The following is a 121,858-nucleotide window of genomic DNA, read 5'->3' as shown; positions in this document are numbered from 1 at the left end:
CCAGTACATCACATGGGCCAAGCTTCCTGCCATCCAGGACCTCTATACCAGGCAGTGTCAGAGGAAGGTCCTAAAAATTGTCAAAGACTCCAAAAACCCTAGTCATAGACTGTTCTCTCTGCTACCACACGGCAAGCGGTATCGGAGCACCAAGTCTAGGTTCAAGAGGCTTCTTAACAAGTTCTACCCCCAAGCCATAAGACTCCTGAATGTCTAATCAAATGGCTACCCAGACTATTTGCATTGCCCTGTATATAGCCTCTCTATTGGTATTTTACTGCTGCTCTTTAATTATTTGTTGCTTTTGTTCTTATATTTTTGGGATATTTTTCTTAACTGCATTGTTGGTTAAGGGCTTGGAAGTAAGCATTTCACTGTATTCGGCGCATGTTACAAATAACATTTGATTTGTAAGGGCTATTTGACCAAGGAGAGGGACAGAGTGCTGCATCAGATGACCTGACCTCCACAATCACCTGACCTCAACCCAAATGAGATGGTTTGGGATGAGTTGGACCGCAGAGTGAAGGAAAAGCAGCCAACGTGCTCAGTATATGTGGGAACTTCTGCAAGTCTGTTGGAAAAGCATTCTTCATGAAGCTGGTTGAGAGAATGCCAAGAGTGTGCAAAGCTGTCATCAAGGCAAAGGATGGCTACTTTCAAGAATCTCAAATATATTTTTATTTGTTTAACACTTTTTTGGTTACTACATGATTCCATATGTGTTATTTCATAGTTTTGATGTGTTCACTATTATTCTACAATGTAGAAAATAGTAAAAATTGAGAAAAATCCTGGAATGAGTAGGTGTGTCCAAACTTTTGACTGGTTGTGTGTGTGTGTGGATATGTATGTATGTATGTATGTATATATATGTGTGTATATATATATATATATATATATATATATATATATATACACAACACGCTGAGTGTACAAAACATTCGGAACACCTTCCTACTATTGCGTTGCACCCCCTTTTGCCCTCAGAACAGCCTCAATTCGTTGGGAATGGACTCTACAAGGCGTGTAAATTGTTCCGCAGGGATGCTATCCCATGTTGACTCCAATGCTTCCCACAGTTGTGACAAGTTGGCTGGATGTCCTTTGGGTGGTGGACCATTTTTGATACACACGGAAACTGTTGAGCATGAAAAGCCCAGCAGTATTGCAGTTTTTGACACACTCACAAATGTGTGCCATACCCCAGGCGCACCTATTACCATATCCCGTTCAAACGCACTTAAATATTTTGTCTTGCCCATTCACCCTCTGCATAGCACACATACACAATCCATGTCTCAATTGTCTCAAGGCTTAATCCTCCCCTTCATTTACACTGATTGAAGTGGATTTAGCAGGTGACATCAATAAGGGATCATATCTTTCACCTGGATTCACCTAGTCAGTCTATGTCATGGATAGAGCAGGTGTTCCTAATGTTTTGTACATTCAGTGTATATAACAATACAAACATAATATCACAACACAAACATAATGAATATTCTTTGAAATATGCCATAGCATTATTCTGCACCACCTCTTTCAGTTCCTGATTTCCAAGTTATAGTAAATAACAATTCTTCTCAGAATGAGGATGTTCTGATATGGATCACACATGTTGCTTGTTAAAGTGGACTTCTGATGCTCTCATAAGGGGCCAGCAGTGGATACCCAAGGAGTCATCCCAAGGAGTTATCCCAAGGAGTCATCAGCATACATTAAAAAAACTATAAAACAACATTTCGTTAATAAAGACATCACTCATATTTCATGTCTTGTTGGTTGGGAGCCGGTCCATGGGCCTCTTGACCAAATGTTGGTTAAAGCCAACTGGACATCAGGGACTGTTGAGAAAAAATAGTAAAAAAATAAAAATAATACGTTTTATTCTTTGTAAGCCTAATAAATGTCACAATTTAGACACTGGGTTGATGCACTATTATTCTGTTCAGTTGTTATTTGGATAAATATCTGCTACTGTATCTAGACTGGAGTGTGCTAGCTTAGACCAAGATGGAGGAAGACAATGAGTAAAGAGGGAGGCCTTATTTCATGGTACATTTATTTACTATGAGCCTTATCCTGATTCTACTAAGCACTGCTATTAAAACGTGGAGATTATAAAGCAGTCAAAAAGAAAAGTTTAACAGTCACCAGACATGGAGAGTATGGTTCCTGTTTTTCACACTCTACTTAGCAACAGTATATGTCAGCACCACTCACCAAAGGGGATAGGTGTTCAGCAGTGTTATGCAGATGAATGAGGACCCAAAAGCGACTTTAACAAAAACAGAGTCTTTATTCCAAACTTAAACAAAACGGTACTCCTGGATATATCTTAGATGACACCTGCTCACACGCAGCATCTGATGAAGGCAAAAACACGACAGGGCGGAACCAGGACGCCTGCTCACACGCAGCATCTGATGAAGGCAAAAACACGACAGGGCGGAACCAGGACACGGAACAGCAAACATCAAACAAAGATCCGACAAGGACAGAAGCGGAAAACAGAGGGAGAAATAGGAACTCTAATCAGAGGGCAAAATAGGGGACAGGTGTGAAAGATTAAATGAGGTAGTTAGGAGAATGAGGAACAGCTGGGAGCAGGAACGGAACGATAGAGAGAGAGCGAGAGAGGAAGAGAGGGAGGGGAAGAGAGAGGGAAAGAACCTACTAAGACCAGCAGAGGGAGACAAATGGAAGGGAAGCACAGGGACAAGACATGATAATCAAAAGACAAAACATGACAGTACCCCCCCACTCACCGAGCGCCTCCTGGCGCACTCGAGGAGGAACCCTGGCGGCAACGGAGGAAATCATTAATCAACGAACGGTCCAGCACGTCCCGAGATGGAACCCAACTCCTCTCCTCAGGACCGTAACCCTCCCAATCCACTAAGTACTGGTGACCACGTCCCCGAGAACGCATGTCCATGATCTTCCGTACCTTGTAAATAGGTGCGCCCTCGACAAGGACGGGAGGGGGGGAGGGAAGACGAACGGGAGCGCGAAGAAAAGGCTTGACACAAGAGACATGGAAGACAGGGTGGACGCGACGAAGATGTCGCGGAAGAAGCAGTCGCACAGCGACAGGATTGACGACCTGAGAGACACGGAACGGACCAATGAACCGCGGAGTCAACTTGCGAGAAGCTGTCGTAAGGGGAAGGTTACGAGTGGAAAGCCACACTCTCTGACCGCGACAATACCTAGGACTCTTAATCCTACGTTTATTGGCGGCTCTCACAGTCTGCGCCCTGTAACGGCAAAGTGCGGACCTGACCCTCCTCCAAGTGCGCTCACAACGTTGGACAAAAGCCTGAGCGGAGGGAACGCTGGACTCGGCGAGCTGGGACGAGAACAGAGGAGGCTGGTAACCAAGACTACTCTGAAACGGAGATAGCCCTGTAGCAGACGAAGGAAGCGAGTTGTGAGCGTACTCAGCCCAGGGGAGCTGTTCTGCCCAAGACGCAGGGTTTCGAAACGAAAGGCTGCGTAAAATGCGACCAATCGACTGATTGGCCCTTTCTGCTTGACCGTTAGACTGGGGATGAAACCCGGAAGAGAGACTGACGGAAGCACCGATCAAACGACAGAACTCCCTCCAAAACTGTGACGTGAATTGCGGACCTCTGTCTGAAACGGCGTCTAACGGGAGGCCATGAATTCTGAACACATTCTCAATGATGATTTGTGCCGTCTCCTTAGCGGAAGGAAGCTTAGCGAGGGGAATGAAATGTGCCGCCTTAGAGAACCTATCGATAACCGTAAGAATCACAGTCTTCCCCGCAGACGAAGGCAGACCGGTAATAAAGTCTAAGGCGATGTGAGACCATGGTCGAGAAGGAATGGGAAGCGGTCTGAGACGACCGGCAGGAGGAGAGTTACCTGACTTAGTCTGCGCGCAGTCCGAACAAGCAGCCACGAAACGGCGCGTGTCCCGCTCCTGAGTAGGCCACCAAAACCGCTGGCGAATAGAAGCAAGCGTACCCCGAACACCGGGGTGGCCAGCTAACTTGGCAGAATGAGCCCACTGAAGAACAGCCAGACGAGTAGGGACAGGAACAAACAGAAGGTTACTAGGACAAGCGCGCGGCGACGCAGTGTGAGTGAGCGCTTGCTTTACCTGTCTCTCAATTCCCCAGACAGTCAACCCGACAACACGCCCTTCAGGGAGAATCCCCTCGGGGTCGGTAGAAACCACAGAAGAACTAAAGAGACGGGATAAGGCATCAGGCTTGGTGTTCTTATTCCCCGGGCGATAGGAAATCACGAACTCGAAACGAGCGAAAAACAACGCCCAACGAGCTTGACGTGCATTAAGTCGTTTGGCAGAACGGATGTACTCAAGGTTCTTATGGTCAGTCCAAACGACAAAAGGAACGGTCGCCCCCTCCAACCACTGTCGCCATTCGCCTATGGCTAAGCGGATAGCGAGCAGTTCGCGGTTACCCACATCATAGTTGCGTTCCGATGGCGACAGGCGATGAGAAAAGTAAGCGCAAGGATGAACCTTATCGTCAGACTGGAAGCGCTGGGACAGAATGGCTCCCACGCCCACCTCTGAAGCGTCAACCTCGACAATAAATTGTTTAGTGACGTCAGGAGTAACAAGGATAGGAGCGGATGTAAAACGCTTCTTGAGGAGATCAAAAGCTCCCTGGGCGGAACCGGACCACTTAAAGCAAGTCTTGACAGAAGTCAGAGCTGTGAGAGGGGCAGCCACTTGACCGAAATTACGAATGAAACGCCGATAGAAATTAGCGAAACCGAGAAAGCGCTGCAACTCGACACGTGACTTAGGGACGGGCCAATCGCTGACAGCCTGGACCTTAGCGGGATCCATCTGAATGCCTTCAGCGGAAATAACAGAACCAAGAAAAGTGACAGAGGAGACATGAAAGGCGCACTTCTCAGCCTTCACGTAGAGACAATTCTCTAAAAGGCGCTGGAGTACACGTCGAACGTGCTGAACATGAATCTCGAGTGACGGTGAAAAAAATCAGGATATCGTCAAGGTAAACGAAAACAAAGATGTTCAGCATGTCTCTCAGTACATCATTGACTAATGCCTGAAAGACCGCTGGAGCATTAGAGAGACCGAACGGCAGAACCCGGTATTCAAAATGCCCTAACGGAGTGTTAAACGCCGTTTTCCACTCGTCCCCCTCTCTGATGCGTACGAGATGGTAAGCGTTACGAAGGTCCAACTTAGTAAAGAACCTGGCTCCCTGCAGCATCTCGAAGGCTGACGACATAAGGGGAAGCGGATAACGATTCTTAACCGTTATGTCATTCAGCCCTCGATAATCCACACAGGGGCGCAGAGTACCGTCCTTCTTCTTAACAAAGAAAAACCCCGCTCCGGCGGGAGAGGAAGAAGGCACCACGGTACCGGCGTTGAGAGAAACAGACAGATAATCCTCGAGAGCCTTACGTTCGGGAGCCGACAGAGAGTAAAGTCTACCCCGAGGGGGAGTGGTCCCCGGAAGGAGATCAATACAACAATCATACGACCGGTGAGGAGGAAGGGAGCTGGCTCTGGACCGACTGAAGACCGTGCGCAGATCATGATATTCCTCCGGCACTCCTGTCAAGTCACCAGGTTCCTCCTGAGTAGAGGGGACAGAAGACACAGGAGGGATAGCAGACATTAAACACTTCACATGACAAGAAACGTTCCAGGATAGGATAGAATTACTAGACCAATTAATAGAAGGATTATGACATACTAGCCAGGGATGACCCAAAACAACAGGTGTAAAAGGTGAACGAAAAATCAAAAAGGAAATGGTCTCACTGTGGTTACCAGATACTGTGAGGGTTAAAGGTAGTGTCTCACATCTGATACTGGGGAGAAGACTACCATCTAAGGCGAACATGGGCGTGGGCTTCCCTAACTGTCTGAGAGGAATGTCATGTTTCCGAGCCCATGCTTCGTCCATAAAACAACCCTCAGCCCCAGAGTCTATCAAGGCACTGCAGGAAGCAGCCGAACCGGTCCAGCGTAGATGGACCGACAAGGTAGTACAGGATCTTGATGGAGAGACCTGAGTAGTAGCGCTCACCAGTAGCCCTCCGCTTACTGATGAGCTCTGGCCTTTTACTGGACATGACATGACAAAATGTCCAGCAGAACCGCAATAGAGACAAAGGCGGTTGGTGATTCTCCGTTCCCTCTCCTTAGTCGAGATGCGAATACCTCCCAGCTGCATGGGCTCAGTCTCTGAGCTGATGGGAGAAGATGGTTGAGATGCGGAGAGGGGAAACACCGTTAACGCGAGCTCTCTTCCACGAGCTCGGTGACGAAGATCTACCCGTCGTTCTATGCGGATGGCGAGTGCAATCAAAGAGTCCACGCTGGAAGGAACCTCCCGGGAGAGAATCTCATCCTTAACCTCAGCGTGAAGTCCCTCCAGAAAACGAGCGAGCAACGCCGGCTCGTTCCAGTCACTGGATGCAGCAAGAGTGCGAAACTCTATAGAGTAATCCGTTATGGATCGATCACCTTGACATAGGGAAGCCAGGACCCTGGAAGCCTCCTTCCCAAAAACTGAACGATCAAAAACCCGTATCATCTCCTCTTTAAAGCTCTGATAATCGTTAGTACACTCAGCCCTTGCCTCCCAGATAGCTGTGCCCCACTCCCGAGCCCGACCAGTAAGGAGTGATATGACGTAGGCGATCCGAGCTCTCTCTCGTGAGTATGTGTTGGGCTGGAGAGAAAACACAATATCACACTGGGTCAGAAAGGAGCGGCACTCAGTGGGTTGCCCAGAGTAACATGGTGGGTTATTAACCCTAGGTTCCGAAGACTCGGAAGACCAGGAAGTAACAGGTGGCACGAGACGAAGACTCTGAAACTGTCCTGAGAGGTTGGAAACCTGAGCGGCCAGGGTCTCAACGGCATGACGAGCAGCAGACAATTCCTGCTCGTGTCTGCCGAGCATAGCTCCCTGGATCTCGATGGCAGTGTTGCGAGAATCCGTAGTCGCTGGGTCCATACTGGTCGGATCTTTCTGTTATGCAGATGAATGAGGACCCAAAAGCGACTTTAACAAAAACAGAGTCTTTATTCCAAACTTAAACAAAACGGTACTCCTGGATATATCTTAGATGACACCTGCTCACACGCAGCATCTGATGAAGGCAAAAACACGACAGGGCGGAACCAGGACGCCTGCTCACACGCAGCATCTGATGAAGGCAAAAACACGACAGGGCGGAACCAGGACACGGAACAGCAAACATCAAACAAAGATCCGACAAGGACAGAAGCGGAAAACAGAGGGAGAAATAGGAACTCTAATCAGAGGGCAAAATAGGGGACAGGTGTGAAAGATTAAATGAGGTAGTTAGGAGAATGAGGAACAGCTGGGAGCAGGAACGGAACGATAGAGAGAGAGCGAGAGAGGAAGAGAGGGAGGGGAAGAGAGAGGGAAAGAACCTACTAAGACCAGCAGAGGGAGACAAATGGAAGGGAAGCACAGGGACAAGACATGATAATCAAAAGACAAAACATGACAAGCAGTTTCACTTTACAATGAAACAGGAAGCTAATAGACTATATATAAATATCACATGATTTGAGCACAGTCCCAAATCAGACCTACAGCCATCTATCTACGCTAGAGCTAGAAATCAACCTAGGTAAAATTCTTCATTTTATTGTACATGCATCAATCTATAGTCTCTGTATGTGTGTATCTCTTATGCAAATCATGTTAACAAAATTATCTTTATTTGCTGATTTGCTGGATATAGTTGAAAAAAAAGTTGTTTATGGTATTTTATGAAAGCAGTACTATTTCAGAGGAACAATACTGTATATCTCTCCATATAGGGTGTTAAGCATGTTATCACTCCTAATACTGCTGCTGAATCTTACCAATCATGCTTTGGGACAAAATCCTGCAATAAAGGCCATATTGACAAATAAAGGACTTCAATATGGTAAGAAAATGCTATTTCCTCAATTGTCTTGAGTTAAAATACCAAACCAGAGAAATTGCATTTCAACAGCTACTTTATTCTTGTATCCTCCAGGGTCACACATTGGGGCTGATTGGATGCAGGAGAAGATAGGGAGTGTGATCATACCAGATGTCAGAGGTGGTGTTGACATTGGTATAGGAACGGTGCACTATGTCCTTGACGGGTACATGTTGTGGCTTTTATTTATGAAATTAAAGTAAACCATTACTGTTTATAATCTCAGAATAACGTTTAACTTAATCATCATTAGTCAAAGAACCTGCTACAGACATTTTGTGCTTTGTCCTTTGGTGGCAAAGTACCAAGAATGAGTTTGGGTCTAATATTATAACATAGTCTCCGAAGATGTTCTATTATTTAAAACAGTGCTATTGACACAATGTCCACAACATTGACTGTCTCCATCATCCTTCTCTCTAGAATCTCAGTGTCTGGGTGTGATTTTCCAGAGCCTTCAGTGGAGTTCTATGAGGGCGTGGGACTCAAGGCTGTGATCAGTGGCCTCAGCATTTCAATGAGTGGAAATTGGCACACACGTTTTGGCATCATGTGAGTGACAGCGATCAGTTTCTGTTGTCTGATAGGTGCCTGTTTTTCTATTTTTCCATCTTTTAATCTTTCCATGTTATTGGATTATGAGGGTCAGGTACATTATTGATGTCTGTCTCCTGAAAAGGGAGAATCTTTGTTAAATGTACTGGTAACACAACTACTGGTGACACAAGGTAACACACCTACTGGTAACACAACTGCTGATGACAGTATAAGAGGAACTGATACACTGATACACTAAATCTGTACAGAGAACAAACATATTATATCTGTGACTAGTCAGATAAGAATGAGTACAGTAGTTCTCTCAATGGCTCATCCTGTTTTCACATCAGAAGCTTTGAGCTTTGAAGCCTGTTGTCACGTTCTGACCATAGTTCTTGTGTGTTTTGCTTGTTTTAGTGTTGGTCAGGACGTGAGCTGGGTGGGCATTCTATGTTGTGTGTCTAGTTTGTCTGTTTCTATGTTTGGCCTAATATGGTTCTCAATCAGAGGCAGATGTTTTGTGTTGTCTCTGATTGGGAATCATATATAGGTGGCTTGTTTTGTGTTGGGGTTTGTGGGTGGTTGTTTCCTGTCTCTGTGTTTTCTCTGCACCAGATAGGGCTGTTTCAGTTTGCCAGGTTTGTTATTTTGTTAGTTGTAAGTGTTCACAGTTTCGTCTTGTTTATTAAAGTCACGTTGAACACGAGCTACGCTGCGTCTTGGTCCGATCCCTGCTACACCTCCTCTTCTCTTGAAGAGAAGGAAGGCTGCCGTTACAGAACCACCCACCAATCTCGGACCAAGCAGCGTGGCTACGGGCAGCAGCAGCGGCCCATTACACAGGACTCCTGGACATGGGAGGAAATTCTGAAGGGTAAAGGACCCTGGGCTAAGGTTGGAGAATATCGCCGCTCTCGTGAAGAGCTGGAGGCAGCTAAAGCTGAGGAGCGGTGGTATGAGGAGGCAGCACGGAAGCGTGGCTGGAAGCCTGAGAAGAAACCCCAAACATTTCTTGGGGGGGGGGGGCTAAAGGGGAGTGTGGCGAAGTCAGGTAGGAGACCTGCGCCAACTTCCCGGGCTTACCGTGGAAAGCGAGAGTACGGGCAGACACCGTGTTGTGCGGAAGAACGCACGGTGTCTCCTGTACGTATGCATAGCCCGGTGCGGTACATCCCAGCTCCACGTATCGGCCGGGCTAGATTGAGCATTGAGCCAGGTGTCATGAAGCCGGCTCAACATATCTGGTCTCCGGTATGTCTCCTCGGGCCAGTGTACATGGCACCAGCCTTACGCATGGTGTCCCCGGTTCGCCAGCACAGCCCAGTGCGGGCTATTCCTCCTCCCCGCACTGGTCGGGCTACGGGGATCATTCAACCAGGTAAGGTTGGGCAGGTTCGGTGCTCAAGGGAGCCAGTACGCTTTCACGGTCCGGTATATCCGGCGCCACCTCCTCGCTCCAGCTCAGTAACACCAGTGCCTACACCACACACCAGGCTTCCTGTGCGTCTCCAGAACTCTGTTCCTCCTCCACGCACTCTCCCTGTGGTGCGTGTCTCCAGCCCGGTGCCACCAGTTCCGGCACCACGCACCAAGCCTCCTGTGCGTCTCCAGAGCCCTGTACGCACTGTTCCTTCTCCCCGCACTCGCCCTGAGGTGCGTGCCCTCAGCCCGGTACCACCAGTGCCGGTACCACGCACCAGGTGTATAGTGCGCCTCGAGAGTCCAGTGTGCCCTGTTCCTGCTCCCCGCACTAGCCCTGAGGTGCGTGTCTACAAACCAGTACCACCAGTTCCGGCAACACGCACCAGGCCTACTGTGCGCCTCAGCAGGTCTGAGCTGCCTGCCTGCCCAGCGCCGTCTGAGCTGCCTGCCTGCCCAGTGCCATCCGTCTGCCCAGCGCCATCTGAGCCATCCGTCTGCCCAGCGCCATCTGAGCCATCCGTCTGCCCAGCGCCATCTGAGCCATCCGTCTGCCCAGCGCCATCTGAGCCATCCGTCTGCCCAGCGCCATCTGAGCCGCCCGTCTGTCCCGAGCCGTCTGGCCCTGAGTTGCCCGTCTGGCCAGAACCGCCCGCCAGACAGGAGCTGCCAAAGCCGCCCGCCAGACAGGAGCTGCCAAAGCCGCCCGCCAGACAGGAGCTGCCAAAGCCGCCCGCCAGACAGGAGCTGCCAAAGCCGCCCGCCAGACAGGAGCTGCCAAAGCCGGCCGCCAGACAGGAGCTGCCAAAGCCGCCCGCCAGACAGGAGCTGCCAAAGCCGCCCGCCAGACAGGAGCTGCCAAAGCCGCCCGCCAGACAGGAGCTGCCAGAGCCTCCAGTCATGAGCTGCCCTCCAGTCATGAGCTGCCCTCCAGTCATGAGCTGCCCTCCAGTCATGAGCTGCCACTCTGTCCTGAGCTACCTCTCGGTTCGGAGCTGTCTCCTCAGTCTGATGGGGCCCTTTGTGAGGGTTCCTAGGCCAAGGTCGGCGGCGAGGGTCGCCACTCAAAGGACGCTAAGGAGGGGGACAAAGACAATGGTGGTGTCCTCGTCCAGCGCCGGAGCCGCCACCGCGGACAGATGCCCACCCAGACCCTCCCCTAGAGTTTTAGGGGATGCGTTCGGAGTCCGCACCTCAGGAGGGGGGTACTGTCACGTTCTGACCATAGTTCTTGTGTGTTTTGCTTGTTTTAGTGTTGGTCAGGACGTGAGCTGGGTGGGCATTCTATGTTGTGTGTCTAGTTTGTCTGTTTCTATGTTTGGCCTAATATGGTTCTCAATCAGAGGCAGATGTTTTGTGTTGTCTCTGATTGGGATTGGCTGTTTCGGTTTGCCACGTTTGTTATTTTGTTAGTTGTAAGTGTTCACAGTTTCGTCTTGTTTATTAAAGTCACGTTGAACACGAGCTACGCTGCGTCTTGGTCCGATCCCTGCTACACCTTCTCTTGAAGAGAAGGAAGGCTGCCGTTACACCTGTTCCTTTTGTAAGGACTTCAAAACGAATCAAATTTCTAATAACATGATGTCTTGTCCCACTCTCTGTGTTTGCAGAACCGATGGTGGCTCATTTGATCTGGCAGTGTTCAATGTGGACGTGACCTCTGTGGTGCAGATAGGAAGTGATTGGAGTGGACACATTTCTATCTCTAGTGAAAACTGTGATGCCAGGGTCGGCGAGGCATCAATCAATTTCCATGGAGGAGCCAGGTATGTTTCAAAATGTATTTAGAGAGGGGGAGAGAGAAAGAGATTTATAATCATCATTATAATTTGGTAACCATTTTGTTAACAGTTTGATCTTCCAGCCATTTGTGAGCCTTTTCCACAATCGCATTAAAGCTATAATTGAGGAAAGAGTGAGTAAATTGATTCACTCACGATTTGTATTCCTTATACCAGTAAATGTTCAAATGATGTGGTGGGGGGGGGGGGTTTCAACTGACTGCATGACCATATAATGTATATCACTGCACCCAGATCTGCCCAGTGGTTGAAGAGCGTGTTACAGATTTGGAGCAACATCTAGCAGAAATGCAAGGTATTGCAGTAGGGAGAACAAAGAAAGAAAATAGGCTTCACAAATATTCTTTCTACCAGTATTGTGGTGCTCATGGTGTTGTTTTTTTCACTACAGTGTCCTTCAAGGTCAATTCTGCTCTCGTTTTGGACGTCCCCCTCACTAACTCACCCCTCGTTGATTCTATTAGCCTTGGTCTGGATTTGAAGGTAGCTTTACCTAATGTGAATGGATACAACATAACCCAATATGATTGTGTTACATGAAGAAGATAGGGTGGGGACTAGGGGTATCATACTTTGCATCAGTAACAAATGTTGTCTTTTTTAAACTCAGGATCCTTGCTCAGATTTACTGATTTGTGTGTTCCAGGGTGAGTTCTACAGTGTTCAGAGTCACACCGATCCTCCTTTTAAGGCCGAGCCTTTTAATCTGCCAGAGGACAAAGGCCACATGCTCTCCCTGGGCCTGTCTGAATTCACTGTCAACTCTGCCTCCTATGCTTACTTCTCCGCTGGACTCCTGCAGGCCCAAATAAATGACAGCATGGTGTGTGTGCATGTATGTGTTTAGGCATGTGCGGTGTGTGTTTTTGGTTTTACTATCCTTGTGGGGACCAGAAGTCCTTACAAGGAAAATGGCTATTTTAGGTTTAGAAGTTAGGTTTAGGGTTACAATTAGGGTTAGGTTTAGAATTATGGTTAAGGGTTAGGGGTGAGGGAAAATATGATATTTAATGGGAATCAATTGTTTGGTCCCCACAAGAACAGTAAAACAAACGTGTTTCTGTGTGTGTGTGTATGTGTCTGTGTGTGTGCGTGCAAATGTTCATGCCTCTCTGTCTATGTCTGTCTGTATGTCTGTCTGTTTTTCTGTCAACTACAGTCATTTTGCTCCTTTTAATCTAAGTATGCAAACTGTTAAGAAATCTTCCTATTTAACCCTTCCCCTTACTTCCTCTTATCTCAGATCCCCAAGACATCTCCTTTCCGTCTCAACACAACCTCCTTCGGGCCTCTCATCCCTCAGGTAACACCCAGAAAATCCTTGGCCGTAGCCAAAGGTAAAATGCATTCAGTGGCCAGTTTATTAGCTACACCATTTTAGTACCGGGTCGGACCCACCTTTGTCTCCAGAACAACCTGAATTCTTGTCGGAAACATTCCACAGGGATGTTGGTCCATGCTGACGCGATGGCATCACGCAGTTGCTGCAGATTGGACAGTGGTACATTCATACTGCAAACAGCCCATTCCATCTCATCCCAAAAATGCTCTATTGGGTTTGGCCAGCAACAATGTTCAGATACACAGTGGCGTTCAATCGTTGCTCAGTTGGTATCAAGGGACCTAACATGTGCCAGGAACACATTCCCCACACCAGTAACGACCGTCACCAGCCTGTACTGTTGACACCAGGCAAAATGGATCAATGGACTCATGCTACTTATGCCAAATCCTAACTCTGCTATCAGCATGACGTAAAAGGAACCGGGATTTGTCAGATCAGGCAATGTTTTTCCACTTCTCAACTGTCCAGTGTTGGTGATCGCGTGCCCACTGGAGCCGCTTTTTCCTGTTTTTAGCTGATTGGAGTGGAACCCTGTGTGGTCGTCTGATTCAATAGCCCATCCGTGACAAAGATCGACAGATTGTGCGTTCCAAGATGCCGTTCTGCACACCACTGTTGTACTGCGCCGTTATATGTCTGTTTGTGTACCGCCTGTTAGCTTGCACCATTCTTGCCATTCTCCTTCAACCTCTCTCATCAATGAGCTGCTTTCGCCCACAGGACTGCTGCTGACTGGATGTTTTTTGTTTGTCGCACCATTCTCTGTAAACCCTAGACACTGTCGTGCATGAAAAAAGCCCAGGAGAGCAGCCGTTTCTGAAATACTAGATCCGACGTGCCTGGCACCCACGATCATAGCACTCTCGAAGTCGCTTAGGTCACTAGTTTTGCCCATTCTAACATTCAATCGAACAGTAACTGAATGCCTCAATGCCTGTCTGCTTGCTTTATATAGCAAGCCAAGGCCACGTGAATCACTGTCTGTAGGAGCGATCCATTTTCGTGAACGGGGTGGTGTATTTAATAAACTGTCAACGAGTGTGTATGGACAGTGTAGTTCTGCCCTTGAACAAAATCTTTCTAAATGCACTATTTAATTCCCCCCAGCTTCCCAAGCTCTTCCCCAACATGCTGATGGAACTGCAGGTGTATGCCAGGGACGTTCCAATGTTTTCCTTCCAGGCTGATAAGGTGACACTGGAATTTCCAGGTGCTGTTAAGGCCTTTGCCATCCAGCCAAATGCTTCACGGACTCCACTGTTCAAGCTCAATGTTGTAAGTTAGCTTTTTTGGTTCATGTAAATCCTTTTCGTTATTATGTACTTTCAGAATGCATTCTGTGCAGGGTTAATTCCAATCAATTCTTCTTTTCTTCCAGGACTCCATTTTTAGTGGGATGATACGCATTTCAGAAGAGAAACTCAAAGGCTTGATAGAACTAAGCAAGTAAGATGAGTTTCAGTTCCACTTGAATTAAATAAATACAGTTGATTTGTAAATTAATTGAGTAATACAACTCTCCATTTGCTAGTTTTACCCTGACACTTGCATCAAGTGAAGTGGGAACATTCCAGGTAGGATGCAAAGACACTGCATTACCTTTACAATGATATGGTGCACTGCTTAACCTCAGTACGCTGTGGGACGGTTTCTCCATTAGGCATGCTTGTTAGTCCAGGACTAAGCTTAATCTGTATCTGGGAAACTGGCCCTGTATGGATAAATAAAGAGCTACCAAATGTTGACAATGATCACTATTTTCCAGACTGCAGCCCTGGAAAAGTTTATGAAGCTGGGGATGAAGATTTCAGTGTTAGCTAAACTGAACGGTAAGTTCTGAAATGTATGCTGGAAAAAGAGCATACAATTCTAGAGTAGTACTACAGTCGGCCTAGTCATGTTCATATTGACCATATACACATTGTCAAACCACACTTCATCATGGTATTACCTTTTAACATACAAAACCATTGTGTGTAAGCCTAATGACTGGACTGCTGAAATAGTTATCGTAAACTACTGGTGTTTGTTTGTTGCAGCCAAACTGGAGGAGGGCATTGTTTTACCCACCAAGCACCACATCCATCTGGTTAACCCTGCGCTGAAGATCCAGCAGGTCTGATACCATGTATTATTTTGTGTTACTTTTAATCATTTTTTAAAAACTTTAAAAAAAAATCTTAACTGTTATTTTTCGTAAGACTGCATTGTTGGCTTGTAAATAAGCATTTTACGGTAAGGTCTACCTACACCTGTTGTATTCGGCGCATGTAACAAATAAAATTTGATTGGATTTGATCTATTAGTGTATCTTTTAAACCAGCCTCAATTAGTGTAGGTTGGGAAATCTGTAAATGTGTTTAATTTGCCAGTTATGGCTACATTATTTTGAGTATGTAAGTGTGTGTCAAATCAAATGTTATGTCACATGCGCCGAATACAACTAGTGTAGACTTTACTGTGAAATGCTTGCTTACGAGCCCTTCCCAACGATGCAGAGTTTAAAAATAAAATAGTAACACAAGAGGAATACATTTAAAAAAAGAGAGTACCAGTACCAGATCAATGTGTAGAGGTGTGAGGTATTTTAGGTGGATATGTACCTGAAAGCAGGGTAAAGTGACTAGTTATCAGGATAGATAATACTAAAAGTAAAATAAAGAACGGAGTAGCAGCAGCAAGTGATGAGTGTAAAAGTGTGTGTTTATGTCTGTGCGTGTAATATTTATGTGTGGGTTTTGTGTAGGAGTGTCAATGTAGTGTGTGTGAGTGAGTATACCGTGTGGTGTGTATACATAGTCTAGTGAGTGTGCAGTGCAGATAAGGATAGTTTGGGTACCATTAATTAACTATTTAACAGTGTCTATGTGTATCTTTACTTTCACCAAAGTAGTTCTGGCAGATACGCCAGAACTAGGAGCGGCAGGTAGCCTAGTGGTTAGAGCGTTGGCCTAGTAACCAAAAGGTTGCAAGATTGAATCCCCGAGCTGACAAGGTGAAAATCTGTTGTTCCGTCCCTGAACAAGGCAGTTAACCCACTGTTCCTAGGCCATCAATGAAAATAAGAATGTGTTCTTAACTGACTTCCTAGTTAAATAAAGTTAAAAGAAAGACATTATTTTGGGTTCATTCAGATGTTTTTTTTCTCCCACAGGGATTTGTGTCCATTGCATCAGACCTTGATGTTAAATCTGGCGAGAGAGAGCATTTCTGAAGGGATTTACCCTTACCGACTCTAGGTGGTGCCTGCTTATATCATTCATTATTATCCCAGAAAAAAATTATACATTACTAATTTCTTAATGTAGAACTGCAAGTAGCTACACAGTAACTAATGACTAATTCATGGTTACATTTTGCACCTAAAACACCAGCCGATTCTTATAGATTTTAAAACCTATTATTCAAGAGACAATTTTCAGCTTTGCCTAGTTTTCAGTTAATCAATTATCACATGAAATGTACTGCTTCTACTGAAATTACATTTGAGCATTGCCCCATTTTGGAAATGGATAACTCACTGATTAAAGAGAGGAACAAGACAACTTGCACTGTAACGCTGCTAAAAACAACTGATTGCAGCTCACAATAAACCTGATTGCAACTCTGGACAATAAAGCTGTGTGATGCAATACAATGAAACACCACATTAATACACCGATAAATTAATGTTTTACTAAAAGTGTATTTCTGTTTTCTTGAAGTGTTCGCTATGGCAAGGTTTAACAAGGCTACAGTAAACATGTAGTCCCCCAAGCAGTGCTTAATTTGAGCCGGAACAGGATCCGGCACCACAGATTTGACTTATTTCGTTCAGGTGTGGTGTCAAAAAGATCCCCCCCTGCCAGACCCCCCCCCCTCACATGAACGCGCACACACGCAATTCTTCATTGTTGCGACTTGCTTGATAATTGAGATTTCTGATCACGTTAGGCTCCGTTTCATTTTATTTTTGATGTAATTTTGATCGCGGGGGAGGTGTAACGGATGTGAAATGGCTAGCTAGTTAGCGGGTACGCGCTACTAGCATTTCAATCAGTTACGTCGCTTGCTCTGAGACTTAAGTAGGGTTTCCCCTTGCTCTGCAAGGGCCGCGGCTTTTGTGGAGCGATGGGTAACGACGCTTCGTGGGCGACCGTTGTTGATGTGTGCAGAGGGTCCCTGGTTCGCGCCCGTGTCGGGACGAGGGAACAGACGTAAAGTTATACTGTTACAGAGGCACAAGTAATGTCTGCAGTTTTCGGTTTGGCTATTTGTTTCAAGTGTATTAGTCTATAAATAAATCTCTTTGCCAAAATGTGTCATCGCTCCCATCTCTTATTCGACTAGTAGTTGTTCTGAAATGTTTATTGCTACATTTTACTCCCTCCTATGTTTAATATAACACACATACATTAATTATTAATTTCAGTTGCCTATCCTGACGTGAAGTTCGTTCTATAGAAAGTATTTGACTCTAGTCCCAAGATAGAAGGGGGGGAGAATTTCGGCAGGCAAGAAAATGCAGGTGCAGCTTTCCAATATACATTTTGTGGCTAGAGTCAAATTCTTTCTGTGGCACACACTACTGGTCAACATAAGCTACCAAAATGATTATGATGTGTGCCAGGCCTTGCAGTCCTAAAATAGAAGGGGGGGGGGTTCAGCAGGCAAGAAAACAGCCTTGCTGAAATCCTTCCCCCCCCCTTCTAATTTCCTTATTGTGTGGCTAGAGTCAAATACTTTCTGGTGCACACATCAGAGTCAAATACTTTCTATAGAACACACTTCATGTCAGGATAGGCAACCGAAATTAATAATTAATATATGTGTGATATATGAAACACAGAGTAAAATGTAGGCAAGCAATAAACATTTCAGAACAACTACTAGTCAAATAAGACATGGGAGAGATGACGAATTTTGGCAAAGAGATGTATTTATAGTCTAATACACTTGAAAAAAATAGCCAACCCGAAAATTACTGGTGCCTCCCCGCTATCAAACCGACATCAAAAATCAAATGAAACGCAGCCGAACGTGATCAGAAATCTCAACTAGCAAGCAAGTCGCAGCAATGAAGAATTGAGTGCGTGCGCGTTCACGCGAAGGAGGGTGGGGGAGAATTGTGGCATGGGGGAGCTTTTCGGCACAACACCGGCACCTATTTACCCGGATCCAGTACCTCTCGCGGCATGTTTTATTCATTGTTTCATTGTTCGCACTGTAAACATTATAATAAAAGCGATGAGCGTTAAATTAAGTTGCTTCCTCGTTATTTCTCCCGCCCCCAGAAAGACCCTTACGTTAATGCACGGTGATCCTTCTGTGTAGTCATCGAGTTTGATTAAATGTTGATTACAAAAATCCAGAGAAAACTGGTGAATCGAACCCAGAATGAGATAGAACTGTCAGTGCCGGAGGAAAGGAGTGAAGGGCAAACTGTTCCTGATGGCGATGCCTTAGCTAGAAGCGCTGTTAATCCTGCCAGTTCAGCATCACCACCCACACCACTAGCGAGTCAGGCTCAGCAGGGGAGGGGGGGAGCAGATGCAATTTGCAGTTCAAGAACAAGAAAAAATATAACCCCTAGCTTGTCATGCAGAATTCAAAACTGGGCTGTACAACATGCAAAAAGATAGGGAGCTTGGGTCTTGAAACGACTGGAGGGTTTAAACAATGTAGCAAAAGTGTGACTGGAATGTACAGTATCATCCTCTGCCTTTGACATATAAAAAAAAGAGCCCTCAGAAAAAAGGTTTTTGAACATGCTCGAACCAAGGCGCATTTGGTTCGGCATGTTCAAAATCAACTGTCCCTGTCCAATTATCCTGAACATAACCCTGTCCCAGTGTCCATTGTTGACGTTCACTGACTACACTCAACACTAAGGTTTTGTAAATCGCATACTGTAGTAATGGTCAAGCCATTTGTTCAATTCTTCCAAACGTATTCACACTTCTGAACATCGAAAACACAATAGTGGTACACTTGTTACTTGGGTGCTGCTTTGTAATAATAAATGCAATAAACTAAAGTACTTAAAGGGGTAATCAGCAGTTGCTGATTGAGTGTGATGGGAGGGGGAGGAATTGTTTAGAATAATGCTGCTTTCTAATAACCTGTCTTGGTTGGGTTCATGCGAGTGACATATTGACTACACAAGAGTCAACCACACTATCACTGATAAGCAATTTGGCAGTACACCCAGAACATTGCTCTGGGATCTAGGAGTATCTCAGTTTCAAGGTAAGAAGCCTGGCGTCTATCAGTCAGTTTCATGCAGGAACCAACCATGCTTATAAGACTTGTTTGTGTAGCAGTACAAAGGGAATGCCCCTTCTCAGAGTTCCATCAGGCATGTAGAGTTTGTGAACCTCTCCAGCCATGATAAAGATTTCCTTTACTTTACATTTGAGTCCTTAGTGGTGAATTTCCACAACAGTACTTATAAATTAATGTACCCATTGATTGTTGAAGGATATAACTTATAAATGCCACATACCTTAGTTCAACTGTCATACCACTTCATAACCAGAAAAAAGATTTGCAATCATTTGTCAACAAAATAAATGTAAACACACTATATAGCCTCAAAACTATAATGTTGATATCATGGATGGTCAGTCCTTGCATCCATAGCTTTGTCTATGAATTTGAGAGTGGTTACATTTCTCCAGCATCATCCTTTAGCTTTTTACCGAAACAGGGGTGGGGAAGTCATTTTGTTATTGTTTCTTACTGCTGATTGCTGCTTTAAAATTCAAGTTTGCATTCTTGAATATGTAGCACAGTAACTTTACATTGCAAATAAAACAGACCCACAAACAAGTATAAAAATATATTATTTTATCTTCTCAGTAAGAGAACAGTTCCATGAAAATGACTGATAGCCTTTTTAAGATTGGTAAGTACATGGCTTGCATAGGCAACATAGAATGATGTTAAATGGAATGGTCAAGTGCCAGAGTAAACCTGTTAGACAGCCGACCATAGAATAACAATAGAAAAAAGACGGGGAGAAAAAATAGAAACTTGATGACCTATAGGCACGGTGTGATTGAAAACGTTAGACTACAAATCCCATGAGCCTCAAATGCAACTTGGCTCCACCATGTTCAATGTCATCAGCTTCACTCTGTGTACCCAACAGCATGTACCCTGCTTGTAAAGACAGTCCGCTGAGGGAATCGTGCGTTCTTGTGACAGAAGATGAGTGGACCAATACAGGAGGTGGCTGTGCTGGCAGATAAGGTGGGTCTCCCCTTTCAGGGGAAATGTCTGAGGTCCATTGAGATGGAGGATGATCATTTCTCTGTGACTGCTGCTGCCATGGGGATGCGGATTGTGGCCTGTGCAGTCGCTGCCAGCTCCTCGATCTCTGTGTTTAACCGCCTGATGACCCACTCCATCGCCTCTCGTCCCTGGACACAACAAAACACACAGGGGAAAGTTAGGGGCTGAACATTTCCACTCATAAATATTTAATCCAGGCTGCATGTGCGAAGGATAGAGGTCGTACTTTGCCTGCATTTGCTGAGATGGTTTTGGCCATGAGCCCCTCCAGGTAACTGCTCAGACTAATTCCTTTCACAGAGATCAGTGCCTCTTGTGTCAGTATGGTCCTACACATAAGGATAAACAGAAAAACAAACAGTTTAGCTGTGAAAAGCAAACCTATTTATCAATTTTCCTGTATACAAACTCAAACCATCAACAAATCACATACTTTTCGGGATCCTGCGGATGTGGCCTGTATGTTAACTTTTCGTCCACAGATACTATGTTAGTACATGAAATCTGAAAGCAGAGGAAAGTGCATCAACGTTAGCCAACAAGGCTAAAAGGTGGAGTTATCTATAGTTTTCACAAATGAACATCCGACAACAGCGGTGAACTCACATTTGTAGATTGTAGCTCAAAGGTATTTTCCTTGGGGTCTACCACCGAATGTTCCTGGATGTATGTGTTTGTTCGTGTTATACCAATGAGCTGTGAGAAAAGAGAATGACATCCTCACTGTCAGTGAAATATGTTTGACATCACTAACAAAATAATACATCCTCAGATCTGTTGAATGCACTTATCAGGAGAATCGTATTAGTGGCAACATTGGAGACAGGCATCCACTGTGCTGAGGACTTACAGTCTTGGCCAAGGAGGGCAGTCCCCACTCTGTGCTGAGCAGTCTGTTGCTGCATAGCCGACCCTGTGTGTCCACGTGTCTGTTCAACACGTCCACCCCTACCACGCCAGTGTTCATGGGGTTGGGGTACTTCTGCATTGCCGCCTTGGTCACTGTCTCCCACGGGTGGCTGTGGGGGGACAACACAGGAAATCAATATTACTGTAATAATACAGTATCATAATGTGTGCATATAATAATGTTACCATGTGTGCATGTTAACCTTCTGGTGTGCCCCCACATGAATACATTTGAAAAAATGTCCTGACATTATTGTACTGTGTTATGTCGATTGGGTTAAGAAATATCCATTATGGGTTCAGTAAGACAAGTAAAGGTACTTGGTTTGACCTTGACAATGTATATTTTTTACAATCCCTATTCATGATGTGAGGTAAACAGAGGCATTTCCTCACTCAATTAATTCCCCAAGGAGTATTAAGCCCTGAATATATAGTGACATAACAACCATGATTCCATCATTGACAGAGCCTCCGGTATAGCTAGTTGGAATAGAAATACCTTTATTCCAGTCTCAGAGAGTGCATGCCTAGTGGTGCGGCACGGGACATCACCAAAAATAACACTGAGCTAAAATTCGATTAATAGATGAATTCACATGACCTTAAACAAGTAACATTTAGCTGAAGCAAAGTACCGGAATCCCGTGACATTCTGCTGTAAACTTCGGGCTAACAGTTAACGTTAGCTACTTGTAATGTAGTTAACTAATGTAATGTCAAAGATATGGTAATGTGGCTGGCTAGCTTGCAGTCACTTACTGTACTGTCTTTGTTGTATAGTTAGCTAACTATCATTATTTTTCCTAGTTTAGTAATGGTAAAATGGAAGTTTGATGTGTTGGCTAGCCAAATATTTGGCTAAAGTCAGCTGTTTGCTACCTAAAACCCATTGACTTGTACCAGAAGCTGGTTGACTAAAGTCAAAGAGCTAACGCGCGCTAACTGGCTGGTTGCTAACCTAGCTACAAACTTCAATAAGCTAGCTAATATCAAGGTATTTCAATTAAACACGTTTTAGATCATTTATAAATGACTCACTTGAATATGTGTACTGATGTCCAGATCTTCATGTTTTAGACCGTTCAGTCAGTACTTGGGCGCCGGTGACTTGACAGCGTGACAGCAGCTATAAAGGAAAGATGTTGCCAAATTGCCCAACAAGTGGTGCTCCCTCTGGTGGCGACCAGAAGTATGTCATCCGACTAGTGATGGGTCGTTCGCGAACGAGTCGGCTCTATGAGCCGGCTCTTGTAGGTGAACGTTGGGAGACGCCTCGCATATCAGAAGAGCCGAATCTATTAATAAAAATATATACAAATTAAGATATTAATAATCAAAAGATTTAAATGAATAGAATTAGCTAATTCAAAGAACGAAAAAAGAAATAAAATAATATGGTTCTAAATGCTCAAGCGCACAGACATTCGTTCTGACTGTCTGCTCAGACTAACAGCCTCACCTGTTGTTCCTGTCAATCAGACACGCAGTGTCAACCAATGAATCAAAGATGCGTGAGGGAGGGCGGAGCCAACTCACTCACAGTCACACACTGAGCAACAGAGGACTGAGAGGAAGGACAGCTGGAAAATGAGTCGGCAGCACAGAGGCATTTGGATACATTTTAATAATGTAGACAATGTTAGAGCACAGTGTAGAATTTGCCAAAACAAAATCTCATATAAAGCCTGTTCTACGCACAACCTACACCGGCATATGCGAACTGTGCACCCAACTGTGAAGCTAGCTGTAGCGGAGCTTTGAGAAACTAGCGGGCCTGCTAGTGATAGTGGTGGAGCCAGCACCTCCACACGTGAAGATGTATCCACTCAGTCAAGTAGGCCTACTCCACGACCCACAGCAACGCAGTCTTCTATGGACCAGTTGGCCAAATTGATATTGCATTGGCTAAAATAATTGCCACCGATTTCCAGCCATTTTCGATTGTTGAGGACAGAGGTTTTAGAAATTATAGCAATAGTCCAAATCCAATGTACACAATTCCAAGCAGGAAAACCCTTTCAAAATCACTTATTCCACAACTGTACGAGAGCACACAGGCTTCAGTGCGGGAAAGAGTCCAAAAAGCTACTGCAGTTTGCCTTACCACTGACTGCTGGACATCAAGGGTAACTACTTACATGTCAGTTACATGTCACTTCATTGAAGATTTTTTGATGTCTAGCTGTCTTCTGGACTGCTTTGAGTTCAGCGACAGACACACCTCAGAGAACTTGGGAGAGGAACTGTTGAGAGTGGCCAGAGAATGGCAAGTAGATGGAAAAGTGTTCTGTTGTGTTAGCAACAATGCAGCTAACATAACCATTTTTAAATGGACCATTCATCCATGTCTTGCCCACACAATCAACCTGATTGTAAGAGATGCTCTGAAGGTGATGAAGCCCACTGTGGACAAAGTGAAAGCAGCTGTGGAATACTTCCACAGGAGCACAGTAGGTGCTGAAAAACTAAAGTCTACACAACGCCAGATGGGAATGCCTGAGCATATGTTGAAGCGGTTTCTTGAGTCAAAGGATACCATCATCTCTACCCTGGCCATTGTCAATGCACCTGTTGATGTTCTGACCCAAGAGGAATGGGAGGTGGTGTGCAGAGTCCTGGAACCCTTTGAACAGGTCACTGTGGAGATCAGTAAGCAGTTATTACTAAATCATTATTTAATCCAGTATTATATATGTATATGAGCAGTAGATGAGAATGTAATATCAGCAGACAAAACATGAACCTGAACTAATAAGTTACTGTTCTCTCTTTTCAGCTATGTGACAGCCTCAAAAATGATACTCCTGTGTAAGGGTCTGCAGCGAATCACAGCCAACCGCCAGAGAGAAGCAAACGTAACCACAGGACATGTGACAGAGTTGGACACCCTATGTTCATCAATGGACAGAAAGTTCCACAGAATGGAATATAATCACGTGCTATCAGAAACCGCTGCACTTGACCCCAGGTTTAAGAAGTTACCCTTCAGTGATGCCAGAGCGATTGATGAGGCTCTTCAAAGATTAACCTCAGCAGCAGGGAGGGACAGCCCCAGCAGTCAGCTGGCTCAGGCACCAGGAAGAAGAGGGATCAGATAGAGCAGAAGCACCAGCAGTAGTCCCACAAACATCTGCTGATTGGATGCTGTTTGACGAGAGAGCAACTGGGGATGCAGCACGAACGAATCCCTCAGCAGATGCCATAATGGAGGTCCGATCCTATTTGGAGGAGCCCCTCCTCCAAAGATCTGCAGATCCTCTGAGCTGGTGGAAGAACAAGGCCTCTGTCTACCCACGGCTTACTGAAGTCATGACAGGGAGACTATGCAAAGTGGCCATTACTGAGAGAAGAAATCGCATCAGCAAAGTGAGGCAGCTTGCATTTCTGAATGCAAATCTCCCATTAAAGCAAAATATGGTCAGCATTGATGTGTTCTGCTGGTTATAACATGGCAATAAAGAAGAGAGAGAAAAGAGGGACCAGTTTAATGCTTTAAGTGGGATGCTGCAGTTTTGCACATTGTTATTTATTTTTCTTTGATATGGTGCAATATTCTATTATTATGTTGTTCAGATTGTATTCGTTTTGAATTGTGACATTTATATGCACTTTGTTTATATACATTAAAAAAGTTATACTTTAAATGCACATGTGTAATAGCATCCTTCTTTTTTTACATTTATTTCAATTTGTGGGATGCTGCAGTTTTGCAAATTGTTATTTATTTTTCTTTGATATGGTCCAATATTTTATTATGCTGTTCAGATTGTATTTGTTTTGAATGGTTAGATTTATATGCACTTTGTTTATATACATTAAAAAGTTATACTATATAGCATTCTTTTTCATAACAAACCAATCCATTTTTAAATACATTGTGGTTAAGTTAGAGTATGATTTCATTTAATAATTGTATTATAATTGTTTTAACACCAATCATATTCAAACTTTCGCAAACGGTTTGACTTGAAAAAATACAAAACATATATTTTTTAAAGAGCCGTTTGGGAGCCAAAAGAGCCGGCTCTTTTTGGTGAGCTGAGCCGAACGTGCCGGCTCACTGAAAAGAGCCGGAATGCCCATCACTACGTCCGACACTCCCTGGTCCTTCAGAGTGAAAAATTACCGAATAACATCCATTGAAATGTCTGGAATTTTCCTGACGCGTATTTCAGAGGAGAGAGTGCACCTTATTTCGAACAAAGACAAATGTAGCATAAATAAGAACTAAAATCCCCTTAGCTACATAACGTAAAAAACGGTACTTATCAGATTTCACATGCTGTCGATCACAAAGACTCAGACTAAAAGTCCCGCCCCAGGAAGCGTGTCAACCCTAGCGACGTCATTCTCGCCTCTTCCGCTCTGTTTTTATACACATATCCGAATTGTCCTTGAGCGGAACATCACTGGCAAAATGGTTGCATACTGGAGACAAGCGGGCCTTAGGTAAATGTATTCAATATTGAACAATGTCACATTTTGACTGTATTCTGATTGTAAGGTCATGCACTTAAACGATGTAGCTACTAAGTTGCATATTTGCTTGAGAGCTCTGGTGTGATTGATATCCAGCTAGCGCCTAGTTAGACGAAATTATAAACGTCCAACGAACTTGACGAGTTAGCTAATATAGCGTGTTTCCCGTGAGTTATAATCAAAGTGGTCATATCATTGGTGTGACTGACTGTGATATCACTCTCTTACGTATCGCCGTTATTTTTAGGACAAAAATTCATTGAAATGTGTATAATCGAAATGCTATACTCAGTCGGTTTAAAGCAGAGCTGCCAACTCATGCGTTGGCCGTGACGCATTTGAACGCTCGAGGCACAGCTCATATCTCACGCATTGAAAAGTACTGCAATTATATTTCTAATTAGTCCATTGTATAGTCAGTGCGTTAACTTTTCAATTGTGCTCCAAATCGTGTTGAAGTCGGAACATCTGCGATTGCAATTTAACATCATAAGCGGAACGTCTATCATTGTCCTGGTTTGCCACAACACTGAACCGCGCCACATTGACGCATATGATTGGTCTAGTTATGTAAGGGATCAATTGGATTGGATGCATTTTTTTAAAGAAACACCCCTCAGGATTACAGTGGCGCTGAATGGAGAGCCAGAACGTTCTCCGCTGAGTTTATAAAACTGTAAAAAGAGCAGCATGGTAGCGCTGTTTTATGTACAATGTGGTGAGCAAAATGAGGTTCCTGTTACTCCCGTCCCTATTGCAGAAATCAGCCTTTTGACAGCATGTACTAAAGTCGATTTAATCCGTACTTCCATTAGTCCCCTTGTTTGGTGATTGAAATTTAGGTTGTGACAACGAAAAGGCAGTAGAGACCTGCAGTATGTAAGTAGGGAAGTTTGGTAGGGTGACCTGATTTGTAACTATGAAAATCATTTTGTCAAACAGATTGTGAACCCAGAATTGTACATTAAGATTCTAGAGGGGGAACAATCCATCAACAAATAATTTGGTTAGGGTGTAGGGGGTAATTGATGTCGCCTTGACTTCAGGAGATTTTATCTATTTACTTTGTCTGAGTGGAACAATTCTCATTCTTAACAATGGGCTAAAACAGAGTAATTACTGTTTTGTCTGCAAGAACACTACTGTTATTCCCCACCCTTTTTCTATTTGACTTCTTCACAATTTTTTCAGTGTTTGAAATCTGGTATGCCTACTTGTCTTTGAAAATGAATTGAGGCTATGTATTTTTGCAGCCATTCATGGGCAGTTTTGAATAAGTTATACAAATAAGTGTAACGGATGTGAAATGGCTAGCTAGTTAGCGGTGGTGCACGCTAATAGCGTTTCAATCGGTTACGTCACTCGCTTTGAGACCTTGAAGTAGTGGTTCCCCTTGCTCTGCAAGGGCCGCGGCCTTTGTGGAGCGATGGGTAACGACGCTTCGTGGGTGACTGTTGTTGATGTGTGCAGAGGGTCCCTGGTTCGTGCCCGGGTCGGGGCGAGGGGACGCCATAAAGTGATACTGTTACATAAGCATGGGATATTAAATGCTCCAAGAATCAAATATAATTTGACATTTTAGTATTTTGTACATGCTAGGTGTAACAGTATAACTTTAAACCGTCCCCTCGCCCCGACCTCGGGCGCGAACCAGGGACCCTCTGCACACATCAACAACGGTCGCCCACGAAGCATCGTTACCCATCGCTCCACAAAGGCCGCGGCCCTTGCAGAGCAAGGGGCAACACTACATCTAGGTTTCAGAGCAAGTGACGTAACTGATTGAACCGCTACTAGCGCGTACCCGCTAACTAGCTAGCCATTTCACATCCGTTACATAGGCAGTGATGGTAGGGGGACTCACAACTCATAAACACATCCTATGTAGAGTTAGATAATGGCAAGGATCTTCCACTAGTAGGCATAAACTACCTGAATGTTGATATTCAATATATTTTCTTAAAGGTTGGGTGATTTTGAGAAATGAATTGTTATAGCAAGAACATTTTCAAACACCCAGCGCTTGGGAAACAGATCAGGGGTGGCCAACCTTCCTGGAGAGCAAGAAGGATTTTCTTTCAGTCCTATTTGAAAGATACAACATTTTTGTCCTTACCATGAAAGGAGTCTCTTAACAAGGAGACTGCAATCTATGATTTGGTTACCCACTGTCATCAACCATGAATATTTCCTGTGCAGAGCCTTGGTGTAGTGGTAACACTCCCCGGGCACTTGTCATATACAACTTTCCACCTAAGAACAGGAATCAATCCCTGCTTCAACCTTCTCAATGTTTCTCCCATTTCCCTATCACATTTCATTACTGTCTGAATAAAGTGTCAAACCACCTAAGAACTTTAATTTCATCCCCTCCAAAAATCACAAAGTTGTAGAATTGAGTGTTAATTCCATGTCCAAAGCATCCAGAATACACCTGACCAGTGTTTTTTCTTTTTTCTCTTTCTCTCCTCCGGTCATAGGTGTAAGCCATGTCAAAATACATAGAATTGCAGGAAATTGGCTTTAAAACAGTACAATCTTCCTGGGGGAGGACCCTCAATCCCCCCGTCTAGGTATCGTGCCAGGGGGCAAGGAAATTCATAGTAAATCTCACTCGAAGCTTTCTTCAAAAGTTGGCAGCCCTGGCTAAAGTGTGTTTCTTTCTGTGTCCACTGCAGCTACATTCGCTTCTCTGCGATCTGCGCGAGTGCAGTGCGAGCAGCACTGAAACCACAGTTCAAAGTCGATGCAATGAAAGTTGCAGAATCCAGCGTCAAAGTCTACGTCCCAAAGGCTATAGCATGTGAGTATTGAAAGGACAAATCACTACAATCTTTTTTAATAATAATTGTATCCATCTACCACCTCCTAACCATTACACAATATTGCTTCATGTTTGCTTCATATTGCTCTTGCTGCTTGGGCTATCACACCTGATTTATATTGATTCTATTTACTGCAGCTGCCAAGTAAGCATGTCAAGTATTTGCCTACTAAATCAGTCTGATTTACTCGGCAAGTCAACTATTTCTCATTACCATAGTAATGAGAAATAGAACACTACAGAACTGCAGATTATCAACAGATTATCAAGACAGTAATCACCATAAATTATATATTGTCTGATTGGCTATGGGCATTACTCTCTTTTCATAATCTGCAGTTCTCAAGCAACTAGAACAAGTAGCTAGATAACATCAATAGTTCAAAGTTTCTAAGATCAGTCTAAGATCAAAGTTTCTAAGATCGTTTTCCCCTCTTTATCTTGCAGGATCTGAATACATGTAGTGGATGTTCTTCGGGGCCAAGAGGACTTTTCAAAGTCCCGGCCAACATGTCTGTCTTTGTGAATGGATGAAAATGCAAGGGTTAAATCTAGATTTGTGGATAGACGGGGGACCTAACAGAATGGGAATGTTGTTTTTCCTTTAATTTGTAATTAAGAAAATGAATTAAAACTCCTATCTAAAAGTTGTCTGCTGGATTACTTAAGCTTGCATCCATGACTCATGTTCACCCCTGTTTTGTAAAGGCATTCAGTGGCTTGCGAAAGTATTTGCCCTTGGCATTTTTCCTATTTTGTTGCCTTACAACCTGGAATTAAATTATATTTTTGGGGGGGTTTGTATCATTTGATTTACACAACATGCCTACCACTTTGAAGATGCAAAATATTTTGTGAAACAAGCAAAGACAAAAAAACAGAACTTGAGCGTGCATAACTATTCACCCCCCCAAAGTCAATACTTTGTAGAGCCACCTTTTGCAGCAATTACAGCTGCAAGTCTCTTGGGGTATGTCTCTATAAGCTTGGTACATCTAACCACTGGGATTTTTGCTCATTCTTCAAGGCAAAACTGCTCCAGCTCCTTCAAGTTGGATGTGTTCCGCTGGTATACAGCAATCTTTAAGTCATACCACAGATCCTCAATTGGATTAAGGTCTGGGCTTTGACTAGGCCATTCCAAGACATTTTAAATGTTTCCCATTAAACCACTCGAGTGTTGCTTTAGCAGTATGCTTAGGGTCATTGTCCTGCTGGAAGGTGAACCTCCGTCTCTGTCTTAAATCTCTAGCAGACTGAAACAGGTTTCCCTGTAATTCCCTCTATTTAGCGCCATCCATCATCCCTTCAATTCTGACCAGGTTCCCGGTCCCTGCCTATGGAAAAACATCCCCACAGCATGATGCTGCCACCACCATGCTTCACTGTGGGGATGGTGTTCTCTGGGGTGATGAGAGGTGTTGGGTTTGTGCCAGACATAGTATTTTCCTTGATGGCCAATAAGCAAAATTTTTGTCTCATCTGACCAGGGTACCTTTCATATGTTTGGGGAGTCTCCCACAAGCCTTTTGACAAACAGTGTTTGCTTTTTTTTGGCCACTCTTCTGTAAAGCCCAACTCTTTGGAGTGTAAGGCTTAAAGTGGTCCTATGGACATATACTCCAATCTCCGCTGTGGAGCTTTGCAGCTCCTTCAGGGATATCTTTGGTCTCTTTGTTGCCTCTCTGATTAATGCCATCCTTGCCTGTTCTGTGAGTTTTGGTTCACCTTCCCTCTTGGCAGGTTTGTTGTGGTGCCATATTCTTTCCATTTTTTAATGATTTAATGGTGCTCCCTGGGATGTTCAAAGTTTTGGATCTTTTTTTATAACACAACCCTGATCTGTACTTCTCCACAACTTTGTCCCTGACCTGTTTGGAGAGCTCCTTGGTCTTCATCGTGCCACTTGCTTAGTGGCGTTGCAGACTCTGGGGCCTTTCAGAACAGGTGTGTGTATTAGAGGTCGACCGATTAATCGGAATGGCTGATTAATTAGGGCCGATTTCAAGTTTTCATAACAATCGGAAATCGGTATTTTTGGGCGCCGATTTAAAAAATAAATAAATACACCTTTATTTAATCTTTATTTGACTAGGCAAGTCAGTTAAGAACACATTCTTATTTTCAATGACGGCCTAGGAACGAGGCAGAACGATAGATTTTTAACGTTGTTAGCTCGGGGATCCAATCTTGCAACCTTACAGTTAACTAGTCCAATGCTCTAACACCTGATTACATTGCACTCCACGAGGAGCCTGCCTGTTACGCGAATGCAGTAAGCTAAGGTAAATTGCTAGCTAGCATTAAACTTATCTTATAAAAAACAATCAATCAATGACTGTCATTGCTCCAATGTGTACTTAACCATAAACATCAATGCCTTTCTTAAAATCAATACACAAGTATATATTTTTAAACCTGCATATTTAGCTAAAAGAAATCCAGTTTAGCAGGCAATATTAACCAGGTGAAATTGTGTCATTTCTCTTGCGTTCATTGCACGCAGAGTCAGGGTATATGCAACAGTTTGGGCCGCCTGGCTCTTTGTGAACTAATTTGCCAGAATTTTACGTAATTATGACATAACATTGAAGGTTGTGCAATGTAACAGGAATATTTAGACTCATGGATGCCACCCGTTAGATAAAATACGGAACGGAATAAACGTTTTGTTTTTGAGGTGATAGTTTCCGGATTAGTCAAAGATATATGGTTTAGAGAGATAGTCGACGCGTTATAATTCCTGTAATAACTTGCGGCTGAACTTGAAAGGGGTTCCTTCGTTATTTTACCGTTCATGTCTTCCATAGAGAATGTCTTGATCTACTTCAAATAAGGTCTGTGTTTCGCGGAGGAGCAGACTGACAGGGGACCACTACAACCTAAAACTGGTAATATTGAAGACCCATGAAAGCTGGTGGTTCGTTTTAACATATGTTCTCATGTTATTTGAGACTAAATGTATTTTATTTATGTATTATATAAAGTTAAAATAAGTGTTCATTGTTCATTCAGTATTGTTGCAATTGTCCTTATTACAAAAATGTGTGTGTGTGTATGATATATAAATACATATATATATTTTTTTTAATCGGCCGATTAATCAGTATCGGCTTTTTTTGTCCTCCAATAATCGGTATCGGCGTTGAAAAATCATAATCGGTCGACCTCTAGTGTGTATATATACTGAGATCATTTGACAGATCATGTGACACTTAGATTGCACACAGGTGGACTTTATTTAACTAATTATGTGACTTCTGAAGGTAATTGGTTGCACAATTTTATTTAGGGGCTTCATAGCAAAAGGGCTGAATACATATCCACTTTTCTTTTTAATAATTTTTTTTAATTCTTTGAAACTAGTTCTTTTTTTCACTTCACCAATTTGGACTATTTTGTGTATGTCCATTACATGAAATCCAAATAAAAATCAATTTAAATTACAGTTTGTAATGCAATAAAATAGGAAAAATGCCAAGGAGGATGAATACTTTTGCAAAGCACTGTACTTTACCTGGCAACATGGACTGTGAGTGGATCTTCATAAGTTAACACTTCAGGAGTCTTATGTATAAGTAGGATATAATCTCTGAATTGTATTTTATTCATTTAATTAAATACTGTACATAGACTTGGAGTACAGTGTGAAATGAGAGTGAGTACTTCTAGATGAGCTTTTCAGTGCAATGAAACAGGGTCGTGTTCAGTGGGATGTGTAAAGTTGCAGAATGTTGAGATAAATACATTCTGTAGAGCAGACGTGCATCTGTAAGCTCTATACAAGCCATTTGTATCTAAAACTGCAGAGTGTTGCATCTCAACTTCAATTAAATACTTTCACACTTGGAGCACATTTCTATGATTATGGCATACGGTCTTCCTTTGTAAAAATTTGAATCATTTAAAAGTAGTCAGTGATTCAAAATGCATGCATTGTACAGTAGGAATACAAACAAACAAATCGTCCTTTTCATAACGAAAATGTCATTGTGCTCTCTAGTCTCTCTTCTCTCTGGTCATCTTGATCATGGTCTCCGGCGAGCGATACAGGAAAATGAGCTTCTCAAAAAGTGTTTCCTCCAGCTCCATCTCACCAGTCTCTCGCACAACAAAGATGTCCGTGCAGAGCTTCAACACCCGATCCACACACGGCAGCTCCTCAAACATGATGGAGCGGGATATCCCGTTGAAGAATTCCCTGACAAACTTTCCAACGACCAGCACCACAGACATGTACAGGCCCACGATTCTACCGTAGCAAGGTGGAATTGCACAGTAGGTGGTATCAGGTTGCAGGTCGAGGCCAGACAAACAACGTAAGCATATGGGATTTCGTGGAAAAGAGGACAAAGAGTTTATTTAGCAGTGAGAACAAATCAACAAGTAAAAGCGTCAATCAGCAGTAGAAACAATAACAAATCAATTTCCCTGCCCCGGGTTTGGTAAAAAGCTGAGTGATGGGGCTGGAGAAATGTAACCACTGAAATTCATAGACAAAGCTATGGATGCAAGGACTGATCATCCACGATATCAAAATTATAGTTCTAACCATGTTTTGAGGCTATATAGTGTTTGTTTACATTTTATTTAGTAAAACAAGCTTATATTTTGGGTTCTGATGGGGAACGACAGTTGAACTAAGCTCATAAGTTATATTCTTCAAGAGTCAATGGGTACATACAGTATTCATTTATAAGTCCAAAACTGGCTGTATCAACTGCTGATTGTCACTTTGAAGGGATAGTTCTCCTAAAATTTAAATAGCTCCTGGGGCAGCATTGATTTCTTTTCTTTACCTACCCCTGTCCTGCTAGAGCACCCAGGCTGGATGGGCTGACTTTGTCGTTGAACACCACTATCTCAATGCTGTGACAGCTGCTCTGGATGTGCCCTTGTCCAGGAGTGCATTCCTCCACCATCCACCACTGACCCCCCTCTGCACTTCCACTGTCTTCTGCCCACTGTAGTTTGATGGACAGGGGCCGGTAGAAGGCCAACATCTGCAGGTCCTCAGGCCTATCTGAATGTTCTGGGATGTTGGAGATGGGACAGGGAATATTTGAATAAATGAGAAGCAGAGACCGTGACCTTCAGTTGACTGGTTAAGATCCATGGTTATACAAGCATCTGCATTTGTTAAATGTTTTTTCTGTACAGTATGATGGTTGGATAGAGGGTTACTTACCTACTTCCAGACGGGTGGCCATCTTGGACTCCAGTCCTCCGGGACCTCTGATGAACTTGGGCAGGAGAGACTCAATGACCCTAGCAGAGAGAATGAATGACAGCATATCAGCACCAACATTCTATTACCATTGTGATCATATCTTTTGTATGTGGAGTTCTTTTGAATGTAATAGGTTCCTCTACAACTAGCTTTTATTGACAGTTATGTCATGTTGACTGTGGCTGTAAATTCTAGTAACAGTTGATGATGTAGTGAGAGTGCTGTGATGATGAGACTCACAGAGAGTCACTGCGTGTCCCTTTGAGCATCTGAACTATCTGGTCCCTCAAGGCCCTGTCCTCATACTTGACAGTGTGTTCCCCCACGGTCTCCACGTTCATCGACAGAGACACATTCCTGGGGAGGAGGGGCACACGTACACACACATACACAGAGTGAAATCACTACCACTATCACTAACTGGTTAAGTTGTTTATTATGGCTGTATCATATGGCATATGTTTATAGCACAAACCATGCAATCTTAGCTTTGACACAAGGTCAAAAAGTCAGACCTCAAGCCTTAACGGCGTTACATACCCCTTTCACATGTAACCAACCGAGAGCCCTATCCAACCCTGCTACACTGTACCTGAGTAGTACCCATCGCAGGGTGATGTAGATGTGGGTGGAGTTGCTGAGTTCATGGATCATAGCATCACGGCTGGCAGGGCTGATGCTCCACAGTAGACTGGCATCACTCTTGATCTTTGCAATGACAATGTCCTCGGCCATGTAGTTTACAAGGAACTGCATGGCTGACTGAGAGAGTTAGAAAGCGGAGTATGTCAGAGGTCCTTTGGGTCAATTCCACATTCCCTCAACGTGCAACTTTTTGTAACAAGATCCTCTTACCGGGTGAGTGGCATAGAGGTTGGTGAGCCGGTTGAGGCCTGCCTCTGAGTATGGCATCAGGTTCTGCTCCTGGGCACTCATTGTGAACAGTGGCTGTATAAAACGTACACAGAAAACATCAGCACTAACAGTCTCACAGAAGGACATTTTACCAAAATAGAAAGTGTGAGTTTATGGGGTCATCTATACCTCATATCCTGCTATGCTGAGCTGAATGGAGACATCTAGAGGCTGATTGGTAACCCCAGCCACTGACTTGACCAATGACATGAAGAGGAGGGGGAACCAAATTACGCTGATGAGGAAGAATATGATGAAGCCGCCCATTCCATACTTCACCACCATTTTCTTCTTCTGCCCTGGGGTGTGTGGGTATTTCTGTACAAATTAAAGAGACATATGATTCATAGTTCAACACAATTTCGGTCAGTTCAAGTTGTAATTATTAGCCCACAATTATTCTTGATACAATAATTCTTAGTCTAATGTTCATAGATATATAAAAAAAACATGAAGACAGATAAAAACCCTATAATTTTACAGTGATTCACCATTAACTATCAGTCAGATCTACTCTCTATGGAGGTGAGTTTGAGACTGACAAATGCTACCAGCCTATTGGCAGTTCTGGCATTCCAGTTACCTTCTCCGACTCCCTCCAGCACTTGAGTATGAAAATGTTGGCATAAATGTCCTCGACACAGATCCAGCTGCCCAGGCTGAGGGTGGTGTCGGTCCAGACCCAGTCCATCACGGCACGCAGCTCTATGAGGAACGGAACCAGGCGGAACCTGAGGAGGAGACAGAGACAACCCATAGAGATAGTTAGAGGACACAACATTGTATTTGTTCCATTATGGCATCTGTGAGCATGGCAGCGCCATTGAGGCCATCTTCATTTTAAAGTAGTCCATTTTATTATTCTACAACTATGAGTTGGAAAACAAACTGAAAGGTTTTATACTGCCCCCTAGAGATATAAAGCCAAGGTTGGTGATTTACTGCCACCTGCAATTATGGAATGTTTTCTCACAAGTATAATTAATTAGCTGGATCCCTCCTGATGACCTGAATTTTTTATTTTTTATTAGGATCCCGATTAGCCGACGCCAATGGTGACAGCTAGTCTTACTGGAGTCCGACACATAACGAAAAAGAAAGAGACAAAAGAGTTTACAATTTACATGCAGTTGAAGTCGGAAGTTTACATACACTTAGGTTGGAGTCATTAAAACTCGTTTTTCAACCGCTCCACAAATTTCTTGTTAACAATCTATAGTTTTGGCAAGTCAGTTAGGACATCTACTTTGTGCATGACACAAGTAATTTTTCCAACAATTGTTTACAAACAGATTATTTAACTTATAATTGTCACGCCCTGACCATAGAGAGCTGTTTATTCTCTATGTTGGTTGGGGCGTGATAGTGACTAGGGTGGGTCATCTAGGTGATTAATGGTTTATGTTGGCCTGGTATGCTTCCCAATCAGAGACAGCTGTTTATCGTTGTCTCTGATTGGGGATCATATTTAGGCAGCCATTTCCCCTTTGTGTTTTGTGGGATCTTGTCTACAGATAGTTGCCTGTGTGCACACCAGTAGCTTCACGTTTTGTTCAGTATTTTGTTGTTTTTGTTCGGTGTTCATTTAAATAAAAGAAAATGTACGCCTACCACGCTGCACCTTGGTCCAATCCTTACGACGATCGTGACAATAATTCACTATCACAATTCCAGTGGGTCAGAAGTTTACATACACTAAGTTGACTGTGCCTTTAAACAGCTTGGGAAATTCCCCAAAATGATGTCATGGCTTTAGAAGCTTCTGATAGGCTAATTGACATCATTTAAAAAAATAAAAAATATTTCACCATTATTTAACCAGGTAGGCCAGTTGAGAACAAGTACTCATTTACAACTGCGACCTGGCCAAGATAAAGCAAAGCAGTGCGACACAAACAACAACACAGAGTTTCAAATGGAATAAACATACATACAGTCAATAACACAATAGAAAAAAGTTTCTATACAGTGTGTGCAAATGGCGTGAGGAGGTAAGGCAATAAATAGGCCATAGTAGCGAAGTAATTACAATTTAGCAAATTAACACTGGAGTGATAGATACTGGTGTGCAAAAGAGCAAAAAAGTTTTAAAAAACAATATGGGGATGAGGTAGGTAGATTGGATGGGCGATTTACAGATGGGCTGTGTACAGCTGCAGCGATCGGTTAGCTGCTGAGATAGCTGATGTTTAAAGTTAGTGAGGGAGATATAAGTCTCCAACTTCAGTGATTTTTGCAATTCGTTCAAGTCATTGGAAGCAGAGAACTGGAAGGAAAGGCGGCCAAATTAGGTGTTGGCTTTGGGGATGACCAGTGAGATATACCTGCTGGAGCGTGTGCTACGGGTGGGTGTTGTTATCGTGACCAGTGAGTTGAGATAAGGCAGAGCTTTACCAAGCAAAGTCTTATAGATGACCTGGAGCCAGTAGGTCTGGCGACGAATATGTAGCGAGGGCCAGCCGACGAGAGCATACAGGTCGCAGTGGTGGGTAGTATATGGAGCTTTGGTGACAACACGGATGGCATTTGAGTCAATTGGAGGTGTACCTGTGGATGTATTTCAAGGCCTACCTTCAAACTCAGTGCCTCTTTGCTTGACATCATGGGAAAATCAAAAGAAATCAGCCAAGACCTCAGAAAAAAAATTGTAGACCTTCACAAGTCTGGTTCATCCTTGGGAGCAATTTCTAAATGCCTGAAGGTACCACATTCATCTGTACAAACAATAGTACGCAAATATAAACACCATGGGACCACGCAGCCGTCATACCGCTCAGGAAGGAGACGCGTTCTGTCTCCTAGAGATGAATGTACATTGGTGCGAAAAGTGCAAATCAATCCCAGCACAACAGCAAAGGACCTTGTGAAGATGCTGGAGGAAACAAGTACAAAAGTATCTATATCTACAGTAAAACAAGTCCTATATTGACGTAACCTGAAAGGTCGCTCAGCAAGGAAGAAGCCACTGCTCCAAAACTATTAAAAAAAACAGATTGGGACAAAGATCGTACTTTTTGGAGAAATGTCCTCTGGTCTGATGAAACAAAAATAGAACTGTTTGGCCATATTGACCATCGTTATTGTCACGTTCCTGACCTGTTTTCTGTTGTTTTGTATGTGTTTAGTTGGTCAGGGCGTGAGTTGGGGTGGGTATTCTATGTTGTGTGTCTAGTTCGTCTGTTTCTGTGTTCAGCCTAATATGGTTCTCAATCAGAGACAGCTGTCAATCGTTGTCCCTGATTGAGAATCATATAAAGGTGGCTTGTTTTGTGTTGGGGATTGTGGGTGGTTGTTTCCTGTCTCTGTGTTTGTGTTCTGCACCAGATAGGACTGTCTCGGCTTTCACGTTTGTTGTTTTGTAATGTTTGTTAATGTTCATCGTTTATTGTTTAATTAAACATGTTGAACACTAACTGCGCTGCATTTTGGTCCTCTCCTTCATCCCAGGAAGAAAGCCGTTACAGAACCACCCACCAAACCCGGATCAAGCAGCGGGTTAACGGGCAGCAGCGACAGCAGCAGTGGGTCAAGGAGGAATGGACATGGGAGGAGATTCTGGACGGAGAAGGACCCTGGGCAGAGCCAGAGGAGTGTCGACGCCCAAAAGCGGAGCTGGAGGCATCGAAAGCGGAGAGGCGGCATTATGAGGCGCTAGCAAGGCAGAGCGGCTGGAAGCCCGAGAGGCTCACCCAAAAAATTTGGGGGGGGGGGGGCTAAAGGGGAGTGTGGCGAAGTCAGGTAGGAGACCTGCGCCAACTTCCCGGGCTTACCGTGGAGAGCGAGAGTACGGGCAGTCACCGTGTTACGCAGTAGAGCGCATGGTGTCTCCTGTACGTGTTCATAGCCCGGTGCGGGTTATTCCACCTCCCCGCACTAGCCGGGCTAGATTGAGCATTGAGCCAAGTGCCATGAAGCCGGCTCTACATATCTGGCCTCCAGTACGTCTCCTCGGGCCGGTGTACATGGCACCAGCCTTACGCATGGTGTCCCCGGTTCGCCAACACAGCCCAGTGCGGGTTATTCCACCTCCCCGCACTGGACAGGCTACGGGGAGCATTCAACCAGGTAAGGTTGGGCAGGCTCGGTGCTCAAGGGAGCCAGTACGCCTGCACGGTCCGGTATATCCGGCGCCACTTTCCCGCCCCAGCCCAGTACCACCAGTGCCTACACCACGCACCAGGCTTCCAGTGCGTCTCCAGAGCCCTGTTCCTCCTCCACGCACTCTCCCTGTGGTGCGTGTCTCCAGCCCAGTACCTCCAGTTCCGGCACCACGCACCAAGCCTCCTGTGCGTCTCCAGAGCCCTGTACGCACTGTTCCTTCTCCCCGCACTCGCCCTGAGGTGCGTGCCCTCAGCCCGGTACCACCAGTGCCGGTACCACGCACCAGGCCTTTAGTGCGCATCGAGAGTCCAGTGTGCCTTGTTCCTGCTCCCCGCACTAGCTTTGAGGTGCGTGTCTCCAGTCCGGTACCACCAGTTCCGGCACCACGCACCAGGCCTACTGTGCGCCTCAGCAGGTCAGAGTCGGCCGTCTGCCCAACGCCGTCTCCACTGCTCGTCTGTCCAGCGCCGTCTGAGCTGCCTGCCTGCCCAGCGCCGTCTGAACTGCCTGCACTGCTCGTCTGCTCAACGCCGCCTGCACTGCTCGTCTGCCCAGCGCCGTCTGAGCTGCCTGCACTGCCTGCCTGCCCAGCGCCGTCTGAACTGCCTGCCTGCCCAGCACCATCTGAGCCATCCGTCTGCCCAGCGCCGTCTGAGCCATCCGTCTGCCCAGCATCGTCTGAGCCATCCGTCTGCCCAGCGCCGTCTGAGCCATCCGTCTGCCCAGCGCCGTCTGAGCCATCCGTCTGCCCAGCGCCATCTGAGCCATCCGTCTGCCCAGCGCCATCTGAGCCATCCGTCTGCCACGAGCCTTCAGAGCCGTCCGCCAGTCAGGAGCCGCTAGAGCCGTCCGTCAGTCAGGAGCTGCCAGAGCCGCCAGCCAGTCAGGAGCTGCCTTCCAGTCATGAGCTGCCCTCCAGTCATGAGCTGCCCTCCAGTCATGAGCTGCCCTCCAGTCATGAGCTGCCCTCCAGTCATGAGCTGCCCTCCAGTCATGAGCTGCCACCCAGTCCGGAGCTGCCATTAGTCCAGAGTTGTCCCTCTGTCCTGAGCTACCTCTCTGTCCTGAGCTACCTCTCTGTCCTGAGCTACCTCTCTGTCCTGAGCTACCTCTCTGTCCTGAGCTACCTCTCTGTCCTGAGCTACCTCTCGGTCCTGAGCTACCTCTCGGTCCTGAGCTACCTCTCGGTCCTGAGTTGTCTCCTCTATTTAGGAGGGGCCTTGGTGAAGGTTCCTGGACCAGGGTCGGGGGCGAGGGTCGCCACTCAAAGGACGCTAAGGAGGGGGACAAAGACAGTGGTGGAGTGGTGTCCTCGTCCACCGCCGGAGCCGCCACCGCGGACAGATGCCCACCCAGACCCTCCCCTTGAGTTTTAGGGGTGCGCCCGGAGTTCGCACCTTGAGGGGGGGGTTCTGTCACGTTCCTGACCTGTTTTCTGTTGTTTTGTATGTGTTTAGTTGGTCAGGGCGTGAGTTGGGGTGGGTATTCTATGTTGTGTGTCTAGTTCGTCTGTTTCTGTGTTCAGCCTAATATGGTTCTCAATCAGAGACAGCTGTCAATCGTTGTCCCTGATTGAGAATCATATAAAGGTGGCTTGTTTTGTGTTGGGGATTGTGGGTGGTTGTTTCCTGTCTCTGTGTTTGTGTTCTGCACCAGATAGGACTGTCTCGGCTTTCACGTTTGTTGTTTTGTAATGTTTGTTAATGTTCATCGTTTATTGTTTAATTAAACATGTTGAACACTAACTGCGCTGCATTTTGGTCCTCTCCTTCATCCCAGGAAGAAATCCGTTACAGTTATGTTTGGAGGAAAAAGGGGGAGGCTTGCAAGCCGAAGAACACCATCCCAACCGTGGAGCACGGGGGTGGCAGCATCAGGTGTGGGGGTGCTTTGCTACAGGAGGGACTGGTGCACTTCACAAAATAGATGACGTCATTAGAAAGGAAAATTATATGGTTATATTGAAGCAACATCTCAAGACATCAGTCAGGAAGTTAAAGCTTGGTCTCAAATGGTTCTTCCAAATGGACATTGACCCCAAGCATACTTGTGGCAAAATGGCTTAAGGACAACAAAGTCAAGGTATTGGAGTGGCCATCACAAATTCCTGACCTCAATCCCATAGAAAATATGTGAAAAAAAACTGAAAAAGCGTGTGCGAGCAAGGAGGCCCGCAAACCTGACTCACTTACACCAGCTCTGTCAGGAGGAATGACCCAAGTTAAACAATGTAAAGGCAATGCTACCAAATACTAATTGAGTGTATGTAAACTTCTGACCCACTGGGAATGTGATGAAAGAAATTACATCTGAAATAAATCATTCTCTCTACTGTTATTCTGACATTTCACATTCTTAAAATAAAGTGGTCATCCTAACTGGCCTAAGACAGGACATTTTTCTGTCAGGAATTGTGAAAAACTGAGTTGAAATGTATTTAGCTAAGGTATGTAGACTTCCGACTTTACATTTAAAAACGTGTGTGTGTGTGTGTGTGTGTGTGCGGTCATGATGTGATCCTTCCTCATAGGATGTACCACCCAGTTGACTACTTCAAAATAGTGGAAGTCCTTAATGGCGCTGCCCATGTTAAAACAGGCTTTTGGGCCCTAGAGTCCTCACTAACTCTGTGGGACAATTCTGGTATTAGGGGATGCTCTGGCCTTTGTTAATCTATCATAGAGCATTGCCTGTACCCTTGAAAGAGGAATAGGTTGAGGTAGTTATAGTTCTTGGTCAGGAAGTTTCCCAGCACACGATTTGGGTAGCCACACTTGATCTGGTAGGCTGAGAGGCCAAAGTAGATGCACTTCACAAAGTACCACAACTGTGCCACCTGGTTCATGTTGAACCTCCTAGAACACAAGAGAATGACCATGAAAAAGGTCAATAAGCAGCTCCTTTTTTGATGGTTACACATTTATTCACACTGTAATTAAAGTTGTAAATTAATGAACATTAACTCTGACCTCTCAGTCACCCCAGGGAGTATGAAAAACATCCAGAAGTGGATACCAAACACCAGCACCACTTGGAAGATACATTTTCCCACGAGGGTTTTGCGGAGATAGAGAGCGCGGTCCACTATCATGGTCCCAAACTGGATAAGCAGCATGACCAGGAAGGCCGATGGGACCTGGTCCTCCCCAATAGCATCTGTGATGTCAGCAGCAGCACTGTGTTTCTGTTCCAACACAAAAATAAAACAGTGGAAGATATCCACTTGAAACAAGTAGGCCAAATAGCTTTCCAAATTCAATTGTGACTCAAGACAGGTATTCTCTTTTTTCTCTTTTCTCACCCCAAAAGCCCAGTATCCAAATATGATGACAATGAAGTTGACCACGTCAATCAGAAACATGAGAGCGTAGACGTCACACACTGGGCTGTACTCTGGGTGAATGATGTCATAGAAGAACTGCCTGATAGGTAGGTATATGTGCAGGGCACTGCGAAGACAAAAGAGAGGACCATGGCTGAAAATGTCCATTCATTTTAAACCAGTAATTAAAGATGCATTCATGTACTGTCAAAAGTCCTGCCTCCAGGATTTCTTTGTAAACTGCCAGTTATCACCGGGGATATGGAATGAAAGTAACAGAATACACCTACAATGAATATCCATAAGTATAGAGTGCTAAATGCTCACACTTCTATGATAGCAGCTTTAGCCTCGAGCATCCTTTCTCTGATCAGCTTCTTGATCCTTTCCTTCCTGGTCAGGGGAACTTTATTGTGGTGCCTCTTCTTCGAGTGGCGCTTTTTGAGCTGCATATCATCTGCAAGAATATCCCATTTACATCAAGATACATTAGTATATTCAGGTTGGGTAACATTTCCCATCTGTTCAGGCAACACCCCATTTCAACTATAATACACTCTCAAACAAAGTGATTAGTTCAGCACTGTTTAGGCTACTGAATGTATGTACCGTTTGTCTCAGTGGAGTTGGCTTTTCCCCGTCTGCGAAACAAGGATGCAGTTGAGGCCTGTAGAGGAAGGAAGGGCAGTCTTAGCTTCGGCTGATCCCCTGCTTTGTCTCCTCCACTCATCTTCTTCTTCTCAGTCTTCTTCTTTAACTTCTTGAAGAAGTCCGGCATCTCAACCTCTTTGTTATCCCAAAGACCGTGACACTACGGAGAGAAGAAGAAGTTTTGCGAAATTGTGCTTTATTATCTTTTATATGATGTAACACATGAACCAGCATTCCCGTCAGTACCTTTAGAATGGAGCGATGGAAGAACAGAGCCAGGAGTTGTATTAAGTCAAAGAGAACATAGCCATCTTTCTTCTCCACCCCAATGATGTTGGGCAGAGCAAAGGGCCGGTCCGCATTGATGCCTCGGTAGGCCGAGGTGGTCCAGGGGAAAAAGCCAAACTGGAAAAAATACTTGACCACCACAATCAGCTGGAAGACATAGGAATCATCAATCACCCATACATAAAACGTATGCACGCATGACTGTAAGTCGCTTTGGATAAAAGCGTCTGCTAAATGGCATATATTATTACATTATTATATATAGATATACACACTACATTACCAAACGTATGTGGACACCTTCTCGTCAAACATCTCATTCCGAAAGCATGGGCATTAATATGGAGTTGATCACCCTTTGCTACTATAACAGCCTCCAGTCTTCTGGGAAGGCTTTCCACTGGATGTTGGAACATTGCTGTGGGGACTTTCAATTCAGCTACAAGAGCATTAGTGAGGTCGGGCACTGATGTTGGGCAATTAGGCTTGGCTCGCCGTCGGTGTTCCAATTCATCCCAAAATTGTTCGATGGGGTTGAGGTCAGGGTTCTGTGCAGGCCAGTCAAGTTCTTCCACACCGATCTTGACAAACCATTTCTGTATGAACCTCGCTTTCTGGACAGGGGCATTGTCATGCTGAAACAGGAAATGGCCTTCCCTAAACTGTTAGCACAAAGTTGGAAGCACAGAATCGTAGAATGTCATTGTATGTTGTAGTGTTAAGATTTCCCTTCACTGGAACAAAGGAGCCTAAACCAAACCATGTAAAACAGCCTCAGACCATTATTCCTCCTCCACCAAACTTTACAGTTGGCACTATGCATTCGGGCAGGTAGTGTTCTCCTGGCAGCCGCCAAACCCAGATTCGTCTGTCAGACTGCCAGATGGTGAAGCTTGATTCATCACTCCAGAGAACGCGTTTCCACTGCTCCAGAGTCCAATGGCGGCGAGCTTTACACCACTCCAGCCGACGCCTGGCATTGCGCATGGTGATCTAAGGCTTGCCTGCAGCTGCTCAGCCATGGAAACCCATTTGATGAAGCTCTCGACGAACAGTTCTTGTGCTGACGTTGCTTCCAGAGGCAGTTTGGAACTTGGTAGTGAGTGTTGCAACCGAGGATAGACGATTTTTACACACAATGCGCTTCAGCACTCTGCGGTCCCATTCTGTGAGCTTGTGTGGCCTACCACTTCGCAGCTGAGACGTTGTTGCTCTTAGACGTTTCCACTTCACAATAACAGCACTTAAAGTTAACCGGGGCAGCTCTAGCAGGGCAGAAGTTTGACTAACTGACTTGTTGGAAAGGTCGCATCCTATGACGGTGCCACGTTGAAAGTCACTGGGTTCTTCAGTAAGGTCATTCTACTGCCAATGTTTGTCTATGGAGATTGCATGGCTTTGTCCTCGATTTTATACACCCGTCAGCAACAATATGGCTGAAATAGCCGAATCCACTCATTTGAAGAGGTGTTCACATACTTTTGTATTTATAGTGTATATTATATATAATTAACCATCAATCTAAATAATCAACCAGCCAACCAATCAATCAACATATCACTCCGTTGGGGGTGCCTGCTGTGTGTACCTCTGTGTAGATGATGGCAGCCATCCAGAAGCGCTTGGTTGGGCGTGGCACAGACAGCATGGCCCAGAGGAAGATAAGGATGGGCAGGATCAGACTGAGCAGCGAGGCCGACACCATGTGGTTCAGGATGATCACAAAGTAGCACAGCATCTCTGACTTAGACACCATGGTGTTGTACAGGGCAAACACTAGTCTCAGGTGTCTCGGGAGAGACTGGAAGAACTGATCAGACTCTTCAATTTCATCGTTACCAAACATACTGCAACAGAGGAGAATCACAGTACGTGAGAAAAATGTTTTTTTTTTTTGTGATACTCAACTTTACTATAAGGTACTGTGATACAACTGAATGGGTACACTTGACTATACCATGATTGTAACAAGAAAAAACAAGTCCCAATCTCCCATGACTGACTTGTTGAGCAGTAGCTCGCTGGCCGTGAGGTTCCTGGTCTCACTAAGAGGCCTGGAGGAGTCTGGGAAATCTTCGCTATTCTCATCACACTCCAGATAGTCCAGGGAGATGGATCCTGAAAGCATCACAGCTTTTTCCCTCTCCTCCTCTTCTTCCTCCCTCCATTCCTCCTTCTCCATTCTATACTCCTCCTCCACTTTATATTCCCCCTCCTCTTCTTCATATGCATCCTCTCCTTCTTTACTGTCCTCCTTATTGGGAACAGTATCATCATGGCTGATGAAAAATGTAATTCAGAAAGAAAGATGCATATAAGATGGAGTCAAACAAACTATGAGTTTATAGAGGGGTATAGAGAGTTAGTAGATATGAAACCAAATATACAGTAAGTCAAATAAAATAAGAGTTTATTTGTTGAGGAGGAGCTGGCAAAACGGCCACCTTCTCTATTGGCGCCATCTTGAATAATGGTGTACGGTATAAAGAGCAGAGGAAACCATAAGTGCATAAGTGTCACCATCACCTTAGTGGAGGGTCTTCAGTGTCAAATGAGTCAATGTCCAGGTTGGAAGTTTTCAGTAGTTTCCGTCTGAGTTGGTCGGCAGCGGTTTGGAGTATAGGAGGGTCATCCAGCTCATCCAGTGTGGGCTGACGAGACCCCAGCAGGGTCTCATCCGTCATGCAGCTAAGACATGATGACAGGGAAACATGTTGACCATCCTGGTCCTATGAAGCCTTTCATAAAGCCTCCATAAAGAGGTTATAATGCAGAATAGCATAATAGTATAAATACTCAATAATACATTTAAAACTGATTGGTTCTGTATAATACATGCAGACTGCTTATGGAATAGGTAACGAATTTCATGAATTAACAAATCAAGACTCTATAGGTGTTACATCAATGCTGACCTGGACAAGCTGCTACCCCAGGAGATTTTGGAGTGGGTGTGTTTCAGCTTGGAGTAACCTCTCGCTGATGACGGTACAGGTGGAGGGGAGGAGACAGGGGGAACTATGTCTTCCTGGTCTTCCAGGGAGGCCAGGGTGTTCTGTCTGGACATCCAGTTCTCATAGAAGCGCTTCACACTCTCCTGTGACACCTCTTTCCCCTGTAAAAGGAACATTTTATTTTTGTCAACACTGCAGGGAGGACTTAACTTAAAACAGAGTTTTACAAGTCAAATGACGTATCCCCTGTGGATGAATGTTACTTCACCTTCTTCTGTTGCTGGCCGAGAAGAGCCCTTTCAAAACGTAGCACTTTGGAGATGTCCAGACCATCTTTGCAGAAGGAGTTCAGGCCCTCAGTGAGGTCATCCAGAAGGGACAGGATAAACACCCATAAAAACTTGAGCGAGTCGATAATCCTCTGAAATATATTTTCTGTGAGAAGACAGAAACATTGTATCAAGTTAGTGGCAGTACACAGACTTCTAGAGTTATTCTACTGTATATCCATGAAGGGTCTGTTGAGGTGAAATGTTGACCTTTCTCCTCCACTTCATTTTCCTCTTCCAACTCATCCTCACTAGACTCGGCCCTCTCAATGCCTTGGATCAGACAATTAAAATCATGATGACACAAAATAACACATTAGTTATTCTGTCTCTATGACAAAATTATGCAAACAGTCCCATACAAACCAGACCCTCTTACCTTGCTGTCTCTGCAGCTGTCTCTTTGCCCTCCTCTTCTCCTCTTTTTTCATCTTTGACTCTTCTTTTTTGTGCAAATTTAGGGCTGCTTTGGAGCTTGTGACCCATGCCTCATAAGCTAACTGTGGAGAAAGGAGGCACATTCAACAACGTACCCTAAGACTATTTTACAACTCTTTGTAGTTTGTCTTCTATGTCCCTCACCTGAAAAGCAGATTTCTTCTTTGTTAGTGTCTCTTCCTCTTTCTTTTCCTGGACTTCCTCCTCTTCCTCTTCACTGTCACTCTCAAATAGATGGTAGCCACAGTTGTTCTCAACTGGAGGAAAGACAGAAGTGTAAAACAACAAAGACATGAACTCCTGCTCATTCCACTTTATACTATTGCAGTATGTGAGCTGTTTTGACCACTTAAAATTACTTGAATTTGAATATAAAAATGACAATTCATAATGAGATTAAATGAAAATGATTGAACCATATCCCCCTATTGAAGTTCTGTTTGTAACTGAACAAATCTGAATCTTATTACTTAGGTTTATGGAACACTTACCACCAGGCCGTGAGACCCATGGTTTCCACCGTTTCTCCTGATCATTCTCTGCCTTCTCAATTTCACCTGGAAAACATATTCACCCATTCATCCCATCCCTACATCATAAATGTATCCTTTCATTCAGTGAGACTGAGAAGAATAATGAGTCGAGTCTCCCCCCACCTTAGAATGTAAAGCGATTTGAGCAGTTTTAATAGTCTAGTGCTATTGAATCTAATATTAAAGCTGGAGGTAAACATTGCCCCTAACCACAGAGCTAGGATCAAATTATCTTACCTCCCAATTCTAGTAGGGGTAAATACAAATATCAAAGAGTATACGTTTAAGAACGGACCCTTCGTCAGTGGTTATGGACAACTTCTACTAGCTCCATGACACTCACCGTTTCGCACTGTATCAGTAGGGGGCGCTGGTACGTCGCCTTGGCCAGGCTTACTCTTCTGTTTGGATTTGATCTTCTCCATCCTAGAGGAAGGGTTCAACACAGTGAATTAAAACAATGCAACAATAGCAAACCCCTTTGACTGAACACTAGATGAGAACAAACAAACTGCTGTGGCATAAGTCTTACTGCTTCTTCAGCGTCTCCACAGACTTCTTCTCCATCTCCAGTCTTGCAGCAACCAGTTTCTTCACTTTGGCTTCAAAGAGCTCAGCACCCCTTGAAATATGAAAGAAAAACAACCTATGTGGTCATACATTCAGCTGGTTCCATTCAATAGATTAATAAACCGTCATCTCAAAACTTTACTGGTAAGGAAGTGGTCAGGTCAGTAACTAGATAATTCTAACCTGGAGGCCAGGATCTTGGAGGCCTTGAGGTCAGACACCACATACAGGAAGTAGTAGCTGAGGAAAACCCTCCTCTGAGCCAGGAGCACGGTGAAGCAGATCGCATCCCACACGATGCCCGCCTCCCCCTCCGGCAGCTCACACTCATCATCAGGAGCAGCTGGGAACACACACACACATACACATATGTAAGCACACACGCAGGTGTGCACGTAGCTAAACACACACAGACACAGATAGAACAGGCGACATAAATGCACAACAACACACACAGTGTGTTAATGTGATTATCAGTCACACTTACGGAGATCATAGCCTGTGATTGTACAGACCATGCTGAAGGCCTGAATGAGCCAGCAACCATTCTTCAACAGGCTGTCCAAATAAGCACATGAGCCAAGCTGTGGACACACACATACAGCAAGACAGATAGCTCAGAGGAGACAGAAGATGGGACATGAGACACTGATAGTCAGTAAGTGAAGCTGTTACATTAGCATCAAAGAATGAAGACTAGATTAGTGCAGTAACACAGAACAGGCTGTTAGCATTGATGAGTGATTAAAACCGACTGTGTTATTAGCATAATACAATGTGGTACACATAGTATATGAATGAAAAATCCCTTTCAGCAATGAGGATAGGCTAGCTGAGAAAGTGAGTGATTAGCTAGCTAACATACAGATATCAGGTTCTTCATGCCAATGACAAAACAGGTGTATCCGATGAGCCAGTCCCAGAGCCTGAGGATGTATCGTACAGGCTGCATGAGCAGGCTGCCCCCGAACAGCATGAAGTAGAAGCAGGCTAGCAGGTAACCCAGGCAGAAGATGTTAATGCGGGTGGTGCCTGTGATGAAGATGAGGCACAGCACCAGCCAGAAGAAGTAACTGAACACAAACACCTTGACCATGTCCAGGTAGGACCTGAGGGAAGGAGAGACACATCCATATTACCAATTGAGTAGGTGCAGGAGTTTTTCTATACCATGTGACCAGACTGGAAAAAACTCTGGGCCGTGGTTGTAGGCTGTAAGTTGTTTCATGAAAACTATAAAATAGTTGTCTAAAGCACTTACAGGTCTGCAACCACGCTAGCTTAGAGAGTCCTCTGACCTGCAGTGGAGGAAGTTGTTGACGGGGATGTACTGGTTGAAGGAGCGTGGGTCCAAGCTGCGGCTGATCTCCACGTTCTCCCCCCCCATAAGGCGCACCGCGGCACGGTTCTCCTCCTCAAACACCTTCCACTGCAGCGATGAGCACATGAGCAGGAGGTGGTCGTCTGGACACACAGACAAACAAAATGGCTGCCTTGATCACTTACACTACATGACCAGAAGTATGTGGAAACGTGCTCGTCAAACATCTCATTACAAAATCATGTGCAATAATATGGACCCTCCTTTGCTGCTATAACAGCCTCCACTCTTCTGGGAAGGCTTTCCACTAGATGTTGGAACATTGCTATGAGGACTTGCTTCCATTCAGCCACGAGCATTAGTGAGGTCGGGCACTGATGTTGGGCGATTAGGCCTGGCCAGTTCCAATTCATCCCAAAGGTATTCGATGGGGTTGAGGTCAGGGTTCTGTGCAGGCCAGTCAAGTTCTTCAACACCGATCTTGACAAACCATTTCTGTATGGACCTCACCTTGTGCTTTGTCATGTTGAAACAGGAAAAGGCCTTCCCCAAACTATTGCCACAAAGTTGGAAGCACAGAATCGTATACAATGTCATTGTATGCTCTAGCGTTAAGATTTCCCTTCACTGGATCTAAGGTGCCTAGCCCGAACTATGAAAAACAGCTGCAGACCATTATTCCTCCTTCACCAAACTTTGGGGCAGGTAGCGTTTTCCTGGCATCCGCCAAACCCAGATTCGTCAATCAGACTGCCAGATGGTGAAGCGTGCTTCATCACTACAGAGAACTCGTTTCCACTGCTTCAGAGTCCAATGGAGGTGAACTTTGCACCACTCCAGCTGACGATTGGCATTGCTCATGGTGATCTTAGGCTTGTCTGCGGCTGCTCGGCCATGGAAGCCCCTTTCATGAAGCTCCCGATGAACAGTTATTGTGCTGACGTTGCTTCCAGAGGCAGATTGTAACTCGGTAGTGAGTGTTGCAACTGAGGACAGACAATTTTTTGATGCGCTATGCACTCGGCGGTCCCGTTCTGTGAGCTTGTTGCTCTTAGACATTTCCACTTCACAATAACAGCACTTACAGTTGACCGGGCAGAAATTTTACGAACTGACTTGTTGAAAATTGGCATCCTATGACGGTGCCAAGTTGAAAGTCACAGAGCTCTTCAGTAAGGCCATTCTACTGCCAATGTTTGTCTATGGAGATTGCATGGCTGTCAGCAACGGGTCTGGCTGAAATAGCCAAAACCACTAATATATATAGTGTATGTAGGAGATACAAATTGATGTTGTATGAATGGATTTACATTACACACTATATACAGGGTATTCAGACCACTTGACTTTTTTTTGTTACGTTACAGCCTTATTCTAAAATTTACTAAAGTGTTGTTTTTTTCTCACCAATCTAACTACAGAACACAATACCCCAAAATGACAAGGCAAAAACAGGTTAGTAGAATTTTTTGCAAATTCATAAAAAATAAAAAATGTAATATCACATTTACATAAGTATTCAGACCCTTTACTCAGTACTTTGTTGAATCACATTTTGGCAGCGATTACAGCCTTGAGTCTTCTTGAGTATGATGCTACAAGATTGGCACACCTGTTATTGGGGAGTTTCTCCCATTCTTCTCTGCAGATCCTCTCAAGCTCTGTCAGGTTGGATGGGGAGCGTTGCTACACAGCTATTTTCAGGTCTCTCGGGTAAGTCTGGTTCTGGCTGGGCCACTCAAGGACATTCAGAGACTTGACCCAAAGCCACTCCTGCATTGTTTTGGCTGTGTGCTTAGGGTTGTTGTCCTATTGGAAGGTGAACCTTCGCCCCAGTCTGAGGTCCTGAGTGCTCTGGAGCAGATTTTCATCAAGGATCTCTATGTACTTTGCGCCGTTCATCTTTCCCTTGATCCTGACTAGTCTCCCAGTCCCTGCTGCTGAACAACATCCCCACAGCATGATGCAGCCACCACCATTTATTTAACCTTTATTTAAGTCAGTTAAGACGCTTGGCATTCAGGCCAAAGAGTTCAATCTTGGTTTCATCAGACCAGAGAAATTTGTTTCTCATGGTCTGAGAGTCCTTTAGGTCAAATCAAATCAAATCAAATTGATTTATATAGCCCTTCATACATCAGCTGATATCTCAAAGTGCACAGAAACCCAGCCTAAAACCCCAAACAGAAAGCAATGCAGGTGTAGAAGCACGGTGGCTAGGAAAAACTCCTTAGAAAGGCCAAAACCTAGGAAGAAACCTAGAGAGGAACCAGGCTATGAGGGGTGGCCAGTCCTCTTCTGGCTGTGCCGGGTGGAGATTATAACAGAACATGGCCAAGATGTTCTAATGTTCATAAATGACCAGCATGGTCAAATAATAATAATCACAGTAGTTGTCGAGGGTGCAGCACCTCAGGAGTAAATGTCAGTTGGCTTTTCATAGTCGATCATTAAGAGTATCTCTACCGCTCCTGCGGTCTCTAGAGAGTTGAAAACAGTAGGTCTTGGACAGGTAGCACGTCCGGTGAACAGGTCAGGGTTCCATAGCCGCAGGCAGAACAGTGCCTTTTGGCAAACTTCAAGCGGGCTGTCATGTGCCTTTTACTGAGGAGTGGCTTCCGTCTGGCCACCCTACCATAAAGGCCTGATTGGTGGAGTGGTACAGAGATGGTTGTCTTTCTGGAAGTTTCTCCCATCTCCATCAGGATCTTGGTCACCTCCTTGACCAAGGCCCTTCTCCCCCGATTGCTCAGTTTGGCCGGACGGCCAGCTCTAGGAAGAATCTTGGTGGTTCCAATCTTCTTTCATTTAAGAATGATGGAGGCCACTGTGTTCTTGGGGACCTTCAATGCTGCAATCATTTTTTGGTACCCTTCCCCAGATCTGTGCCTCGACACAATCCTTTCTCGGAGCTCTACGGACAATTCCTTCCACCTCATGGCTTGGTTTTTTCTCTGACATGCACTGTCAACTGTGGGACCTTATATAGACAGGTGTGTGCCTTTCCAAATCATGTCCAATCAACTGAATTTACCACAGGTGGACTCCAATCAAGTTGTAGAAACATCTCAAGGATGATCAATGGAAACAGGATGCACCTGAGCTCAATTTAGAGTCTCATAGCAAGGGTCTGAATACTTATGTAAATAAGGTATTTTTGTTTTTTATTTGTAATACATTTGCTGAAATAAGAATAAACTGTTTTCGCTTTGTTACTATGGGGTATGGTGTGTAGATTGATCAGGACTTTTTTTATTTAATCCATTTTAAAATGAGGCTGTAATGTAACAAAGTGTGGAAAAAGGGAAGGGGACTGAATACTTTCCAAATGCACTGTATATTAGACAATGGCCTGAATCCTTGAGATATGCATTCATACTTTCATGTAAATCAAGAAAGAATGTCAATAGGAGATTTCCCACAAATGACTGAAATTGGAAATGGTTGGGATGAAGACAGAGAGACTCACAGAAAATGAAGTAAGGGGCAGGACGCATGGCGAAGTCAGGCAGATAAAGCCACTTGATGAGGTTGGAGGTCAGGGCCTGACTGGAGGTCCTCCATGGATAATCTGACAGATAGAGTAGAAAATTAAGAAAGCAGTGATAGAAACTATTTACTATTCTATCACCGGGTAACTGCACATGTTTTTAATGGCAGTAACTCTAGAATGAGGCCTTTGTAATATGCAATCGTGTGACTCAAATCCTAATCACACATCAATTATGGTGTAGTTACTACTGTAGTACATTGTAATCTCCAGATATCTCTCCTTACCGACACAGAGAGCGGGAGGGATGCCGATACAGAGCAGGTACTGCAGCACCATGAGTCCTGCAGTGAAGCAGCAGTACTTAGGCCACATCTCCCCTATGGCCTTCCTGCGTCGTCGTGACAGAACAGCCATCAGAGCACAGGAGTGCAGCAGCGCGTAGAAATCCATCCGTTGGCCAATCACATTCACCGCCACCACAAAGCACACCTGAGGGACAGGTAGAGCATCTCAAAGAGCTATGCAACCACTGTGACATGATGATCCTTCAAAATGAAAACATATAGATTAACAGTACAAAATCTCAAATGGAAGCTACAGTAAAAGAGCTATATTGGTTGTAGCTACTCTACCTCCAGGCCAAACTTGTAGAAGAAGTAGTTGATGAAGTACTTGATGCAGGGCAGGATACCTTGGTCCAGGTGCTGGCGTGTGATGCCTTGGAAGATGATGGTGAAGGTGGGGACCTTGAGGTCATTGTGGAGGCGATAGTAGAGCTGATGTCTATGGACCGTCACCTCAAACACCAGCAGCCCCAGCACCATCAGGTGGTTCTGACATCAAAGAAAAACACAACCAAAGAACACTCAGACGATAGAACCATAGATTAATGAAGCTACCACACTAATAATAGGATATTAATTTCTATGTACAGTACTTGCCATTATGTATTAATCTGTTATTAAAATGCATACATCTCAATATCTCTCTTTCAATGGTTTTCATGGCCATACAGTGCATGGCATGACTGACAAATGACATCTGACATCAATATTACTAAATAACCACAGATACTGAGTGAAAAGCTTGTCTTACCCTGAGACAGGGCAGGATCCTGTCTTCACACTTGCGCAGCTCTCCACACCATATGGCTGGGTCAACAGGCTTCACATAAAGCACAGACCTCCTCAGCAGCTCTGCCATGTTCCCCTCCAGCTCCAGCCCTGTCCCATTAACTGACACCAGGCTCTGCACAAACAGAGATGCATACTACTGTAAATGTAGATAGTCACACACACACACATACATGCACGCACGCACACACACATGCACGCACGCACACACACATGCACGCAAACATGACATAATTCCCTTGGGAGCCAACCATTACCAAGTAGATATTGCTGCTACAGAATAATTAATTTTCAGTATTTGATCAGTGTTTTGCATTCTAGAGGAAAGTGAACTCACAGTGGTACAGTTGGAGGAGTACTCCAGAGGTTTGATGACCTTGAGCTGGTACAGCATCTTACACACCACCATGACACAGGCCCAGACTGAGGACACACTGGAGGCGATGGGGTGGAGCCGGGGGAAGGGCAGGGCAAAGGCCCACAGTACCAGAAACAGGAAGTTCATCAGAGACACCTTGGGCAAAGGAACGCAACGCATGAAAGCACATGTTTAGTGCAGACCCCCTACACAGCATTTGTGGTGAAATCAGTGCAGTGTAAATGCAGTTGATGCACCATAAAATGTACTCTAAATGGGGTAAAGGTACAATGACAACATGGAGTTTCAGGGTCACGTAAAGACACCTGACCTCTTGCAAGGACACCCAGATAATGCCGGTAGAGACGATCTTGAGGCTGTGGAGCTCCAGCAGCCTCCAACTTATCTCTTGAGCCCGCTGGAAGACAGCCAGAGCCTGGAGCAGCAGCAGGCCGGCCCGGTCCACCATCAACCCCCATTGGGTCAGACTCTCCTCTGGGGCGCCTAGCGGACACAACAAGGACATCAGACTCAGGGTCAGATAAAAGATGTGATATGCTGTGCTCGATTTCACAGACTGTTTTGTTTATGTGGCATATTTGTTTGTACTGTCTATGTGCTGTTAAAATGAGCTTACTTTTGGTACAGTGAATTAGAATCCGAATCTCAGAGGCACACACCTGTTCCCTCCCGGTCCTTCTCAGATTTCTTCTCTGATGAGGCAGACAGTCCATCACTGTCCAACGTGTGCTGACTCCCCACACGTCCTGACTCCCCACTCATCTGCTTACTCTGCTCCTTCACCATCCTAGCAGGGAGACGGTAGGCAAGTCATATAATAAGTAATACACTATATACAGTACATACTGTATAATAATGATACAGTACATGTAAAGGAAGGAAATGTATAGAAGAATGTACCGTTTCTTTAACTTTTCAATGTTTTCTTTAATTCTGAGGAAAGATACAAATCAGTTAAACATTGTACTTAGAGTGCTAACATTCTTTTAAATTATCTGAAAAATATTACATTACCATTTTTAATAATTCATAATGGACTGATGGAATGAAATGATATCACCCAAAAATATTTTTGACCATTAAAATGGGGTTGCCTTCTCTGTATATTAATGCAACACATTATCAAAGCATGAGCTTGACTCCTTTTTTAAGTTTGCCCAACTAAGGGTGTTTAAGGTTTCTGAAACACTGGGCAAACCACGGTGTGTGAAGCATGCCATTCACTGAGACAGAAATGCAGCTCTTACATGTCAGCTATCACATTGACTGATTTTCTCAGCTCTTCCTCTCTGGATGAAGAGAGATGGACAGAATAGATGAGACACAACATAGAGATGAGTGGAGAATGACAGCATGTTTTTCCAAAGAAAGAAACATAATTGGAGCAATCAGATCATTACATTAATTTACTCCGTTTTCAATTTTTAGATTATACTGATAATGCCATTGTACATCTTTTTTTATTAAAGGCCCAGCACAGTCAAAAACATTTTTAAATATATTTCCACAATATGAGGTTGGAACAATACAGTGAAATTGTGAAAATTATGATAATGCCCATTTAGTGTAAGATCTGTTTGAGAAGACCACCTGAAATTTCAACCTGTTTTGGTGGGAAGACATCACTAGACGGTAAATTAGTTAATAGACCAATACAAAAGAGAGTTCCAAACCTCTCTGCAAATAACAGCTTGTTTTCTGTTTTCCACTCCCCACTCAGACCACTCCCAGACAGTCCTAGCAAAATTATTGATTGAGAAATTGTTCTTTGCTAAGAAGCTTTTTTTGCTTCTTGTTGACCATTTTCATTGAAAAAAAGGTACTTAATTGTTACGCAGAAATTATTTGATATTGAGATGAAAACAGCTGCATTGGACCTTTAAGAAAATGCCTCTAAAAATACCAGTTGACATGAAAATGACATGAAAGGACCACTTTGATGGACTAGTAACAGTTCCCTCCTCCCTGATATAAAGCACATTATAAACTGGGTGGTTCGAGCCCTGAATGCTGATTGGCTGAATGCCATGGTATATCAGACCGTATACGTTGTATGACAAAACATTTATTTTTACTCTTCTAATTACGTTGGTAATCAGTTTATAATAGCAATAAGGCACCTCCGGGGTTTGTGGTATATGGCAAATATACCACAGCTAAGGGCTGTATCCAGGCACTCCACGTTACGTTGTGCGTAAGAACAGCCCTTAACCATGGTATATTGGCCATATACCACACCCCACGGGTCTTATTGCTTAAGTATCCCAGGGGTTGTGATCAGGTTAGCTGTCCCACCTGGATTGTCCCTGGCGGACAGGTATGTTGTCCAGGTTGGTGAGCTCCAGGAAGTCCTGGTTGAAATAGTGCAGCTGCAGGATGCAGGCCAATAGGAAGGCTGCAGGGAGGAGGATCCGAGCAAACAGCTCCACAGTGTCGTACTGCTCCAACCCCAGATCACGCAGACTAGAGGACAGAGGACAGGGACAGCACTGAGCATATAACGTCTACCAGTGGTGTTAACGGTGCTAATGGAATGACATCAAACACATGGGAACCATATGTTTGATGTATTTTATACCATTCCACTGATTCCGCTCCAGCCATTACCAAGAGCCCGTGCTCCCCAATTAAGGTGCCATCAACCTCCTGGGATGCCTACAGTGTCACGTTCCTGACCTGTTTTCTGTTAGTTTTTGTATGTGTTAGTTGGTTAGGACGTGAGTTTGGGTGGGCAGTCTATGTTTTCTGTTTCTATGTTGGTTAATGGGTACCTGATATGGCTCTCAATTAGAGGCAGGTGGTTTTCATTTCCTCTGATTGAGAGTCATATTAAGGTAGGTGTTTTCACACTGTTTGTTTGTGGGTGGTTGTCTCCTGTGTCTGTGTCTATGTACGTTGCGCCACACGGGACTGTTTTCGGTTTGTTTGTTCGGTTGTTCGGTTTATGTAGTCTGTTCCTGTTTCATGCGTTCTTCGTGTCATGTAAGTTCTTATGTTCAGGTGCGTCTACGTCGTTTGTTGTTTTGTAGTTTGTTAAAGTGTTTTCGTGTTTTTTCGTCTTTTATTTAATAAATCATGTCATATCAAGAAGCTGCATTTTGGTTCAATCCCTGCTCCTCCTCTTCGGATGAAGAGGAGGAGGAAAGCCGTTACAGAACCACCCACCTCTCCAGAACCAAGCAGCGCAAGTTCGAGCAGCGGCCAAGAGATCAGGACTCATGGACTTGGGAGGAAGTATTAGAGGGAAAAGGACACTGGGCGCACATTGGGGAATATCGCCGCGCTCGTGAGGAGATGGAGGCAGCGAGAGCCCAACAGCGGTGGTATGAGGAGGCAGCTAGGAGACGTGGCTGGAAGCCGGAGAATCAAGCTCAAGACCGGAGATATGAAGGTACACGGCTAGCAAGGAAGCCCGAGAAGAAACCCCAAAAATTTCTTGGGGGGGGGCTAAGAGGTAGTGGGCCGAGGGCAGGTAGGAGACCTGCGCCCACTTCCCAGGCTAACCGTGGAGAGCGGGAGTACGGGCAGACACCGTGTTACGCAGTAGAGCGCACGGTGTCTCCTGTACGTGTGCATAGCCCGGTGCGGGTTATTCCACCTCCCCGCACTGGTAGGGCTAGATTGAGCATTGAGCCAAGTGCCATGAAGCCGGCTCTACATATCTGGCCACCAGTACGTCTCCTTGGGCCGGCATACATGGCACCAGCCTTACGCATGGTGTCCCCGGTTCGCCTACATAGCCCGGTGCGGGTTATTCCACCTCCCCGCACTGGTCGGGCGACGGGGAGCATTCAACCAGGTAAGGTTGGGCAGGCTCAATGCTCAAGGGAGCCAGTACGCTTGCACGGTCCGGTATTTCCGGAGCTACCTCCCCGCCCCAGCCCAGTACCACCAGTGCCTACACCACGCACCAGGCTTCCAGTGCGTTTTCAGAGCCCTGTTCCTCCTCCACGCACTCTTCCTATGGTGCGTGTCTCCAGCCCAGTGCCTCCAGTTCCGGCACCACGCACTAAGCCACCTGTGCGTCTCCAAAGCCCTGTACACACTGTTCCTTCTCCCCGTACTCGTCCTGATGTGCGTGCCCTCAGCCCGGTGCCACCAGTGCCGGTACCACGCACCAGGCAAATAGTACGCTTTGAGAGTCCAGTGTGCCCTGTCCCTGCTCCCCGCACTAGCATGAAGGTGCGTGTCCTTAGCCCGGTGCCTCCAGTTCCGGCACTACGCACCAGGTCTACAGTGCGTCTCAGCCGGCCAGAGTCTGCCGTCTGCCCAACGGCGCCTGAACTGTCCGTCTGCCAAGCGCCGCATGAACTGCCCGTCTGTATTGAGCCTTCAAAGCCGCCCGTCTGCCATGAGCCTACAGAGCCTTCCGCCAGACTGGAGCCGCTAGAGCCTTCCGCCAGACAGGAGCCGCTAGAGCCTTCCGCCAGACAGGAGCAGCCAAAGCCTTCCGCCAGACAGGATCAGTCTGAGCCATCCGTCTCCGCAGCGCCATCTGAGCCATCCGTCTCCTCAGCGCCATCTGAGCCATCCGTCTCCCCAGCGCCGTCTGAGCCATCCGTCTCCCCAGCGCCATCTGAGCCATCCGTCTCCCCAGCGCCGTCTGAGCCATCCGTCTCCCCAGCGCCGTCTGAGCCATCCGTCTCCCCAGCGCCGTCTGAGCCATCCGTCTGTCCCGAGCCATTAGAGCCGCCCGTCTGTCCAGAGCCGTTAGTCAGTCAGGAGCCGCTAGAGCCATTCGTCAGTCAGGATCTGCCAGAGCCGCCAACCAGACAGGATCTGCCAGAGCCGCCAACCAGACAGGATCTGCCAGAGCCGCCAACCAGACAGGATCTGCCAGAGCCGCCAACCAGACAGGATCTGCCAGAGCCGCCAACCAGACAGGATCTGCCAGAGCCGTCAGCGAGCCATGAGCGTCCAGAGCCGTCAGCGAGCCATGAGCGTCCAGAGCCGTCAGCCAGCCATGAGCGTCCAGAGCCGTCAGCCAGCCATGAGCGTCCAGAGCCGTCAGCTAGTCATGAGCGTCCAGAGCTGCCATGTATCCAGAACTGCCACTCAGTCCAGAGCTGTCTCTCTGTCCGGAGCTGCCCTTCAGTCCGGAGTTGCCCCTCTATCCTGAGCTACCTCTCTATCTTGAGCTACCTCTCTATCCTGACCTACCTCTCTGTCCTGAGCTACCTTGTCCCGGAGCTGTCCCTTATTTTGGTGTTGCCTCTTATATTAGGTGGGTGGAATAGGTGGGTGGTCATTCTGAGGGGGAGAAGTAAGCTGGGATTGACTATGGTGGGGTGGGGACCTCGCCCAGAGCCTGAGCCACCACCGTGGTCAGATGCCCACCCTGACCCTCCCCTAGACTTTGTGCTGGTGCGCCCGGAGTTCGCACCTTAAGGGGGGGGTTATGTCACGTTCCTGACCTGTTTTTGTATGTGTTAGTTGGTCAGGACGTGAGTTTGGGTGGGCAGTCTATGTTTTCTGTTTCTATGTTGGTTAATGGGTACCTGATATGGCTCTCAATTAGAGGCAGGTGGTTTTCATTTCCTCTGATTGAGAGTCATATTAAGGTAGGTGTTTTCACACTGTTTGTTTGTGGGTGGTTGTCTCCTGTGTCTGTGTCTATGTACGTTGCGCCACACGGGACTGTTTTCGGTTTGTTTGTTCGGTTGTTCGGTTTATGTAGTCTGTTCCTGTTTCATGCGTTCTTCGTGTCATGTAAATTCTTATGTTCAGGTGCGTCTACGTCGTTTGTTGTTTTGTAGTTTGTTAAAGTGTTTTCGTGTTTTTTCGTCTTTTATTTAATAAATCATGTCATATCAAGAAGCTGCATTTTGGTTCAATCCCTGCTCCTCCTCTTCGGATGAAGAGGAGGAGGAAAGCCGTTACATACAGTATGTTATTAGTCATGGATCATCAGGGAGACTTTCAGACACAGGGTACAAGATATGAGGAATTTCTGGCCAATGAATGAATCAATGAATCACTTAACACTGTAGCACTAATAATGGTATATTCTTTTTAAAAAGTATGTCTATATAGGTATGTGTATGTATATATGTGTATATGTGTATATGTATGCATGCGTGTGTGGATATATATATTTACCCAAAAAATATGGGGGATTGGAAATGATGCAGACAATTACATTGGAAGCAACATTCTTTCCGCAATATTAAGCTGATCCACCCCTTAAAAAAATATTAGAATAATAATAATAAAAAATTAAAATTAAAAAGTTAAAATTAAAATCAATATAAAAAAACATTGTAGCACTTTAAAGTCTTGGGGTGACTACAACAATATGGAGGCATAAGAAGCACTGTGAATGTATAGGGTTGGCCACAGTGCCACCATACACACTCACCCTTCCTCAGACATGCCCATGATCTGTCTGAACAGGCCAGACACTGTCTTAAACTGGTACATGTAGATGGCTATCAGGACAACCATGGAGTAGCCCACCACCACCGCCCAGAAGTACTTTAGCACTCGCCTCCACACGTCATAACGGATCTGAGGAACGATAACATCGATACCATGATAATCAAGGTCAAATCACTCTACAAATACTAATCACAGGGAGCAATGTTAACAGTAAAATATGTTATTTTATATAGATCATTCAAGCACTCTGATTTCCCTCAATTACTACCCACATTTCATGACAACAGGCGTCCACAAAACAAGTTGTCTTTTCAAACCCATTTATCATCGCAGTCTTCGAGAGAAACACTCTTTTCCCACCACTTTGATACAGCTACACTCTTAGAATAAAGGGTTATTTGCGGGGGGATAGGGTTCTACCAAGAACTGTTTTGATCTGAAGAACGCTTTTAAGAAGACAAGGGTTCTTTGTAAGGCAAAGGGTTCTACCTAAAACCTTTAATAGGCCGACTACACCGGGAGCGTCGTGTGCACGAGCGTTGCAAAATAAATGTAGGAATCTATGTTATTCAATTATTGCGCCCACACTGCTCGCGCGCGTCAACGAGCATCTGCGTTGCCAAGGGCTAAAATAGAAATAATTCCTATTTCTGACGCAGATCACACTGCAAGTCCTGCCTCTCCCATCTCCTCATTGGTTTATAGAAGCAGGTACCCACGTGCCATCTCCTCATTGGTTATACTCACGTGGGTGATTGAAAGATGAACTTTGTTGCCGGTCGTCGTGGTAATACTATGAAAGTTTAGATGCCAATCACCATATAAGTTCAAAGATGAAAAAGCCTGGAAGGAGGAGAGATGACTAGAAACGATTCGGTTGACCGTTTTATGTGTGGATTAATTGTCGGAGTGGAGGACCTTGTGCATTTCAGGTAAAATAACAACTCAATGTTTATATCCCAGGACAAATTAGCTAGCTAAATAGGACAAATTAGCTAGCAAGTGCAAGCTAGCTAGCTAAATTGCCATACATGTTTAATGCTTTTCGACCTGTCTCCAAATTAATGTCATTGGTTCAGAGTTTGTTTTGATATTTTAACCTGCGTGTCGTGATCGCGTTTGGTGCGGGGGGACAAAATACATTTATGCACGATGGCGCACGCGCGCAGTTGGTTTGGGTTCCGTGTTACACGAAACTGAATGCAGGTTGCAGGTAAGGATCCAACCCTTTTTTTAAATTTTCGCCTAAAAGGACATACCCAAATCTACTGCCTGTAGCTCAGGACCTGATGCAAGGATATGCATATTCTTGATATCATTTTAAAGGAAACACTTTGAAGTTTGTGGAAATGTGAAATTAATGTAGGAGAATATAACACACTAGATCTGGTAAAGGATAATACAAAGAATCAATTTTAAAATTCTGTACCATCATCTTTGAAATGCAAAATAAAGACCATAATGTATTATTCCAGCCCAGGCGCAATTAAGATTTTGGCCACTAGATGGCAGCAGTGTATGTGCAATGTTTTAGACTGATCCAATGAACCATTGCATCTGTTCAAAATGTTGTATCAAGACTGCCCAAATGTGCCTAATTGGTTTATTAATACATTTTCAAGTTCCTACTTGTGCACTCTCCTCAAACAATAGCATGGCATTCTTTCACTGTAATAGCTACTGTAAATTGGACAGTGCAGTTAGATTAGCAAGAATGTAAGCTTTCTGCCCATATCAGATATGTCTATGTCCTAGGGAAATGTTTTGTTACTTACAACCCCATGCTAACATGCTAATCACATTAGCCTAGGTTAGCTCAACTGTCCCGCAGGGGGGGGGGGGCAAATATCCCTTAGAGGTTAACAATTCCTAACTCTGGATTCCAATAGGAATCACACATCACTTTGCAAGCCAGCATAATGTGACTTGCAGGCCTGATATGGCAACATCACTATGTTAGGGTATTATTAGCCCCTCAAATAAAGGCCTTACGATATATGTAATGTATTATCATAAATAATGCAATTGTAAAGGCTAATAAGGCTGTTGGAACTGCTCATTGCGGGTTCTAGGAAGAACCCTCCAAAGATAAAAGAGTTACTTAGCCCCTTTTTTTCTAAGAGTGTACAACCGGAAGTTACTTTTTTAGCAGGTTAGGAAAACTTACGCAGTAGGTTGGGAGAATTAACTTAGCAGGTTTGGAGAATTAGGTTAAGGCTAGGAAAAGGGTTAGGGTTAGCAAAAATGCTCTCCTAACCTGCTATGAAAATCCCTTCCAGTCGTAGCTGTATCAAAGTGGTGTGAAAAGAATGTGTCCCCTGTCTTCATATGTTAATTACACATTCACAATTTATTTATATAATAATAACTAAATTATTAAATTTAATGCAGCAATATACACAATATATATTTCCCCTCAGTCAGACTGCATGTGAAACAACTATACTGCTGGCAATGATAAACAAAAGGGTCATCTTGGCTTTCTTACAGTATGTGTGGTGTGAGGTAGTATAAGCCATTAAGCTTCTGTAAGTGCTCAGAGCTAAAAGGTCAGCAGAAATACAAGATGGGTCAGGAAACCAGGAAAACAGCAGCATAAATGTTTTGTGTCTGTGTTTACGAAGTAGGATCAATATTCATAACCGGATCTGTATTGATGAGAGTCTCGAGCTGTCGTTGAGGTATTGATGAGAGTCTCGAGCTGTTGTTGAGGTATTGGATGCAAATGGGCAGTAAATGTGTCATAACGTTTTGTTGACCCTCTTCGCTTCTTAAGTGCCGTAAACAGCTAATGATGACTATTAGTTAGTTAGTTAATTACCATATCAGTAGCATTACTAGCGTGTGAGACAATCATACTGTGTAAGGGTGAGTGGGGTCAGTGATAAGGTACTGTATTTACAGAGCGATGGTCTGAACTTAACTTTTTGGTCAACTAGATTATATGGCTCTTAAATCAAACAATTTCACAGCCGTTTTCCTTTTCATTTGACACAATCTTTCACTCAGTTTGTTAATTCCCTTCTCTTTTTAATAACATTGTAGATAGAATCGTATATAATATAAACTTTATTTATATAGCACAATCCATATGGTATTTCCTGTATAGTATACACAACAACATTGGTTTAACATTATCTAGAAGTAAGTATGAGGCCCACCTGATAGAGGACGACACAGAAGAGGAACAGCACAATGTAGAGGATCTTGTAGACCATCACCTTCCCGGAGAAGCTGACCACAAAGAACATGGAGCAGCAGAACAGGATCCAGTACTTCACCAGGGTTCCCTTGACCACTGAACCTAGCATCTCCATTATGAGGGAGGTATCACCTTCATCCGCTAAGGGAGAGGAGGAACACAACATAGAACTGGTTCAAAGGGTCAAACACCTCTGTGGGTTAGAGCACTGTTAAGTGAAGAATGTTACAGACACCTGGGTACAATATAATTTTCATTTCTAATGCATTTGTTACTGTATTAGAGAATGTGACTTTATCAGTTTGAATCCATAAAGTATGCATAAAAGGAGAAGAGTCCAGACGTGGTAGCACTTTGACTTCATCCAGAGACTCTTCTGACTCCTTCAGATCCTGCTCTTCCTGTTTCTCCTTCAGTTGTTGACGGAACAGAAGCAAGAAGCTGAAGGCGTAGAACACCTTGGCTCCCAGGTGGACGCAGGGTGCTGGGTAACTGGCCATGTCAAAGTCTACCAGCACGGCGTGGGCTAGGTCAGGGTAAAGCTCATCCCGCCGCAGCCTCAGACTGCTCAGGAAGGCAAGCAGTAGCAGCACGGTGCCGTACACTGCCAGGAAGGGTGCACTCATCATGGCGTAGCGCCGACGGTCACGCATTATCCAGATCAGACACGACCACACCAGCAGGGCAAACGTCAGCCAGCTGTTATAGGTGATGCTCCACACCTGAGGGGTTGAAGGAACACAGGACACAGGGGTACCTAGTCAGTTGTCCAACAGAATGAATCAGAGAGGTGTGGGGGGCTGCCTTAATCGACATCCACATCTTCAGCCCCCGGGGAACAGTGGGTTAACCGCCTTGCTCAGTGGCAGAATGACAGATTTTTACATTGTCTGCTAGAGGATTCCATCCAGCAACCTTTCGGTTACTGTCCCAATGCTCTAAACACTCGGCTACCTGCCGCTGACACTCTACACATCTTAAATTCATTCTTAGAAAAATGGGTTCCAAAAGGGTTCTTCAGCTGTCCCCATAGGAGAACCCTTTTGGGTGCCATGTAGAACCCTTTGAGGAATGGGTTCTACATGGAACCCGAAACAGTTCTATCTGGAACCAAAAAGGGTTCTTCAAAGGATTTTGCTATGGGGCATCTGAAGAACCCTTTTAGGTTGTAGATAGCACTTTTTTCCCCTAGTGTAGTTATATAACCATGTTTATGTTACAGAGATGTGAAGGTAATTGATCTCTATTCAGTTTGACTTTTAAAGGAATTGTTTTCAGAAAGTTAATTGTTCAGTGACTAAAGTTGTTTACCATCATGATGATGAGTGCGCTGACGTAGCTGTGCTTCATGATGAACAAGCCAAACACAACCAGTCCACTGGGGCCAGGAGGGGTGAGAACAGTCTCTGTATCACTCATAGACACCTCACTCCTCTTCTTCTCTTCCTCACTCATCTCTTCCAACTCCTCTGACTCTGAGAGAGGAGAAACAGCTGGAAGAAGGAGTTTAGAAGAGTTTCTATTCCATATAATTGGCATATTTTAAAACTGTGCCGTGTCAGTTTCTACATTAGTGAGGGATATTTATTCAATATCAGTTAACTACCATTTATTCATGACTGGGTAAGATCAAAATATTCAAGTGGATATAAATAATACGGTGACACTTTATTTGGATAGTCCATCTGTAGATTCTCTACAGACTATCAGTAACATTTACACTATTTACTAATCCTAACCCTAGCACTAACCCTAACCTTAACCTTTAATCTAACCCTAAACTTAACCCTTACCTTTATTCTAAACCTAACCGTAACCCTAACCGTAACATTAGCAAGCAGTTGCTCATCAACAGATAGTTATGCATCTACAGATGAGCATTCTGGACTATCCAAATAAAATGTGACCAATAATACTTCCCATACGTCATCTACCTTGTGAGGGTGCCAAGTCTATTCCTTCATATTGTGGTGGAGGGTAGCAGTTTGTATATCCTGCCGCTGGCCCTCCCATCAGTGACCCCATCTCCTGTCCTCTCAGATCATGCCATGATCTGCTCATCAGTAAAACCATTGGCTGCAGAGGAAAAACTGTTTACTATGAATTTTGTCTTTGAAGAAAAGTGATGCACACCAAATTTACAGTGTCTAACCCGGCATTTAAAGTCTCTTTAAAGTAGTTATAACAACAAGACTTTGGTGTACATTGGGAGAGCAGAATGTAGTTCATGTACCTCCTCATCTGGCATGTACGCTTCATCATCCGTACTGGTCAGTAGCTGTGATAGACAAAGAAAGACAACTGTTCAAGAAATGTGTAGAGAATCTTGTTGGTAACACTACAAGAGGCTAGATTGGGAAATGTAGAATATTTTAACACCTCCAATCTGTCTCCTGAGATGAATAAGATCTTGGAGAAGCTGGGGGGATCCTCAAGAGCTTCTACTGGACTCTCAGACTTCTCCAGAGTATCCTGGCAGAAATACACAGACAGCACCATGAAATGACTGACACACAATGAACACCTCCAATAAAGCATAAACCAGCAGCTTAAACCCCATTTTTCTTTCATCAACAAGTCATTGGCTGCATATGAAATGGCACCCTATTCACTGTATAGAGCCCTAGCCATATAGTAGTGCACTATATAGGGAATAGGGTGCCATTTCGGACACAATCAATAACTTAGGCCTCTTAGTTGCATTGGTGCCTCAGTCTTAGTAAAAGTACCTCCTCCTCCTCAGTGAGGTTGACCCACTTGTGCAGCAGAGCCACCAGTGTGTAATAAAGGAGCAGCAGCACCATGGGGTTGGTGAAGACAGGCCAGCTGATGTCTGGCTGCAGACCCAGACTGTATGGCTCAGTCTCATTGGTTTGGATGACCGCTGTTATACCAAACAGCCTGAACAAAATCAGAGAGAGATGCACCAGATCGGTTAACAAACAATATTCACAGTGGATAGATGGCATGTATCAGTTTATGAAATTTAACAGGGATTTGTGTATGTCTGTGTCCAGTGTAGTAGAGTGTGTAATTATTTTCTATTTCGACAATATTAATAAATACAATACGTTTTTCAGTGGCTGGGTTTCAGCCTGCAAACCAATATGGTAAAAAGGACTGTGTGTATCTGTACAGTCAGTGTCCAGCCAGTATCCTGTGATGCTACATCCTGGTCCCATGGCCCTACCTGGCGTAGATGTCCTGTGGGGGTATGATCTGTTGGGCCAGGGGCAGCTGGTACAGGTAGAGGCTCAACAGGTGACCGGCGCTGAATATAGCCATCATCACACAGAGGGTACCGAAGAGCAGCAAGCTGACGGAGTGGAGAAAAACCCACCACCACACCAGGCCCAGGAACGTCCCGAAATACACCACTGAGGTCAGGGAGGGCAGAGCAATGCCTGGTACATGGGGATAAGGACCAGTCAAGGGGAGAAAGGAGAAGATTATAGTAGTGTGGGGGAGCAGATAGTAAATGAGTTGTCTTAATTTGGCTGGGCTATACAGCGGAGAAGGCTGAGCCAATGCAAGACTTTGAGTCTGGCTCTCAAGAATAGTACATAAGAATCCAAAGTGACTTCTTTGAATGCAATGAATTAGATTACAATCCACAGCAAGGAAAGTGAAGCCTTTTGAGATGTACCTGCCAGCCCTAGTAGTATGGTGACCACTACTTTCCCTGCTGTGTTCATGATGGCGGACAGCAAGAGGCGCAGTCCAAGGGAAAATGCAATGAACTTCTGGACAAACTGAGGAAGGTCTGCCGGCACCGCTATGCTTTCATCTGAGCTGTCATAAGACGAGCCGTCTGTGACTTCACTGCCAACCTCAGACTCTGAGTCGGACATCTCCACATCCTGCTTGTCAAAAGAGCACTAGTTTGACAGACATAACAACATTTTACTTTGTAACAGATTCAATCTAAAGGAGTTCCATGTTCAAACCACTAGAGAAGAAGTGCTGAAATACTGCATTAGAAGGTGATGCGCCTCACCTTCAAATTCTTTACAACATATTGGCATGTACGATGTACATTTCTAACGCTCTCATTTAAAACAATAATGGTTCAACTTCTGTGTACTGTGAATTGAACAAAAGAGGCAGATGAAATTGGCTATGTGCATACCTCAGGGTCAGAGGGTGCGATACAGTTCTGGTTAAGTTGGGGCATGGGGCGCAGCAGCTTCCTGATCAAGCGCAGTATGAAGAGCTCTGACAGGAAGAGCCCCAGATCAGGGGCTAAGAGACGCACAATGTTCCCTGCATCCACCAAACTGAACCTGGGGACACAACACACAACAAGTGATTAACAACACCCACATTAGAAACAACACCAAAGTCACTTTTTAAAAAGTAAAGAAAATGTTGCCCTACCGTACAATGCCCAGATGGTAGAGAATATTCTCCCAATATTCGTTCTCTGTTGAACAACAAATAGAAATCAAGTCTCGTCTTATCAGCAAAATTCCAAAGCAACATCCGCCCTCATAAATATTTTCTTGAATGAGTAAGTTCATTATACTCTCCGTGTATTAAAATGCTAAAACAAACATCTGTCTCTCCTTTGGTTGCTGTCCAGCAGCATCTCAGAGTATTTGTTTTTAGTAGCTCAGTGAGATGATAGCGGCTGGTGTTATCTTACCATACTGAGGCACGTAGGCAAAAGTGATCTGCATGAAACACTGGAGAGCCAGAAACGTCACGCTGGTAGAACAGATGAGCAGCAGGAACTTCCCTGTTTTTCCTTCAGAAATAGAAGACCAGAGACACAGATTACTGGGGGGAGAATAGAAGAGAATGGAAACTTTACTTTCAATTTTTGTGAGAAATAATATGTCTTTCTTCCTATTCCCTACCCCTCCAAGACACATACAAGGTATTCAGATCAGCCAGTCGGTATTTTGTTATCATCCACAGGGGGGTCACTGGCAGGTAGCCTAGTGGTTAGAGCATTGGACTAATAACCGAAAAGTTGCAAGATCAAATCCCCGAGCTGACAAGCTAAAACTCTCATTCTGCCCCTGAACGAGGCAGTTAACCCACTGTTCCTAGGCCGTCATTGAAAATAAGAATTTGTTCTTAACTGACTTCCCTGGTTAAATATTATTTTATTTTTAATTACAAAATTAAACTGCATGTAATTAGGCTGTTACTTTTAATGGCCTTTTTTTACTCCATTTTCCCCCATCTTAATGGCTGAGGATAGTGGTAGAGTCTACTGTGAGAATGCAGATACCATAGGTCTCTGTACTTACAGAGACATAGTGAGCTGAGCTTACTAAACGAGGATCGTCACATTCTGCCTTCCCAAAGGATGCCTAACAGCAGTATTTAAACCACAGTTACTCTGTGTCTTAAGAGCAGTTTCTGTGATTGATAGTTTAATAAAGTAGGCTTCATGGATCTTGATTCCCCTGAACAGCAGAACAAATTCAATCAAAAAAAGATAACGGTTGTACTTAACAAAGACATTTGGTTTCAGTTTATTTGTGTGTGTACATCGAATAGGTACCGTATCTATGAAGACAAAGATTTATAATGCTCTTTGAAATTTGTATGTCTTTTCTTTATATTAAGGGGGTGTTCTTGAAATGTTAAAATATTCAACTCCAACAAAAGCCAACAATTTCCTTTGTAGGCAATAACCGAACAGAACAGAGCAGTAAGACATCAGTGGCATATTAACAGAGGCTGACCCCTATAATTAAGAGAGAAGAGTGAAAACAAGGCCTGGTGGAATGGTGCAGCATTAGCTGAGCCAGCAAATGGGCTTCCGATGCCCGGGTTTTTACTAAAAGCTTTGTTTCATTTCTGCTCTACTAAGTGAAGGCCGGTCAATTCTGCTTCAGTATGATGTGTTTAATCTCTGCACCCCACCCCTGACCACTCAACCCACGGGTGGTGTTATATTAGCAAGACAAAGATTGAAAAATTATCAACAAAGCTTTTAAAGAGAAAAAGGCTAACAGTCCAGCATGCAACCATATCGCAAACGCTGACACCACAACATTTCATTCCACTACAGTATGTAATTAGTAGGTTATACATTATAGATCAGGCCATACTGGCTACATCCCTTTACAAAGTACATGGCCAATCTTTTAATTCATCAACTTTATTGATAAACATACAATAGAATGCACACACATGTTTGTATGTTGGTCAATATGAGTTGAGGAATCACACAAACTTGCACACACACACACACACACACTGCAACACGCTTAGAAAAAAGGGTTCCAAAAGGGTTCTTTGTGGAGGGATAGGGTTCTACCTAGAACTGTTTTTATCCAAAGAACCATTTTTGGAAGACAATGGCTCTTTGTAAGGCAAAGGGTCCTACCTAGAACCTTTAACATCCTATGATGATTGTTTGGAAGGCAAGAATGATTTTTTGAAAGGCAAGAAGGTTCTACATGGAGCCATATTTCCCAGCATGCTCTATTGTGGGTTATTTTCAGAATTGTTTGTTTTAATATCTGTGTTTTTGCATGTACATTGATTGGTTGATACATTTTATGCTACACAAAGATAAATAACCTTTTTTTTAACTAATCCAATCTGTTAGTACTTATTACACACAACTTATTATGCCTGTTACTGGGATTGTAGTTCCAGTTTAGATGATTGAGGTAGTCTCAGTATTCAATCTTCCCTACCCTGGTATTCATTCTGAATGCAGGTTGCGGGTGATAAAAAGTTCCACTTGTTGGATATCCTAACTCTGGTTAGATTCCAGTAGGAATTAGACATCTATTTGCAAGCCAGCATAATGTGACTTCCAAGCCTGATGTGTTAGGGTATAAGCAGGCCCTCAAATAAAGGCATTTTGATATATGTAATTATTGTTATAAAGAATTTTATTTTAAAGGCTAATGAGGCTGGTGTAACCATTCATAGACGGTTCTAGGAAGAACCCTCCAAAGATAAAACGGTTATCGGTAGAACCCTTCATAGATGGTTCTAGTAAGAATCTTTAGACTATAAAATGGTTCTTGGTAGAACCTTTCATAGAGGGTTCCAGGCAGAACCTTATACAGGGGGCTCTATGAAGAACCCCACATAGAGGGTTCTAGGTAGGAACCTTGCAAAGGGTTCTACCTAGCACCAAAAAGGGTTCCCCAATGTGGACAAACCGAAGAACCCTATATGAGTGTAATTTAACACTATTCTGGAAATAATAGACAGGCAGCCCAATAAACATGAACATTAAAATGATTTGTCTCCCAAGAGCCACATTTATCAAACATGGTGTTTATTAGCAAACATTAAAACCTATAGAGGACCCTGTAGCATAGAATAAAATACAGTGTAACTTGGAATAAAATGTGCCTTATTGTTTATAGTCTAAAACTTGAGGTGCCATTTCAGACCAAGTGGTGTTCCTCTGAGCTCTTACCTTGCATGGAGGTGAGAGAGGGGTTTGGCAGCAGGGGAAGGGTGAGTAGAAAAAGGAAATACACCACAGACAGACCATTGTACCGGAAGGATGACGCTATGGAGAGATAACAAAGATTTTACATGGATGTTTATTTGTATGTATAATATAATATCTAGGTACATACTGTAATTTTTTTATTGGGTGCTGTATTTTATGTGATTGTTCATTATGTTGAGTCCATCTTATGTAAAATCCAAAAAAGCACAGTTGAAACAGAAATCAATAATTAATCAACAGCTGCTAGAAACAAATATCCTACTGTTTTATCCATCAAAGAGAAAAGGCATTGGTAATAGAATGCTCTGATCCATTGCACCTACTAGTACAAAATGCATATGTGTTGGACTGAACAAAGCCCCATCACACAGTAAACAAGTAGCTAGCTAAAAAACAATGCTGCTTACTGGTCACACCACATTTTATTGCCAACAATGGCAATGAAACTGACAACAAAATCATGGATTCTAGTTTTAACTTAAAACTTTTAATAATACAAAACACTCAAATGAAGGAAAGTATAATTTAATGAGTATTATATTTCTTTGTTATTGAAATTACTTGGAATCTTGATTTGCTTTACTTGATGGTGAGGTAGAAAATACACTTTAAAAAAATACAATTAACATGGAAAATGTGTCTTAATGTGACAAAAAATGTGACAGGCAAAAGTTTCCCTGTTTGTTTATGTTTCCTTTCTTATACAACAGCTAAAAACATCATAAAATGATCTGCAATAATATTTTGGTCAGAGTTGATTTTGTATCCTTGATATAACATTAAGAGAGGCATGGCCAGTTGTCAACATGTGCCTTTGGAATACTCGGAAATTATGTCATTTGAGGGCAAAGTGAAAATTCCACAATCTGAAAAGTTCAAAGTTATCTGATTTTAGTGCACAATTACACACATCTCTGAACTCACATGCTCAATATTGTACTGTTGAGAACAGAACAATACAATAAACATACTATTCAACAACTAAAACATTTTATTTCCCATTACAGTTTTACGGCACAATTTACTCAATGACTATATGATCACATTATTACAATGTTTCTGTGTCCACTCAAAGAGTTACCATCAGGGGAAACAAGAAATAATGGCTTAATCTGCACATTCCCCCAGACAACATGTCTCACATACATTATTTGTGCTTTCTGTAAAGCATCCAAAATGGTGTTTCTAACAATATTCTTTAAGCACTTCATAAAAGCAAAATCTCTCAATAGAACTGGAAAAACCACTGCTATGACGTAAATAACTAACAAGTCCACCATCCTGCTATATTATTACCTGACACTTGAATTGTTAACTTATATTCTTCCAAACCCAACTTACCTGCAAGCAGAAGAAGAGGTAGTACTAAATTATAGAGTATCCCCACCATAATATCCCCCGCCATGTCTCCTTAGCATGTGAGAGACACCCAGCTCTCTGATCAGACTACTCTCTGGGCTGCCTGTGGCTGCAGGTAACTCCCATCCTCTGACACATTTCCCTACTGCAGACACACTGGCTTGAACAGTAGAATCCCAGACCTCAGCACACAGACAGACAGGACTGGAAAGACCAGGCACAGTGATACATTGGAAGAATGATCGCACTCAGCGGTCCTGATTTAGAGGAGCTTCAGTCAAAATGAAAGGAAGTTCCAAGACAAGAGGAGCAAGAACTAAATGGAGTTTCGTTGGTTTTAGATGCAGATGTGTGACTCCCTTCCTCTGTCTCATTTTGACCCCCCCTTTCTCCATCTCTCTCTGAGTATTCATTAGGCAGAGCAAAATCATACACTTAGTGATAGATGTGGCTAGACTATTTCACTTTGTGGCCATTTGTTGGTATTGTCAATTACTGTTACAGAGACCAAGCTATACAATACAAATAAAATATGGGACATTGATGTGTTTTTCACACATTGTCTTTTCAGCTCTTGACCGGCCCATGTACTTTATTGCATCTCATCATCATTGTCTGCTGGTGAGGAGAAGTGTATCTAAAATTCATGGCCGTAAGGCCATTAAGAGCCAGTGACTGCAGCAGCAGCTGTCACGCTCGTTGAATAGAGCTCCACATATTTTTTATAAACTGAAACTCACCAAAACAAAAGAATAAAGCATAAACGAAACGCTACAGGTGTGCGCACTCAGGCAACTCAATGTAGACAAGATCCCACAAATACCAATGGGGAAATGGCTACCTAAATATGATCCCCAATCAGAGACAACGATAAACAGCTGCCTCTGATTGGGAACCATATCAGGCCACCATAGAAATACAAAAAACACCTAGATGACCACCCAAGTCACTATCACGCCCCAACCAACACAGAGGAAAAACAGCTTACTATGGTCAGGGCGTGACAGCAGCGCATGGTGAACACAACAAATTGTCTGAGTGGAGAAACTAGGCTACACATCCAGTGTATTTTTTTTTACTAAGGACATTTATTAATCAGGTCATTCAATTCAATTAACGTGCACCTTCAAATATTGGACTTCTAAACTAATCCAATCTGAGATCAACACTGAGATCATGGAATATGTTATTGAATATGAAGAGAACTCACTGAAGGGGCAGACTGCCAATTCTGGCAAATGCCAGATGGACGGGTCAATCTTTAGCCCAGTGGGCCTGCCCGGGCCAATTTCTGGTTCTGTCTCTGACTCAATAATAGAGCAGGTCTAGAGTACCTTCAAAGTAAATCAAGCATGGTGTTGATACTGTAAGCACATGAGAAGCTCTGAGGGGAAACATTTCACTGTTAGTCAATGATCGGAGCAATAAGGAATAATTGCAGTTATCGCAGGGATATTTATCAAGCTATAGCAGGGTGTATACAGATGTAGGAATTTAATTTGAGCCAGTTTGCTACGGCAGGAAAATAATCCTGAAGCAACAGGAAATGTGAATTATCATGTGGATTATAATTAACAGACATTTTTGTAGAGGTTGATACATTTTTCATGAGGGCAAAAGAAGTAGGAATTTTCAAAGTAGAAATTACAAACTTTGGAAGCCTTTTTAAAACTCAAATACACTACAAGTTTGCATTTGCTGCTGTGCAGTGCAGAAAAAATTATCAGCAAGAAAAGAGTGATCAAATTAAGATCCTACATTTGTACTGTAGGTGTTCCTTTTGTCCAGGTGGGAAAGGGCAGTGTGGAGTGCAATAGAGATTGCGTGGATCTGTTCGGGCGGTATGCGAATTGGAGGTTGTTCAAGGTGTCTTGGACGATGAGCTACAACCAGCCTTTCATAGCATTTCATGGCTACAGATGTGCGTGCAACGGGGCGACAGTCATTTAGACAGGTTACCTTTGGCGTTGAAAATGTCAGTGAAGACACTTGCCAGCTGGTCAGCGCATGCTCTGAGTATGCGTCCTGGTAATCTGTCAGACCTATAACTCACATTTCTATGTGAATTTGGTTGGGTCCATATTGCAGCTTTAAAGTAACTGTCCAGTGTTTCGGTGCTATTAGTTGCCGGGGACTTTAATGCAGGCAAACCTAAATCCGTTTGAACTAATTTCTACCAGCACGTCACATGTGCAACCAGAGGGGGAAAAAAACTCTAGACCAGCTTTACTCCACACACAGAGACGCCTACAAAGCTCTCCCTCGCCCTCGATTTGTTAAATCTGACCATAATTCTATCTTCCTGATTCGTGAAAACAAGCAAAAACTGAAGCAGGAAGTACCAGTGACTCGCTCAATACGGAAGTGGTCAGATGACGCGGATGCTATGCTGCAGGACTGTTTTGCTAGCACAGACTGGAATATGTTCAGTCTGTGGCATTGAGGAGTATACCACCTCAGTCATCGGCTTCATCAATAAGTGCATCAACGACGTCATCCCCACAGTGACCGTACGTACATATCCAAACCAGAAGCCATGGATTACAGGCAACATCCTCATCGAGCTAGAGGCTAGAGCTGCCACTTTCAAAGAGCGGGACACTAATCCGGAAGCTTATAAGAAATCCCGCCACGCCCTCAGACGAACCATCAAACAGGCAAAGCGCCAATAAAGGATTAAGATTGAACCCTACTACACCGGCTCTGACACTTGTCGGATGTGGCAGAGCTTGAACTATTACGGACTACACAGGGAGACCCAGCCGCGAGCTGCCCAGTGACGAGAGCCTACCAGACAAGCTAAATGCCTTTTATGCTTGCTTCGAGGCAAGCAACACTGAAGCATGGATGAGAGCACCAGCTGTTCCGGATGGCTGTGTGATCACGCTCTTCGTAGCCGATGTGAGCAAGACCTTTAAACAGGTCAACATTCACAAAGCCGTGGGGCCAAACGAATTACCAGGACGTGTACTCAAAGCATGCGCTGACCAACTGGCAAGTGTCTTCACTGACATTTTCAACCTCTCCCTGACCGAGTCTGTAATACCTAAATGTTTCAAGCAGACCACCATAGTCCCTGTGCCCAAGGAAGCGAAGGTAACCTGCCTAAATGATTACCGCCCCGTAGCACTCACGTCGGTACCCATGAAGTGCTTTGAAAGGCTGGTCCTGGCTCACATCAACATTATCAGCCCAGATACGCTAGACCCACTCCAATTCGCATACCGCCCCAACAGATCCACAGATGACGAAATCTCAATTGCACTCCACACTGCCCTTTCCCACATGTGAGAATGCTGCTTATTGACTACAGCTCAGTGTTCAACACCATAATGCCCACAAAGCTCATCACTAAGCTAAGGACCTTGGGACTAAACACCTCCCTCTGCAACTGGATCCTGGACTTCCTGACGAGCCGCCCCCAGGTGGCAAGGGAAGGCAACAACACGTCTGCCACACTGATTCTCAACACAACAGTGGTAGGCCTGATTACTGACAATGAAGAGACAGCCTATAGGGAGGAGGTCAGAGACCTGCAGTGTGGTGCCAGGACAACAACCTCTCCCTCAATGTGAGCAAGACAAAAGAGCTGATCGTGGACTACAGGAAAAGGCAGGCTGAATAGGTTCCCATTAACATCGACGGGGCTGTAGTGGAGCGGGTCGAGAGTTTCAAGTTCCTTGGTGTCCACATCACCAACGAACTATCATGGTCCAAACACACCAAGACAGTTGTGAAGAGGGCACGACAACACCTTTTCCCCCTCAGGAGAATTAAAATATTTGGCATGGGTCCCCAGATCCTGAAAAAGTTCAACAGCTGCACCATCGAGAGCATCCTGAACGGTTGCATCAACACCTGGTATGGCAACTGCTCGGCATCTGACCGTTAGGCGCTACAGAATGTAGTGCATACGGCCCATTACATCACTGGGGCCAAGCATCCTGCCATCCAGGACCTATATGCTAGGCAGTGTCAGAGGAAAGCCCAAAATATTGTCAAAGACTCCAGTTACCCAAGTCATAGACTGTTCTCTCTGCTACCGCATGGCAAGCGGTACCGGAGCGCCAAGTCTAGGACCAAAAGGCTCCTTAAAACCTTCTACCCCCAAGTCATAAGACTGCTGAACAATTAATCAAATGGCCACCCGGTCTATTTACATTGACCCCCCCCCATTTGTTTTTTACACTGTTGCTACTCGCTGTTTATTATTTATGCATAGTCACTTTATCCCTACCTACATGTACAAATTACCTCGACTAACCTGTACCCCCGCACATTGACTCGGTACCAGTACGCACTGTATATAGCCTCGTTATTGTTATTTTATTGTGTTACTTTTATAATTTTTTACTTTAGTTTATTTGGTAAATATTGTCTTAACTCTTTATTGAACTGCATTTTTGGTTAAGGGCTTGTAAGTAAGCATTTCACGGTAAGGTCTACACATGTTTTATTCAGCGCGTGTGACAAATAAAGTTTGATTTGATTTGATTTCCAGATTTCTTTGAAATATGACCTATAATTAGTTACAATATGAGTGAAATAGTTTTGTTTCCAAACATAAAAAAATAAAACAGCTCTTCTGTGTTGGAATGGTGTGGGCTTATATCGGTAATAAAAAATATTCAGGCGAGTATACCGCTGATTGGCCAGCTCATCCTCCTCAGGAGGATGACATCATCCTTTGTGAGGACATAGCAAGCATTTTTTAAATGATCTGTTTGAGATACAAGTTTGAAGTCAGGTTTTTGAAGTGTTTTTTCTTGAATTTATGCTTTGGCCACAAATAGGAATATATGATGAGTCAACAATATTATTTGGGTATGAGTTAACAGCATGTGAGATTTTCACTGGATAGTTACTTTAAAACAGTAAATTGTTCTCTCATTCTCATGGCAAACTGAGATGAGCTATAAAATGAGCTATAAAACAGCACATTTTTCTCTCTGCCCCATGGCAAAACGGGGGTGGGAGGCCTTCCACTTATCCTTCCACTTATTGTTTTTTCAGAATACCCCTTCAAATATCCCTAAAAATACCTCTCAAAAGAAGCATAATACGCCATGTCAAACTGTGAATTGAAGGAAATGCGTTTTAAAATGTTCATCCCCTCAATATCTCCACCGAAATGTGGTCCTTGTTTCATAGCTTGCTTTCATCTCCCATAGAATCCTACTATTTTAGGTAATCTCCCATTTAAAGTAAGGTTTTCATTTATCACTTACATGCATTTTGCCATATAGTAAGCAAACAGTAGCGTCTTTATCAATTATTCAGTCTAGAGATACTGTACCTTATCAAGATTTAGAGTTATTCACTTACCGTGAACTTAACTACATCCTGAAATAGTAATCATGTTATAAACCAAACTACGGGGTAACATAATCAACTGTGTTTGAGTGGCCGCTCCGGATCAGAACAAGGCCCGGAGGTAAAGTCTTTAACCAAGGAGAAATCCACTCAATTACTCTCCGAGGAAGATTTAAATTGATTACGCCAATGAGTGCTGAGCATGCAACTAATATTTAATTGACAGTGCAGTTAAAAGTGCTGTGAGTAGACTGAGAGAACTATTAGTGTATGTGGAAGGAAGCAGGAGGCCAATGGGCCATACAGATGCCTGGGTTACTATAGGACTGTTGGGAACTGTCCCCTGGACACAATAGTCACTCTTAGGCATAAGTAAAAAGTAAGAGTAAGTAGCCTTGTCCAAGGTAGAGTAAGTAGCCTTGCCTCTTAGACAGAATCGTATCATTAAACAATTATTTAACTGGAAAGGGAAATGAACAAAGTATAATGTACACATTATTTACAGTGCCTCTTCCAATGTATTATATACATCGCATTCGGAAAGTATTCAGACCCCTTCACTTTTTGCACATTTTGTTACATTACAGCCTCATTCTAAAATATATTAAATAATTTCCCCCCCTCATCAATCCACACACAATAACCCATAATGACAAAGCAAAAAAAGGTTTTTAGACATTTTTGCAAATGTATTACAAATAAAAAACTGAAATATTACATTTATATAAGTATTCAGATCCTTTACTCAGTACTTTGTTTGTAGCACCTTTGGCAGTGATTACAGCCTTGAGTCTTCTTCGGTATGACGCTACAAGCTTGGCACAGCTGTATTTGGGGAGTTTCTCCCATTCTTCTCTGCAGATCCTCTCAAGCTCTGTCAGGTTGGATGGGGAGCATCGCTGCACAGCTATTTTCAGATCTCTCCAGAGATGTTCGATCGGCTTCAAGTCCGGGCTCTGGCTGGGCCACTCAGTCTGAGGTCCTGAGCACTCTGGAGCAGGTTGTCATCAAGGATCTCTCTGTACTTTGCTCCGTTCATCTTTCCCTTGATCCTGACTAGTCTCCCAGTTCCACACAGTATGATGCTGCCACCACCATTCTTCACCGTAGGGATGGTATTGGCCAGGTGATGAGCGGTGCCTGGTTTCCTCCAGACGTGACTCTTGGCATTCAAGCCAAAGTGTTAAATCTTGGTTTCATCAGACCAGAGAATCTTGTTTCTCATGGTCTGAGAGTCCTTTAGGTGCCTTTTGGCAAACTCCAAGCAGGCTGTCATGAAGTGTTATAATGGAGGAATACTTTGACTTTCAACTACAACCCTGGAGAAAGTGATATTACACTTTTACCTTTGTTAATGGGTTGGTCGCCATTTGATATCTCCATTGGCTACCCATTGCAAAGGTTCTCAGGTGAAGACATGAAGGTGTTTCTATGTCTAAGAGGAAAATAGTAGTAGTAAGTAAAACTTCAAAGTTAGTTCACAGAACACAGAGTGAATTAGGTTAGCACTAATCCCACTGGGCAAAAACTGGTTCAATCAATGTTGTTTCCACACCATTTCAACCCAAAAATTCAAGGTGTTGAAATGGAATCAATGTGGAAAACTGATTGGATTTGCAAAAAGTAATCAATGTGAAGGAATTTCTTATTTTTTTCACCCAAGTTTGAACTTAAATCCAATCCAGGGTGACATTTTTGGTTGAGTTCACATTCAATTTATGTTAGTTGACAACTAAACCAAATGTCCATCAAAACTAGGCGTTGAACTGACGTCTGTGTCAGTGGGATCGTTCCATGAATGTATCATGACATGAACTGGATCATTTCACTTACACCACTACTTACATAGACTACTTATGCCTGTTCATAAATCCAATGTCATCCATATGGACCATAAAACAGCAATATGAACGCTTTCGGTAAAGTGTTACGGAAAGGGACTCCCATCTGTTCTGCTGATGGACCACAGTTCCTAGGAGAGTTTCTCTAATTGACCCCATCGCTACAAAGTCGAACAGATCAGCAGCATCAGCATGCCCCAGAGCCTACCTTAACGCCCAAAGGATTACCATATCTTACTGGGCTTTTAGAGCCTTTCAGTAAGTATAGGTCCACTCAGGAGCTTATCATGCGCTCACCACCAGAGAAGTCCATCTACACTTGCTCATGTTTGTAGGGTTATCATTCCAAAATTGTTACTGGTGAACATGGTAACGACTGTGTAGCGCTACTTCCTGATCACCTGTGTGCCTATACATGTGACCAGTGACCTATGACCCAAAAGTGTGACCTCTAGTCAGTGGTGGAACAAGTACCAATTGTCATACTTGAGTAAAAGTAAAGATACCTAAATAGAAAAGGACTCATGTAAAAGTCACCCAGTAAAATATTTGAGTAAAAGTCTAAAAGTATTTTGTTTGAAATATACTTAAGTATCAAAATTAAATGTAATTGCTAAAATATACTTATGTCTCAAAAGTATAAATGATTTCTAATTCCTTAAATTAAGCGAGCCAGACAGCACCTTGTTTTTTATTTATTTACAGATAGCCAAGGGCACACTACAATCAGACATAATTTACAAATTAAGCATTTGTGTTTAGTTAGTCCACCAGGTCAGAGGCAGTAGGGATGATCTCCTGATAAGTGTGTGAATTGGACCATTTTCCTGTCTTGCTAAGCATTCAAAATGTAACGAGTACTTTTGGGTGTCAGGGAAATGATATGGAGTAAAAAGTAAGTTATTTTCATTAATAATGTAGTGAAGTAAAAGTTGTCAAAAATATAAATAGTAAAGTAAAGGTACCCCTGTAACGAGTGCGCTGGGAGTCGGGAAGCAAGTTCAGGGAGTGAATAATTTAATAAATGAAAACATAATACAAAACAAGAACCACTAACAAAGCACAGACATGAAACTGAAACAGAAACAATGACGCCTGGGGAAGGAACCAAAGTGAGTGACATATAGGGCAGGTAATCAAGGTGGTGATGGAGTCCAGGTGAGTGTCATTATGTGCTGACGCGCGTAACGATGGTGACAGGTGTGCGCCATAACAAGCAGCCTGGTGACCTAGAGGCCGGAGAGAGAGCACACGTGACAACCCCAAAAAACGACTTAAGTTGTACTTGGAAGTATTTTTACAGACAAACTGTTGACAACACAACACAATAACCACATATGTAGGCCAAAATCTCTCCTACAAGTCAAACGCTTTTGAGGGATAAAATTCCTTTACAAATACAGGTAAATGTGGTGAATTTACAATTTGAAGTCTACAATGTTCAGACATAAATTGAGTGTTTCTCAACCATATTTAAGATAGAATAGTCAAATCTTCCATAAACTCTCTGACAAAGGGATTTGTACATTATATCATGAATCACTGGAGTAAGGATAGAATAATGTGTTTTACCATATGCTGAAACTCTATTTGTACAATAAAGCGTGAAATGTAGTAGTGTATGGTATTATACCTTAATTATACCTTAATAACCAAGTTATTACTGCCCTCTAGTGCCCAGAAGATGTGACAGCAACAGAGGCTAAAACCATCACAGATCTCTAGGCTACACATTATCACAATGTATGGTGACAATGGCATGGAAGTCATGAGATGTTGATAAATGTGAACACCAATACATCTTTAGAGCATAGAACATACCAGATGGTCTCATTTAAATACCTTTCAAACAACTGGGGATGATGAAAAACTATATATTGAGATTTTGAGTCAAAACTGAGAATATGGACAGGGAATTATTTGATGACATTCTATATACAGAGAACTGTCCAAATGGAATTCCAGGAAGATATTAAATAAAACAATCCAAACAATGACAGTGACACACCCAAGAGTCCCATTGGATATCCAAATACAGCCCATTAAATGGATTCATAATAGAAATCATGATTCACATTCAGACTTGGAGATCTGACATGATAAAGTCTTACATTGTGGCAGAGGAAGGCTTTGTCGTGTGGGTAAGAATGTCACCCAAATTGGACAAATGTTCTATCCCAAATGTAGCCTACGCTGTATTCCATCAAAGCATACAGTTGGGATTAGAATAAAATTGGGATTATAATTCAGAATTATAATTCTATAGTTCCATTCTGAAGTGGCAGAACTCAGCCTATGTAACCCCTGGATATACAGATGTAGACTGTACGGGATTGATCAGTGCTCAGAGCATTCTATTTCATTTCCAGTTCAGTAATAAACAATAAATTATAATTCACAATTGAAAAAACACCCCTGTCTACTCAGTACCAAAAATGACTACCAACATCAACTAGGCTAGGCTAATGTCCTATGTCTCTGCAGCATAAACGAACCTGTTTGCCCATGAGATGATTAAAAACATATATATAATAATAAACACTGGGAACATATATTCTAAAATCAATTGGGTAATATAGTGCCACTGCGCGTCAAAACATAGGGAAATGGAAAGGGACCCAGTTATTCGAGTGGCCAGTGCTGAGGGTCCCAATCTACCCTTTCATTGAAGAGGGCGCCGTTTTCTCCGCAGAGTTTCACCATGCTGACGTTCTGTACAATCATGTGATGAAGCTCTGGTCCTTCCCAGAGTTCAATGTGCGCTGTTTGCCCCACCCCATCTATTCTGCTCTGTCTATCTCAATGTGCTATTCCCGGAGAAAAAGGGGAAAATAATACCTTCAATAATTGGTTATTCCCGTGTTTTATCTCCCACGACCAGCCCAGGAGGGAACTGCCGTCATAGTGGAATGTGTTATTACAATCCGCGTTATATTTCTGAATGTATATGCACATGTAAGCTCTACCTACCATTCGAATTCAAAAGAAATATGCAAGAAACTGGAAACATTCGAAGGATTTTTGTATTTTCTTCGTGTTTAGAAGAATCAGAACCCATTTAAGAATGTGTTGGGGACTATCAAAGCGCTATTAGGAACCTTGCTGATGTGAGTAGGGGTACACATTTCAGCAACAAAAGAAAAGACAGAGAAGGCCCTTTGGATTGAGAAAAAACAGCAAAGAACAGCCATCACAGAAACGGGGAAAAATCAGGAAAATTCAATTATTTCGGGGATCTAAACTGAAAATCGGACTCACAGTTTAGATCGAGGATCATCTTATGGATATAAAAGGAGTTGAATGAAGACGGAAGCAATGGAAATATTACACATGTAGTTCGTTAAGTGTAGCCTTAATATAGTTTTATTTCTCTAGTTTATCTATAGGCTATGCGTAGAGAAATGCCGTTTTAAGGAAATACACAGAAAATACGCCTTTCCCCAAAATATGTTTATTATAACTTTTGCCAAAAAGATCCATGTCAGTGTACAGCCGAGTTTCTGTGTCATGCCGAGTTTGGGTCCCTGTCACAGGCAACTGTGAGACGTGAGACCCGGGCTGTTCGTGAGATGAAAATAGGCTATTTATCCCCTCCTCAATTGAATGTGAAAGAGGTAAAAGCCTCAATCAACCTTAACATCTGTGGATGGTCATCAATATCGGTATATAAAAACTATATGTGAAGAAGGAAAACCCTAACAGAATTGACCAAGTGAGAGGGCGGCCTGGGTGTCGTCATCAACAGTCTCCTACCCTCTGACAGCAAGATCTACTGAAAATACGCATTATGTACACATAATTACAAGCGCGGTAGGACAACGTTTTAAAACTGATTAGTTCGACGTAACACTAAACAACAAGACTGTATACATGTCGTTAATATTATTCTCAATTCCGTGGGTCAACCGAGGGATCTAGAATAGTTCGTTTATTTATTTTTTCACATTCCCCCTCCCCTGGACTCTATTTCTTGCGGAAAGATGGGTTGTTTGGGCAACAGCAAGACTGAAGATCAGCGAAATGAGGAGAAGTCACAAAGAGAAGCAAACAAAAAGATAGAGAAACAACTTCAGAAGGACAAACAGATATATAGAGCAACTCACAGGCTACTACTTTTGGGTAAGTTTGTTGAAGGAAATCTGATGTGTTGTAGGCAAGGCCTCATTGGCAACATTGTTTCTATTCCTATATGGCACACTATTTGATGTTGTGATATAGGATATTGTTGTCTCTGTAGGCCTTCCTCTTACACTCTAGTCTCATTTAACTTTTTCATATGTGACATGGTTGCTGGTATGATGTTTAAGTTGGGTATCAGTTAGACTTGATTCTCTAACATAATTGAAGTCTACATATTGCTACATTGTTATTGTTTCTTCACATTTGATACATTTAGTCTTGAGCCTGTGTGATTGTAACAGCTCGTGCCTAATCTATATCAAACATGGGTGTTGAGGCTCTGCATGTGTGTTGTGGGTTTGTTTTCAGAACTACTAGCTGCTTGACAACTTTCAAATTCATAGGCCTCTGTGTATTTCAAGGTAGGCCTATGTGTGAATTAATGAATGGTGAACATTTCTACCACTGACACTTCTGTACTCATGGTACTGTTATCATGTAAAAGCAGTCAAAATGTCCTCTCTTAATTATAATTTTTTATTAGAATTTGCCTGATGCCTAGTGTATTGAATGACATAGCGGTATTTCTGTTGGAGAGGAAGTTGTGGTAACTAAAGAAAGCGGAACAGAACTCACATTTAACCATAACAAAAGCTTTACTACAATGCTGCTTTAGATATAGCACTTTTATATGATATGACACGTTTTGTTGTGTGTGCCATTGGCAAGTTATCAGATCTTGGCCTATTTGTGAGTAAGAATTTTGTTGGACAGTGTTTATGGGGAAACATCAGACCATGAACCAACCATGATAAGCTCGTAACATTTGAGATCACTGCTATGGGAAAGAAGATGTTCACTTTCATCATTACAGTCATCTATTTGATTTGACAATGAGATGTGTGTATTGTTGACACCTTTATGCTTGATTCACACTATAGGTTCAAACCAAGCTGTACTGAGCTAGCCTAGTTATGCATCCATCACGAGAACTGTGCTGGAAAGAACGGTGTGAAAAGACAATATCAGAGCCAACACAGTCCAGTTTGGGTTGTCCCTATAGTGTGAATCAGGCATTCGATTGGATCTGTGATGAAGAACTTCCTTAGTTATTCTCACATGAGGATGTCCACACACCTAAACTAGCCAATCGAAAATAAATCCGACTTGATAGGTTTTACGTGTTACTTTGTGGTACCATTACATCCCTGGTTATAAGTGAAGCTGGTAATACTATTGCATTAGATTAGATGCAGTAGATTTCAACAGGTTGATATTGCACCCATTCATTTACATCTTACTGTATGTGTGGATTCACCAAACCTCCCACTATTGTAAGTTGTTTGACTCAGACACAGGTGGTCTTAAGCTCAAGGTAGAAGTTGCCCCTTACCACATCAGTTTATCAAACCTAAATCCTGACCTTAACCAACTGGAAGATACAACTATATCTGACCCATAGAGAGAGAGGCCTCATCGTTGTATCCGTGCCATTATGGCGTTGTTGACGGCATGGGCAGTGCCATTGAAGCTATATCCATTTAGAAGTAGTCAATTTCTTCTTCACTATTAACTGATGCCTCTTGATGACCTGGTTACACATAACAGGGACACCAGGAGGAATCAGCCAATGAAGTTGGAAGTTCCACCCAGCTGACCATATTAAAATGGTGGAAGCCCTCAATGGCGCTGCCCATGCTAAAACGGCCTTTTGGCCACTAGAGGCCTCTTATCATTCTCTATGATCTGACCCTAGATCAGAGGTTAAGAGCAACTTCCTCCAAATCCTGGCCTCTACTGGTGCTGAGTGAGACCTCGGTCAAGTGGCATAATAACCCATTTCAATTAGAATATTTCCTAATGTTTATTTCACAGGTTTGAAGTGCTGAACTATCACTTTGAACGTGTCTCTCTTTACAATTAGTTGTTTTGTAGAAGACTTCTGAGCATCACATTCCAAATGGCCGTCTCTGTTGGCTGTCAGGGTAGGGCATTTCTCTGTACTCTATGAAATATTTCTAACCATCTCCCCCCCACCCACAGGGGCTGGTGAGTCAGGGAAGAGCACCATAGTGAAACAGATGCGAATCCTCCATGTGAATGGCTTCAATGCAGAGTAAGTATGGTTTCCTTCTACAGACTATGCTCTACAACTGTGAATATAGATCAGGGTTTGAGACTTTACAAGCAGAGTGATGGGGAATAATCTCAAAGGAACCAAAATGTATTGGTCTTGCAATATCTGAATTGTAGAAAACACACGTTAGATTCACCTGTGCACAGCACATGAGAGGCTAGTAACAGTTGATGGTATCCCTCAGTTCAATAGCCACTATAATGTACTGTCTAGGTGTCTCGCCTAGTTTTTAATGTGAAGTCTTAGATTTCGATTTAAGAATTTAAGAATTATCAGTCTGATTGTATGGACAGATGTAAAGACGAGGACTTAAACTTGCTTCAGAATCAAATGCTGTGGGGTTCAATCCCTGGTGCATTGGTTGGTGACGGGTGCTTCAAGGCCCTGGTGCGTTGGTTGGTGACGGGTGCTTCAGGCCCTGGTGCGTTGGTTGGTGACCGGTGCTTCAGGCCCTGGTGCGTTGGTTGGTGACGGGTGCTTCAGGCCCTGGTGCGTTGGTTGGTGACCGGTGCTTCAGGCCCCGGTGCGTTGGTTGGTGACCGGTGCTTCAGGCCCTGGTGCGTTGGTTGGTGACCGGTGCTTCAGGCCCTGGTGCGTTGGTTGGTGACCGGTGCTTCAGGCCCTGGTGCGTTGGTTGGTGACCGGTGCTTCAGGCCCTGGTGCGTTGGTTGGTGACGGGTGCTTCAAGGCCCTGGTGCGTTGGTTGGTGACCGGTGCTTCAAGGCCCTGGTGCGTTGGTTGGTGACCGGTGCTTCAGGCCCTGGTGCGTTGGTTGGTGACCGGTGCTTCAAGGCCCTGGTGCGTTGGTTGGTGACCGGTGCTTCAAGGCCCTGGTGCGTTGGTTGGTGACCGGTGCTTCAAGGCCCTGGTGCGTTGGTTGGTGACCGGTGCTTCAGGCCCTGGTGCGTTGGTTGGTGACCGGTGCTTCAAGGCCCTGGTGCGTTGGTTGGTGACGGTTGCTTCAGGCCCTGGTGCGTTGGTTGGTGACGGGTGCTTCAGGCCCTGGTGCGTTGGTTGGTGACGGGTGCTTCAGGCCCTGGTGCGTTGGTTGGTGACGGGTGCTTCAGGCCCTGGTGCGTTGGTTGGTGACGGGTGCTTCAAGGCCCTGGTGCGTTGGTTGGTGACCGGTGCTTCAAGGCCCTGGTGCGTTGGTTGGTGACCGGTGCTTCAAGGCCTTGTGGCGTTGTTTGGGGATCGGTGCTTCAAGGCCCTGGTGCGTTGGTTGGTGACGGGTGCTTCAAGGCCCTGGTGCGTTGGTGGTTGGAGGTTTAGGCTCAGGTGAGTAGGTTGGTTGGGGGTTTAGGCCCGAATCTGGTGTTGGTTCAGGAATCTGTGCATTGGTGGGTTATGGTTTAATCTCCAGTTTGTGGGGTTAGGTTTGGATGTTCAGGCACTGGTGTGGTGTGAGTGGCTTGTGCTAGACGAGCACATCAGCATCTAAGGCACCCAGCTGCGTGTGACCCATCTCGTGACTCCACAACACTTACAACTGCAGCGCTCTATCTTGTGTGTGTGAATATGCTCAGTTCATCACTTGGTCACATCCTAGACATTTCAGACATTCATTGATTAGTTGGTTGTGTCTGTGTGATAACTTAGCTGTACTGTGTATCACTTAAACTTAAGGATTGCATTTGCAAATGGATACAGGGCAGTGTCTGTGACTTCTCAGCAATGTTTTGTAGTCAGTCCTGGAGGAACATATACTCTACAAGGAAAAGGAATATAAGGAATTGCTGGAGGTTTTTGGTAGATTCCCTAAATCCTGAAGTATGTTGTTTTTGCATTCAGTAAATTCCATTGATAAGGTTCCAGGCCTTTGTGAAACACTGGACCAAGTATATTTTATCTTCTTAGATAAAGATAGGAAAGTATGTATATAATCACACATGCTTTCTCCATATATATATATAGTTATTGGGTATTCTCTCTCCACACACACACATCATATATACACACACACAGTCACATACAAGTGTGCACACACTATTTTGTAAGAACCATGTGATTTCCTTAAAGTGACTATCATGTTGAAAATGTAAACAGGGCCTTCTCAATCTACCTCAAGCCAATAAACTAGAGGCCATGTCTGTGTGGGATACAAGCCCTCCTGCTGGCTGTTTCCTATTCTGTCTTTCTTTTTCTTTCCATTTCTCTCTTTCTATTGATGTACCTCATTCTCTGACACACATTCTCTCTCTTACTCTACTTAAATGCAGTTTGTGTTCTTGGGATAAACTAAACATCAGTGGCAGTGTTCAACTTAGTGAAATGTTTCCCGCTACAAAATACATCTGTCTTTGCATCATCTGAATCAGAAAAAAGATTTGGAGACAGTTGGAGGACCCTCACTGTTGCTTCCCGTAGCCTACAGTTTGGCGCACTCCACCATTGCTTGTTAAAATCCATTGCATTTGACTTGATAGCTGATACTGTAGTCTACTGATGGGTTGTTGCAGCTCAGTTACACTCTGAAAGATGGAGTGATGTTTGACGTCTGATCATTTGTAGTTATCATGGCAGGTAGAGCATTTTCATTAGAGTCCAATGTAGGCACTGGGAGACTGGGACCTGTTAAATATATGAGTTTCACATAGTTGAAGATGTACGTGTCACAGTCATAAACATTGTCAGGTTCAGAAGGAATGATATTGGGAAATTGTGCATGTATGCCAGCTGTTGGACTATTATCTACATACATGTTTGTTTTTTGTTTGCTGTATCATCAGCATATCTGTTGTGTATGACAATGATATTTAAAAAAATTTACAACATGGATGATTGAGCTTTTGAGGTTTTTGTTTTTTTGCAGAGAGAAGAAGCAGAAAATTCATGATATCAAGAATAATATTAAAGAAGCTATTGAGGTGAGTTTTCGGTTTGAGTCCTTGTAGTTCATGTCTCTGTAGGTAGGTACTATGTAGAATAAAAAATTCTAAACAGCTAAGCATGAATCATGAATATTTTATCATTGAATATAAGATACCCCAAGACAATCCTGTGTTGTCACTTGATTTGTATTGAATGTGTTTGTTTGTGTCGCTCTTTAGACCATAGTAGCAGCTATGAGTACACTGACACCTCCCGTTCAGCTCGCCAGTCAACACAACCAATACCGAATCCAATACGTCCTCAACCTAGTCAATCAGAAGGACTTTGAATTCACGTCTGTGAGTATGACAATGTTTCTACCACACACAAAAATCATTATAGATAGACATTGTCTTTGCATTAACGTATGTTAGAGCCCGATCAATATGATTTGAGGGGGCAAAACTTACCGATAACTAGATATCTGCCAATATACTGTTTTACGCCGGGGAAATTAAAAAGTTACATTTTTACACACGGAATTCTCAGAAATTGACATCTAAAACAGCAATTGGTCAAGAAAATATGCTTCAAATGTTAATTTCTTACATTGTAAAATTAATGATACATACTGAGAATGGCCGCAAGTGGTCAGGTAAGCATGAGATTCCCTTTTTTCATCATATTTATTTAATATCGGTTGAATTATCGGCCGATACTGATATAGCGTTAAAAGGCCAATATCGGCCGATAATATCAGTGAACCAATATATCGGTTGGACTCTAATGTATGTACACACCTGTGTGAGTGAGCATTTGTACAGTACCAGTAAAAAGTTTGGACACACCTACTCATTCAAGAGTTTCTTTATTTTAACTATCTACATTGTAGAATAATATTGAAGACATCAAAACATATGGAATCATGCGGTAACCAAAAAAGTGTTAAACAAATGAAAATACATTTTAGATTTTAGATTCTTCAAAGTAGCCACCCTTTGCCTTGATGACAGCTTTGCAACTCTTGGCATTATCTCAACCAGCTTCATGAGGAATGCATTTCCAACAGTCTTGAAGGAGTTCCCACATATGCTGAGCACTTGTTGGCTGCTTTTCCTTCCCTCTATAGTCTGACTCATCCCAAACCATCTGATTTGGTTGAGGTCGGGTGATTGTGGAAGCCAGGTCATCTGAATGTAACGTAGATGCTGGGAGTCAAGAAGCAGGTGCAGGTGGTTAATTTAACAAGAAACATGGAACGATACAACGTAGGAGTAGCGTCGAGACACTAACAACAGAAAACAATACTACCTGGGGAAGGAGCCTAAGGGAGTGCCAGATGAAGGGGAGGTAATGAGTGAGGTAATGGAGTCCAGGTGTGCCTAATGATGAAGCGCAGGTGCGCGTAATGATGAATACCAGGTGCGCGTGATGATGGTTCCCAGCACTGGTGGTTAGTAAACCAGCGACGTCGAACGCCGGAGGGGAGGAGCAGGAATAGACGTGACACTGATACAGCACTCCATCACTCTCCTTGGTCAAATAGCCTGGAGGTGTGTTTTTGGTCATTGTCCTGTTGAAAAACAAATGATAGTCCAACTAAGCGCAAACCAGATGGGAATGGTGTATCGCTGCAGAATGCTGTGGTAGCCTTGCTGGTTAAGTGTGACTTGAATTCTAAATAAATCAAAGACAGTGTCACCAGCAAAGCACTCCCACACCATCACACATCCTCCTCCATGCTTCACGGTGGGAACCACACATGCGGAGATCATCCGTTCAACTACTCTGCGTCTCACAAAGACACAGCGGTTGGAACCGAAAATCTCAAATTTGGACTCATCAGACCAAAGGACAGATTTCCACAGGTCTAATGGTCCATTTCTCGTGTTTCTTGTCCCAAGCAAGTCTCTTCTTATTATTGGTGTCCTTTTAGTAGTGGTTTCTTTGCAGCAATTTGACCATGAAGGCCTGATTCACGCAGTCTCCTCTGAACAGTTGATGTTGAGATTTGTCTGTTACTTGAACTCTGTGAAGCATTTATTTGAGCTGCAATCTGAGGTGCAGTTAACTCTAATGAACTTATCCTCTGCAGCAGAGGCAACTCTGGGTCTTCCTTTCCTGTGGCAGTCCTCATGAGAGCCAGTTTCATCAAAGCGCTTGATGGTTTTTGCGACTGCACATGAAGAAACTTTCAAAGCTCTTTACATTTTCCAGATTGACTGACTACATGTCTTTAAGTAATGATGGACTGTCGTTTCTCTTTGCTTATTTGAGCTGCTCTTGCCATAATTTGGACTTGGTTTTTTACCAAATATGGCTATCTTCTGTATACCACCCACCCCTACCTTGTCATAACACAACTGATTGGCTCAAACGCATTAAGAAGGAAAGAAATTCCACAAATGAACTTTTAATAAGGCACACCTGTTAACTGAAATGCATTCCAGGTGACTACCTCATGAAGCTGGTTGAGAGAATGCCAAGAGTGTGCAAAGCTGTCATCAAGGCGAAGGGTGGCTATGTTGAAGAATCTCAAATATAAAATATTTTTTGATTTGTTTAGCACTTTTTTGTTAACTACATGACTCCATATGTGTTATTTCGTAGTATTGATGTCTTCACTATTGTTCTACAATGTAGAAAATAGAAAAAATAAAGGAAAACCCTGGAATGAGTAGGTGTGTCCAAACTTTTGACTGGTACTGTATATGTTCCCTTTGGAATGACCATCCAGTAGTCCCTGTTGCAGCTGCAAGCCTCATGGTTCTGGTATCTCTGTGGGTTGTGGTACAGTATAGTAATTGATGGGGCGGCAGGTAGCCTAGTGGTTAGAGCGTTGGACTAGTAACCGAAAGGTTGCAGATCGAATCCCCGAGCTGACAAGATAAAAATCTGTCGTTCTGCCCCTGAACAAGGCAGTTAACCCACTGTTCATAGGCTGTCATTGAAAATTGTTCTTAACTGACTTTTCTAGTTAAATAAAGGTAAAATAAAATACAAAATTAGTGGGTAGGGCCTCGATGCGATGCCTGTTAGCTAATTGACTGCCCTGAGGGGAAGGCCTGGGGGTCTCTGATTGCCTGTTACACCCCTAAATACCTCTCTCTGGTACCCACATGTTTCTGTGTCACACTGGGATGCCAACCTGAACAACAGGGTGCTTGCTGGTAGTTGTCAGGCTGTTAGGACTTGGCTGGGAGGGACATAGGACACTATTCAAGCTAAGCAGGTACCAGGTTTCTGGATAAACATAATCCATTGAATTTATAATGGATTTATAAGTGCATCCAATAACTTTGTTTTATATTGATCACAGAAACCTTGTTAATGTTTTTTTTAATTGAATTGGGCCCATAGTGTCCTAGAGATAGTTTTACTTATCTCTAGGACAGACGACATGTTGTCACTCAACAAAATGAAAACATCTATTTAGCTGTTATTATGCTTTAATTTAGATCCCCTTATGAGTCTTAGGCTGAAAGAAAATGAACTATTACAGTTGGTAGAGAAGCAGCTATCCATTGCACCATAGACTGTCATTGAAGATTGCTTTGTCCTTCTTCTGGGCCTAGCACACCTGCCATAACATCTCTCTCTCTCTCTGAGTTTGGGTGTGTAGGCCTACGTGTGAAAGGGATGTGATTGACTGCTGTCTTGCTCTGTGGTGTTTGAATGTCTGCGATTTCGTTCCGGATGGAGGAGAGTTGAATGACTCTGGTCAGACAGTGTAATACTGTTGGCAAAGCCTCCCTCCCTCCCTCCCTCCCTCTTCTCTGGCACCCCCCAGGGCTGAGGGGGAACCGGTTCTACTGGTCACCTAATCTCAGAGTACAGATAGAAAAAAAACAGAGGGTGAGGAAGAGGGTGGCTAGAGGTGGGGGACGTTTGTATGGATATCTACTGTCTGGGCTGTTCACTTCCAGTTCATTTCATGTTTAAATGCGTTGTTGTGGTATGGGACTTGTTTTCAGACTGCTGATTAATCGACTGATTAGAATGGTTTTGGCCCGTTGCCGACCTCTGCTTTATAGGTTGTTTTTCTTAACGCCACTAAAATGTAAATTTTCTCAAATTCAAAGCTACCAGGCTCCTCACTTCCTTATCCTGTCTCTGGCTACATGACGCTTTTGTAGTGCATTTGACTATAGAGTTAGAATGCCAGAGGGGACATTCCCATTCAGATGCATTTTACATGGCACATGATCATGTGCAGAACGTAATAGATGGTTGTTTATTAACCAGGAAAAGGCAACCAGTTGCTTTAAAAAATAAAAATAAAAAAAAATACTTAAAGCAAGATCAAACTCCCTGTGATATACTTAGCAAAACAACACAAGCCTTTGTGTATTTGAAAAAAGGCCATACCAAAGGATGAAATGGAAAAAACTAAGATCAGACAAGCCAGTGAGCAGAGAGAAACAATATAGCATTGAGTTGTAGCCCCAAAGGATTCTGGGTTGGCTGCTGTAATGCAATGAGCAGTTCCTAGAGAGGAGTTTTTATTTTTTTTCTTAAGCGCATGACTGATGATAAAGGAGGACTCTGTTACTAAGACACATGATGAGTGCTCTTTTATGGAGTGGATGCAGGAAGAGTTATAAAAATCCAAGTAACCCAAGCCAGCCGAACGGTGGGACAAATATATCGGACAGCAAACCTAAATGTTATGCAAGTGTGCGCAGACGCATTGTTCCACAAAGGTCCAGTTGTCCAGAAGATGTTGTTTTATACATGACAGGGTTTCTTGTTCCATGGTCCAAATGGAGGGAGATGATGAGTATGTCTGCCTTTCTATATGCTTTTTAGCCCTTTGAATGTTGTCCATGGGGTGGTCACTCTGGTCCTTAATAAGCTATGTGGACATTCCCACTTTATGCAACAGATATCAAACAAGGAAGTAACAGATTGGCCTTTAGATATGCCAGTTGACTGGAATCATTACACTCGCACAGCTTTTGTTTGCTAAATCAATGTAATGAAATATGATTCATTCAATGTTATGAGATTTTGACGTGATTATGAGTCAACTGACCCTCCCTAGCCTGTCGACCATATGTCATCTTTATTTCTCCTCATTAAAGGAAATGTTGAAAAGGTTGTAAAAACATGTTACCTGTTATCTTCAGGTGGTCCTTGTTTTTTTTTTTCATTTTTAAAGGCATATTCTTTAATTTCATCAGCCTGACCATGCCACTTTGTTTTTCCTATATTGAAACTCCCCTTGGCAGTTACCCTCACTGGCCACAGAACCTGTTGTCCTGTCAATAAATGCTAGATCTAATAGGTGTGCTGCCCCATTGGAATGTAAATAAAGATGTGGCACATCAGTGCCCTCAATCATGACATGGATGATGGACAGTGTCCTCCTTTTCTACTTGCTTTAATTTAGTCGATGTATTGTTATTGTACCATGTGAATTAATCGCTTCATCTTTCTCTCTTCCACTGCCCCTCTTCTTTCGTTCACTCTCTGTCCTTATATCGCTCTCTCTCTCTCAGGAGTTTTATGAAAATGCAAAGACTCTCTGGCAGGATGAGGGCGTGAGGGCGTGTTTTGAGAGATCCAATGAGTACCAGCTGATCGACTGTGCGCAGTAGTAAGTATGCACTGCACTGCACCGCTGAGAGGGAACCAACTGTCTTGAATAGCTACAGTGCCCTTGTACAGGCCTGTGTTGTTGAAAACAAACACTCTAAGCCAACGATTAGGGGCACACATGGGACTGAAGTTCAAGGCTGGCATGCTCAGATTTAGCAGGCTGATAAAATACCAGCTAAGGTTTGTAAACCCCAAATCTAAAATGTATTTAATCTCATCAAAACTTTATTGTAAAAAGCAATTTCCTAGAGAGACCCGTTCAGATTTTCAATGACATGGCAAGATAACAGGCAAGTATTCTGCCTGAAAATGATGTGTAGTAGCAGAGCTCTGTGTCATGGAAGTCATCTTGAGTGCATACTCTTCCTCCGCAGCTCCTCATCGTGTCTGTGCACACACACCACAGTATGACATCACCAGAGCTTTCTGCATCAACACTGCCACCTCTGGCTATGTGTCTCTCTCTGCCTCTCTCTTTCATTCTCTTGCTCTCTCCTCACTTTCTTTCTCTTGCTCTCTTTCACGCTGTCCCTCGTACTCTCTCACACATGCTCTCTTCCTCTGCTTTCTTTTCCAACTGTTGTGTGGCTCCGCATCTGCGATGTAGGATATTTGCAGCAACAGGGACCAAAAATGGCAGGTCCTGAGTCATAAAAAGGGAGAGACAGAGATTTCACCAGCGGTTGGAGGGGAACAGGGGAGGAGGGGGAAGTAAACCACAGTGACTGGAGCGTCAGAGTTAAATCTGTTATAGTGGTATTTGATTTGAGCTGATTGTATAAAAAATTCATATTCTGCTAATGTTTGAAGAGTGCTGTTTATTTGATTGTGTTACTTAACAGTCTAGGACAACCCCTTCAGGTGGTTCAGGTGGTCCAGTCTTTTGTTCCCTCCCTCTCTCTCACTCTTTCCCACTCCCTCTATCAATACCTCTCTCCTGCTCTCTCCCTCCCACTTCCTCTCTCCCAGGCCATCTTTCTCAATCTCTTGCTCCTTCTCATTTTTTCTCTGGTTCTCTCCCTCTTTTTCTTTCTCCCCCTCTCAGGCCCTACTCCAGTCACACAAGATTTTGAGCTGATAGTCTATTTATAGAGCCTGTGGTTCTGTCTCCATGGCAACCATGCTGGAGGCCAGGGCACTAGGGAGCTATTTTTGAATCTGCTCTGTAATGTCAGACTACTCTTTCTCTCTCCCCCCTCGCTCTCTCTTTAACACACATATGCACACACTTTCTGTCTTTCTCACCATTTCCTTCCTACCTATCACCCTCCCTCTCTTTCTTCCGTCTCTCTCTACGCCTTTCCTACCTCAATCTCTATCGCCCTCCCACTCTCTCTCTATCCTTCCCACTCACTCTAATACACTCATTCAATCTCCCAGTGCCAGAGACTAATTTAGAGATGTGTATATGTCTGTTTGGGTTCAGGCTGATGGGCTAGGTCAGGTTTGTGAGTGTGAACCCTTGTGAAAGGAGAGCTTACAGTTATAACTTTTACAACATTCTTCAGTAACGTGTAGGAAAGGAAAGAGTAAGAGTTAACCTCCCCACCTGTGTTCTTTTGAAGTCTGCATAGTTATCTCTGGCCATCTTTGTTGCCATAACAAAGAATGGTAAATGCACATGAGCGCTTACACACTCACATAATCTCTGTGTGTTTCTCCTAGTCCCTTTGTCTCTCCCAGTGAGTGCCGACTCATTCCTGCCATGTCTTACCTGTACTTAGACCTGTCACATTTCACCCCTCCCTGTCACATTCCTGGTTATCCAGAGGCTCGGCATTCCTCTGTGTTCAGTATGCTTGGGAGACCGGCTTTCAGCTGTCACACACTGTTGGTACAGTTTGTGGCATTCAGTTGTATTAGACACTCTGTAGGTACTGTTTAAACAGTTGTAAACTACACTGAGTAAGACAGGAAGACCTGCTCTTTCCATGACAGACTGACCAGGTGAATCCAGGTGAAAGCTATGATCCATTATTGATGTCACTTGTTAAATCCACTTCAATCAGTGTAGATGATGGGGAGGAGACAGGTTAAATAAGGATTTTTAAACCTTGAGACAAGGTATGTGTGCTGAGTTTTTCCACACTCAACAGTTTTCTGTGTGTATCAAGAATGGTCCACAACCCAAAGGATATCCAGCCAGATGCTTCCCACAACTTTGGGAAATATTGGATCAGCATGGGTGCAACTCAATATTAGGAAAGGTGTTCCTAATGTTTGGTATACTCAGTGTATGTCATGGAATTGGACATTAGTCTCAAAGTCAGTATGACTCCAGAACCATTGCTATTCCTCTCAGCTGTAACTGTCTGTACCAAGGAAGTCTATGTTGGTGTTTCTCTCAACTGCCTTGTTCCTGGACAGACACTGGTCCCTGGGATGTTACTAACTGGCTGCTCATTTAGTTAGCTGACACTGACTTAGTTCTCAAGTCTTAGAAAGAAACTGACTAAGTCGTCCTCCAAAGAGGAAGGAGCGATGGCTTACCACAGGTCAGTCCCTCCCTGCTACAAAACAGTTGGCGAAACACAGGTGTATATAATTCTATTGAGCTCAGTGGTCTCTACCTGTACACAAACCAAGACAAGCTCCTCATCATGCTTTTTCACTGCCCCTGCTGACTGAATTCAGCCATTTTGTCCTGTCCTGGTCATCCTTCTAAATCTGTTATTTTTTTCTCTCCTCAGCTTTCTAGACAAGATTGACATTGTGAAACGGAGTGACTACACTCCCACTGATCAGGTGACTTTCCGTGGTCTCAAAGCCACCATCATCAGAGGCCCAGGGATACGTCTCAAATGGCACCCTATCCCCTCTATAGTGCACTACTTTTGGCCAACGTCCTCCATTTGATACACATCCCTACTGTCCTCCATCAACTTCCTTTCATAATATTGATGAAATATAACACAGATGAATGACTCCCGTCTTTCTCTCAGGACCTACTGAGATGCAGAGTGCTCACCTCTGGGATCTTTGAGACCAGATTTCAGGTGGACAAAGTAAATTTTCAGTGAGTATAACCCAGGTTTATCATCCGATTTGGTTATTAGTACTATACCTGAAGATCAACCTCCAACTCAGCCCTTTAGACGTGTATGAGTCCTTACAGTGCAGCTTACATGTGATTCATTACTACGCCACAAGGTCGTAATGTGTGGTATATTTATCGCACTGACCTCTCTTCCACAGCATGTTTGACGTTGGTGGTCAAAGGGATGAACGTCGGAAATGGATCCAATGCTTTAACGGTAACATTTGTTTTGCCATTTGATCTAGCCAATCCAATAGAGAATCACTCACAAACACAATTCATTCTCATTGATACTTTTTGGGGGGTTCTAGACGGGTCCTCCATAGTCTGTAGCCCTGTTCTACTAAAGGTTTCCTGTATTTTATCACCTTTGCTTTTTCTGCCATTACTGTGTGTTTCGGCCTTAGCCTTAAAGCTAATTGCCTTTTGACTGTGCCATTGATTTCGCTTAACAAAACCAGGTTGTCTGAGTCCCTCCTCCCTCTGTCTTCCCCACAGATGTAACAGCCATTATTTTCGTGGTGGCCAGTAGCAGCTACAACATGGTGATCCGGGAGGACAATCAGACCAACCGTTTGCAGGAGGCTCTGAATCTATTCAAGAACATCTGGAACAACAGGTGACACAAGCACAACCCATGACACCCCCTCCCCACAAACATTTATGGAATCTATGGTTTTATTCTATTCCTCTGTTTTATTGAAATACTCATCATAATAATGTACAATTTGCTAGTCGTAAATGACCACTGACTGCTTGTTACCAGTGTATTTAGCCTGTTACCAGTGTATTTAGCCAGCCTCTCTGTGTGTGTGGGTTTCTATTTTTAGGTGGCTGCGGACCATTTCTGTCATCCTATTCCTCAACAAACAGGACCTGCTAGCAGAGAAGGTGTTGGCTGGGAAATCAAAAATTGAAGAGTACTTCCCAGAGTTTGCACGCTACACCACACCGGATGATGGTGAGAAGTTGTTACACTTGACTGGATGTTTACTGTACACACACACACGGTGCGCACACATACACACACACACACGGCGACACACACGCACACAGTGCTTCTACTTTTAACCACGTTAGATGGCTCTTGAATGTTCTTTCCTGTAGGCTGATAAGTAATCATCATAGCGATCAGTGACACTGAAAATGTGTAATGGTGTACTAGAATCCAATCATAACACTCATCAGTCACTTACTATTCTATAGCAACACCAGAACCAGGGGAGGATCCACGCGTCACGAGGGCAAAGTACTTCATACGAGATGAGTTCCTGGTAAGTGCAGAAATACAATGTTTCCCCTGTTAATGTTATATAGAATCTTATGTTATTGATTACAAAATAGGATCCAATCAAAACCAAAGATGCCAAATGAGATGACTTGCTTGTATTGGATATGTTAGCATTGTCTTCATGTTAGATTTGTTATTGAGTCAAGTGGATGATGTCCTGATGGTGGTAGTATTCCTCTGTCTGATTTGTGTTTCACTGTGTGATTTCAGAGGATCAGCACAGCCAGTGGAGACGGCAGGCACTATTGTTACCCCCATTTTACCTGTGCCGTCGACACGGAAAACATCCGCCGGGTCTTCAACGACTGTCGGGACATCATTCAGAGGATGCACCTTCGGCAGTACGAGCTCTTGTGATGGGAGGGGGCTGCAACACAGGCTCTGAACCTGCACCTCCGGTCTCTCCCTGACCCCCCTGAAACCCACCCCTGTCGACCTGCTCCTAACTCGGTGTACTCTTGGGGACTCCTGAAGTCAAACTAGACATGAGCTACAGAGTAACCTGGAAAGACTATTGAAATACTGCAAAACACAGAATACATCCAAGCCAGATCAGCTGAACTCCACTGCACTTTAGCACTGTGCTCAGGACTCGAACCCATTTCACCACACACAAGCGTGTACATGCTGACATAACACCGAACTCTCTCTTTCACACCATTAGTTTATATTTTGAGACACACACACTTAGACACACTTGTTCTCAAATTTACCCTCCGATAACTGCTTGCTGTTCTGAAAAAGAACACGCTTTTACTCGACTACATGGTCCTGGACTGGGTGAGCTCAGAGTCTTAGCTGTTTACTGTCTGCAGCCACAGATTGACTGGCTCAGTGATTTCAATGACTTCACAGCCAAGATACCTACTAGGAGCAACGTTGATGACTGACAATGAACCAGAGAAGCATCGTGGTGGGCAGGGCATGGGGGAGGGGAATATCTATGTCAATTTGGTGGAGCTTGGACACCATGACGCTCACAGGATTGTCACATGACTTTGCCTTGTTTGTACAGCAGCGGGAGGAAAAAGGCCAACGTTCACAGAACTCAACGGAGTGCAAAAAACATACAGTACCATATAAGTGAAGAGAAGTCCGATCAGCCCTGTTTCTGTCTCCAGTTGTTTTGTCTGTGTAAACTGTTGTGCCATTGTGCCCCTCTCTCTCATCACCCCTTTTCCCTGGCCACTCTCTTAACCTCACCTCATACCCTGCACTGTTACTTTACTGGCAATGCTCTTTGCTTTGTTTTTGAAGAAAAAAGTAATCCTGAAATTTAAAAAAAGAGGAAGATAATGATAAATGGGATTCTATTCTTTACTCATGTTGTCAACCCCCCCTCCACCCCTCCTTCCAAGGCTATGTGTTTGTCTGTCTTTACTTTACTGCTGAACTATTATTCTTGTACAGACTGTAAAGTGTATTATTTTGTACAACTTTATTGAAAAAAAATAGAAGATCCTTGTGCCTTGATCACGGCTGTACGTGTATAATGAGCTAAAGTGGGTGTTATACTGCGCTGTATAGCTTGGCCAGTTTCCCCCATCTCTCCAGGGAAGGAGGACAACCATTCGTAGATTTTTATTTTTATTTCTCTCCCCCAACTCTCCTTTATGATTTAAATGCTTATTTTTGGATCCATATACCAAAAGAAAGATACATATATGAAATGTTTATGGATTTTTTTAAAGTATTTTATTAGAATCAAAGACACAAATTGTACACTTGATATAGTGTGCGTATTGCTAGAACTTAAATCCTTTTCAATTAGGTTTTGTTTCATTAGTGACTTCTGTAAACAACATTTTGAAGGGTGAGTGTTTATTTACCATTTTTAGCTTTAAGGTAAAGGGTGGTGGAAAAATATCCAAATGCAAAACATTGCTTGTTTCTACATTAATCTTTTCTTTTGCTAACGAAAACAACAATCAAAAAATGGTATTGTTTTGGGGTCCTTCCTAGTGTTCCACAACAGAGGCAGACTGTACAGTATTACATTTTCACTTCAGTGCCCTAGTTTTCATGTATTATGTACATCAAACATGGGTTTCTACTTTCAGAAGAGGAGCTCTGCAAAATAAAGTTTTTTTGGTGCAGACAGCAATAGGACTGTCCTTACACCCAATCACGACGGCAAGGACAAACCTACACCAGATACAACCACATCTCATTCATCTGCCTTTAGCCCTGTCTTGCGTCATGTCCACTGTCCTTAGACAGTTCTTTATCTCCTCATACAGTGCCCTGTACTGTTACTTCACTACTTTTAACCTTTAATCATCAGTTCTATTCTACTTTTGATTGAATCTATAACATGCATCATGACTGTATTCAATTCAGTCTTTGTTGTTTTCCATCCAGGGTGATGTATTTTCTCATTTAACCCAGACACAGGCATTCTACTTCACCACATAGCTTTTTTGTACACATATAAACAGTTGTGGTTTATGTTATTAGAGCGTGCATCTTTGGGGTATTTGTCTTTGCATTTTGGTCTTGACCTACACCATGACAATTGTTGATGCATTTCTTTCTCTTGTCAGGAGTCTAGCTTAGGGAAGTACAAGAGAATAAGAACTGCAGTATTTGAATGTAGATGGGAATGCAAAAGACTTCAAGTATGAGTCAACGGGTCAAAGAAAGTAAGAGGAAAGGGGAGGCGGGATTGTGATGAAAAGGGCGGAGTGCCTTTGGAAACAGCGTTTCTTCAGCCCAACATGAATGTCCCTTGATATGATTACACTGTTCAGTGCCATGCTCCTGAACGTGAGGAGAGAACTGCCAACGACACAACTGAGCAGAACGTATGTGTCTTATTTAACTTGATGGAAAAGAGTCTTCTCATTGATATTGAGCTAGATCTACAGGTTGATTGGCTTAGGAACTGTAATTGTGTTATCTATGGCCTGAATGATTGGCATTGCTTGCTATTCCTGGTGACTGTGAGGGCTGAGTTCATAGTCTGTGATGCTCTGTGACATCAGAATATCTTATGTGTCACTGTTGTGTGGGTATTGAACATAGAGGCTTCCATAATTTAAGGTTTGATTGATATGACATGTCATTTTCCCCCCATGTTCTTGTTCCTCGTATACAGCTGAATGCTCTACCACTTTTCACCACTAGGGGCTGACAACCCTATTTATGTCAGAATAATATAGTCCTGTCTCCATAAGAATGATAATTTAAAGTTGTTCTAGCAAACATTCATATTTGAACCAGATTACATCTGTTAAGTAATAAGGATTATTATCAGTATAATATTTTCTGTCTGAGCTATTCTGACTGGAAATAAACAGGTCATATATAGAGGGAGGGTCCAACGTTTAGTCATGCAGGGATTTGGTAAAACCTTGGTCCTGTAGAACTCAGCTGTGTTAGCAGGCTTATGAGGTATTGCTCAAGGATTACACATTCAATCTTCATAAATAAACCCATAAAACTTTAGATAAACTAACTAAAACTAAATCTAGCATCCACAAAATACTGTTTGTTTGGCTACAGGCCCACACACACTCATACACAAATTCCATCCCAGCAATAATGCAAAACACTGACTGGGGCCATTCTAAACACCCAAAGGCTGTACTTTGCTTAGTTCTCCTTACACAATGAATATAAGAGTAGGCAAATGCATTTAATTCATGATGCTATATGTGCTTTTTCCATCTATAATAATTATGCTTTTTGCTATTTTAATTATTTACTTGTTTAAAACTTTATACAATGATTGTTGTGGTTAGCCTTCAAGCGCCAATGCAGTTTTACGTAGTGTTCACAGCTCAATTCTCCATCCAGCCGCCCACAATCCAAGCCCCTCAGGCTACACAAAGACATGGCTTTTAAATACAGACAGTAGAAATCAAGTCAAGAGAGAAAGCACTCCAACTAGTCCCGAGATGGTCCCTTTTGAGAAGACTAGTATTTGCTGCTGCATTTAAAACACCGGAGGGAAGGAAAAAACTATTCAGGTTTTTCCATGCAGTGTAGACACTACAGTGCATACGGAAAGTATTCAGACCCGTTGACTTTTTCCACATTTTATGTTACAGCCTTATTTTAAAATTGATTAAATTTACTTTTTTACTCATCAATCCACACACAATAAGCCATAAAGAAAAAAGTGAAAACTGTCTTTTAGACATTTTTGCGAGAGAAAAAAAGAAATACCTTATTTGCCTGAGGAATTATCCATAGAGCTTCGAGACAGGATTGTGTTGAGGCACAGTTCTGGGGAAGGGTACCAAAACATTTCTGCTGCATTGAAGTTTCCCAAGAACAAAGTGGCCTCCCTCATTCTTAAATGGAAGAAGTTTGGAACCACCAAGACTCTTCCTAGAGCTGGCCGCCGGCCAAACTGAGAAATCGGGCGAGAGGGTTTTTGTTCAAGGAGGTGACCAAGAACCCGATGGTCACGCTGACAGAGCTCCAGAGTTCCTCTGTGGAGATGGGAAAACCTTCCAGAAGGACAACCATCTCTGCAGTACTCCACCAATCAGACCTTTATAGTAGAGTGGCCAGAGGGAAGCCACAGCTCAATAAAAGGCACATGACAGCCTGCTTGGAGTTTGCCAAAAGGCACCTAAAGACTCTCAGACCATGAGAAACAAGATTTGCTGTTCTGATGAATCAAAGATTGAACTCTTTGGCTGGAATGCCAAGCGTCATGTTTGGAGGAAACCTGGCACAATCCCTACGGTGAAGGATGGTGGTGGCAGCTTCATACTGTGGGGATGTTTTTCAGCAGCAGGGACTGGGAGACTAGTCAGGATCGAGGGAAAGATGAACGGAGATCTGCGAGATCCTGGATGAAAACCTGCTCCAGAGTACTTAGGATCTTAGACTGGGGCGAAGGTTCACCTTCCAACAGGACAACGACCCTAAGCACACAGCCAAGACAACACAGGAGTGGCTTCGGGACAAGTCTCTGAATGTCCTTGTGGCCCAGCCAGAGCCGGGACTTCACCCTGATCGAACATCCCTGGAGAAACCTGAAAATAGATGTCCAGCGACGCTTCCCATCCAACCTGACTGAGCTTGAGAGGATCCGCAGAGAAGAATGGGAGAAACTCCCCAAATACAGGTGTGCCAAGCTTGTAGCATCGTATCCAAGAAGACTCAAGACTGTAATCGCTGCCAACGGTGCTTTAAGATAGTACTGAGTAAAGGGTCTAAATACTTACACTACCTGTCAAAAGGGTTTTTCTTTATTTTACTACTTTCTAGTAAATTGTAAAATAATAGTGAAGACATCAACACTATGACATAACACATATGGAATCATGTAGTAACCAAAAAAGTGTTAAACAAATCAAAATATATTTTATAATTGAGATTCTTCAAATATCCAGCCCTGCACACTCTTGGCATTCTCTCAACCAGCTTCACCTGGCATGCTTTTCCAACAGTCTTGAAGGAGTTCCCACATATGCTGAGCACTTGTTGGCTGCTTTTCCTTCACTCTGCGGTCCGACTCATCCCAAACCAAAATAGCCCTTACACAGCCTGGAGGTGTGTTGGGTCATTGTACTGTTGAAAAACAAATGATAGTCCCACTAACCCCAAACCAGAACGGATGGCATATCGCTGCAGAATGCTGTGGTAGCCATGCTGGTTAAGTGTGTCTTGAATTCCAAATAAATCACAGACAGTGTCACCAACAAAGCACCCCTATACCTTAACACCTCCTACTCCATGCTTTACGGTGGGAAATACATATACAGAGATCATCTGTTCACCCACACCGTGTCTCACGAAGACACGACGGTTGGAACCAAAAATCTCCAATTTGGACATCAGACCAAAGGACAAATTTCCACCGGTCTAATAATGTCCATTGTTCGTGTTTCTTGGTCCAAGCAAGTCTCTCCTTATTATTGGTGTCCTTTTAATAGTGGTTTCTTTGCAGCAATTTGACCATTAAGGCCTGATTCACACAGTCTCCTCTGAACAGTTGATGTTGAGATGTGTCTGTTACTTGAACTCTGTGAAGCATTTATTTTGGCTGCAATTTATGAGGCTGGTAAGTCTAATGAACTTATCCTCTGCAGCCAAGGTAACTCTGGGTCTTCCATTCCTGTGGCGGTCCTCATGAGAGCCAGTTTCATCATAGCGCTTGATGGTTTTTGCGACTGCACTTGAAGAAACTTTCAAAGTTCTTGAAATATTCCAGATTGTCTGACCTTCATGTCTTAGAGTAATGATGGACTGTTGTTTCTCTTTGCTTATTTGAGCTGTTCTCGCCATAATATGGACTTTTATCAAATAGGGCTATCTTCTGTATACCACCCCTACCTTGTCACAACACAACTGATTGGGTCAAACGCTTTAAGAAGGAAAGAAATTCCACAAATTAACTTTTAACAAGGCACACCTGTTAATTGAAATGCATTCCAAGTGACTACCTCATGAAGCTGGTTGAGAGAATGCCAAGAGTGTGCATCAAGGCAAAGGGTGGCTATTTGAAGAAAGGATTTGTGTAACACTTTTTCGGTTACTACATGTGTGTTATTTCATAGTTTTGATGTCTTCACTATTATTCTACAATGTGAAAATAGTCAAAATAAAGAAAACCCTTGAATGAGTAGATGTTCTAAAACTTTTGACTGGTAGTGTATGTAAATTTAATATTTCATTTTTTTATTTTTTATATTTCTAAAAACCTGTTTTTGCTTTGTCATTATAGGGTATTGTGTCTAGATTAATGAGGGGGGGAAACTAACTATTTAATCAATTTTAGAATAAGGCTGTAACGTAACAAAATGTGGAAAAAGTCAAGGGGTCTGAATACTTTCCGAATGCACTGTATATGGGAGAACTTGATTTGAATACATCTTATCAAAATTTCAACAAGTATGCCCAGATGATACTCAAAAGCAAGCAACTAAAGCAAAGCACTAGGACACAAAGTAGCCTACTATCAATGCAACATAATGAGTCCAAACCTATCCTTATATTTTCGTGTACTGTACATAAAAAATGTATGTTGCATATTTGTAAGAACCCCTTAAAATTAAGTGTTATCGCATATTTCTCTTAACTCCCCTGCATTCAGCTGATATGACTTAAATCACTTCCAGGATTCACTTGAGCTAAAATAATTTGCTGTCATCTGGATAGAGAACCACAGTATGAGTCATAATACCCATAAAACCTAGCGGTCAAATGGAATGGTTCCAACCGTTTTTCCAGCATAACTTTTTCCTATAGGGGATTTTAGAAACACTTAAAATGAGGGCTTGTTTCATATAGACTTTTTTGATAACCATGTAAATCTCTCTCAGAACAGTTGACTTTTATCAATATATTCGCATGTATTTAACGCCAACAAATGAAACGTTAGTTAGCTGCTAATGTGGCTATCATAAAGAACTACAAATGCCATGATGATCCGGACGAGACTGCCAAATCGAGGCAAAGGTAAGAATCTCTGGATTAATTATCTAATGTTAGCTAAATGTAGTAATTCATAAATTGGATACATTTCTTTAAATGTGCCTGCTAGCAAAGGTGTCAGCTAGAGATGACGTGCAGGAGCTTGGAGGGATATGTAGTCTACTAGGATGCCAATTAGCATTTTAGAATCTGTGTGAATCTGTGTAAATAAAGCCTAATATATTGATAAGTCACCTTGTACGAGAGAGATTTACATGGTTATCAAAACATCACACCAGGGTAAGCCTACACAAAACACAGCCCTTATTTAAAGTTTCTAAAAACCCCTATGGGAAAAATGAATGGTGCGAAACGACTGGAATTATTTCCCTGTTTGACCGCTAGGTTTTATGGGTATTATGACACCTCTAATGTGGGGCTCTATAGGCCTATGCTGTATCACTGTTTCTCTCTCCCATTTAATGGGTTGTTCCTTTCAGTCATTAGTCGTTCGACCAAATCGGTGCCTTTTGAGATGTGTAATTTTTTTACATTCTGTCATAAAGAGCCTATGTTAAACTTAAGTAAAAGTTAAGTAAAAGTACTACTTACTATTACTATAGTAAGTGGCTATTAATTGCCAAATGTATGCCACATTTACGTGCTAGTAGGAACTAGGAAACTTGGAAATGTCTGACTTGCTAACTGGTTGTAGTTAAACACTTGTAGCGTTCAACCAGTTAGTAAGTTGTAAATTTATAGTTTCCTAGTTTCAGCTAGCACAAGAACGCAGCAAAATATGGGGTTGACATAAAAGGCTCTGCATGGTCAAACCAACATCTGCAATGGCCTTACAGCATTTACTGCAATGGGGACTCCGCAGAAGTCAGGGCATTCATACGTCTTGCACTTCGTGGAGCAGAGCAGAGCTGTTGTGAAGGAAGTTAACCCTCACAAGGCTGCCGGCCCAGACGGCATCCCTAGCTGCGTCCTCAAAGCATGCGCAGACCAGCTGGCTCGAGTGTTTACGGACATATTCAATCTCTCCCTATCCCAGTTTGCTGTCGCCACTTGCTTCAAGATGTCCACCATCGTTCCTGTACCCAAGAAAGCAAAGGTAACTGAACTAAATTAATATCGCCCCGTAGCACTCACTTCTGTCATCATGAAGTGCTTTGAGAGGCTAGTTAAGGATCATATCACCTCCACCTTACCTGACATCCTAGACCCACTTCAATTTGCATACCGCCCCAATAGATCCACAGACGATGCAAAAGCTATCGCACTGCACACTGCAGTGCACACCTCCACTGCGCTGATCCTCAACACAGGGGCCCCACAAGGGTGCGTGCTCAGCCCCCTCCTGTACTCCCTGTTCACCCATGACTGCATGGCCACGCACGCCTCCAACACAACAGTAGAAGGCCTGATTACCAACAATGACGAGACAGCCTACAGGGAGGTGAGGGCCCTGGCGCCAGGAAAATAGTGGTGCCAGGAAAAATTTTAAAGTTTTAAAGTTTTAAAACAGCCTATCACTCAAATATCATCAGGGAATTCATACTTTTTGTGCTTTGCCAAGCAGCTTAGAGCTGTTGTGAAGGAAGTTGTCAAGGAAGTGAGTTTATGTTTATGCAGGACCTCCCGCCCTCACCTACTGTCAACCAATCATGTCAATGTGGAGCTATACCGAGCCCTCCACATTGTTACAACATTTGAGAGGCGCACAGCGATGCCGTACAGAGCTCAATTTGGCCTCTGCGTGCCTCCAGAGGGCACGAAATTGCATCACACCATCCATACAGCGCTTCTGACCACATTTTCAGATCAAGCATAAATTGGCTTTAAGCACACCTAACCTATTATTTTTTCTTGCCCAAAAGGAAACCTTTCTGGCTGGTCTCAGGGAATGTAAAACAGTTAGGAAGGGTGACTTTTAAAACGGGATTGAATGAAGTAGCAGCAAATAATATGATGCATGAGCAACTAATGTGCATGGAGAGCCTCATAAGTTTGGCGAAATCACCTTATATCTTTCAGTCTAATACGACTATTTACTTACTTTTGTAGTCAGACCGAACTGTCCTCTCCGAGTTTATTTGGAATTTAGCCCGAAAGGGATTGTAAAAATGTGGTTGGTTGATGATAGGCCTATGACGTTGGCCAACGTCTGGTCTTGCGCTGCGCATAATATCAGATCTAAACAACGATTGGAGAAGTGTTTAACATCACCAGTACCACATCATTTTAATAGGCTATATACATTACATTACCAAAGGTATGTGTACACCTGCTCGTCAAACATCGCATCCAACATCATAGCCATTAAAATGGAGTTGCCTCCCCCCCCTCCTTATGTGCTACAACAGCCTCCACTCTTCTGGGAAGGCTTTCCACTAGATATTGGATAACTGCTGCAGGGACTTGCTTCCATTCAGCCACAAGAGAATTAGTGAGGTTGGGCACTGATGTTGGGCGATTAGGCCTGGCTCATCCCAAAATTGTTCGATGGGGTTGAGGTCAAGGCTCTGTGCAGGCCAGTCAAGTTCTTCCACACCGATCTCGACAAACCATTTCTTTATGGACCTCGCTTTGTGCACGGGGGCATTGTCATGCTGTTGCCACAAAGTTGGAAGCATAGAATCGTCTAGAATATAATTTTATGCTGTTGTAACAGTATAACTTTAGTATGTCCCCTCGCCCCGACCCGGGCGCGAACCAGGGACCCTCTGCACACATCAACAACAGTCACCCACGAAGCATCGTTACCCATCGCTCCACAAAAGCCGCGGCCCTTGCAGAGCAAGGGGAACCACTACTTCAAGGCCTCAAAGCGAGTGACGTAACCGATTGAAACACTATTAGCGCGCACCACCGCTAACTAGCTAGCCATTTCACATCCGTTACACTGACCCCCCTCTCGACCTCCTCCTTTTCCGCAGCAACCAGTGATCCGGGTCAGCAGCATCAATGTAACAGTATAACTTTAGACCGTCCCCTCGCCCCAACACGGGCGCGAACCAGGGACCCTCTGCACACATCAACAACTGACACCCACGAAGCATCGTTACCCATCGCTCCACAAAGGCCGCGGCCCTTGCAGAGCAAGGGGAACCACTACTTCAAGGCCTCAAAGCGAGTGACGTAACCGATTGAAACGCTATTGGCGCGCACCACCGCTAACTAGCTAGCCATTTCACATCCGTTACACTGTAGCTTTAAGATTTCCCTTCACTGGAACTAAGTGGTCTAGCCCAAACCATGAAAAAAAGATTGCATGGCTATGTGATCGATTTTATGCACATCAGCAAGGGCAATGGCTGAAATTGTCTAATCGACTAATTTGAAGGGGTGTCCACATTATTTGTATATATATTGTATATTTTAATTAGCGCAACGTGACTGCAAGAGACAGGTTAGAATGTCTGACTGAAATACAGGACAAATCAACCTTTTTTCAAGATTAGTGGTGTTTAGATTAGGGTGACCACATGTCCCAGATTGTGCGGGACATGATTGTTTCCTTGTGGGAGAAAGGTATAAAATGTGGGACTGTCCCGCACAATCCGGGACATGTGGTCACCTTAATCTATGTATGGATTAAAGCCAAAATATGCTTGATCTGAAAATGTGGTATGATGATTCGTATGGAGGTTAAGATGCGGAGCCTCCGGAGGCATGCAGAGGCCAAATCAAGCTCCTCACTATGTGCCTCTCAAATTTTTTGACATTATTGGTTGATGGTAGGTTGGGGTGGGGTGGGAGGTCCTATATAAACACAAACTTCCTTGACAACTTCCTTCACAATAGCTTTGCTACGCAAAGGACAAAAAGTATATTTGCTCTGTTTTCTGCAGAGGCTGTATCACAGTAAATGCTGTACAGCCACTGCAGATCCAGATTGACCATACAAAGCCTTTAACAGGGTGAACATGTTATGCTCCACCCGCTCAGTTGTCCATAGTGCTGAGCAAGTGCTTTGTGAGGTCGGTTCAAAAAAATATAATTGTTTTCGATTTCAGTTTCTATAAAAAACATTTTTTACATTAAATGCATTATAAACAATTTACCACAAAACACCAGAAAATGGCCAAAAAGAATAGAACCAGCTCACTTGATTTTACTCTAGGATTTGACTATTAGATGTTTAATGTTCCTTTAAAAATATATATTTTAAAAAAGTAATGGCTTCACCATATTAAAACGAGAGTTTAGTTCACATAACAGGGTTGACCTTGAATGAGGGACAGTCGTAAATAAATCACTAATCACATGAAATAAATCATCTTCAGAAATGACTGTCAAAGCAACAAAATAACTAGCCTTTGCAATTATGGTGAAACTTGGAGACATTTTGGGATTAAGGGCTCAATTCAATCAGATCCGCTTTAGCCGACATCCGCATAGCGGTTGTTTTGGCATGTCGGGGGTGGAACTGGATATTCCCTAAAACATGGCACTTCGATACATCTATGACCGGAAGTTACTTTTTCATAGCAGGTTAGAATTTACGCAACAAGTTAGGAGAATTAGCATAGCAGGTTAGGATAATTAGGTTAAGGTTAGGAAAAGGGTTAAGGTTAGCGAAATGCTCTCCTGATCTGCAACGAAAAGTTACTTCCGGTTGTAGATGTATCGAAATGGTGTGTTTTTAGGAAGTCCCATTAGAGCTGTCAAATCAACAAGCAGCTCCCGGCATTATCTAAAGTGGACATTGCCATTGGCTGCATAGAGTAGCATTAAGAGAAATCCATTGCAGCCTTGTTTACAAGCTCAAACACTGGAATGTGAGATGTAATCTCACCTCCATTAGGCTGATAGAAATCCTCATTTCATTTTATGATTTTCAATTTGAGTGACATTATTTCTATAGGGTGAATTCAAAAAGAGTAGGACGTCATATAAACTGGGACAGCATAATCCTGACATGTTTATTTATTGGTCTGACAAGAGCAAATCAAAACTATTGTTACTAAGCCCTTGCAGAGAAACCACATGATCAAAATCACATCACTTCATTGATGTGATATCATAGAGGCGGGAAGAGCAAGCTTCAAACAAGCTCACCCTGCAAAGCACATGGTAAAATCAGCTACATGATGTCATCTGAGCCTCTCTTTCCCTATCTCTCTGTGGGAGAAACTCTCTCTTGGCCCACTTCCTGTGTGGCACTTCACTTCCTGCTGTTGTGATCATTTTTTCTGTTTTGATGTTAAGGTTCTAAAACTGCCAGAAATAAGGCAGTGCCAAATTCTAATGTAAATGAGCATACTATGTACTGATGCATCAAAATACATTTTTTTAAATTGCCAATATTATGTTTCAATTTTGTAATTCAGTCATGTTTTTAGTTGTCCTGCTTTACCAACTATAGCTAGCTAAAGTAGGACAGCATGGAGTAGCTAAAGTGGGACAGTCTTATAAGCTATTCCAATAGAGGAAAGGGATCCAGTTTACATTAGGGAACCCCTGTACGTAGGTTAGGCAAGGTTCTGGTTCTTGTAGTACTATATTCTGTAAAAAAATATATTGTACTGTTATTTGAGTGTTTTCAGAAAAAGTGGGACACTTTTTGCATTTACATCTTCTGTAACTGCTTCAGACATTTGTTCAACATATTAGCCCAACAGATGATGCATTTCTGAAGTCCTCAGATGTTTCCTAATCACACAAAATGTACTTGAATTGTCATTGGGGTACAATTAGGACTATAATAATGGTGTCCCAGTTTATCTAACCTGCTGTCTCAGTCTACCAAATGCAAACTGAAAATATGGTTTTGACTCAGTGTACACAAATGTCATGCCTCCTGTGTATATTAATTAATTAGTTTTGTTTTTTGGGTGATTAGGGAACATCTTGAGGATTTCAGGAATGTATCACGTGTTGAGCTAATATGTTGGCTAGATGTTGAAATAGGTTACAGAACACGGATATGAAAAAAAGTGTCCCGCTTCTTCAGCCTATAGTCTACACTTTCTCATTCTGAACTTCTAACGCGAGTGTGTAATTGGCATGCTGACTGCAGGAATGTCCACCAGAGCTGTTGCCATAGAATTTGTTAATTTCTCTACCATAAGCCGCCTCCAACGTCCTTTTAGAGAATTTGGCAGTTGTTGCTTCTTAACGATCAGAAGAGCAGCTTCAACAGTTACACCTCGGTTACCGCCAAAACATCAGAAATGCGGGTCTCGGCTATTGCCTGTTAACGCTTGATCGAATTGAATCTAGGCCTAAGTGCGTTAAAATCTTTATAGAAGTGACAGCGTTGATGGAGGGATATGTCAAAATTCAGAATTTGGGCAATTTAGCAAGCCTTTATTCATGGGGGAATAAAAGATTTATTGAATTAATGTGGTCTATGTTAAAGGGCACTTAATTTAATATAACAGGCTTTTAAAATTCAATATTGGTGCAAAATTTCTACTTAAAATATCAAAGAGATGCAAAAGGCACCACCCACATACTGATCCTGAAGACATCCTTCACAGGCTGGGCCTTTGACCAAATGACAAGTCACCAATTCTGTGCCTTCACCTCAGAGACTGTCACTAAATTACACACTAAAATGTGTAGACCTAACTCACTGCAGCACTATGAGACAGTACATATTCTGTGATCGAAATGTGTTTTTAATCTAATAGATTATAAAAATAAAAAGCAACCTACTGCATTGGACAGGGTCTGTCGTGGACAAAATTATGGTTAACATTTTATTTTTCAGTTACCCCCCCCAAATCCATTTTATGTTTCATACAGGAATCAGTTGGATGACAGGATTTACATAATTACCCCCCTTCATGCTAAAATTCACCGGCAGCCTCTCGACTCACACAATGCACGGTCTCCTTGCCTTAAAAAAGCAGTGATTAAAACATTCACACAATGCCATCATTGATACTTATAGAACACAACGTTGCAATTTCCCCAATCCCCACACAATGATTTGTATTGTATCTGTGCAAGTAGGGATGGAGGGATGGAAAATACAGTGATTAAAAGGCAAGACGACTCGTGACCGGTTCTTTTCATTATTTCACTAGATTACCTTTGCTTTTTTATGTTAAATAATTTCACAACTCAAATAAACCCATGTGATATTGCATTATGCAAAAAACAAGTACACATCCCATTGTTGTTGTTTTTTTTCGGTCCCCCGAGCATGCTGCCGCTGGCTATAACTACAGGGCCAATTTCCCAATGATGACACCGATGACGAAGAACAGCACGCAGAGCGCCAGCACGCGGGTACTCAGGCCCTCCTCCCTTATCATGGCCTGTGAGGAAGATGAGTGGGGGGAGGACGCCATGGACGTGACCTTCCTCTTCCGCAGACCATCCTCCTCCTGGGTAGAAGGAAGGAGTCACAGGCCAAATGTCAGTTATTTGCTCCATCTGTAACAATGCAGACTTACTTAATAGGCCTCATATTTGAGATGGGTAATTGACTGATTTGAGATCAGTAACTGCTTTTCACTGTTATTGCTCAAAAACAGCTGTTATATATTAAACGAGGCCTATTAAGTAAGTCTGCATTGTTACAGATGGAGCAAATAAAATGCATTGTGTCGAACAGATCTGACTGTTGTGGGTTCTAGGGACATTTGAGTCTCACCCTGATCTGTTTGTTCTCTTCCCGTAGCCTCTGGACCTCCATCTGCAGCCTCTTGCACTCCTCCATGATCTTCTTCACCTCGCCGTCATCCAGGGAGGAGCTGGCAGACTTAGGGAGTGAGGAGAGTTCTGACTTTATGGGGGTAGAGGACACATTTTTGTTGCTTTCACTGTCATGCTGTGGAAAGGAGTGGAGACACAGAAACATGCAGATGAATAACAGAATGGGGATGAGAAGCACAAAATAAAAAACAAAACATGGCAACGGCTGTTTCAGAGATGCAATGGAGTGTACATGATCGAATCATTCAGGATCTATTTGTGAATGGAATTAATCTTACACTGTACGGTGAAATCTATGAGGGAAGTAATGTCAACAACAACAAAAAACATGCAATTGTATGTAGTAATATGATAAGATGTAGGAGACACTTACAGTTTTGTCATTCTCTAGTGGGAGCTCAAATGCACATCTCAACTTGGAGTCCATCAGCTCCTCTGGCTTTGCCTCTTTCCACTGTCGGCCAGAAGGAGGATAGAATGATAGAAAGAATGACAGAGAGAAAGAGAGAGAAAAAGAAGAAGAGGGCAGAAAGAAAACTGAATAATAAGGCAACACCAAGATGACCACACCCAAATAGGGACTCCATGACACTCATAAGAGAAGCATATCCTGACAGCACATTTGTCCCACTTGCAACGCATAAACAAGTAGATGCTTGAGACAGTAAGACAGAACTAGAAATGCAGATTGAATAAACTTACTGTGATCATCAGATCATAATTAGTGACATTCAGATTAATCACATTCCATTTGGACACTTACCACCCCTTCCATGTCAGTCATGTCATATGGAGCAAGCATGGACTGCACCATGAATTTGTGTTTGCTCTTTTCATTGGGATCATAGTCGAAAGGCTGTAGCATAACTGCAAAACAAAGCAGACAAATTGCATCAAGCAAACTCTTAGCAAAAAGTTACCTTCCGTTGACCAGCTCGACATACTATTCGTTCCTGAGATTATTCAGCTACGATCATCTATAAATCAAACTAAAAGATACCAACCAGATACATTGATGGAAGTGCCTGCGTCAATGATGCCACTGTTTGGACGGACACAGTATCGACGAGGCGCTGTCGTCTTCACTTTAAAACACACATTTCTATCTGTTGGGTTGCCTAGCTTCAGGGTGGCCGTGACGACATCTGTAAATGGACCTGGAAAAGATGGAGAGAATAGACAACAGATACACTACATGACCAAAAGTATGTGAACACCTGCTCGTTGAACATCAAACTCATGGGCATTAATATGGAGTTAGTCCCCCCTTTGCTGCTATAACAGCCTCCACTCTTCAGGGAATGCTTTCCACTAGATGTTGGGACATTACTGCGAGGACTTGCTTCCATTCAGCCACAAGAGTATTGGTGAGGTCAAAACTGATGTTGGGCGATTAGGCCTGGACTGCAGTCGGCGTTCCAATTCATCCCAAAGGTGTTTGATGGGGTTAAGGTCAGGGGTCTGTGTAGGCCAGTCAAGTTCTTTCACACTGATCTTGACAAACCATTTCTGTATGGACCTCGCTTTGTGCACGGGGGCATTGTCATGCAGAAACAGGAAAGGGCCTTCTCCAAACTGTTCCCACAAAGTTGGAAGCTAAGAATAATCTAGAATGTCATTGTATGCTGTTGCATTAAGATTTCCCTTCACTGGAAAAAAAAAAAGTATCTGGACACCTCTTCAAATTAGTGGATTTGGCTATTTCAGCCACACCCATTGCTGACAGGTGTATAAAATTGAGCACACAGCCATGCGATCTCCATAGACAAACATTGACAGAATGGCCTTACTGAAGAGCTCTAAGCTGCTGTAGAGCTGCTCTGACAGCTGATGCTTAAAGTTAGTGAGGGAGATATGAGTCTCCAACTTCAATGATTTTTGCAATTCGTTCCAGTCATTGGCAGCATAGAACTGGAAGGAAAGGCGGTCAAAGGGGGAGTTGGCTTTGGGGGTGACCAGGAGGAGGAGTTGGCTTTGGGGGTGACCAACCGATCGCTGACCAGCGAGCATGCATTTAGTTTTACTTGCATTTAAGAGCAGTTGGAGGCCACGAAAGGAGAGTTGTATGGCGTTGAAGCTTGTCTGGAGGTTTGTTAGCACAGCGTCCAAAGAAGGGCCAGAAGTATACAGAATGGTGTTGTCTGCGTAGAGGTGCACATTCAATACCAAGTTCCAAACTGCCTCTGGAAGCAACGTCAGCACAAGAACTGTTCGTCGGGAGCTTCATGAAATGGGTTTCCATGGCCGAGTAGCCGCACACAAGCCTAAAATCACCATGCTCAATGCCAAGCGTTGGCTGGACTGGTGTAAAGCCATTGGACTCTGGAGCAGTGGAAACGCATTCTCTAGAGTGATGAATCACACTTCACTTCTGGTAGTCCGACGAACGAATCTGGGTTTGGCGGATGCTAGGAAAACCTAACCTGCCCCAATGCATGGTGCCAACTGTAAAGTTTGGTGAAGGAGGAATAATGGTCTGGGGTTGTTTTTCATGGTTTTGGCTAGGCGACTTAGTTCTAGTGAAGGGAAATCTTAACGCTACAGCATACAATGATATTCTAGACGATTCTGTGCTTCCAACTTTGTGGCAACAGTTTGGGGAAGGCCCTTTCATGTTTCAGCATGACAACGCCCCCGTGCACAAAGCGAGGTCCATATAGAAATGGTTTGTCGAGATCGGTGTGGAAGAACTTGACTGGCCTGCACAGAGCCCTGACCTCAACCCCAGTGAACGCCTTTGGGATGAACTGGAACACCAACTGCGAGTCAAGCCTAATCGCCCAACATCAGTGCCCGACCTCACTAACTCTCTTGTGGCTGAATGGAAGCAAGTCCTCGCAGCAATGTTCCAACATCTAGTGGAAAGCCTTCCCAGAAGAGTGGAGACTGTTATAGCAGCAAAGGGAGGACATATTAATGCCCATGATTTTGGAATGAGCTGTTCAACGAGCAGGTGTCCACATACACTACATGACCAAAAGTATCTACAGAAATAAGATTGATTTCGGTTGTGTTGCATGTTTGAGTGTTTGTTTAATAGCCTACTGATTCCGTGAGCACCAAGCCTCACGCAACACATGTCAGATAAGCAATTTCACAAATTCGGCTGTTTTTAATCTTCGCTTTGCTGTAATAAAAGTTGTACACTTTTTCTCGTTAGAACATCCTCTCTGTTATTACTTGTAATGTATTTAGTGTTGTTTAACACGGTTCCAAATTGCCAGAAAATGTATATTTATAATAACTAAACTTTTTCTTGATCTTCTTATTGTAATTATTATCATCATCATTATAATAAGTAACGTCATTATCATTAGTAGGCTTAGTTGCCTTGTGTAACCACCATCGAGCTGTAGGCCTAAGAGCACATCCTGTTAAGTCTTAACACCGTAACTTGCTTAGGCCTATATTTCAATACTTATATTGGCTACTATATCAATCAATTAATCGTTCATGTCATCACACAGCATACGAGTCATTCATAATTTGAAATGCAATCAAGCATTTTAGGTTTAAAATAACAAAATCGACCTTGAATAAATAGCGTAAACAATAAATAAACCGTTCCATTTTGGCAATTGCATTCATGAATGCATGCGACTGTTTTGAGTCATTGTTGTAATAAAGGCTTTATTTTTTTTTTTTAAGAAAAAGAAAAGGTTACAACAGATTCTCTGGTACCCTTTACATTTATTTAGTGTTGTTTCTATTGTTACAAACGGTCAGAACATGTATATAGTAATATAAAAGCACCTGTTTGGCACACATAATATGAGCGCAGAACTTGCTCCTTACCTTCTTTTTCTTGATCTCCAGTATTTTCCACAACTACTCAAATGTATTCCACACATCTGAATTCCCCTTTACCTCCTGAGCAACCAGTGAACATTCCCCAGTTTCGAGTTTATTTGTCATGTCCTCTGCATCCATTTTGCTGTCACGTGTTACGGTGTTCAGAGTTTGTTAAAACCAATTTATTGATGTAATTATGATATGCTATAGGTCAGGACCGATTGGTCACATTCATGCGATGCATATGTGTCACGTAAAGAGAGCAAGGCCAAGGGTTGAGGGAATAGGGAATGTTTTTCCTAAACAAATGAGGGATTTCGGTAACAAAACTTTTCAGTGAGAAATGTCTGTAATCATGCTGCAGCTTCAACAACACGGACAGCGTGATAAATACTGTTGATGTTCTGTAGTCTTCGCTGCAGCAGGGAGGAGGGAGAGACAACCGGTGCTAGTCACACAGTCACTCGCTGTAAAAACAAAAATTATACAGTGCAGCAAGTCTGAGCCCGGCCCGGCCCGGCACAATCAAATCAATTGCAGTCGGACTCCCCGGGCGGACTCCCTCTAGTTATTTGTGTGTCTTAATATTTAATCAAACATAGCGCTTAAAGCATCAGACAAGCTCAGTGCATATAGTTGATTTGATTAAAACACAAAAGATGTGTCTATATATGGAAAAAATACACGTTTAAACATGTCAACCAATCGATTGGTCGAAAGAACCTGATGACTCGGTCAACCAATTTTATTTTTAGTCTGGGACAGCCCTAATATAATTCTCAAATCCATTCATCAATTATAGCCTGTTCAATAACTCCATTACAAGCGGTAAGATGGTCCTACTCAGGACCTTACAATTCTGCTAAAACTCACTGATCCTGCGCCTGACAATTGTCAACAGTCACTTTTCTACTGCAGTATTTCTCAATCAATTCCTGGGGCTCCCCTAGGAGGTGCACAGTTTCAGGCCAACAATAACACCAATCAAGGGCTGATTCAACTAATCAAGGGCTTGTTCATGTGTGGTCAGGGCTAAAACAAATATGTGCCCCACGAATGGATTGAGAAACTTATATGTATCCATAAAGGTAATTGTGAAATGGGATTTTCCCTAGTGTCGCCCTGACCTCAGAAAGTACTATAAATGAATTAATTATACTTAATTTAGCTAGCTAGTAACTATAGCAGAAATATCTTAATTTATGGTGGCAAAAACTGACTCGCAAGTAAGGGAGATCGTGATTATGATAGTAACTGAATAACATGCAACTAACATTGATTGAGGAAATTACCAGGGCCTGGCTTTTCATTGCAGGCTAAGATAGCTAGGTAGCCACTGAAGAAAATGACAACTAGCCATTAGCCTGCTAGCATCGGTAGGTAGAAGATGTTGCTATGCAATGTCCCTTTGCTTGTCACCGCTCTAGAAACCAAATATGATACACCGTGTGCAGACCCATTGTTTAGTTATCAACAACACTACTGATAATGCATTGACGTTGGCTAGCTTGGAACAATGGTCAAATACTTGCAGACCAAACTGCCCGGCCCTGCCCTCTTACCTCTAAATTTCAGTTCGTGTGGTGGCTCAAGCTGGAGGACTTGCTCTTGTCTGGCCATGTCCCAGAGGTTCGAAAGCCGTTCTGATATAAGTACCTGGTCTATATGTCGCAGCTTTTGTTACTATAACTATTGTAAAATCTCCTAAATACGACCCGATTTCGTTAAGGGATAGCTGGAGGATCACAAATGCACCAGTTGGACAGCCAAGTGCCAACAGCTGAAGCTAAGCTAGCAAGCAAGCAGGAAGGAAAGGCTCCGTGTGACGTCGTGGGAGGGGGCAGGTCTGTGGAATGTCAGCAAAGAGATCTCTGTAAAGTTGTTATATTTTTGCAGGGCACCCGAAAAAACCCTCTGATCTGGCAGCTATTTGAGAATGTAAAGTCATTTTCATTTAGAGGCTGTTTCAAGCAGATATCCTTATTAATTGGCACACTGTGTGATGCTCAGAAAGGCATTTAACGATGCTAAGGAATCAAGTCAAATCAAACTTTATTTGTCACATGCGCCGAATACAACAGGTCTACTAGACCTTACTTACAAGCCCTTAACCAACAATGCAGTTCAAGAAAGAGTTTAGAAAATATTTAACAAATAAACTAAAGTAAAAAATTATAAAAAGCAACACAATAACAATAACGAGGCTATATACAGGTACAGCCCTGTCGATGTTAATGGGGGCCTGTTCGGCCTGCCTTTTCCTGTAGTCCACGATCAAATCAAATCAAATGTATATAGCCCTTCTTACATCAGCTGATATCTCAAAGTGCTGTACAGAAACCAAGCCTAAAACCCCAAACAGCAAGCAATGCAGGTGTAGAAGCACAGTGGCTAGGAAAAACTCCCTAGAAAGGCCAAAACCTAGGAAGAAACCTAGAGAGGAACCAGGCTATGGGGGGTGGCCAGTCCTCTTCTGGCTGTGCCGGGTGGAGATTATAACAGAACATGGCCAAGATGTTCAAATGTTCATAAATGACCAGCATGGTCAAATAATAATAATCACAGTAGTTGTCGAGGGTGCAGCAAGTCAGCACCTCAGGAGTAAATGTCAGTTGGCTTTTCATAGCCGATCATTAAGAGTATCTCTACCGCTCCTGCTGTCTCTAGAGAGTTGAAAACAGCAGGTCTGGGACAGGTCAGGGTTTCATAGCCGCAGGCAGAACAGTTGAAACGAGCAGCAGCACAGCCAGGTGGACTGGGAACAGCAAGGAGTCATCATGCCAGGTAGTCCTGAGGCATGGTCCTAGGGCTCAGGTCCTCCGAGAGAGAGAAAGAAAGAGAGAAAGAGAGAATTAGAGAGAACATACTTAAATTCACACAGGACACCGGATAAGACAGGAGAAGTACTCCAGATATAACAAACTGACCCTAGCCCCCCGACACATAAACTACTGCAGCATAAATACTGGAGGCTGAGACAGGATGGGTCAGGAGACACTGTGGCCCCATCCGATGATACCCCCGGACGATCGGCTCATTTGTCTTGCTCACATCGAGGGAGAGGTTATTGTCCTTGCACCACACTGCCAGGTCTCTGACCTTCCCCCTATAAACTGTCTCATCGTTGTCGGTAATCAGGCCTACCACTGTTGTGTCGTCAGAAAACTTAATGATGGTGTTGGAGTCGTGTTTGGCCACGCAGTTGTGGGTGAACAGTTAGTACAGGAGGGGACTAAGCACGCACCCCTGAGGGGCCCCAGTGTTGAGGATCAGCTTTGCAGACGTGTTGTTGCCTTCCCTTAGCACCTGGGGGCGGCCCGTCAGGAAGTCCAGGATCCAGCTGTGTTTAGTCCCAGGGTCCTTAGTTTAGTGATGAGCTTTCTGGGCACTATGGTGTTGAACGCTGAGCTGTAGTCAATGAACAGCATTCTCACATAGGTGTTCTTTTGTCCAGGTGGGAAAGGGCAGTGTGGAGTGCAATTGAGATTGCGTCATCGGTGGATCTGTTGGGGCAGTATGCAAATTGGAATGGGTTTAGAGTATCAGGGATGATACTGTTGATGTGAGCCCTGACCAGCCTTTCAAAGCACTTCATGGCTACCGACGGTAATCATTTAGGCAGGTTACCTTCGCTTCCTTAGGCACAGGGACTATGGTGGTCTACTTGAAACATGTAGGTATTACAGACTCAGTCAGGGAGAGGTTGAAAATGTCAGTGAAGACACTTGCCAGTTGGTCCGCGCATGCTTTGAGTACACGTCCTGGTAATCCGTCTGGCCCGCGGCTTTGTGAATGTTCACCTGTTTAAAGGTCTTGCTCACATTGGCTACCGAGAGCGTTATGACACAGTCGTCCGGAACAGCTGGTGCTTTCGTGCATGCTTCAGTGTTGCTTGCCTCGAAGTGAGCATAGAAGTTATTTAGCTCGTCTGGTAGGCTCGCGTCACTGGACAGCTCGGGTCTGGGTTTCCCTTTGAAGTCCGTAATAGTTTTCAATCCCTGCCACATCCGACAAGCGTCAGAGCCGGTGTAGTAGGGTTCAATCTTAATCCTTTATTGACGCTTTGCCTGCTTGATGGTTCGTCTGAGGGCGTTGCAGGATTTTTTATAAGCGTCCGGATTAGTGTCCCGCTCTTTGAAAGCGGCAGCTCTAGCCTTTAGCTCGATGCGGATATTGCCAGTAATCCATGGTTTCTGGTTAGGATATGTATGTACGGTCACTGTGTCTTAATATT

The 121,858-nt window shown here is 43.5% G+C and overlaps 6 protein-coding genes across 6 annotated transcripts; 3 read left to right on the top strand and 3 right to left on the bottom strand.

The window, feature by feature from the left end:
* Positions 1-7,601: 7,601 nt before the first annotated feature.
* LOC120060748 (bactericidal permeability-increasing protein-like) lies at positions 7,602-17,157 on the top strand. Its single transcript, XM_039010159.1, has 16 exons — positions 7,602-7,656; positions 7,850-7,959; positions 8,053-8,164; positions 8,422-8,550; positions 11,568-11,723; positions 11,809-11,872; positions 11,994-12,054; positions 12,151-12,242; positions 12,406-12,582; positions 13,003-13,062; positions 14,212-14,379; positions 14,483-14,550; positions 14,636-14,678; positions 14,870-14,933; positions 15,144-15,220; positions 16,259-17,157. Exons 2-16 carry the CDS (start codon positions 7,860-7,862, stop codon positions 16,316-16,318), a joined length of 1,431 nt encoding a protein of 476 aa, XP_038866087.1. The 5' UTR covers positions 7,602-7,656; positions 7,850-7,859; the 3' UTR covers positions 16,319-17,157.
* A 2,754-nt stretch (positions 17,158-19,911) lies between these two features.
* On the bottom strand, positions 19,912-22,670 carry LOC120060747 (PRELI domain containing protein 3B-like). The gene is made up of 6 exons (XM_039010158.1): positions 22,330-22,670; positions 21,230-21,398; positions 20,986-21,075; positions 20,813-20,883; positions 20,606-20,708; positions 19,912-20,507 (listed from the first exon to the last, which is right to left on the bottom strand). Exons 1-6 carry the CDS (start codon positions 22,359-22,361, stop codon positions 20,391-20,393), a joined length of 582 nt encoding a protein of 193 aa, XP_038866086.1. The 5' UTR covers positions 22,362-22,670; the 3' UTR covers positions 19,912-20,390.
* A 2,952-nt stretch (positions 22,671-25,622) lies between these two features.
* Positions 25,623-29,244, top strand: LOC120061291 (ATP synthase subunit epsilon, mitochondrial-like). Its single transcript, XM_039010996.1, has 3 exons — positions 25,623-25,740; positions 28,449-28,573; positions 29,042-29,244. Coding segments are annotated over exons 1-3 (159 nt in total). The 5' UTR covers positions 25,623-25,708; the 3' UTR covers positions 29,044-29,244.
* A 2,728-nt stretch (positions 29,245-31,972) lies between these two features.
* Positions 31,973-71,240, bottom strand: LOC120061619 (piezo-type mechanosensitive ion channel component 2-like). The gene is made up of 50 exons (XM_039011522.1): positions 71,234-71,240; positions 68,477-68,578; positions 68,209-68,254; positions 67,961-68,114; positions 67,478-67,709; positions 67,022-67,235; positions 66,561-66,732; positions 66,211-66,303; positions 66,100-66,109; positions 65,143-65,306; positions 64,175-64,553; positions 63,791-63,972; positions 60,610-60,758; positions 56,547-56,714; positions 55,499-55,540; positions 54,911-55,038; positions 54,562-54,734; positions 54,210-54,386; positions 53,835-53,987; positions 53,372-53,572; positions 53,024-53,228; positions 52,716-52,817; positions 49,224-49,389; positions 48,791-49,034; positions 48,413-48,509; positions 48,109-48,268; positions 47,888-47,977; positions 47,699-47,781; positions 47,314-47,379; positions 46,967-47,079; positions 46,764-46,884; positions 46,324-46,490; positions 46,017-46,216; positions 45,628-45,789; positions 45,105-45,380; positions 44,690-44,948; positions 43,060-43,248; positions 42,772-42,973; positions 42,490-42,619; positions 42,142-42,289; positions 41,810-42,024; positions 41,537-41,695; positions 35,323-35,470; positions 34,869-35,057; positions 34,680-34,772; positions 34,417-34,586; positions 34,065-34,181; positions 33,783-33,862; positions 33,398-33,626; positions 31,973-32,846 (listed from the first exon to the last, which is right to left on the bottom strand). Exons 1-50 carry the CDS (start codon positions 71,238-71,240, stop codon positions 32,594-32,596), a joined length of 7,779 nt encoding a protein of 2,592 aa, XP_038867450.1. The 3' UTR covers positions 31,973-32,593.
* An 11,323-nt stretch (positions 71,241-82,563) lies between these two features.
* Positions 82,564-100,885, top strand: LOC120061290 (guanine nucleotide-binding protein G(s) subunit alpha-like). Its single transcript, XM_039010994.1, has 12 exons — positions 82,564-83,904; positions 85,948-86,020; positions 88,854-88,908; positions 89,092-89,211; positions 94,354-94,451; positions 97,144-97,198; positions 97,396-97,469; positions 97,649-97,707; positions 97,989-98,109; positions 98,321-98,451; positions 98,697-98,764; positions 98,992-100,885. Exons 1-12 carry the CDS (start codon positions 83,766-83,768, stop codon positions 99,136-99,138), a joined length of 1,140 nt encoding a protein of 379 aa, XP_038866922.1. The 5' UTR covers positions 82,564-83,765; the 3' UTR covers positions 99,139-100,885.
* A 10,190-nt stretch (positions 100,886-111,075) lies between these two features.
* Positions 111,076-119,441, bottom strand: LOC120061289 (vesicle-associated membrane protein-associated protein B-like). Its single transcript, XM_039010993.1, has 6 exons — positions 119,187-119,441; positions 114,837-114,989; positions 114,596-114,699; positions 114,206-114,286; positions 113,771-113,947; positions 111,076-113,501 (listed from the first exon to the last, which is right to left on the bottom strand). The coding sequence occupies exons 1-6, from the start codon at positions 119,242-119,244 to the stop codon at positions 113,337-113,339; spliced, it is 738 nt and encodes a 245-aa protein (XP_038866921.1). The 5' UTR covers positions 119,245-119,441; the 3' UTR covers positions 111,076-113,336.
* Positions 119,442-121,858: the final 2,417 nt, after the last annotated feature.

This window comes from Salvelinus namaycush, chromosome 16 (genome assembly GCF_016432855.1).
Source record: "Salvelinus namaycush isolate Seneca chromosome 16, SaNama_1.0, whole genome shotgun sequence".
Classification (NCBI taxonomy): domain Eukaryota; kingdom Metazoa; phylum Chordata; class Actinopteri; order Salmoniformes; family Salmonidae; genus Salvelinus; species Salvelinus namaycush.
The sequence above is the reverse complement of the archived record's forward strand: the minus strand, read 5'-3'. Positions and strand labels throughout refer to the sequence as shown.

Excerpts from the sequence above, each read along its gene's own strand:
- LOC120061289 (XM_039010993.1), bottom strand. The coding sequence starts at position 119,244 with ATGGCCAGACAAGAGCAAGTCCTCCAGCTTGAGCCACCACACGAACTG. Across the intron at positions 113,948-114,205 it reads CACTAGAGAATGACAAAACT|CATGACAGTGAAAGCAACAA; the intron begins GTAAGTGTCTCC and ends TCCTTTCCACAG. Across the intron at positions 113,502-113,770 it reads AAGAGAACAAACAGATCAGG|GAGGAGGATGGTCTGCGGAA; the intron begins GTGAGACTCAAA and ends CCTTCTACCCAG.
- LOC120060748 (XM_039010159.1), top strand. The coding sequence starts at position 7,860 with ATGTTATCACTCCTAATACTGCTGCTGAATCTTACCAATCATGCTTTG. Across the intron at positions 8,165-8,421 it reads GTGCACTATGTCCTTGACGG|AATCTCAGTGTCTGGGTGTG; the intron begins GTACATGTTGTG and ends CCTTCTCTCTAG. Across the intron at positions 14,679-14,869 it reads GTGAAGTGGGAACATTCCAG|ACTGCAGCCCTGGAAAAGTT; the intron begins GTAGGATGCAAA and ends ACTATTTTCCAG.
- LOC120061619 (XM_039011522.1), bottom strand. Across the intron at positions 52,818-53,023 it reads CCCTCCCGCTCTCTGTGTCG|ATTATCCATGGAGGACCTCC; the intron begins GTAAGGAGAGAT and ends TCTATCTGTCAG. Across the intron at positions 47,782-47,887 it reads GTGGAGACGCTGAAGAAGCA|GATGGAGAAGATCAAATCCA; the intron begins GTAAGACTTATG and ends CCCTTCCTCTAG.
- LOC120061291 (XM_039010996.1), top strand. The coding sequence starts at position 25,709 with ATGGTTGCATACTGGAGACAAGCGGGCCTTAG. Across the intron at positions 25,741-28,448 it reads TGGAGACAAGCGGGCCTTAG|CTACATTCGCTTCTCTGCGA; the intron begins GTAAATGTATTC and ends TGTCCACTGCAG.
- LOC120061290 (XM_039010994.1), top strand. The coding sequence starts at position 83,766 with ATGGGTTGTTTGGGCAACAGCAAGACTGAAGATCAGCGAAATGAGGAG. Across the intron at positions 94,452-97,143 it reads CTGATCGACTGTGCGCAGTA|CTTTCTAGACAAGATTGACA; the intron begins GTAAGTATGCAC and ends TTCTCTCCTCAG. Across the intron at positions 98,110-98,320 it reads AAGAACATCTGGAACAACAG|GTGGCTGCGGACCATTTCTG; the intron begins GTGACACAAGCA and ends TTCTATTTTTAG.
- LOC120060747 (XM_039010158.1), bottom strand. The coding sequence starts at position 22,361 with ATGAAGATCTGGACATCAGTACACATATTCAA. Across the intron at positions 21,076-21,229 it reads TGCCCTCCTTGGCCAAGACT|CTCATTGGTATAACACGAAC; the intron begins GTAAGTCCTCAG and ends CTTTTCTCACAG. Across the intron at positions 20,709-20,812 it reads CATCCGCAGGATCCCGAAAA|GACCATACTGACACAAGAGG; the intron begins GTATGTGATTTG and ends CCTTATGTGTAG.